A 121,896-nucleotide genomic window follows, 5' to 3' on the forward strand; every position below is an offset into this window, starting at 1 on the left:
CAGGCGAAATACACTTATGAGGAAAGAAATTTCTAATTAAATAGTGCTTTAAATAATAATTTACTCACGAAAATTACTCGGCGAAAATTTATAATTTAAAAGTGGTCTAAATAATAATTTACACCCTTGATATAACACGTAAAAATTTAGTGGCGAGCATCATTTTTATTATGTACACTAGTATTGCAATGCAACTTTTAATTCATTCTTATTATTAAAAGAACGTGACCTTATATATTTCAGCTCTGTCCTCAGAAATATATATTTAATTCGAAATTAGTATGTAATAAAATATAAAAAGTCTATAGGCCATAATTATTAAATTTCGTTAAAAATCAAAATTTTGTTTTCTAGTCAGGCAAATCAATCCATTTATAATATAATAGACATAATAAACCTTTTAAAAATTAATAATAGATATATATATATGCCAGTTTAGAATACTTGGCACTGCTTCTCACGAAAATAGTTAAGGGCCATATATACTAAGCGGAAACTGAAATCCACCAAGATTAGCATATGCAGCTTGTCAAACAATCAGGAAAGTTAAGGCACTTTTGCCCTATAGCAGGGCATAAAACGCAACCCCAAGGAAAGCCCCCAAAGGCATGCAACATTTTTTTTCGTAGGAAAGTTGGCAACTTTTGACTAAATTGCATATAGCAGAGGGATCTTTGTGTGTGTGTTTGACTTACTTTCTTTTTCCTTTTTTAGTTGCCTGCTCAACGTGCTTCTCTATAAACAACAGTTACTTAGCATTAGCGTGTAGCGCAACTAAAAGCAAACGCCATGGCACGTAGTAAAGGTGGAAAATCCCAAAGCACTGGCAAAAATCCAGGGCGCAAAGGGGGTCGGAAAATGTGGAAGAGTGGAAAAGTGGAGGGGCAAATCCAGCCGGTGAGCCTGTGACGTATGTGTGTGTGCTGCCTGCATGTCTAAGTACTAAACCAATTGCAAAAGCAACAACTATCTGCCACCTCATCCACATTTCCACCTGTTCGCTGGCTCACTGCTCCATCACCTGGAGCATTCAGTTGACCTCAGCATCGACAGCTGGAGCAACAAGCAGCACTTAACAAATGGTAAAAGCATCAACAAGCTTCCGCATCCGCAACGGAACGCGATGTCGAGATGCGAAGCGCCGGCGAAGGCAGATAAAATGTCTTAGCTCTTGACGCTCCTGCCAACTTGCTTGCCAGCTACCAGCTTACACACGAAGCAAAATAACGTAGTCAAAACAAAAGAACTTAAAATAAAAGTTTACAAAAACATATTGAATTTTATAATTTAAGAATCGAAATTGATTATTAAATTCTCCTGGTGATTATAAATGTTATGTTTTTTACTATTCATATTTTAAAATTTATAATGTCTTTTAAGAAATGGTTTAAGGACCTCAGAAAATGTACTCTGAAACCAAATCTAAAATCTTTAGAAATCGAATTTCTAAAAAAAATGTCTTTAATCCATTAACGGCTAACAAGTTTTCATTAATACTGAATTTAAAGTGTAAACTTATAATTTGAAAATTAAATTATGTTCACCTTACCATTCAGATAAGAAATAACTAAATAAGCCCACATCTATTGTTTTACTAAAGGGGCTAAGCGTTGTGTTTTTTTATTAAATTTAAAAACAGACGAAAACAAGGCCGTTCCATTTTCTTGTAAAGCAAAGATCAATATAATGAAAAATGGCTTTAAGTTAAAGATTAGACTAAAAAGTATTATTATTATTATAATCAAAAGTATACAACAAAATGTAAGTGTCATTTTTATTTTTAGTGATTTATTCTGGAAAATATCTTTTTGTGCATTCATTTTTCATTGTGCAGCTTCCGCTGTTGTTGCTACATCTGTTGTTGTGGCTGTAGCTGTTGAGCGATTATGCGAAGGAGCCCGGCGATGTCGGTGGCGTTACCTTTACCGTTTTACCTTGGCGTTCCTTACCTTTAGCTTTGCCGTTGCCTCTTCAACGGCGTGGAGCACGTGTAAGGCGTCTGAAGTGTGTCGGCATGGGATTGAATCAAGGGGAATGAGGCTTGCCAACGCCATAGAAGTGTATGTGCGATAGTCAGGCGACACAAAGCTAAGTGAAAAGTGTACAAAAGTAAACATTTTTCAAATGTGTAAAGGAAAACTTTAGTTGGCAAACGAATTAGAGAAGAAAGATAAGTACAAAAATTGAAATTGACAAGGATTTTTTTCTCTTTTTGAATAAAGAGTGGAAAGCGAGAGGGCATTGGTTTTCAGGACTTAAAATAACATTAAAGTATGGTTCAAAATTTTGGGGTAAGCTTTTTCCACCATTAACACCAAGGTATCTCTGACATTAGAATGGGATTAAAAACTATGTAAGTATTTAGAACTTTCTAAAACTTAAATGGTTTCAAAATAATTTGAGGGTATACCATTTTTTGTTTTAAACTAAAAATTAATTTGTTTTTACTTTTTAAATCTAAGATTTTTTTATACTTTCTAAGTAAACTTATTTTGTCATTTAAATGAATTTACTTAAACATAATTATTTTGATCCCCCTTCGCCGTAAAAATGACTCTTCCCATAAATTAAATTTGCCTCTTTTCACAACCCCTTTTAGCCATTCACAATCCCTCAGAAATTGTGCTATTGCGAAATGAACTTTTCATTTAGCATAACAAAAGCAGCGCCCCTCTGCCGCGCCCCTCTGCCGCGCCCCTCTGCCACGCCCCCGCCTTTTAGTAAAACTCCCTAAAAACTCATCTAAGTCTTGCGCCAATTTCGCTCCTCAGAGCTTTTGTTATACCCGTTACTCGTAGAGTAAAAGGGTATATTGTATTCGTGCAAAAGTATGTAACAGATAGAAGGAAGCGTTTCCGACCCTATAAAGTATATATATTCTTGATCAGGGTCACTAGCCGAGTCGATATAGCCATGTCCGTCTGTCCGTCTGTCCGTCTGTCCGTCTGTCTGTCCGTCTGTCTGTCTGTCCGTATGAACGCTGAGATCTCGGAAACTATAAAAGCTAGAAGATTGGCATTTTGCATGTAAATTTTGAAGTTCCTACGCAGCGCAAGTTTGTTTCAAAATGGTGCCACGCCCCCTTTAACGCCCACAATCGCTTATATACGATTTTAAAAATTTAAATATTTCGGAAAAGTAAAATGCAGTTTTATTGTGTCTATCAATAGCTATCGAAATGTAGAAGAAATTTTTCAAATCGGACCATTCGTTAAAAAGTTATGCGTGATCAAAGTTTCTATCTCCATCTCCCTCGCACTCCCTTTACCTGAGTAACGGGTATCTGATAGTCGGGGCACCCGACTATAGCGTTCTCTCTTGTTTTGTTATGTAATGCATGTTTATGGTTTTTCATCATTAATTTGTCGATGAAACTTATGGCAATATTCCCAGCAATGTTTGCACAAGCATTACAGTTGAGAGTGTGTGGGTGGAAAGCGGAAAAGTGGGCGGGAAAATTGGGGGAAAAGTGTGTGTGTGTTGGTGCGGGTAACTTTTGTGTGGAATTTGAAGATTTTCTGGGTTGCGTTCTGTGTTATTGTTTGCCAAGTTTTTGCATATTATCAACGACAGCAGCAGCAGCCAAAATGCGTTCATAAAATAATGTAATCTGTTTAAAAACAAACATGTCTTGAGCAATTTCGCGCGACTAGGGACATATTAAAATGAGAGGCGGTTCCTTATTCCCCACCAAAGAAAATGGCCCGCCCAAAATTTTGGGCGCCACCCTCTTACCGCAAATTCTTGCCCCACCTAAAACAACAAACCAGAAACAAAAACAACAGCCGAAGAGGCTAAAAGTAGCGGTAGCGGCAAAGAGCCGTTAACAAGAATAAGTTGGCAAGCAAATGGGAAGCGAATGGCGAGGAGGGCCAACAACAAAAGAGCTACAGTGATCGATCGAAAGTTGTGAGCCTTAATTTGATTTTTTTGTAATAATAAATATTTGAAGTACCCTCATATTTCCACGTTCCCGAATCGTTTAAAAAGTTTTAGAAATATTAAAAGTATTAGTTCTCTCGGGATTTTGTAATAGCCTATTAAAAAGCGTTTATAAAATGTAAACGCGAAAATATATTTACAGTGAAAAAAATGTTTTGGTATTATCTTTAGAAACATTAGAAAATAGGATTTAAAACAAAACCTACTATATTCTTGATATATAAACACGTTACTTTTAAATTCTTACAATTAAATAAGTGTATATTAACTCTGATATATACGAAACCGGTATTTTATTTGGAAAGCGATTTGTCATAGAAGTAAAAAACTTCGAGTAGCTGTTACAAAAGGTAAATACTTTATATTTGGATGAAATTAAGCTACGTCGATTTTCTGATCGTTCCTATTGCAGATATATGATATATTAGTCCGAGTTTTATAAAAGGAAATACTGAAAATCGTTCAAGATGACTATATCTCAGTGTATACTAGTATATGTTAAGAAACATCGAAGTTAAAATAGTATTTCTGATTTGACTTTTTTTTCCCGATTGTTGCTATGGAAGCTAAAAGACTCTTCGCCAAGTTTCATTCAAATATTTTTAAAATTGAAGGACTAGTCTGTGTAGAAATGGACAGATGGGTGGACGGACGGTGGTGGGAACATGGCAAGATCGCTTGCCTGATGATGCTAATCAAGAATATATATACTTTATAGGTTTACTGCGTTTTAAACTTTTGACTGACATTAAAATACCCTCTGTACCTGTAAAAAATAGGTCAAAATTAGTCATTTTGACCGGATAATTTAATTGAACGTTAAATTTATTGGCATATGAATGGAAATGAAAAAATTATACTAAATTGTCAGGACTTTTCCAGGTATCACTGTACAACTCCAGCTCCTTCCCACGTGCTTCTTCTTTTAACTCCTCGTTGTGGAAACAAATTTTATGCCAAGATAAGTGAGACGGCGAATGCGACGGCGACAGCGATAACAACTTTCCCGTTACCAACGTGGCTGCAATTTTAGCGAGTGAAGTTTTTGAAAATTCATGATGAAAACTAAAAGCAGACTCGAGACGACGGCGTTTTTAGGCAGCCATGGGTTAAGCCATAGAAAAGGATGGAAAGTTTGCCGGCATTTAGAAGGGGGAACTCCAGCGACCAACATTTTATCTATATTGACAAGTTATTAAAGTGATAACTGAGCAGCTTGATGCTGGCACTGTCATTAAATCAAAACAAGCGCAGAAGTGATATAGCCAAATCTCCCCAACACAGAATAAATCAAAATGTTCAGGTACCAAAACTCCAAAACTAAGACAAATTCATGAACAACAAACTTTGAATTTACAAGCAGGCCATAACTTTTAATACATTTTGTAATACAACTGTAAAGGAAGGGTTTTTTTTAATTAAGTGACATTTTTACAGCGCTATTTGTACAACTTAATTAAATCTACAATCTAAAGGAAACAAAAAGCTATTTATACATGATCCTTTTGCCCATCTACATGTCTCGTAAGAACTCCCAGCGAAGCGTGAGTTTACACGCAGTCTACGTATTATATTTGGTCCAGAATCCAATAAGAAATATTTATACTAGTTGGGCACTTTCTTTCTCTAAACAGAAATACAAACCATACCAAACGTCACTTTTTCATTCAAATCCAACAACACACGAATAGAAAAACTGACGTAGAATTTAACCGTTAGTCGAGAAATGTCATAGTTTTTTGTTCAAAAAACTAAAAAAAATGGTTTGTCCTCGAATAAAAGTTGTTAAACAATAACTAAAAACGCATCACTCAACCCGCAGTGTTAACATATGTGTTTTAATATTTTACAAGCGCTAGAATTTGTTGGAAATTTGTTAAATTGTTTTACGAAGCCGGAAGCGCTTAATTTTCACAAGTGACCATCTAGCGCAATAATTAGATTTTATTTTTAAGCAAAACATGCGCATTATGACAATATTAAAAGGGACTAACTTTTTAAACCAAACTAAATTTTACCAAATTATGGCATTTCAAAAGTTCATTACCCTTTTTTTGCGATTAATCAATTTTTGGAATGAATTTGGTATCGACCCATTACTGTTCACTGCTATCGATTTTTTAATTGCCATCAATTGAATTTCAATTTAAATTTAAATTGAAATGTGCATTAAAGCGAGCTGAACAATATGTAGTAATTTAAATTTTGCAGCCACTTTGCTAATGCAATTACACTTAAACTTGAGGGCAGCATTCCATTCTCACACACAAGCACACACTTTGTTGTGAAACATACAGCTACGGTCGCAAAAGTAGCACTTAAGGCTTAGCAAGAAGTTTTTAAACTTAGAATCATTGGATTTGCTCAAGTTGTTTAAATTTAAGCTTTATAAATAATTAAATTATTTTAAAATTATTAAAATTCATATGAACACCTTTTTAATTCGCTGAAATTTACGAGGATTAAAAACAATTGTAAGTAAAGTAAAATATTTTTATTTTTAAACAAATTTTATTAACCAAATTGAGCATTATGTCGCGAAATTCATGGTTTTGCAAAACCAAGTAAAGGCATCAGGAATTTACGACAAATAAAGACAAGGCGTATCCTATTATTTTTACCGTATTTGTAATGCATATCTGTTTCGGTGTTATTGTCCCCCATTCCGAGATTTAACTCCTTTTTGCCGTTGAAGGATCTTTGTTGAAGCGTAACAGTAAGCAAGTTTCCCCACAGCCAGCCACTACTTAAAATATGAGCGCCCATTTCCTCTGGTCAAGCAATTGAAAATGATTTTCGAGTGACAACGGCAGCAAAAGCAGCAGAAAAGCAGCAGTTGCCGAGTCAAAACAGACAAAATTTGTCGAAAATCCTGTGAACAAGCGAAGGACAAAGTGCTGGACATTGCCGGCCAAAAAGGATTACGTCGAGCATATGTATTCTATGGCTGAGTGAACTTCATCTCCGTCTTTTTCGTCTCCGGCCAAACTTATGCGTTTGACTCGGGCGCACAGATTTCAATTTGCCGATACGAATGCGCTTGTATGATTCTCGCTTTTTTCTTCCTTTTGCCAATTGTCCTTTTGGCTAAGGGGATTGGCCCGAAATCCGTAAACCATCCCACCCAGCCTAATATGACATTTGAAGTGATTTTTATGGGAAAGTTGCTGATGCTTCCCGAAATCCGGCGTCGATATTTTTTACGACCGCTCCGAATGTCCTGTCTATATCCTGTTTGCGAAACTCATGCCATTTTGGCCAGTGAGACAAAGGACGAGAGCACACACACACACACCGTTGGGTAGAAAAAACACCCTTGAAAATTTCTAATCTCTTAATGGATGACAATCTGCGTTTTAAATGGTTTGCACGAGTCCCCAGAAAAGTGGGGAAATCGGGGGCAAAGCACACAGCTCCAAATAAAAAAAAATAAAACTAATTCCATCAAGCGTCGCGTCCTGCTTTTGTTTGCCTAATGAAAGAACGCTGTTTGGGCAAGTTTTTAAAGGATTTTTTTCGGTTCTCTTTGGTGCCGTGCTTGATTCCTTTGTTTGATTTCTGGCTAGCTGGAGAAAATGATTTGGAAAATTGACATACCATGTCAGGGCTAATCACACGGCCCAATGATTGAATGACTGACTGGCTGACAAGACGCTCTAACAAAGGCAACAATCATAAATCATGTGTCTATAATCAGTAAATAAATCTTTGTCCTGCTTGCGCTTCAAATATTTATGATGATGTCTCGCAAATTTGGCTGCGACTAATCAAATTATGTAAGTTAAACCTCACCGGCAAATGGAAATGAAACACTGGTGGATAAAGTTTGTAATGAAATGATATATTAACGTTTATTTTACATGGGTTGAGTTTTTAAGATGAATTTTTATTTTCGTGAGCATTAGTTAAAATTTGATTTCGTTTTAAATGAGTTACATTTGTTTTTCTATATTTTGTTAAACATTTTATTGGTAAACCTTTAGTTTATATCATAAAAATCTTGCCTTTTCCGATTTTTTTTTGTTTTTAAAAAAAAAGTAGTATTAGCCAGTATTCTTGTTATTTCTTTTTATATTTGATTTAGACCCCAAACAATTTATATATTATAGAATTTTAATGGTCTATAAAAATATTTATTTATTTTATTCACTTCAATAGTAGGTAGTATTAAATTCCATTTACATTGATACCTTTAAATCCTAATATTTGAGATTACTGATGTCCGATTTCAGTTAATTATATTTGGTTCCTCAACGAATTTTCTCAGTGAAAATTCAGCGAAGTTACTGAAACCTTTTCAACGTGGGTGCGTAGAGTAGCTAAGAGTCCTGCAGATGGAAGAGCTTAACCATCATAGTTGCTTGATTTTCGATGGGTGGATGTGAGGCTATATGGGCAAGTGGGAATGGGAGTATGTATGGCGGGCCAATCTCAGACATGCTGGCGACGCAAACATGTCATCGATGTGGAGATGTCGGGGGAGTTCGCCGGATTTCGTGGCGGCGAGCAACAGAGCAGCACATCGCACGGCACTTCAATACCCGCAGGATAATCTTGAATAATAAAGGACCACCCACAACAACACACCTAAGCAACCCACACACGCAAGGACTTTTCACACACATATACACAAAAACATGGGGAAAAGGAGTCTTGCGAGCATCGTACTACATAGTATATAAGCGTGGGTTAGAATTAGTGGATTTTCAAGTATTTCAAACCACGGATTTTGACTAAAAGTGAAAATATAATGCTTAAACAAAAAGCAATAATGTGCTATAAAAATTGCAATTTATATTTTTTAATTCTTTAATATGATCTGTAGTTATGGTGTTTTGAAGTTTTTAACAAGTCAGTAATTTTAATCTTATTTCAGATAACATTTAAATGAATGAAATATTTAAATTATGTATTCTGGGATAAAAAAGTAATTATAGGCAAGATAAATAAAAGTTAATTGAAAATAAATAAATATAAAGCATTGCCCCCCTTTAACGAACTTATCACGAACTAATCTAAATAATTAAATTAGCAGGCCCACCCCTGCAAAAATCCACTTGTTGGTTCATTGATAAACAAATCGGAACAATTTGTGTGCTTTACATGCTTTTGAGGCCCAAACAAGTTGCTTTAAAATGCACAGACACTAAAAGGGATAGCTTCCCTACAATCAGACATAAAATCGGCATGACGAACACTCACTTGACACACCGAAAATAATTTTAACGTGGTCTCAAATCAATTAATTTACTTATCGTTAAAAAATTTACTTGATTATAATATATTTATTTTTTATATAACAGATAGACCCTAAACCATTTAGATTTTCAAATCTAAAAATATATTTATTCCATTACAATTTCCCCAAAAGAATTTTTGGAACTGGAATTTTATACATTATTGATAGACACAATTTTTTTTATTTTTCTGAATTGATCAATATTTTTGTTATGTGCAGCAATGAGCCGTGTCGCTTTTACACGATTGAAATGCCATTTTGTGTGTCGACGCAACGCGAGCGCCATTTGAATATTTCACAAAGCAAAGTCCGGGGGATCCCGGCCAGACCAGGAGTAAATCAAATCCCCGGCTTGTCTAGCTTTATACGCCATCCCCTTACCCCATTTCTATTCGTGTTTTGGTTGCTTTTTAATTATAGCTTTTAAATGCCGAGCCATCTAACGTGTATTTTATTTATTTCACAGCTACGGGCTGTGCCCTCATCAGACAATCAGACAATGTGCCGGAAAAACGCGCCATGTTGCGGTGTAGGATATGGAGGGGAAGTCCCCCGGCAAACTTCCGGTGCCCCACCCGTTTCCCTAGGATACCCCCACCCATTTTCATCTATCCATCTGAGAGTCTGTGTGGAAAGCGCTAAAATTACTCGGGCGCTTTTAATTTGATATGCAAATACAGCAAAAAACGAAAGCAAAGGCGGCGCAAAGGTTGTGATGATGGAAATGTGAAAAGTGAAAAGCAGATGGGACAGCCTACCCCCTTCTGGTGGATCTGCTGTGAAACACGTTTGTCTATTTGCAGTTCAAAGTCTCAAATGAAGTGCGGTGCGAGGATATCAAACGGGAAGAGTAGGGGTTAGTGTTGCGGAAGGGGTTGAATTGGGGTTAGTGGGGTCAAAGTGGGGTTTGAGGGGGTTAAGAGCTGGTTGGGAAATGGCTCTTGGTAACCAAATATACAGTAGAAAAACATTTCAAAGGCAATTCTCAATACAGAAGCCACTATCACTTTCAGACCTTCAATATAGATTCCTTAATACAGTTTTTTTTAGATTTAGGGAATAAATAAAAAAATTATAAAAGCATAGTTTCTACTGATTAGGTACCAAAGCCTTTAGTTTTCATTGTTTTCATCACTTTAAGTAGTTTCTACATTATTTTCATATGCGTATTGCAAATATAAAATATTACAAACTAATTTTGTACTTATATCAGCAAATTTTTAATTTTCCAAAATGGTAATTATCTAATCATCTGTAATCACCATAATATAAAAGGATCGAAAGGAATAAATATTAACAACATATTTTATATATTATATATAAAATACATTATATTATATATATTCAGGTTTTGCGATTTTAATGACTACTTTTATAGGAGTTTTTATCTCAGTGTGGGCATCATAACGGAACTCCTGGCTACGACAGCGCCTGCCAGCACTTTTTATGATGTGGCTAAGTTTTCAGGATAGTTTGGATGGCCCGGATCAAAGGGTAGGTCTGGCAAAAAAAAGAAACAGGAGCATCGGCAGCGCCAGAATGAGCGAAGGGATAACGAGAGTGGCATGAGATGTCATTGCCATGGCAATTAAAAATGGCGGGCTTTAACTATCACATAATCTGTTGATAGTCACTTAAGATACCAGAGACTGTCACAGGAACTTGGAAAATATTGCGGCGGGGAAGGGTGTGAAATATAGGAAAAAAATCGTAAAAGTGGAAAGTGAAAAGGAGCAAAAGAAATCCGTTTTGGGATACTGCGGAATATTTATAAAAAAATGAATGGCAAATGAGCATAGACGGTGATGTAGATAAGAATGAAAAACTATGTGCAAAAAAGAAAATTAAAAAAAAAATTAAATACAAATTAACAAAAAGAATACAAATTTTGTTTTTAAGAGAAGATATGTAAATGTTCACCTTGTGTTAAGCTGTAGTTTATTATTAAATAAAACTACTTTTCAATCATGAAATATCAAATTTTTTTGCCCAAAATCTATATAAATAAGATACTTAAACAAGCTCCAGTTTGAAAGGGAATGGGCTAAGCTCATTAAAATAACCCCCAAAATATGTGCAATCTTTGCCGCCCATTCATACTTGAATAAATATCTCACCCTGTCGCATTTTATTGCTTACCACTGCATCCGTTTGATGTGATTCCTTTGAACTACCCGCAACCAAAAAAACCAACTGACCGAACACCCCTAGAATGAGCATTGAATAACAATTCACGCCCAAAAAAAATGTAATTTGATACTTTTTTTTTGCTGACGCTGAAGTGAGTGCCTGGCATATCTAAAACCATGCACCAAATTAATCGGCACACGTTCGAAGACTAATCGCTTTATGAATGCTACTGATGAGGGGCCACGAAAACGCCACATCCCCAATGTAACAACCTCCCAAACAGTGATGCAATCTAATTCCACCAAAAAAAACCTTAAAGCTAAAGATTAATATAAAAATATCATACATTTTTTTTTTTAAATTTTACGTTTTGATTATAAATAAATGTACCGTATTAACTAGGATTAGATAACTAAGCTGGTCAAATTATTTGTTAATAAAGGGGTCATTAAATTGCAAATACCTGATTATTTAAAAATATTAAAATATATATGAAAATATTTATAAAAAAATTAATTATTACTCAATAAAATTGTGGGTGCCAGCACTATTTTTAAATTCACAATTAATAAAATTGTTCTTAGCAAAAGTTATTCTTAATTGGAGACAGAAATGTAGCCAGCTCCCTGTTTTATAGCGGTCCCATGAAATTAACAAAGGCTAGCTATTAAAATGCTAAATGGGCATCCTTGACCCAAACAATTTTCACGTCATCATGCGACGTCATTGCATCCATATCCATCCATCGTCGCTCTCAATCGCTGTGCACTCAATCACATGCCGGAAATCAAACGAAGCGGATGTCCGTTGGGTTGCCGATTGCCCGACGGAATAGAAGGAGGTTATGGGCCCCGCAGAAAATGGGGAATTTGTGCTGGGCCCATTGCAGTTAACCGCAATCTGAAATCGAAAGTCCGCTGATTAAAACACGACTACCAAACTGACAAGTTTCAGGAAATTTGTGCAAATCAATCAGTAAATAACATTGTAAACACCTAACTTGTTAAAATAATTGTATTTTATATTCAAAAACTAGTAGTTCTATGATGAAATTAAAGAAATACCACTTATGATGAAAACAAAGTTCATTATTGTTCGGTCAAAAATATATTGTTCACTTTAGAACAAAATAAGCGACAACAATAAAGCAGAACATACATTTTTGTGCGAGTAATAAAATGAACAATGAGAGTATATTACGCCAGTATCATCACCTCAAGAATAGAAAAAAAGAAAAAATATATATTTTATTTAATCCACGCTTTTTCAATCGTCATATTATTTTTCAGAGTTTCACCTCGCAGGTTTGATTTTCAAAGTTTCAAGTATAGTTTCTGAGATATAGTTTCCATAATCTGTTGAATCTTTAAAGAAATATATTGTAAGGCCAGTGCATACTAATAAAATTGATTTATGCAGACACATTTTTTTAATATACTTTAAATATATACTTAACTTTAAAAAAAAGAATTAGATTGTTCAAAATGGAATGGTGAGATATAAAAGTTATTCCGTTTCTTGCAAATAGCATGACATTGAGTTTTCTCTACATTTTATTGGCCGTTACGGCAGACAAAATTGCTACTAAATCCGGCGCCAGTTTCCCCATAAACGCAAAGCTCAAAAAAGGATGAAACTGAGAAGCCAAGAACCTCCCTTCACAAGGTTGGGGATATTGTGAAAGAGGCAACTACATATTACCATTCACTTCGGTATTGATTGTTTCTATGACAGCCTGAACCCATTTGGATCAAGGTCCATCATCAACATTATGACGGTATGTAAAAATATCTAACACGCCGGCCTTTTATGATTCAAGACATTGGTATAGATTTTACTTAGTAAACATTTGCAAACAAAATTGAAAGGGATCTATATTTATTTATATCGACATTTTTTTTCTTTTTACCAATACACATATTTAAAGTTCTAATATAATATTTATATTTATACATAATAATTGAGGATTTTTAAAATGTATTTATTTATACTGGTTTCATGATTGTCTTGCAAATGTTTTGTTTTACATTTTTTATTATTTTCACATAAGATACAATTTTTGAAAATGTTTTTAATTAGTAAAGAAGTAATTCAAAATAAAATAAAAGTTTTAATTATTTCCAGTTAGAAAAACATGTAAAAGTTAAGTTATCGAATTTTCCTGTTATATTATTTAGTCTTACATCTTTTTAAAATTGTAAGACGATAAAACCCTTTCCTCAAGCACTTAAAGACTGAAGTAGAAAATAAATGCCAGATCAACTTATTGGTGATGTCAACTAGATTTCTATTAGTTTTTTTTTGAAAAGGGTATTAGAATTGTTAAGGACTTGCATGCAAGGGTTGACATATGAAGGTGGTCCGACTGTCTGCATGGTGTACAGTTCCTCCTTTTGCCAGCCTTTTTTTATTGTTTATACGTTTTCGATAACGCAGACGGAAATTGCCAAGACCCTCGGCACATCTCCACCTTTCCCCACTTGTCTTCTCCTATTGTATTTCCTGCCAAGGGCGAGCAACAAAAAACGAATTAAAAACTGAAAGGCAGACACTCGGGGACAGGGAGAGACAAACAAAATGCGTGAAATGCTTGTACATATAGAGGAATTCCCAAATGGCAGGGAGATCTCCACATGGGATATAGTTTACAGCTTGTGTTGGTCACTTTTAATTTGAATGCGAAAAAAGAAACATTGAATTAGTTTTTTTATGGGATACTGGGTGGAAGGGCTTAGCATTTGATTGAAATCGGGAGACACGAAAAAAATCTTGTTTTCAACTTAAAGCCATAAAAAGAGATCGTAGTAATAAGTTGATTTCAGTTAACATTCTCAAAAGGGTTAGAAAGTTGTAATGATTTAAAGCAGTAAAGGATGAACAAAAGTCATTTGAACTAAACAGAAGTGTTTGGATTTTCTAAATGTAAGAAAGGGGTTCAAACGTTAAAAATGTTTGCTGTATAAAGACTTTTGGTTTAAAATGTTTAAATGGGAAAATGCAAACGTAGAAAATATATTTTATTTAAGAAAAGAGCTGATGACAACTTTCAGTAAATATGGATGCCTTCTAGCTAAATATTTTATTATTAATATTAATTTAAGAAAATAGTGTTCGTTTTCTGATATTTTAAGACTAGGGCTTAATTAACAATAATTTCACATCTATTTAAATCACGGCAACCAAGATATTGCAGCGCGTCCTTAATTAAATCTCATTTATTACCTAATAAGAATTAAATCCTTAACTTTTATTTTATACACTTATAAATCCATTCACCTTGACACAAACCCTTTCGTGCACTCGAATCCACCTTAATGCGCCATAGTTCGCATGCTTAGCAACACCACATTTTCTGCCAACGCCCATTAGGCACGCCCCATATTTGTGGGAGGGCCAAAAGGAAAACAGGGAAATGCCCTGCCATAACGCTAATTACGCATTTTGTAACCATTTCTAAACACGGCACACGGAGATACTGGGCAGAGATAGAGATGGATGGCAGACACATGACTCACCGCAGGAAAACCCCGCTTACCAGCTACCCAGCATTCAAAAAGGCTGCACCAAAAATTGCCAACCATGAAAAATAGAAGTTTTGCACTGAAAAAAATATTATCAATGTTAATTTATTTAAAAAATTCATTATAAACCAAAATTTAACTTTGTTCCGGGTTAATTTTTACTTGTACTTGTATTTCTTGTGTGAGATCAAATATTATCTGAGTACAATACTTTATATTATTATATTGATAGACAAAAGTAAATTATTATTTCCATAATTGCCATTATACAATGTTTTAACATTGAATTTCACAAGTTCATTAAATCAATTTAAAATATCGAGGCACATTTCACTTTAAGCTCTGCTCATTTAAAACATAAATTATTTTAATTCTTTAATTTTTAATTCTTTAATTTTACTGTTTGGCAGTATTATATTTATACCCTGGCAGAGGGTATTATAATTTTGGTCAAAAGTGTGCAACGCAGTGAAGGAGACATCTCCGACCCTATAAAGTATATATATTCTTGATCAGGATCACCTCTTGAGTTGATATAGCCATGTCCGTCTGTCCGTCTGTCTGTCCGTCTGTCTGTCCGTCTGTCTGTCCGTTTGTCTGTCCGTCTGTCTGTTTCTACGCCAACTAGTCTCTCAGTTTTAAAGCTATCGAATTGAAACTTTGCACACAGCCTTCTTTCCTTTGCACGCAGTATATAAGTCGGAACGGCCGGGATCGGCCGACTATATCCTATAGCTGCCATATAACTGATTGATCGGAAATGCCATAACTTTGGTGTTTGTGAAGTTAGGAAGTTGGGATTTTCTATGGGTTTTATTTTTGCCAAATCAATCCGACATATCAAATTTCATAAGGATCGGCCGACTATATTCTATAGCTGCCATATAACTGAACGATTGGAAATGCCATAACTTTGGTGTTTTTAAAGTTAGGAAGTTGGGATTATTTATGAGTATTAAGAATGCATCATATGAATAATTTTCGAGAATATAATTTGCAGAATATTCTGCAAGGGTATTTCAACTTCGGCTCCGCCCGAAGTTAGCTTTCCTTTCTTGTTTTATATAAAAATAATAAATGATGACAAAAAGCCGAAATTAAATGTTATACAGCCCAGAATATGCAATTTTTTTGCGTGCAACAGCAGCAGAGTGAAAACTCTTTACACAATACAGGCGACAGACAACGATGACGATGAGCATGGCAATGGGTCTGGGACTGGGAAAGGCGATAGCGATGGGAATGGCGACTTTGTAACATGAAAATCGCCACGGCAACGGCGACAAACGCAACATCACGTGCCCCAAAATGGGGCGATGGCCACCCGAAACTGAACTCACCTGCCACCTGTCCCCGGGCACCTGTCGCCCCCGGCTTACCTGACTTTATAGCCTGCGCAACCAATTTCCAGACTGAGAGTCTGGGAATCGGGTTCACTGGCAGTTCGCAGTTTTTGCCAGGGCTGAAAATGGCTGCTTTCATAGTACTTCGTCTCATGCAATAATTTTATTCGGTAATTAACAGTATTACCTTTTGATATTCAATTAAAAATTTAAAAAATTTATTAATAATAGATATTCAGAAAGTTCTTAGTACATTTTTGTGTTCTAAAAATTTATTTAATGACTTGAAAATTATTTTTGGAACGTTAAATCACAAACACAATATTTATAATACGTTCTGTTACCCCTAAAGATTAAAGACTTATTTTAAGACAAAAATATAAAACCCTTTTTTGTTAAAATATTGGATTTCCTTCCCTGGTTGAAGTTTTCTGGATAACGTTCTAGTCCGTCTAAGCTGATGCCACCTTTTGCCATTTTCCAAACGAATGCGAAACCAAATTCCAGTCGAGGCGGCGTGGCACAAAAAACACGCAACGCATCCTGACACCTTTCCCCGGCACCCCCTAACTCCTTCCCCTCGCCACCCACCAATCGAAAGTATTTTTAAGATTTAAAAATGTCTTCCAGCTTGCGCAGACATTGAGAACTAAAAGCGAACGCGAGGGGGCCACTTTGTGGCGCTTTGGTGTTACTTTACCAATCGGTTTTACACCATCCTCTAAAGTTCAACGTGCAAAAAAAAATAATATCGATAAATAATTATTAATTCGCTTTTTTAATGTAATACTATTTAATAGAATATATTACTAATATTTCTATATGATTATTTTTATTTAATATATTTTCTTAAATATGGCAAAGCTTCGACCAAAAATAAATAGCTTAGATTTTCAAAGATATTAATGAGAATATTAATGTGAGGTAAACAGAGTCCCGCAAAATGGATATCTAGATTATTTTTCTAACAATAATTTAAGAAATTGGTGCCAAATATGTTTATATTATGAATAAATGGACATTTTTGAACCACAGAAGACTAACGATTTTGTTCTCTGTAGTCACGCTTCAGAGCGGAGCCTGCACAGTTGAATGTAGTGTAATTGAAAAATTCTACCAAAGTCAAGTCCAAAGTGAGAGTGACAGACCGAAGGGGGGAGGGGGCCTTCTCCAAAAGTTACGCTGCAGAAAATTCGCTAGTATATAAAGGAATCGTAGAGAAAATGGTGCGGGAATGAAACCCAAGATGCAGCTTTGGAGGCAAACAATTTCTATTTCATGGCACATTATTTTGTGGCTTTTGTTTCGACCGCGAATGGTTGAAGTTGCCAAAAGCGGAAACAAATACGCATATGAGTGGTTCTCCGGTTAGCTAAGTTAAGTTCAAGTCTGCATGCACTCGGAAAACATTAACTCTAATTAAGAATAGATTTGTAGTAACACAGTTAAATTTATATTTTTGGAAATCAAATCGAACTATGTTTATACCCTTGCAGAGGGTATTATAATTTTGGTCAAAAGTGTGCAACGCAGTGAAGGAGACATCTCCGACCCTATAAAGTATATATATTCTTGATCAGGATCACCTCCTGAGTTGATATAGCCATGTCCGTCTGTCCGTCTGTCCGTCTGTCCGTCTGTCCGTCTGTCCGTCTGTCTGTCCGTCTGTCTGTTTCTACGCGAACTAGTCTCTCAGTTTTAAAGATATCGAATTGAAACTTTGCACACACCCTTCTTTCCTTTGCACGCAGTATATAAGTCGGAACGGCCGGGATCGGCCGACTATATCCTATAGCTGCCATATAACTGATTGATCGGAAATGCCATAACTCTGCTGTTTGTTAGGTTAGGAAGTTGGGACTTTCTATGGGTTCTATATTTGGCCAATCAATCTGACGTACCAAATTTCATAAGGATCGGCCGACTATATCTTATAGCTGCCATATAACTGATTGATCGGAAATGCCATAACTTTGGTGTTTGTAAAGTTAGGAAGTTGGGATTTTCTATGGGTTTTATATTTGGCCAATCAATCTGACGTACCAAATTTCATAAGGATCGGCCAACTATATCTTATAGCTGCCATATAACTGATTGATCGGAAATGCCATAACTTTGGTGTTTGTAAAGTTAGGAAGTTGGGATTTTCTATGGGTTTTATATTTGGCCAATCAATCAGACGTACCAAATTTCATAAGGATCGGCCGACTATATCTTATAGCTGCCATATAACTGATTGATCGGAAATGCCATAACTTTGGTGTTTGTTAAGTTAGGAAGTTGGGATTTTCTATGGGTTTTATTTTTGCCTAATCAATCCGACATATCAAATTTCATAAGGATCGGCCGACTATATTCTATAACTGCCATATAACTGAACGATTGGAAATGCCATAACTTTGGTGTTTTTAAAGTTAGGAAGTTGGGATTTTTTATGAGTATTAAGAATGCATTATGAATGATTTTGGAGAATATAATTTGCAGAATATTCTGCAAGGGTATTTCAACTTCGGCTCCGCCCGAAGTTAGCTTTCCTTTCTTGTTTTATTATAATTAGCTAATACATGTGTACATTTTATGAGTAAAACATTTGGCAAAATGAACATATCTCTTAAAATTGTAAGCCTGTTTAAACCATTAATACTATTTATAATAACTGTATGATTTACTTTTAAAAATTTCTTACTTTTTTTCAATCAATTTTAATTAAAATAAGGAAATTTGCACTTATTTTATGTAAATTTTTGGAAGTGCCTTGATCCTAACACAATCTTGTATGACTACCCACAAAAAGTTTTATAAAATCCTGACTGCCACCGAAACCTTGAGAATCTTTGTTCAACGGTTTCGCCATTGTCTTCATTGATTGATTGTGAGTCATGTGTACATACATGGTGGCCAGGACTTTTTCGTGGTTTGCTGCATCTTTCAGAAGCTTTAAATTTGCATGGCACTACGAGGACCATCTCACAACTCTTCGGGCAACCCTTGTCCCACCCCCCTGAGCAATTCATTTCATTAAAGCAACACAATGGCCGCCTTTTGTGAAATGTTGCCGCAAACCACAAACTGCAAATGAGAGGGGGATTTCCCAAAGCAAGGAAAAGAGGGAAATACACAGAAACAAATCACATTGAAAAAATTGTTCATTTTATGAACACTACATAATTTCTTTGATTTCATGGAATTTATACAAAATTCATTGATTATACAATTGAACATTTGATAATTCTTAGTAAAAGTGAATTTGAAAGACCAGAAAAAATATATTGAAAGCAAAGTGTTGTGCATTGAACAAAAATAAATTAAAATTGATTTGTTAGAATATCATTTAAATTGAATGCAAACTGTAGTACAATTTATTTAAAATATTTATTCGTTCTCTATTCTTATTCTTTCTTATTCTTTTATGGAATTGAAACATTAAACATTTTAAAGCCATCAGGCTTTAATTTAATGAAATGAATTGCTTAAAACCCATTTATTAAATCTGACTACGCATTGAATAACAAGCTGTTTGCTTTTAGATATAAATATTATTCAAATATAATTTTGTTTCACTTATTCTCTCTGTGCATAATCTCCACCTTCAAGTCTATGAGCTCATCCTGGGTCCTTCTTTCTTTCATCGCAGAGAGGAGCTGGAGCCTTGAGGCCTTGAAGTGCGCCAATGCTGACGGCGTGATGTGCGTGCGCTCTCTTTATTATGTTTCAAGGGGCTTCCCCGTCAGCTTTTCCATCGCTTTTCCACCTCCCCCGAGCCCAGCGTTTCCCACTCATCATGTGCACTTTTCTGTGAGCTAATATACCCAAGGACCGACTGAAGCCAGCGATGACTGCAATGCGGCCCAACTTTGTCTACGTAAATCCCTTTTGTCGCATTAACTGCTAACTTTTTCTCCCGTTTTCCAGTTTCCCTTCTCTTTTTCTCATTTTCCCTGTTAGCGACAAACTTTGTTAACAACTCGAAAAAAAGGTGAAAAACTCAGGTAGGGCTTTCCATCCATGATCTCTCTTCCTTCACTCGGAGATGAGTTGCGTTGAGATTTCCGCGTGCTCTCAAACATGCATTTTGTCAAATCAAAAATTTTATGGTTTTATCACAATGTTGCCAAGGACCCAAAGGCCAAGAAAGAAATCCGACTGTCTCGAGTGCAGTTTTTATGGTATTAACAGAGTGGCCAGAAAGGGTATGAGAAGCCTTGGTTAACGACCGAGAGGAGAACAATAGGAAGGCTTAAAAATGTGAATTAATTAAAATATGTTTTAAAGAGGGTTAATCTTAATTAAAATAAAGAAAATTACGAGCAAGCAATTTGTGGATGTGCAACATTTTTTGAATTAACTTTTTTAAGGATAGACCTCGAAAACGTGCCACTTGAACTTTTAAGTAATTTCCGAAATTTTGCTGATACGCAGCATTCTTAAAAGTTACGAATTTTAACTAAAAATGTAATCTATTGATGAGCAACATCCATATTTTATGAATGATGAAAATAAATCGAAATTCATTTATTTAGTCTGATATTTTCAAAGTTATATTTTGTAAAATTCTTTTATAATATGTTGACATGGTACCATAAGTTTATGCAAATGTTATATTTGCATTCATGATTTATTGGTTTCGTTTAGAGTTATATATTATATTTTTAGCCATATACTCCTTTTACTATTATGCTGTACTTTTCGTTTTTATTTCTTATCACAAATTATCAATTAGACCCTTGTTTGTAACCTTATGCTGTCACAAATTGCGGACAGGGTAACTCAGAAGTCTGCTTAAATCACATGTGATTACTCCTATTTTACTTCCTCGGTTTATGGTTGCTGCCATGACAACGTTGGCTCGATGCTTCCTTAAATGGCAACTAATTTGCCAGCGCAATTTGCTTTTTATAACTAAATTCGCATTTCGGCTTCAGCATCCTTGAGATGCTTATTCTCCGCCTTCCGCGACGTCTTCGAACCAACTCGACAATGACAGAGCAATTATGCGAGAAACCCGTAAAGCTACCAGAATCGAGCTACCAAAAGTTACGACAGACTTCAAATATGGTGGGAGTTTCCCCTCATTTGGCCCGCTTTTCACTGCTTATCTGGGAGCATTTATCAAAAATCGTCGTTAGTCGCTCGTCGTTCGTTGTTGTTAATTGCATGGGACAATAGTGCGGCAAATGAATTTGTACAAGGGATAATTGTTGGCTCGCAGTTGGCAATGCGTTTAATTTTGTGCAAATAGAGAGAAAAACATTTGCCACCCGTCCGCCGTATTTGCCACTGCCACACCCCCCCTCCCCTGCCTTCAGCTGTCTAAACAAATGTCGTGAACTCGTCGTGGAGCTCATATTTCAGAAAAAGGGGCGCATAAATTTATGCGAAATCTATTAGCAAAGAGCAACCCTTTTCAGCGCTCACTGCGGATCCGGCATTTTGGCCACGGCTCCGGTTAAGAGTCCGGGTAAAAGTCCGGGTAAAAGTACGGGTGAAAGTCCGGGGGGGGGGGATCCCAGACAGCGGATGATGCTTCGCCGGCCTTTTTTGCTGTTTTTAGGCAACTGGCGTGGGAGCACAGATGGATTTCATTTCATTCTGTTTCATTTCCATTTGTAAGTGAAACTTAAATTAACTTTTCATATTTCGCATTCTGTATGAATTTAAATGAAAGACAGCGAGTCCCCCCAAAATAAAGGATTCGAGATGTAGAATTTTGATGGATGTGGGATGGATGTTGAAATTTTATTAGCTTAGACACTATTTTAGAAGAGCTCCACTGAGCTAAGAAGTTGGCTACAAAGGTATTGAAGCTTTAACTGTTTACATACAATTATACTTAAATAATAATTTATCTATTGTAAAGTCAATATAATAGTATTTAACAGCGAAATATTTAGATAAAGCTTTTAAATTGATTCTATCCTTTTCGCTGTTTTAGTCACCACTGTGGCTGTAACGTTTGTATTAATTTCAATGTTTTGTATAAAATTTAATGGTTTTAAATCCAAATCAATTGCAATAATAAACAAATAAGCACCTAAAAGCCTTGTAATTCGCAGAATGAAAATACAATGTTCGACCCCATTTTTGGGACTTATAAATTTATGACAAATGCCGAGATAACTTGGCTCCCTAACAAAAATAATTCTGAATCATGTTAGAGAACATGGAAACATAAATTTTGTGATATGTATCACCTTACGCTCAGCACTTCATCTCTTTCTGGCCAACAAAACCCCCGAAAAAGGCATCTAATTTCGTGCAAAGGTCATGACAGCACATAGGACCCATATATTATGTCTGGTAATTGAAAAAAATCGGCCTCTGTTTTATTTTGTTTTGGTGCCAAGGTCCCCTCCACTCGTCTTAGCAATTGCCCAAAAGTTGGCAGTGATTTTCCAGTCTGGCCCCCCTTTCGGCCCTCTCCACGCCAACGTTGCCAAAGTCCGAGGACGAGGACGAGAACGGAGGACCACCAATAACCCATCCAACATACACACTTTTACAGCTGCGATGCAATAAATAGGGCAAGTAGATTAGTTTTGATAAGTTCCCATTCATCCTATTTGTATAGTCTTAAAATATAGTTTCAAAAGGTGATCTCCACAATAATATTATTACTTTATAAATACATAAATTATTTTAGTTACGTAATACTAGACAATAATCAAGCTCAATACCTAAAATTAGAGAAAAGCACTTCTACTATTTTTTTGACCGCAGCTGTAAACTCTCATCTCATCTGTACGTTACCGCCAACGCGACGCCAAATAACATTTCAATTGTTGTATAATGATGTACACAGTACGGCCATCCAAAATACAATAATAAAAATTGTTGTTCTTTTCAGACTCTTTTTGTTGCTATTGTTGTGGGTGGGCAAAGGGGTGGGTGGAGGGTTAGGGAATAGAAAAGGGGCTGGGGATACACACAATGGCGGGACACTCGTAAATAAATCGTGTCAGTGGGTAAGAAAAATTCATTCATTTCATATTTGGCTTTATTTTACAACATATCCCGTTCGCCGTTGCCCCTTATTTTACCATCACGGTGCGTTCTTATTTCTTACCAGCGAAAATGTTAGTAAGCCACATTTACTGTTATTTTTGTTAGCGTACAAAATATTTTTGGCTCGACAGGAAGTCAAATAAAAAAAACCTGTTTTAGAACACCAAGGAAGAGTTAAATCCTTGGAATGTTGAAAAAAGGAATGCCCTTTTACATTTTTAGTTTTAGCGAATAAATTGACGATTTCTAAGTAACTATTGTTCACTTGAACTATTTATTTTTTTATAAACTTTTATTAATAATTATAAACTGTGTATTTAATGAATTATTTCTAATAAAAGAAATGGTTCGACTTTAAATAAATCCTATTAAACCAATCTTAGTAGCCTTAAAATTATAGGGACTTACTTTTTTGACAAAGATATTAGTTTTAAAATACTTTTTATTAAACTTTCATCACGAAACTGAAATTAAATTAGGAAAATGTTAATAAACTCAATAGGGTGTTATAAATTTTGCCAAAAATGTTTTTTTGATGTTAATTATTATATATTTATTAACAATTGTATAGCTAACATATTCATTTTTGAAATTTCAGTTGAGATATAAAAAGGGAAAAGGACCGTTATTTGTTTTATGCCCAAACAATATTCCTTATATTACTAAGCTATATTAGAAATTCCCACGAAAAAGAGTATTCCCCAAACATGATCCCCACATGTGTGCGTGTGACTGTATATTAGTGTGCGGGACTGTGCATATATTTATATGTGTAAGCGGGGAAAACATAAAAGTCAAAACTAAAGGGCAGCGACAGCCACCAGCCGCTCTTTCAGAGTTTCCACAGTGGTCCGACCAACAATCAAGCCAAAAAACCCCGGGGCCAACTAGTGTGACAACTCTGCGGCACACAGAGTTGCACCGGAAAGTAAATTAGCAAAAGGGGCGTAACTGTACACCCAGGTACAGTCAACATTTGCCGAAATAAGTTGCCGGCCTAAAAGCCTCATTTGTCGGACTGATTCCTTCGCTTTGCCCACTGTGCGCCATATATTTTGCGGTCGTGTCGGGGCTAGCTATATTTTTTGGATATACACATATACGTTTGTGTGTTTGTTGGTTTTGTTGCTTTTTTGATAAATGGTGTGCTCTTTTATCATGTTGCTCCTGAGCTTTGGTTCGCTTTTCGCGCTCGCCTCTCGCCAGTGGAAAGATAAAATACGTTTTTCATTTCGCTGCAGTTCCTAACTTCCCCCCACATCTCCCTTCTTTCCAATTTTTGTTGGCTTGATTTTGGCGCTGGTTGTGTTGATTTTTTAGCCCGGCTGTGTTTCGCTCACTCGCCTGATTTTTTCTCATTTTCTGCAGCCGAGCAAAGAGCCGCAATTTTATAATCGAAAGACCCGCCAATAAGATACCTGGTATTTAGTAACCTATTGGTAATTATGTTGCCCACTTTAAGGCGTTTACTAACCAAAAATGTATTAATTTTAATTGGATTTAGAATAGTGAGAAATGTATTTTCTAAACTCTAAAGTTTTTCACGAACTGTAGGCATACAAAATAAAAATATTTTATATTGCAAAACAAAATTCATTTAAGCTCGAAATTCTGTACGGTTATCTTAATTGTAAATAATACAAGGAACTGACTACATAAAGCTGATTAAGTCCTGATATCCTTGGACCGGCCAAACACCGGGTATTAAAAGTAGAGAAAATATTATTTTCCGTATTTTGTGATTGCCTCCGTCCGTTGTTCCTGTTGCTCCTGCCACCCATTCCAATTCCACTTCCTTCCACTTTATCCTGGCAGACACAAATCCTATGTAGACATTGGACATGACAATCTTTTGCCTCAGTTGCTCCGACTCTGTGCCTCTGGCTTATGGTTTTGTTTTACTACTTAGTTAATCAGCTAATTTAAAGTTTCTTCCCATATGTGTGTACTTTTGTTTCCCTTTTTTGCACTCCCATTTTGTTTTGTGGCTTGTCAAGCATCCAGCGGGGTAATGTTACAAATTGAATAATTTTGGTTTTCCCTTCTTTTTGTTTTTTACATTTCCCGGAAATTTTGCACAAATTGAATGGTTTCCTTTTTCTTTTTGGCTGGATTTTGATTGGAATTATATACATAATTTTAGTTCAGATTTCACAAACATACTCTTTCAACCCTAAAGTAAGGTTGGTTATCATTGCCAAAAAGTTTGCCAATATTTTTTCCAAGGGGTGGCTTTTTTTTCGGGTTTCCATGGAAACTAAGTTATCAAATGAGTATATTAAAATGTTCAATTTGGCAAAATTTATTTCTCAAAATCAGTCACTTCCGTAATTGAAATGCTTGTAACTGGAATGAAAATTTAATTTAGGTTCACAAATTAAATTATTGAATCAAAATTCTAAAATATCTTCTATTAACTAGAGTAGAAAAATTCTCTTTTCTTAAATCTAATAATTTTGTGAGACCAAAAAATTAAACAATTTATCATATAATTACTTCTTAATTTGTTTACCAATTAAAACACCCTAGACCTCGTTTAACAGTCTGAAGCACAAGATCTCAATCAAAAATACATTACGAAAGTTGTCTATCCTCAGCAGTTGGCAAAACAAAAAACAGAAGCGATCCTTTTAAACCCCAACCACCTGGACATAATTTTGAATTATGTTTATTATGTTTGCCTCAAAAAGTTGCCTTTTTCGCCAAGAAAACGACCGAGAAGAGGTGGCGAAAGAGCATTCAACATTCCCACAGTCTAGACAACTTGTTTATGGTTAAGTTGCGTGCAGATCCCGCCCACTATAGAGTCCTATATCTCCTTATACCCCCACCATCTCATTCATTCTCAAGGAACAATGCGCTTTGGCTGCGCCCTTGCAACAAATTTATAACTATACCCCTGGACTTTTTTGTATACACATTTTTATTAAAAACGTGGCTAAGGGAAAAAAATAGAAACAGTCAACCGAATGGCTAAAAGCTAAAAGGCAAAGTAAGCCACAAAGTAGAAAAGTAAAATGCCAACTTCCTCGGCTCCTCTCTGCGAAAAAAAAGTCGTGCAGCGGAGTTTAAGTGGCAAACTGAGCCAGCAACTTACGACCAAGAACCAAAGAAGCTATATATTTTGCATACGTATTTGCGTTGCGAAATATTTTCATTTTATATTGCTCGCTGGCTTTTCGTTGTGCAATTTATTTAGCATGAATTGTTTTCTTTCCCTGCACGGCAGACTCCAACTCTGGCGATGACTTCTGCGTTTTGTGACAAATTAAGTTGGCAGCAAATAAGATATTTTTATAGGTGCTTCAGGATATTTTTCCAGCTTGGGGTATGGAAATTTTGTCACCGAGTTGGATACAAAGGAGGTTTATTTCAGGAGATTGTTTGATTTCATATTTTAGTAAGTAATAAAATAATCTCCGAAATGTTAATTTAAGAATTACGTTTGACTTCTGTACGCCGTTTGGCATGTAAATATATAACATTAATTTTTTCTCTTAAATAAATGTGAAAAACAATTGCTTTCCTTATGAGCACTTTTAATGCAGTGTCGATAAATAAACTATAATTAATTTAAAGTAGAAGCAATTCGGAACTTAATCAAATTTTATTTTATTGCTCAACTTATAAATCGTTCATAAGTTAAACAAAAAGAAACCTCTATTTGCTCTATATATATATAAAATGTGAAGTCTCGACAGGAGTTTTTATAGAAGGCCGCAGGGTATTTAACCTTCTAGTCAACAAAAAATCCAAAACCTCTCACCAATTTTATATTTTTTCCAACCCGTGCCAAAGTTTGCACAAATTAGAAATAAAAATTTCTTTTGAGAAAAATAAAACAGCGAACATTTTAATCAAATTTGGCGAAAAGTGTTTCCAAATTGGCAGACATATGCGAACAGACATGGAGTCCCCGAGGCCTCCATCCCTAATTTTCAGCCACCACCATCTCATACTTTGCCCGCTGCTCACATGTCGTAATTTGCACCAAGCCAATTTGCGTTTGCCTTTGAACTTGGTTCCAAATTTTTTTAACCCCTCCGTGGCAGAAGATTTCCCCTTCCCCCGGAGCCGAGTGAAAATTTGTGCTGTCTGCGAGAAAAATGATAAGATGACAGGACCATGAAGAAGGCAAGTGCGAAACGTAAAAAAATATGGCAGCTCATTTTTTAATATTTTTTTTTGGCATACTTTTTGGGACAGACAGTTGGCAAACACAAGGTGGATATATGGAGAGATGGGCAAACGGAGAGCGGCACCTGTAAAATTTTTTGTCGCCGCCCAAGAGGACTAAATAAAAATTTAGACGTGCCGGCAATTGAGGGGAAGTGCGGGGCTCCGAGTTATATGTGTCTGCGACACGTAGCCTTTGACATTGGCCCCGCTAATGAGCCAGCACTTTGACAAACTGCCATCCGCCACTTGCCACTTGCCACTGAACTTGGCCAATCGAAGGCTTCAAGAAGGGGGAAGATTTTTGCGAAGGAATAATGCAATTATGAAGAGCATACATATATTTGAAGTTTTTTTTGAAGTTTTTTTTTTAAGTAACAGATATCGTAGACTTCATCGTTTAAGATAAAAGTTCCTATATTGCTAATTTCGAAAAAAAATTTTAATTTGTTTGATGTTGTTTGAGGTTTAATGTTTCTTGGACGACATATAGGCAATATAGATATCTCAAAACTATAACATGGCAATGTTATTATTATTATGTTAAAAAGCCCTTTATTTTGGTTTTTTTATATCCGCAAAGATATATTGTTTCAAAAACCAATACTTGACTGGTTATGACGAAAAAAATTAATTAATAAATATATAAAAGTTGTAAAAGTTATTGAATGCAAGCAACGATTAGGTAGTAATTAGCTTAATATGGAGAGCTAATAAATAAAACATTTCCTTATCAACTCATAAAATTACAAAAATAAATCGAATTGCTAAAATATTTGGTTACAAGATTTTTCTTTTAAACAAAAGAATGACAGCTCTGAAACATTCAATTTGAGCCTATCAAAAATGTATGATCATATATTTAGCAATTCACGAACATGTGCCAAAATAAATCCTTTTCGGATAGTCCAACCTAACCAATTATTTCACTCATCAATTGAGCTGAATAGCTAATAAAGCCACACTTTTTTAATCAACCCAGAAGAGACACAATAAAAAAGCCCAGCACATGCTGTCACGACATTCCCAATCGCATGAAAAGCAACCTATCCCAACTCCATTCAACTCACTCCGTCGGGGAAATGCATAAATAATTGTTGGACAGCTGTCCGCCGAATAAGAGAAATCAAACCGAAAATCGATGCAAAACTTTAGACCAATAAAGTATATAATTGAAGGGTTAGCGTAGGCGGAGGGGAAAAACCTGGGCTTAACCCATTAGAGAGGTTTGCGGGATTGGCCGATGATGGGCAAAGTAATTCGGAGAGGGCATCAAAAATTAATGCAAAAATAAATAATAAAATAATACACCGTTAAATAATCCGAAAACCAACACCATTAATAAACTGAACGAGCGACAGGACAGCGGCGGACGAACAGCAAAGGACGAAGGACTCAAGCGCACAATGAAATATTGGCAAATAAAACGATTTTGACGCTGAATTTTAAAACAAGTGGCACGTACCGCCGAGTCCTGCTTCCAGGACCATCCGATCCAACCACCCCCCAAAATAACGAACGGCAGGACTCAAATTCAAAATCGCATTTATTATACTTACATTCCAAGTTTTCCGCCCTGCGTACGTTTGTCAAATATTTATTCTCCGGATTGGATCGCTGGATTTACTTATTAGCATGCGCATGCCGCAGCTCCAAAAAGGTCCTTTGAATGGTCCTCCCTTTGCTAACGAATGACAACAACAACCAGGCCAGTGGCCAGAAAGGACTCAAATTCAGGTGCGGATTCGGGGCAGGAAACGGGAAATAGGCTAAAGAGCACGTGAAAAGCAGCCAGGACATACCTGAAGTGTCGCGCTGAAGTGTCCTCCAGGCGACTCGTCAATCGTCCTTGCCGACTCGCACACCAAACCGAAATCAATTGCGGACGGACGGGCTAAAGGAGCTATAGCTGGAATATCTGAACGATGGGCAGCATCAGGATGAGCGGGACGGGGGGCAGGGGTATTCAAGGGGCGGACTGCAGAAAGGGGGAGTAAAAATTACCAATTAGGTAAAATGGCAAAATGAGTGAGTGTCGGAGGGAAAGCGTCGGAAATGTGAGACCAGCAGAAGGTCGGGGGAAAGTCCTGAAGCAGTAGCACCACGAGAAGGAGAGAAAAGGAAGAAATACTGAACAAAATATTTACCTATTGGGTGCAAGGACTTAAAGCAAAAAATGAAATTTAAGGTTCCGTTTTTTGTCAAAAAGCGTATATCTTATTTGTTCTTGACCTCGGATTTTTTGTGAAAATATCTTTGTAATGGATGGTCAAAAACCCATTCCATACGAACAGAAATGTGCACATTTATAATTTTTTAGATTTTTGTTAAGTATAGATATTTAAAAACAGACTAACCTTGTTCAAAAATGATCATTGTCAATTAAAAATTGAGAAATATATTCAAGGTCATGTACAAAATAAAGTAAAAAATTAATTTATTTGAAAATGAAAACATTTAAAAAAAAATGCATTAATTTGAATACCTAAAAATGCATCCTTAGGATTAACAAATTATCGCTAAACATCACTTAGAAATTACAAAAAAAACCAATTTTATTTATTATTTTAAAGTTTTTCAAAACTAAACGTATAATGCTTAAGGTGACTCTTAAGCGTTTCAAACGAAATTAAAAATAAACAAATAATAATTGAATTATCTATTTTTTTTTTTTTTAATAATTTTAGATTTCAGTGTAGATAGCAGGAGCATTAGACCCGCAGCTGGATGACTTCAAAAATGGTGTCGGTATTGCCGCCATTTCAGCTGCTCCAAATATCCCCCTCTCCCCTGTTCCTAGGTTACAGCCAGTCGATGCTTATTTAATTATGGAACCATCTGTGCGCGTTTGCTGGGCGCTTTGATTTTACGCTTTTTTGAACATTTTTTCTTTGTGCGAAGCCTGCCTTTTCCCCCAACTCTATCTTACCAATCTGCTTCACGCCTTATCCTCCTATTCCTTATCCTCCTATTCGACTGGTTATATCTTTGCATTTCTTTAGGGACAAAACCGGAGAGTTTCGCATCGCGATTTTCCCATTCGTGTTTGGTTCGTTAATTTCATTGTTTTTCGCATAATGCGCGTTGGGAAATAATACTGCAAAAAGTTTAAGGGGGAAAGTTCAAAGGGAAATATTGGAGTTATGGTTTATGAGGTATCAATTTTTTAAATGTAACCATAAAAATATTTCACATAAAATCAAACTTCATAAACACAGAATTTTAAAGAATTTTTAAGTCTGCATGGGGAGAACTAGTTATGAAATAATCAATTTGAAGTGTAAGAGACTAAGCGAAACGAGGATACATTTTTTTTATATTAGAATAGGCAATTTTCTTTAACTTTGGTTTTTTCATAAATAATAAATAACATAATCTAAAAAGTTTTTTAATAATTTTGATAGTTTCTTTTCTTATTGTTTACTATTTTTGGGTGATTGTAAAACTTCTCACTGAGTCACACTCTAAAATCAAAATACCAAGTGATTTAATATTTTAAGGGAAAATCGAAGCGACCCTAGTGAATTTACCTAAAATTCGATATCAACGAATCTAGATCCGACTTTAATTAAAGCTGTAAGCCCGAGCTAAACTCACTTTCAGAGCCGTTCAATTACGCTTTGGCAAACACTCGGCAGACGCCATCTTCTCTTTTATTTATACGGTGTGTATATAAATAGTACAAAATAACGTTAACGTAGCAACTTTTCAATTTATTTTCCAATCTGAACCCGCACCCGTCCGCAGCCTCAGCCACTGTCCATGTCCCATTCATCAATGTCCCCGAAAGAAAACACAGTGAAAAAATACAAAAACTTCAGCGATTAACGTTTTAAAATTTGCCAAACGGGGAGAAGATGAAGGGAATGGAAATTCGCCAAGAAAAGAGAGGCGACAGGCAAATTAAATTTCCCGACTGACACCTCAATTGATTTTTTCGGGGCTGGTCTTAGGCATATTTTGATATGTGCCAAGACAAATTCGATTCCCACAACACACCTTGATTGACACAATGGCTGAGGTAATTCTCAATCAAACGTCAATCAACGGCGCTTAAGTCGTTCGTGATTGCCCAAAAGAATTCTGACATATCTTTGCTCTTTGAATTCCCCCCTAAAAAAAAGACCCAAAATTTAACTAACCAAAATGCCTGCTGTGGTAATTTGTTAAAGCGGTTTTCCAGCGGATATCACGTGCGCATCCACATCGTTTCAAGACGATTTGACACGTTGATTGATCCGCTCATTGAGGCAAAAAATGGAAAGCCGAAGCAAAGTCCCTTTGTCCCCACAACGCCCACCCCCCACCTCGCAACGGTTTTCCTCCCACTTGGCTTTTTGCATGTGAGTACCCAGGAATTCCTTAGACATTAAACAAAGTAACAACTTCATGGGGCGAGGCTGTCATTAGCGGGAAGGAAACGCCCCCCTCTGGGAGCACCCAAATGTCTGGGGAGAAAAAAGAAAAAATGATTATGAAAATTTCTCTGTAAAAAAGTCGCGTCATGTGCAAAATTATTGGGTAATTAACGTGACACAGACACAACGGCAACGACAAAGCAGACGATGACTATAAAAACATTTTCAAGTTGCGGAAGATAAGGTATGAGGGTATGAGATGCATGTCCGGATAATTTATAGATAAAGAAAATGGAAACTTTGCATGGCAAGTGGCAGTATCTCAGCTCAAAAACCATAAATTCTTATAGCGCAGCAAAACATGGTGTATACTTTATGGGGATTTTGATTTAAGATTATCCTTAATAATGGTAATTTTATGGTATTTTTTAAGAGAAAACATTGGTATTTTTATAACAGTAATAAAATTAAAATTTTATGGGTATTGCTTGAAGAAATGTCCTGCAGCTCCAAAGGAATGATATTAAAATTCGATGAATACAATATATTTTTAAGCATTTAAGTAATTATTAGAGTTAAATCAATTGTATTATTTTGTATATTTTATTTAGTTGGATTTAGTTCGATTGCTCATAAAAATGTGTTTTAAATTATATTGGAACTTTCTAATTTTATTTGTTAAGCAAATTTTATATTCGATTGCGCCAACCACAATATGTGCACCAGATTATATTTTAAAGAACTGCCAATCTAAATCAAACAAAAAGCCACCAAAGAATTCGTTTAGCAGCTTTTGAGGCTCCCACAATCAACACCCCCATCCAATAAAATTTCACGACGAATAAATATTTATATATAAGGTGAAACAAAAAACTATGTTTGCATACTTTGCTGTGCGGCTTTGGTGGCTCAAACAATGATTCAATTTTTGGGATACATTTTAGGTTGCCATAGCAGTTGGCACCTGCTCATTTGATATGCATGATATAACTGGCTAAAAACACAACAATAAACGCCTGAATAAATTAATTCAGCCCACCCAATACACAGTAGCAAAAAGTGAGCAACCTTTTGGAAGTGATTTTGACTTTTTGGCGCAATTAAAAATGGGATGAAACACGGAAATTATATTGTATCGGGAGGAATGGCTCACGTTGTTTGTCACATTAAAACATCGCTTTACATCGTTTGAGTCGCGTGCGGTCTGCAGTTTACATTTCAATTAAAGTTACATAACCCCAACATCAAACAATGGCAACCTTTGTGGGTTTGGGTTTGGGTTGCGGATGCGGATGCGAGTGCGGATGCAGATTCGCTAAGGTGGATGAGGCATTGCTGTGATTTTGGCCTGACACAAAAGTCAACTTCATGCATATTTCATCAATCGTGTGGGGATGAGAAGGGGTGTGGTAAATGCGTGTCACAATGTCTACCACCCTACACCCCCAACACCCCCAACACCCCCAACTACCCCACTAGATCAGCCAAGTCTCTGTGACGAGCTCTTTTCAATATTTCATGAGTATTGGCCGCTATAATCAAGCCAAACCAGGCTCATTCGCATTTTAAACTAAGCAACAGAATATATATAACAACTACGATTTACAAGTCAAGAAAGTGTTACTGCAGAGCTACAAATCTGAATAATATATAATATTATGTTAACTTATAATTTCTACTTGTATTTGTCAAATACATATTATAAAAAACTTTTTAATTATTAAGAATTATAATTTAATGAACACAAATTTACATTGTGTAGTTTCAGGGAATACTATACTATTTTTTAAATACACATTTTGTGTCTGTAGTTCGAGAAATACTACACTTTACTCATTTTATTTAATCGTAAACAAAAACTTAAGGTAAAAATATAATTAATTAAACCTTTAAAAGAAGTTTACAAAATATATATCATAACTATTAAATGAACTAAAGACAAAAGGAAATTTGCCGTAGTAAAGGCCCTTACAGCTTTCACAATTAAAATAAATACGTGTTTTTTTATAAATTAGAAACCTTAATATTTTATTTCAAATAAAATTTGCAGCTTAGTGTACTCGATGAGCCAGACACACACATATGCAAATACACAACCACAGACGCAACAGCACAGGCACACAGACACACATCGAGTTGAAGTTATTTTTGCATATATGTATACATGATTCGGTTTATTAGATTCGTACAAAGGCATACAATATGTCTGTCTGTCGATGTGTGCGTGGAATGCGGGCTGTGCCATGCCCTTGGCCAACAAAGGACCCCCTTTCCCTTCCAATTGCGACAACCTCCCCCATCTATATATCCCACTTGCTGTGGGTAAATTCAATTATTTGCCGCTGATATCGTCGTTTGTTTTTTGTTCGCCGCTTTTGCATTCATATTTATTGTTCGGCATTTAAAATTGCTATATTTACATTGCTAATTTACACACACGAGTCCACAGACAATGCAATCGTACACACAGAACTTAAACAGCCCTGAAATACGTAACATAAAAGCCATAATTAATTACTTTCTTACACAAAATAATTATGAATTACTAAATACTAAATGTTTCTTACATTTATATTTATATTTTTTATTCAATTTATTTGCGGTTGAAAAACTCAAATTTATTTAAAAGAATGAAAATTAACTATATAATTAATTTTAAATATTGTTTAGAAGGAATACATACCATCTAAAACTAAATTAATGTTTTTTACTCCTTGTGTGCTGACCTTTTCCCTGAGTGTATTTGCGATGTGTATTTTGTGAAGCAACATTTTGCATTCGACATTCGGAAAATTGCAGAGCAATTAATTGACAAAGTTCATTTTAGGCTCCTTTTTTGGGAAAAAGAGATGCCGTTACAGATTAAGAGCGAGAGGGGTAGATAAATCATTTCTGGGTACTAAATGCGAAAATTCAATATTTAAACATTGTTCCTGGACTGTCCAATGGTTTTTGTTTGGTTTTCCACTGTGGTTAGTTGAAGTTGCGCTCACTAAAATAGTTTGGCTAATTCGTTCGCATGCGAGTGTGTTATGGCATGTATGTGGCATGTGACTGTCAATTGTTATGGTTTCTGCCAATTTAAATTGTCCAAAGCTGGCTGCCTCATTCCCAAAAATGTGAACGCATTTGAAATCAATTTTTGGCATTGCTTTGTCGCCATCAGATTGCCTGAAATGTTGGAAATGTGTCAATGTTTTTATTTAAAAGGCATCTGATGTTTAATGGTCAGACAAATTCGAGAAAACTAGTTTAAAAAAAACTAAATTTGCCAATATTTACAGTAAATGATTCTCTAAAAGGCTAGTACTGTAATAAATACTTAAAAATTATTTAAATAAAGAGTAAAATCAGCTTTTATTTAATTTAAATAAAAATAATTCAAATTAACAGATTAAAAACGCTAAATGGACTATAAAGCAAAATTAAAAATAAGTGTATATAGTGTTATATTTGAATCGGAATGACAAAGAAAGATTGAGTAAATTATTTTGCATTAAATCTTAGTCCTATTTATCCTGTATATGCAGAACAAAGCGACACCTTTAATTTGGCAAACATCAAGTCACTTGGTAAAGTTAAGCATCCGCGATACAAATTTGTTTTTAATTAAAGCCAAAACAAAAAATAAGTCAAATAAAAAGGGACCAGAACGAACTGCAGCTGGCCGTACCTAAAAATAAATAAAAATGTATTTTCAGCACACATATTTTTGGGGCAAACAAACAAATACCATTCAGTTAACAAAAAGTATAGAAATTTCGAAATTGGTTGAAAATGGCAAACAATAACAGAAACACAAGCCATTAGTAACTTTTCCAGTTAGGCGGACGAAAGGCAAAGGACCAAAGCACATAACGCATACGCAGCGTTGTCAAAAAAAATAGAAAGAGAGAGAGCGCTGCAAACTGCATGTACACGTAAAATTTACATAAGGCGAAAGAGTGAAAAGTTTCCAAGCCCATGGACAATGAGATGTTGCCTTCCGTTCGCTGTCGTTGTTGCCCTTTGTTGTTGTCGTCGCCGCTAGATAATAAATGACCGGCCATTAAATTGCAATTAAAAGCTCATATGTGCGCATAAACTTCACGCCCGACCATGCCTCCGCTGTCTGCCAAAAAATTTGCCTATGGCCAAACGCCCATTAATGGAGCAGACAGGGTCGAAAGCAAAACCGAATCCAACAGCAAAAGCAAAAGCAAAGGCAGCAGCATCAGAAGCCGTTGCATCCAAAGGAGTAAGTGCCATGGCCAGGATAATAGCCCGTATAATAGTAAATTTAACAGTTGGTTGGACATTTTGCGAAGCGTCGAGCTCCAATAGTGGTCGCCTGGTAAACAAATTACGCGACCCACTCTCAGCGCAAAAAACACTCTGAGAAAAACTCTTATCCCAATAAAAAACAATAATTAATTTATATAAAAAACATACCACATACAAAACAAAAAAATATATTCAATAAATTAATTAATGAATCAAACAAAGTAGTAATGCAATTATGCATCAAGTCCATATCGACTAAAACTATTCTTATTAAAGCAAACAGATGATGTCCGTTTTTAAAAAAGGGTATATTAATATGGATAAAAAACTCAATTGTCAATTATAATTGATAAGTAATATCAAATACGCCTTCGGCAAAAATAATTTCTACTAGAGATCAATTGTAACATCTGTTTTTTTATATTTTTCCGCATTCATTACTTTAATATAATATATGCATTTAAAAACTTATAGAAATTTAAACATATTTTAAATGTTCAAATTTATAATAAAGATGTCATTAATTGAATTAAAGTGCACGAAATTAATTTTGTTCTCCGTGCTGGCGCAGAAAATTGGCGCATGGCATCGCTCGAAGCGGTAACTTTTCTTACATAATTGACATAACGTATACGTAATATGCAGCTGCCTAGGTGGACCATCCCCACATGCAAATTGCGCACTGAACTCTATCTGTCTGCGTGCCGGTGTGTGTGTGCAGTCAATTAGAAAATGTGCATTGTACATAATTAAGATTTATATACACTCACACCGAGAAAGAGGCCCGCACTCACAGAACAACAGTCAATATCGAATGGATTTCGCAAAGGGAAAGCGGAATAGTAAACCACTCGAAACGAGCAAGGCTCGATCGATCAGGAAGCACGCTACAATAGTGTTTATTAAAATCTTTGAGCATTTCGGATACTTTCGGAGTAATAAGAAAATACATATGTACAAGTAACGAATAGAAAATAGATAAGAAATAACAAAAAAGGTCCTTTAAACAAATAAAACTACAAATTATGTCTATTTAATAAAAGAATTGTAATTAATAACTAATTCAATTTATTTTAAACCAAAAATATTTATATTTTATACAATTAGGGCTTTATTAACAACATAAAATGTATATATGAAACTAATATTAAACTAAAATGTTTAAGAATATAAAATGAGGCATAAAATGGACAGTGTTTGTTTTCTCATTTTAAAAGATATAAAAACGTAGGCAAACAATATTATCATTAAATTTATACCGTATATAAATATTTTTATATTTGTATAAAAACTTGCTGTGCTTTTTGAGAATAAAATAAACATTTAAAAAAGGATTATTTCTTTTACTGTGAATTTCGTTAGTCAACATTATTATTGAGATTTTATTTACCATTAACATTAAAATAAAACATATTTTTATTTTCTGTATACCACTCATTTATTCCCCAGAATATTCATAATGTGCAGCTGAAAAGCTAATATTTTTCGTTAGCAATCGATAACGATGCAGCTCATTTCGCGGCCGCTGCAACTTTAGCCAAAGTTTCATTAGATGAATGGGGTATATTGGGTTGGGCGTGGAAAAAAACGCTTAGCGAGTTTTGTGGAAGCCGCCAACTGGATGCAAATTTCCATTAGCCATGCAAACGCAAAACTAGCCGCCATTTATCTGTCTAACAGAAACGAGTGGGTGGGAATGGGGGGGAAGGGGGGACTATGTGGGGATGGTAAGGGGATTCCCGGACTGGCAGTAGTTAAAATTTACTGCCCAGTTACCGAACGCAACAGTAGCAGTTGCAAGTCGGCAATATGCATACGCATTTTATGCGATGCAGCAAATGACGCGGGCGGGGGAAAGCCGGAGGAAACTAGGGGAAAACCGGAAAAAGGGGCACAAGAAACCATTGGGGCGGCGGGTCAATTTAATGGAAATTTTTATTGAAAGCCAACAAAGCGCTCAATGGGCCAGCTAATGGCGTTAGTTGGCCCAAATGGGCCAAGTCGCTGGGGGACTGTGAAGTAGCTTAAAAAAAGTTAAATGAAACCAGCTGCCCCACTGTCTACCTCGCTTCCGCTCCCTCCATAGCTCTCTGTATTTATTAATAACGCCTTTTGACTTTTCCTGCCTCCCAGCAAAGTGGCGGACGACCCTTGCTGAAATTTCTTATAAATTTATGGTAAGTGCTTTAGTTTCAAACTAGCTTATGAATAATAAATGTACCATTCGATACGCAATCTGTTAAAAGTTTAATATTCAATAGTTGATTAAGCCTTGCAAATTGAAGAAAAGCTTATGGGATCAAATCAACTTAAGTAACTAATTTTGCATTTCTAAATTTTCATTTTTGAAATGCATATGATATTAATCAGAAAAAGGGAAAATGATTTGAGTTATGAATTATAAATAGCTAATCCTTTTTTAATTCTGCAAAATATTTATTTGGATGAGAAATAAAGTGCATATTTCTTGTAACTTATACATTTATTTTTATGGAATCAAAAATATTCAAAATATTAACACTTATTTCGGTATCAACATTTTATTAACTAAATACTTAATAAAAAATAAGTTCTTCTCTATTCCTTATTTAAAAACCGTAAAATGTTTTTGAAGTTTTTTACGCATACTTGTCTTTTAGTTTTCATCGCTTTACTTACGTTATATTATGTAAAACCATAGTAGATATCCTTTTATTTTATATTTGAGGAATTATTTTTTTTATATTCGAATTTGGAGTACGGTTTCTATTCCCTCCTAATTTTAATTCTTTATAAATTTATTATTTGCGCTTGGCTATTTAGTCTTAAAATTATTTAATTTCATGTCAAAGAATTTTGCATTTGCAATGCATTTTTCATTAATTTGGTTCGCACATTTTTGTTTATTTTTTGTGTTTTATAATCTGCGTTTTAATTTCTCATTATTTTAATGCACATTCTCGGCGTTCTTTTTTTTTTGGCCAGCCTGGCGTATACTTAATAAGCTTGCCTTCGCCTTCATACTCCAACGTCTCTACAACCCTATCTTTCTCCTTTTTATCCGCCTCAGTCTGTTTCAAATGCCGCTCATTGTTGCTGCAGTTTATTAAATATGCTTTTAGTTTCGCAACAGCCACGCCCACTTGGCTGAGTGCGGAGGCAACCGTATGGCAAATACTGCCAAAGGCAGTTTAGTTATTAATTTTTAATGCGTCCGCATTTCGCATAATTACGCCATTGAATGGGGAGAGAAAAAGCTAAAATATTCTTGTGCCCGTTTTTGGCTGTAGCAAGTTATTTATTTGGCCTTTGGCGTCCAAAATTGTGCAAAAATTAAGCGCCAAGTTATTGGCTGCATTCCTTTTTCTGAGCGTTTCCCGGGTCCGCATCTTTTTTCCCCCTCCATTATTTGTGCAAAGCCAGCGGCGTGGATGCGAAAAAGGACTAAAAGCAAATTTTGTTGGTACAAAGTCAAAGGTTTTTAATAATAAAACGAGGGACAATTGGTTGGGGTATGGCAGGGGGTTAAATGGAAAATATTGTGGAATTTGTAGAAAACAAATTTCACCAAAGTTTGATGACATTCTCAACCGTATAATCGAACCGTCACATAAATATTTGGTTTCATACTTTAACAAAGTAAATGATTATTTATAGAATTTATGTAAAAGTGTGTACAAATAAAAAATCAATAAAATTAAATCTAAAGTAAATAACTAAATTAAGGTTTTTAAAAAAAAGAATATATGTGAGCATTGCTTAGAATGTAAGAAAAAAAACCGGTAAAAAAAAAATTTTTGATACAAATTAAAAAAAAATTTTGAAAGTAATTATTAGTGTTAATTTATTAAATGATTTATATTGGCTTACGTGCTTTATTTTTTTTAAATATAAAAATAAAGTTTTTTTACCTAACAGTTTAATTTGGTTTAAGTTTGGAAACAATCCAATCTTGAATTTTTAGGAAAAAAGGGACAACTAAAGTTGTCTAAGCCTTATAATAACAAAAGCAACACAAGAAAACAAAAAAATGGAAACCATTTGCAACGTCTTTCTTTATGCAAAAGGTTTGCTGCCCAACAATGAAACCGAAAAAATCGTATTCTGCCGAAAAAAAAATATTGCACAATTTCCATAAATCGAGCAGCAGCTCTCCCAACTTGCGGCCCACCTCCCCCCACTCTGCCACCCCCCAAAGGCGGTAAATGCAGCAGCAGAATGAGAAGAGAGCAGCGGAGGAGCGAAGGCAAAGCGAAAGCCTCACCAATAACAAAAGGCTGGCAAACTGCTGTTAAACTGTTGTTTAAACGCATTGGCAGTGGGCGAAAGAAATGCTGTGGGTGAGGGGGTGGAGGGGATGGTGGGGATTGACGGGTGGGGAGGGGGTTGAGGGGGCAAAGGGGGTGGTTCCATTGTGCGAACCACAAACTGAACCACACGCACACAGTCTTATATGGATGCGATCTACTGCCGCATGAATGTATTGGTATTGAAAATCCCTTTGATTTTTTGCCGCACCGTTGCAAACAGCAATTTGGCAAATCCTTTCACAATCAAAATCAACCGCAGATGAAATTTTGCCCAGAAAATTCCACAGAAACGGCATCCGCTATTTGTAGTCCAAAAAAAACTTTTTAACTTTTAGCAGAAATTTTCCCGACCGTGTGTGTGTGGGCATGTAATTTGCGTATGCTCAAAAATCATTCGACGGTAAAACGCCAAATTAGCGTTAAGTGTACACTGGCAAAAACAGATAGCAGTATTAAATTATTTTCCTGTTTTCGTTGAACTTTTTTAATTCCCTTATCTGATGAATGAATATTTATATTTTGGGCTCGGCAAAAACGTTACTTAAAATTAAAATTGAACGAAAAATCGGACAACACATCAATATGTGTTGATAATAATTTTATAAAAAAGAAAACAGCCTGTTCCTTGATATTGCCAAGTATAAAAGATTATATTAATCAGATTTCAAAATATTTGCCATTTATTGTCAATTATATTTAAAAGTAATATATATAATTTTGTTAATGATGTGCAAAAGATAATGGAAATTTTGAGACATAAATTGAATATGCTCCAACTTTGTTCGGTGTTTTTAAATATTGCTGGCACACATAAAATAATCTACTATTAACAATTTGTTGTTCATTTTTTTTCCCAGTGAGGTTCTTGTAGAAGTCCTTGTGCTGTCCCCTTTTCAGTTGCCGTTACTGCTGCTGCCGCTGTAATTGTTGTTGCTGTTGCTGTGTGCAGGTGCTTAAGCATTTTACGAGCAACTGTATTCAATTTGACTGCCAGCCTCTCGCTCCGCCAGCACATTACGCATACGCCGTGTGTTAAATGCGCTTAAAAGTCAGGCCAATAAGTTGTTGTTGCCGTTGCTGTTGCTGTTGGTGTTACTGTTGCTGCCGTTCCTGTTGCCGGTAAATTGTAGTTGCTGCCACTGCTGCTGTTTGTGTAATGAAAACTTTTACAACGCCATATGCAGGCTATTAAAAAACAGCTCGCACACACAAACGCAGAAGGGAAAACACACGAGCGCCTTGGAATATGCAATCAAGCTCATTTATACTCATTAAGCGCTTATGTGCAGTGGTATGGGTGGAGCAAGGGAGAGGGAGGCTGAGCGAACGAGAGGGATGCTGCGGACTCACAGGCTTAATAAGGAGACCGGCTGCCGGAGCGGTTTCTTTTGGGCCCCAAAAATTGGCCGGTATCCCTTAATTTGCAGCGGAACAATGCAAAAACTTAAATGAAAACCCCAGACCAATTGTGGTAATTTTCAAAATAAATTAGCCAAACCAGTTTTCCGACTTACATTATGTTCAATACAACATTTTATTGATTTTAAAAAGTATTATTGGAATTTAACCTATTATTTTACGTGTGTTCAATCCATAAATACAAAAAAAAAATTTTTAATAATACAATTATTTAAGTGTCAGCACTAAATTTTAAATAATTAAATCAAAGTTTTAAATGTCATAAAACCAGATTGGTTTATTTAAAATTTACAAACCTTAACTATTTTAAATTAAGACAAGGATCAAAAACAGGAATTCTATAAACTTCACTAATAATTCTTTTGTAATCTAAAAAGAAATATAAATAAACAAAACAAATTAAATTAAAATATAGATACAACATTTTAGAGCTATGAAATATTTTTTTATTTGGCTAAGTCTATTTCTACAAAATATATTGATCGGGCTACGACTCATTTATCACATTTTGACTGTCTTTCGCGGAAAATTTGCATTAAAATCAGTTTTGCCGTAAAATATTTTTTAAAAAAATACGAATTAGGCGGAATTCAGTCTACCGATTCTCGGTCTCTCCCCCACGATTGTGATAGCTGAGAAAGGCATTCTCTGTACATCCGAAGACGAAAGGGCTTACGAATAACAACGCTTAATTTGCCAGAATAGAAAATCGTAGCCCGAACGAATTTAGAAACAATAAAAAGAAGGCATCTATAACTCATAGTCCTCTTCTGATGGAAATTGGAGATACTTGGCCGCTTCTAGCTCCTGCTCCATTTGGATCCGTTGCTCGTCGGTGAAGATAACCTCAGGAGGCTGCAAAGCGGGTTGCCTTACCAATTCCAACTGGGGATCTCCAGTCAGCTCACGCAGAAGATAGACAAAGGGCTTCTCGTAATTATAATTCGACTTGGCCGAGATTTCGATGAAAGGTAGGTTCTTCTTTAGGTGGAAAGTGACCTGTTTGGCCCTCACCTTGCGGTCTCTAACATCCACCTTGTTGCCGCACAGCACCATCGGAATGTTCCCGCAAACTCTCTCCACATCTTGATACCAAAAGGGCACATTATTGTACGTAGTCCGCGAGGTCACATCGAACATTAAAATGGCGCACTGACCCTTTACACAGTACCCTTCACTCAGACCTCCGAACTTCTCCTGACCGGCGGTATCCCAAATATTTATGCGAAACAATCCTCTGGTGGTGTGAAAAAATATTGGATGCACTTCAACGCCCAACGTAGCCTCATATTTCTTCTCAAATTCTCCGGTCAGGTGCCGCTTCACAAAAGTAGTCTTACCAGTTCCTCCGTCTCCAAGAAGAATTAGCTTGAATGCTGCCACCTCGTCCATCATAGTCAGAAAATAGTTTTGTATTCCTTGTACTGTCCCGAGTTACTCTAAAATGTAGCCACAGGTTTGCTACAACTAAAATTCTATAAAGTATATATTGTTTCAATCGGGTGTGTCCCAAAAACTCTAGTTATTTTAAAAGCAACAAAACAAACGGATACTGTCTTCTTCTATAAATCAAAAACAATATTTAAGCCATTTTTAACTTCCTTTAAAAATGTTTTTTTCTTACAAATTTAAATTTCTTTTCTCCTACATTTGGATGATATAAGGCGGTAAACAAGATTGGCGTATCTTTATAATTATCATTAAAATGGCTTATAATTAAAAAAAAATTGTATTTTTTATTTAAAATATTTATCCAAATGCAAGCCAAAATCAATTTAAAATTTACTGAATGAAAATGAATTAAAAATAATTATCTAAATGCAAATCAAAATCAATTTAAATTGACTGAAGAAACTGAGTAGCCTTTTTACTGGGCCTGCCTGCAAGTCTCTGTCATACAAAGAAATTTAGTTTTTAAACATCTAAAATTCAGGTTTTGACGGAAGTCGACGAACTACTTGATTCCTTTCGATTTCTTATAAAATTTTCAATAACCCTGAATAATCAAAATGTCTTTGAATATTTGTAGGAACCTAAACATTGCTTTTGGATGGCTTTTTGGTTGTTTTCAATTTTCACGTCCAAATCATTTATACGCAAATAAAAAGTTATCGATAGTGTAGTTTTTCAAAAATCAGCCCCAATAGTTATAATGTGAATTACTGGAAAAATAGTAATGGTGTGAAGAAATTTTTAAAAAGTTAGATTTTGTGTTACCTTCTAATCTTTTGAAATTACCATAAATAGAGTTATTTGTAATAACTAAATAATTTTCGTCTTGGATCTTTTTGATTATTATTCTAGCATTTGATTTAATTTTATTAAAAACACCATATCCATATTTAAACTATATTTTTTATTTTTACATTTATAAAACGAATAAATAAAATATCTAATACTTATTTTATAAAACTAACTTATTTTAAAAAGAGTAATGTTACATTTTTGAATGAACCTTGATCTACTTCTGAACCGCTCCCGTTTCGAAAGTAGCTATGCGTGTGTCTGCGTTTGTTTTTTGTTACGGTCTATGCTTGCTTCTCAACTTTAGTGCCTACTAATATGTTTCTGATGTCTTCGGCGTGGCTTGATCTTAAACCCTCCCATAAGGGGGAATTCCCTTCGTAATTGACACGGGGAGCGAAGAAGCCTGCAGGCCGAGGGTCAGGAACCGACTTCCCTGCAATGTCTGTATAATATATATGTGTTATGAATATATATATATATTCTGATTACTCCGACCGTGCTACAGCTATAGAGTGCATGAATTTACTACCTCATACTCCTGCACCAACAAGGCAGCTAAGTAATTAACAAATTAAAATATGTGAGTGGGTTTTGGGCAGAAGGCAAATGGTTGGTTGCAAGGCCCCGCAAGCATTGCAAGATGCTGCAAGGGTTATAGGACAAACTATAAAACAGTCAAAAGTAATAAATTGTAAGAAAGATAAAAATTATAGTAAATTACATTTTTGAGACAATGAATTATTACAAATTAAAATTTCAAACACAATACCATGCACTCTCATTTATTATATAATTTATTGTATTAATTAACTTTTACAAATTATCCAAAAACGCAAAATAATTTAAGTTCAAATGCACAGTCATATATTTATTTCTCTTAATATGTGCGACCAAATAACCAAGATAAATTATATAATTTATGAATACCAAAATTCATTTCTATAATTTGACCTCTATTGAGTATTGTTACCCAACATGAATCACTGCCAACGAAGTGCTTAGTAAATTATTTCGATTCCATTAGAGAGCTTCACAAAAAATATATGAATTATTCACTTAATTCCACATTTTGTAGATATAAATCCAATTGGTGGCCAAACGATATCAGCAAATTGATCAACTTAAAGGGCTCCACACACCCTTTGTAAATTTCCGCTCGGCCTCGTCTATGAAACCATTTTCAGAACACATTGCGTGTTGGCCAAAAGCTGTCGCATCAAATGAGCATCATAAATAATTTCATTTTCATTTCGGTTTCAATCCAACCCCAAAAACCCCTTCGACCAAAGATTTTGGGTTTTAAAAGTGACACCCAACCCCCGCCCGAAATCCTTAAACCTGTAATTTACGAGTAGCAACTGTTACACACACAGCTCTACATATACATATATGTATATGTACATTCGCAAACAAAAGGAAATTGCATTCAACAATAGTTACAATTGCTGTGAGGGCCGACAATGCCATAAATCATACGCCCAGTTGTACACGAAAGCATTTGCTGGGGCGTTAATTGTAAATAAATAACATATTAAAATTTCCAGTCAATAGGTTTAAGCCGTAATTAAAAGTAATAATGCGAAGGCGAGTGTTTGTCCTTCGCCGTTTGCCATTTCCATCGTCTTTGCCCATTTTCGTCCTGAACGCCAACAACAGACGGTGCAAAACTTTTGGCCCCGAAAAGGTCAATTAAACTGCATTAAGTTTGATAACTTTCAGTGCCCGAAACAGTTGCGCCGCACAGCCACCCCGAAGGACGTTCGATTGGAATGGGGGAAGTGGAGGTCCTTGGGCATGGGCAACCAGGATCAGCCTTGGCGAGCGGATTATGTAGAAAACAGACATACGAACGAAACAGATTGTGCGGCACGCCACATGCAGCGTCAACAACAAACAACACCTGTTTATGGTTTTTCGTTAGCAGAAATTTTACAACTGCCAGGACGAAAAGGACGAAGCCTGTGATAGAGCACACACACGCACACATCGGGGGAAGTCACGTCTGTATATGTGCGACGGCGAGGCCAAAAGTTTTCGTAGCCAACTAATTTTTCCTGTCAAATGCACAGACGACAACAAGGAACCCCAAATAAAAAAAAGGGAAATAAGCCAGGTCCTATCTGCGATGGCCGACATTTTAAATATCCTCGCTGGCCAAGTGCCTCTCGTAAATCCCAATTAGATACTAAATATTTATTGTTGACTCGCTAATAAAAATTGAATTATTCCACTATTTTATGTCATATCTAGTTATTTGATTACTTTATCATTTAAATTATCTATTCGACTCAAGCAATATAAACTACTTTTTCTAAAATATGTTTAGTGAGTTGAAAACTGTCATTAATTATATTCCTTTTATGTTTTCCGCCACTAACACATCTTATAATTTAGCTATTTTAAAGTCAATTCTTTCTTAGAATTGATGTACCTTACTTAAACGACTAAAATTATATTATATACAAAATCTTCAAAATATCACAAACATGTAGTAAATAGAAAAAGATGATACTAAATTATAAAATTAATACATTATGTACTATTGACATTTAGAAACAGGTTATTTGTAAGGATTGCAAGTTTCCGGTTAAAGTCATAAAACCCTCGGTCAGGGTATGTGGTACCCAAAGGAAGGAACATTATAAAGAGCAGGAAAAGGCTGGATAGCTGGTTGGTTGGCAGGCGACGCGACGTCTTGGCGGTGTGGCAGCTTCAGATTCGGTGGCTGAAGGTGAAATTAAATGTAAGCAGGATAAGGAGGAGGATAACAGGGATGCGATGGGATGCGATGCGATGCGTACTCCCCGGGCGTACTGTATATGCGTGCCCAGGAGGATGTCTGCGCTTCACGCTTGATTATGCGTTTGCATGCACATAAAGGCAAAAGTCAAACACGGGATAAACCTCGACCTTTTTTATTATTATTTTTTTAAACACGGATATTTACATGGTTGACTTTGACGGCAGGTGTCGGCCGGCAGTTGGAGCATTTTGATGGCATTTCGTTCTGCAGATCGACGAGAATAAAAACTGCGTGCGTGCCATAAAAGTTATGGGATTTCCTCGAGGTCGGGGGCGGGGTCAAACTAAGGGGGCGGCTGGGAGGTGGGCATTAAAAACCACAATGTGTGCGTTATTTTGTTACATTTATGCGCAGCCCGTTTTCACTTTTAATTGCTTAGCTGACCTTGCTCGACGAGTGGGTTAATGGGTTAGCCTTTTTGTCGGGGCTATCGTTTTTAATTTATCGAATGGCTGATGGAAGATAATGCATAATTGCATTTTCAATTTGCCAGTTTTATTATTCAGCTAAAGATGCGGGTATTTAAACAGTATAATTAAATGCTGGCATTATTTTGGCAATTAGTGTTTTCGCATAAATGTGACATGTTTTTGGAATGCTTCAATTATTTAAAAATATCTTTTTCGAGAACTTTAAATCTATTGAAGATCAAAATACAGTTGTTGACTTTGATTTTAAATTATGAGAAGTTGTGCCTTATTTTAAAAATTTAAGTTCATAATTTTCTTGTGAAAAATTTAATTTATAAAGTAAAATAACACTACATATTTAACAATTTTCTGAATATTCAAGAGATATAATCTAAAGAGTATTAAAAGCAAAGATCAAATGTAATTTTCGTTTTTCAAACTATAAACTATTATATTTTATTCTCCCCAAACGTTCCTCTTGTCTTTTATTTTGGGCCCTTGACCCTCGAAGCATTTAAAGGTGAGCCGTATCAACAGGCACTCTATGGGCGAAATCTCTTGCCAACGGTTGCCAAGCTCTTATTTTGCTATTATTCCTTTGTTTTCGCCTCGTCTTTCTTTAATTATAAAGCTACACGAAGCCGTCCCACACTCCATTCTATACGTATAAATATATATAGGTTTTTATAGCACTACAGCCAAAAAACCGAAAAAAAACCAGCAGAGAAGTAGAGGGAAAACTCATATTCCCATTGGCATCAAATTGTCTGCACGACAAGGTAACAGAGTATTAAAAATTTCAGCACCAGCAACAGAATTTTCTGACCATCGTTCGTCCGAGATATTTTCCCGGCCCCCTTCCCAAGCTTTCCCCAGAATTTCCCTAGCAACGCAAGCCGCTTAACGCAGCCAACTGCCAAATGTAAATATACTCCAACCCCAAACCGACAAAAAAATATAAAACTTTCTTAATAATACAACGAGCAGAAAAAAAAGGCCCAGAAGGAGGAGGAAACTCGGTCCAAGGCGACGCAGACCCGCGAGGAAAATTCGCATTGTTTTCAGCTTTTCAGCGCCCAAACAACAACCGAAAGCGGAAAGCCGGGGCTGGGAAATAAGTGGGCGTGGCGTTGGGTTTCTGGGGTTTCCCAGAACCGGGGGAACAGGCATTGGGAACTTAAAAACTTTGGCCATATCCCGCAGCTATGAACAACAGCAATCAATTTTCACATGCCGGCGAACAAATGTGCCGCACCAGGATGTCCCCCAGCCAAACGGGGGAGGTGAAAAAAGGGGATCCTGAGTGCTGGTAGTCAAAAGAAGTAGTTTAAAATTATAATGTCGCTTCGCGTGGAAGAGCCGTCATGCAGGACCATCAGCAAATATGACGATCAGAGTGGAACTCGTGCCAAAAATGGCTTCCCAAATCACAACATTTCACATAAAAGTCTAGTCCTAATTATCTCTTCCAAAAGGATTAGGCCTTAAAGCCTTAAATTATTAAAATTTTAAAATTTAAGCTATAATTAAAAATAATAAAGCCTACGTAAAATCAAATAAATATATCTCAAAAATAGGTCAGACTGACTAAACATTTTTCTGTAAATATATAGTGATATACATAACTATATATTAATCATAAGTCGTCAAGGTAAAATATTTAACTATAATTAAATACAAATAGACACAACTAACAAATTTCTATAATAATAATAGAATAATTTTTTCTGTATAATCAATAATATAAAAACTTTAAATCAATTTTATATTCATATTTTAAAATATTTTAAAGGAGCTCCTTTTTTGACGTAGAGGAAAATAGGATAGTAAATATAAGTCAGTATTTAGCTATAAGGCAGACGAGTTTAGCATGCGCCCATTACCGAAATATATAATGAAACTAATGAAAAATTTCTAAAAAGCGGCCTAATTCATTTATCATATCGAAAATATTATCCTAATTATGTCTTTATTTTAGGCAGACAAATCTTTTAATTTAATGAAAATATGTCATTAGAGTTCGATAACATTATTTAATTTAAAATCAAAAGTTGTTTTTTATATGAGAGATTAATAAGGTTTTATCCTTTTGATCTAGGTTTGATCTAGCCTTTTTCTCTGTTAAATTCAGGAAAGTGCAAAGGGTCCACAGGTTTGGTAAATGGTCTGCAGTGGGAAAACCTCTGTCGAAAATAATTAAATTAAGTCGTGGATCATTGCCGTGCAAGTCACGCTCTCATCGCCATTTCAAAAAGGCACCGCTCCACATTTTGTCCCTTGGCAGTAGTTTAGCGATGAAGCCCGCTGTCATATTTGCCAAGCGCTTCACATCGAATCGCAATCAGGTCGGATGGATGGATGGAACACGACTATATATACCTATATCGAGTGGCGGGGGGGCTGGGCGCCAAACGTTGATTAATTTCTCGTTTTTACGCCATTTTCTATTTGTCTTGTGCGGTAATTACGACAAGTCCTTGCAGGAGGGTGGATGCCCATGTACCCAGATAGCCGGCAACTTCCTGCCGCGTGTCCAAGACAAACACGAAAATTCTCGAGCTGCAGAGTCCGGCGGTCCTGTTCCGTTCCGTTCCACTCCGCCGGACGGACTGCTTCCGGTAATTGAATCAAATGAAGCAGCATTAGTATTAGCTTCTTATGGTCGGCGGTATCGTTCGGGAGATGCTTCCTCTGGCATAACTCTGTTTATTTTTGTAAATTAATTTTTAATTTAATGTACGTGTGGTGGGCGACGCGCTAGTATCACGCCACGTTGACTGGAGCGACAGGAAGTGGGCGGGGCCGAGGACCTTCAACCTCCCAAACACCACCCACCCAAGGCAAGCAGCGAAAGCAAAGCAAAACAAAAGTGGAAAGCCAAACACAATTGGACACTGATGTAGAAATTTGTATTCTCTAACGGGGAAATTGTTATAGATATTGAGAATATCATATTCGCGATCCAAAATTCTGCACAATTAAGACACTTCTAGTATGTGTAAATCAATAATTTCTCTAAAATCATAATAACACTTTTAAGGTGAAAATACTGTTGCTTACTAAACAATAAATAAATAGTTACACGAAATATTTAATTTTTTCTTCAATATGACACGACATATATGTATGCTTATACTTTTTACACTGGGAAAATAGACTGCATACACCCGAAAACCAGTGGGGCTAATATATTGAGTGATGTTATCTGCCTAAGGGAATATCGACAAATGAATTGCCACGTCGGTTAACCATAATGTTACCTTGAGTAGTTGATTCGAATAGGAAACAACGAAGTAATAATTTTATTTTAATTTTTTCCCAATTTTTCTTATAAAACTACAATTTCTGAAATCGCTCAAAAAACAATACTCGCTAAAAGTTGTTTTTGTTTCAATTAAGTACAATATATAATGAAGAGGGAAATAACTTTTTAAAATACCAAAACTATTACATTTTTTATATTTGTTAAAATAATATATTGCTTGGAAGAGCTTTTTGCATAGAAAATAAACGAATAAGTACCAAAACAAATTCGGGTTAAAGTGTAATGTAAAGTGGTTCTACGGGTGGTTCTTAGGCATAAGAACAACAATAAGTTGAATACAAGGAACCAATTGTCAGCTAGTCAATATTCATTTTCCTTCCATTCCAAGATTAGATTAAATTATGTTTCCCACTTAAATCCCTGCCCGAATCGCTTAACAAGCCGCAGATACCCTTAATTTCAAACAGGGCCCATAAAGAGCCCAAAAAATCTGCCCAAGACCAGTAGATGAAGTAAATAGTCCCTGGCCCCAGCTCCACACTCAAATATAAAGTAGGAAAAGCAGTTTTCAGCTGGTCAGCAGGCTGTCGAAAAATAAAAGTAAAACAAAGTGGGGCGGCGTTGAAGGGGCGAGGTGGGCGTGGACTATGGTATAAAGCGAAAAGACGACGAAATACTTTTTCAAGATAAACGGAAACAAGCCAAGATGGAATTAATTTTCCGCTTTGAACAAACAAGCGGATGTAAATAAAAAAAAAGCAGCACAAAAAAAACGAACCAGGAACCAGAAGCAACCTAGAGAATCCAACGGAGACGTCGACGTCAAAGTCAAAGGAGTGGGGAAAAGGTCCTTCGGTGGGGGCCCAAAGGAAGTAGACGCAACTAAGGCCAAGGGGAGTTTTGGGAGTCCGCAGAACAGGAGCTTCGATGTCTGCCAAGTTTAGCAAGTTTAGTCTGGACACGGGCTGGCCCAACGTTATGTGCTGTTAATGACTGTACAAGAAGTTTAATTGTACGACTGCCTACACGGAAAAAAAATGTTGTTTGAAGAACACACGTGAGAAAAATGTTTTCAATTTAATCTTTCGCTAAAATTTAAAATTTAATTTCACCTCTATCTGGGTAAGACTTTTATTTTAAATAATAATTATAATTATTAGTCATTTCAAGTTATTTTTTACTTAGGTATACTCTTACAACTTATTCTTAGGACTTATTAACAAAACAGTTTAATAACAAAATATAAATTGCTTTGGGCGCCATTTGGAACTATTTATAAAATAATATTTATATTGTTTTTTCCTTCTTTTACGTTGTCTTCCTTCCTCAAGATGTATTAAAAATTTGTTTTTGTTGATTTTGTTAAAATTAGCTTGTACTGTAAAAGAATGGCAAGTACGTTTAACAAACTCTTTTGGGTGCTTTACCGATATTTTTTTCTAATAAAATAAAAATAATTATTATTAGACAACTATTTAGTAACCATTTGGTTACCTTATATTCTTATATTCATTCTAAAAAAGTGAGTAAGTTATAAGTCGGATACATTTACACTACCATTTTTACGTGTGCAGATGGAAAGCTTTGGGGAAAAACAGGGATGCGGAGTGGGGGAATGGAGGTGGCTCCCAGATGGGCGTGTGGTAATACTACACACACGCATATTGACAAATTGCAATTTAAATAGACAGCAATAAGTTAAACAGACGCACACACTCAACGCATTAACATTGGGGGATAATGGGGGAGCGGGGGTTCCGAGGGGAGGCGGCCAAAAACACGCCACGTCTAATTAGTTTAGCAGGGCGCTCGGGGAGGTCAGGGGGCATCAATCGGCCGAGATGCTAGAGATGAGCAATAATTAGGCAAAAAGTTAATGCGATGAGGGAATTACAATGCATTTAGCCACGAATAGCTGGCAAAAACATGTGACATAAATTAGGGACTGAGAGCAATGTCCAGGATAAATGATGAATTATGATCATTTTTCTGATGAATCCTTGTAAGCAGTTTGAAGGCAGTCTAACAAAACTAATAGTGGTAAATAGTATTATTATTAAATTTTGTGTGGCTAGCCCTGTATTTTAATGATTTAATTTTAAGACAACATTGATTCTTTAATAAATATGGTTTCATTTAACAAATTTTTTACTTATAAATAGGATTATAAACTAAAACTAAATTCAGAATGAAAATATTTTTTTGGAGAATTCTTTAATTCTTGTTTGGCTTTTATTTTAAAAACATTCTCGTAAGACGACTTATTTCAAGGTGGAGTGATCAACAGTAACTTTTACAATAACGAATAGTATAAAATATCTATAGGTATAGTCGTTTCGAAACATTTTTTCACCACTGAACTGGCGTGTGTTTCAAAAAGTGTTAGGACAAAAGGTTTTTTAATTAAGCTGCTCAAAATTATAGGAACCTTCACATCAAAATATTATTAATTCTGTGGCTATATATATTATACTGTCTTTCCGCACACTCTTAACGCGATTCGCCACTACAAAGACTGCCGTGGTAGTAAAAAATGTAGATCCCTTTCAAATGAAACAAAATATCTTGTTTGTATCCATCACATTTTCCTTTTCTACTCCTGTAAGATTTTGATTTTTTGTGTGTATCAAACAAATTACACCATTTGATCAGCTTACAATGTCAAAAAACTCTACACATATTTTTATAATACTCGGTTTGAGCCTTTGGACCACGCATGCAACAGCAACAAATGAGACAACTGCCGCTCCACAAAATTTAAGTTGTGCAGACTGTTGGGAGGATAACGAGAAATGTCGAATCGAAAAGATAGGATATAGTTGTCAAAAAAAACCAAGAAAGAGTAGCGCTGAGCCACACTTCTCAATTTATCCCGAAAGTGTCAAAGATTTGAGCGTTTGCATTCCGCCCAACTTGAAAATCGGTATTACGAGCAAAAGTATCTTCTTTTTTTTATCAAGCTGTACTTACCCTATAATTTAGAAGTAACGGATATCGAAATCTGCTGCGTTTGGTCCCCTAAACTTGGCTGTCAAATGTTATTATCGGATGAGCACGACCATATGGGTTGTTACATTTGCACTGCTGACGAGGACTGGGTAGACTTTAAGGACTTGGCCAGGTGTCCATGTGTATGGGCACATGCTGGGCGACTCTATGGCAGCACTTTGTCTGTATTTGTGACATATTTGGTGCGCGAATTCGTGAAAAACTTAGTGACGCACTCATAATGGCGACTATTTAATTACAAATTTTAAAATAAAGTATCTTAAAGTATAATGTGTCTTATATATTTTCAATATACTATTACATGTTTTTGGAGCACAGTCTTAGGCTTAGCTAGAGACTTCCAGCATCCAGTCATTTGATATCATCCCTATTTTCCTCATCCCTAGAAAACCACATAATACATTTACAGACTAAATACATTAAGGCATTTTTACTACTTTCCCATCAACTTCCCTTCGTTTTTGGTACAATAGTTGCCATTTTGTCGAACTAGGATATCTGAATCTAAGATGGTTTTCGTTGTTGTTGTTTTTGATTGTGTGCGGCAAATATTGATGGAAAAATTTACGCACACACGCACACAATTAAACACATTTACACACGGTGATAAACAGCCTACACACATACACACACTCAAATAGAGATGAATAGAGGGTAAGTGGTAATTGATGAGTTTCCGTTTATGGGAACATCAATCATACGCACTGTATGCCAACGCTTTGCAACCAGGTTAAACAAATAACTCTTTAACCACCAACCGGGCGTATCTTCGCGTCTGACTTTATTTGCCAAAACATTGTCAAAATCTATCTATGACTATATACACGGGTATATTCTGAATATTAGACTGTCAGACTTCGGAGTTCCTTATGGAAGCTACAGATGCTGTTGTTTCGGTTGCGTTTGACTTGGTGGCCACCGGTAGACTCTGCCGCTTGGTCCAGCACAGAATATTCACCCAGATCAGACCGCAAACACCCATATAAATAACACGGAACCGGGGCGCCACCAGTGAAAAGTTCAAGGCCTGGGCAGGCAGCCAGAAAATACAAGAACGCACGAAGGTCGGCACGAACTTCTCACGCAATTCCAGGAAAGTATCCTCAGAGCCCTCCATAATGGACATGCCTAAAAAGATAACAATTTCGAACAATTATTTTAATTTTCGATACTAGCCGTTTATTTGAAAACAGTTTTTTCAAAAAATTAATTTTATGAATATTTCAAATATTTATATATATTATTTCTGATCAGGTTTTCGAAATGGTTGAAAGTTATTCAGATCAATTATGGAATTATTGTTCTCTAAAATCTTATGGCAATACTAAATACTTCCATAATTAATTTTTTAAGCTAATGCGTAGATTACATTTTGTAACCGAAACATGAATTTTTATCTGAACATTTTGTTAATTGAATAATTTTAAAACACTCTTAAAATTAGGGACATTGAAATTAATAAACTTAACTAAAAGGACATTGAAATTAATAAACTTAACTAAAAGGTATTAGACAAAATTAAAAAGCATCTTACCTGCATAAAAAACAGTCAGTAGATAAGGCGTTAAAACAAATTGATCCAATACCAATTTTTTTACTATAACGATTTTGGCAGTGCCTGGAAAAACGCGATCTAACCATTTGTACCTGGAAAATTCGTTAATTAAATTATTGTTAAATTTGTATAGTTAATATTTGATTTAATATAATAAATGCAGAAGCAGGCAGAATTCATAGAGTGCTGTGTAAGTTAATCATATAGTGTTTATGAAATGTTTGTGTGCATTTTATGGTGCGTATTTTTTGGGTTAGTGTTGAACATATAGAATATTTTGTTTTCCTGTAGGTATGTTGTATCAATATCGTTGCGTGTTCTTGTATTTAAATATCCTTGTGTGTTTTTTGTGTTTGTTGTCATGATTCTTCTTTACTGATTTCCTTCATACTTCATCATTCATAACTTACATTGCATAGTACTTTTTATGGTCGTGCACATATGCCTCAATTTCTTAGTGCGTTGCGTGCTTTTCTCGAAAGCTTTTCCCTCTGTTTTAATCTTAGAGGAAAAGCTATGTGCTCTGGTGGCAGATGGTGCTTCTAAAGAGAAAGTGTGAAGAGAAAGTGAGTGGTGAAGAGACATGCTCTTGACTTTGCGACACGTGCTCATGGAGCTTTTACGAAATTGTAAACAAATTGATAAAAGTCGAAAACAACAACAGAAGCGTACGGCGAAGCAAATTGAGGAAATAAAAAGAATGGTTAAATGGCGAGCACGTTAGTGTGAGTAAATTGACTGGTTCACCGATGTATGTGCAGACACAACTGCGGTCAAGATAATAGCTACGATTGGTATTCGCTTAAAACTTTGAATCCACAATTAGATTTATTATCTGAGGATGCTGCCTAATCATAATATCATACAACCAAAATTTAAGTACTTTACAAAAAAATATAAATTTCGGTACAATAATAGAGCCCATTAACACAAAATGACTATTTGAAGGGTTCTGATTAATAAATGAAATATTGAAAATATCTATTACATCTTAATACTAGATAGTTTTTTCCTTTTTTACAAAATTAAGATTTCTCTGGATAGATAAATAATCATTCAAATATTTAGAGCTATTATGTCGACCTTTGTTGTTTTATATACAGAAATGAAAGTAGATATGTAAAGATTTATTTATCTGGTGGGCACAAACCAAAAAAAAGGGTTGGGGCATATACTGCGGTGCCCATCACAGCATATCTTCCTATTGTTGCATAATCGATATCCTCCTTCTCGGGCGCCGGCTACAGGGCACATAAATCTGATTAGAAATCTCCAGATACACCCCTCGGATTCATCCCGTCCCCAGATTCCCCACATACTTCATTAGAATACTAAAACTTACGGCCAGCCAGCGTTTCGATACGAATTGCTGCGAGTATTCGGCGCCCACATATAGACTCCCATAGATTGCGCTGTTGGTCACGAATGGATACTGACGGAATAGTGTACGGACTCCCGAAATCAACCGAGCCATTGTCTTCCTGTACTTGCTTAAATTCGATTAAATTTTTTTGTATATATAATTTTTTATAAATATTTTTTTAAGCGGCCAGCCGCTGGCGGTGACGGAGCTTTACTGAGGAACATTTCCAAAAAGCGGCTCAGCTGTTACAAAAGACAATCAAAAAGTATCAGAGAGCCAGGAAAAAAAAGAGAGAGGAGGTTACCTAAGAGAAAATTTAACTGTTTACGTGTTTTGAATGCAAGCAAAAAAAGATGAGAAAATTTAGTATATGGAATTGTTTAATAAAAGCTTGTAAATGCAGTTAGCTTTCTAGCAATATCTACAGAGTGCTTATCAGCAGTCACAGATAAGATTTAATTTTTACAAACTGAAGAGAAATATGAAAGCTTAATATAATTATTAAAAAAATAACGTATAATACATAATTAAACGCAGACAAATTACCGCGAAAAACGAATACAAACTTTATTAAACTTTTCGTTCTTATTTTTATACCCTTGCAGAGGGTACTGAAACTTGTAATTGAAACTTTGCTCACACCCCTCGATCCTTTGCACGCAGTATATAGGTCGGAACGGCCGGGATCGGCCGACTATAACTGCCATATAACTGATTGATCGGAAATGCCATAATTTTGGTGTTTTTAAAGTTAGGAAGTTGGGATTTTTATGGGTTTTATTTTTGGCCAACCAATATTCCGAATATTCTGCAAAGGTATATCAACTTCGGCTCCGCCTGAAATTAGCTTTCCTTTCTTGTTTTAAGACCCTTTGTCTGAAATAAAGAACATTAGTTCAGAAATAAAGAACAATCATCCATTTGCTTAAAAAACAAGACCTCTAGGTTATATAAAACTATTTGTTCATTAAAGAGATCCTTTGAAGGGCCACTTCAAGTTATATAAAGTAAGTTATTTTTAAAAATAAATATAAACATACCAAAATTTTAAAATAAATATTTTATTAAATTTAGTTAGGTATTTTATCTTCATGATGTTTTTCTCCAATCCGAAGTTATTAAGAAAAGAGTAAATAATTAATATTGTTACACCTGGAACTTCGGACGAATGAAATGAGGTGAACCCACTTGGGAAATTTTGTCTCAATAGCTTCACGTAAATATTGGCAGGGATCACAAGACTGTAATCTTTTAAGAGTATCATAAAACAAAGAACTATTTTCTTAGATAACTGTGCAGCTCGAGGGGTATAAAACTTTTCCATTCCGTAGTATCTTCATCAGTTATCGCAAAATGTTCAATAAATACACTGTGCTCTGGACTGTATGGGTATTACTTTCTCTCGTTGGAGCTTATCAAGTGATACCAACTATTGAAGATGGTAATTTAAATTAGAAAAATAAAACAATAATGTTTCTAATTCATCGAACTATTCTGTAGGAATACCAGATAACCTGAACATTACCACAGGTCCATTCGTTAAAATCGGCCACGGCTATTATTACATTGAAATCAAGTCGACAAAGAACTGGTTTGATGCAGCGGAGTCTTGTCATCGCATAGGTGCCCATCTGATAGCGTTTGAGACCATTGAAGAGTGGGATTTGGTTAATCAATACCTGTTCAACAACGTCATAGATAATGTATACTGGACCTCGGGTGCGGACTTGGCAAATCAGGGAAAGCATAATTGGTTTTCAACTGGTGAGCCCTTGACATTAAATATTTGGTATCCGGGAGAACCAAATAATTTAAATGGAATAGAACATTGCGATGCGTTGGGAGACCGGCGTTCAGTAACCAATTATAATGTTTTAAACGACATGAATTGCGAATCCCAAAAACTTTACATTTGCGAAAGATTATATCCAAAGACCGCCTCAATTGTTATCTGGTGAGCGATTAAAAACATCGTTTTAAAAGTTTAAGATATGTAATAAATATTAAACATCTGATAAAAAAAACCAAACCTATGTGTATTTATAATAAGAAAGGAAGCAAACTTCGGCAAGCCGAAGTTTATATACCCTTGCAGTTATTACACAACAACATGTCGATTTCTAGCCTATATTACTAAAAACAATGAAGCTATTTCGATTTTGCGCTGCAGTTTGCCAAATATGATATTGTTGTCCGATTTTAATAAAACTAAAAGCGTAATTCTGAAATAGTAAATAATTACTGTATCTCAAAGGAATATTTTTTGATTTTTATTTTTTGTAATATTTTTATTTATTATACCCTTGCAGAGGGTATTATAATTTTGGTCGGAAATTTGTAACGCAGTGAAGGAGACGTTTCCGACCCCATAAAGTATGAATATTCTTGATCAGGATCAATAGGGGAGTCGATATAGCCATGTCCGTCTGTCCGTCTGTTTCAATATCGTTTGTGAGCTCAGGTTAAAAGCTAGCGATCTAAAACTTTCACCGTCGTCCTAAAACATGTGTACGCAGATCAAGTTTGAAAACCGCCCCGATCGGATGGCTATATCCTATAGGTCACATAGGAACAATCGGATATATCTTGCAAGAATGGAATGGCTATTGACATATATCTTTCCAAATCTTATTTTTTTATAAATACCTTGATCAGGGTTAAAAAACTGTAATTCCATAGAATAGCAATGATATGGTAGCCCGATCTGGATCGTTCCGACTTATAGAATACCTGCAATAACAACTTTTGGGAAAGTTTCAAGCAGATAGCTTTAAAACTGAGGGACTAGTTTGCGTAGAAACGGACAGACGAACGGACGGACAGACGAACAGACGGACAGACGGACGGCTAGATCGACTCTCCTGGTGATGCTGATCAAGAATATATACTCTATAGGGTCCGAAACGTCTCCTTCACTGCGTTGCAAACTTTTGACTGAAATTATAATACCCTCTGCAAAGTTATACAAATCGTCAATATTTTTATAATCAAGGAAGTGACGAGTTACACCTACATATATTTTCATATTAAATTAAAAATCTAATTTTCTACAGAACATTTTTAATATAAATATTATTGCTAGTCCTGAAACTGTATTTGCAATCTATTTGCAAAGATTTCTGACTATACCTTTTACCAATTCATTTCAAATAAATATCTTTGTAATTGCGTCAGGCCAAAATTATAAAATTAAGATCGCACAGTCAATCCTCCGATATTTTTTGTTCCTGCTTCCGGCTGGAAAATTACCTCCATAAAGTTTAAAATACGAAACCAGCAACAGTTCTACCTTAATCAAGAAGATATGCAACTTTCTCAGTCAGCAAAAAAATAAAAGCCGAGGAAAGAGCAACAAAACTTTAGCCCATAAAAATGCAATAAGTGTATCAAGTCTTGGAAACCCTTTCTGGCTAATGGCAATTTACGCACGACTAACAAACACCAGAGGAAATCCGTGAGGGAAAACGAGGAAAACGGGGAAAGTCGGGGTTTCAAAACATATGCGAAGCAAGGAAATCGGAGGCGGAGAAACGACAACTTTGATTGAGTGCCGGGGAAACTGAAGGCAAAGGTGTTAAAACTGAAACCAATTTAAAAAGTTGTGCGAAACCATATGGAAAGTGAGCCTGCGTGGAGGCAACTTTTGGATGGTCGTGAAGATACTCAAAAAAAATCTCAAACACTTTCCAGTAGTTTTCAAGAAATAAATATAAAAACTAAAATTTTTTAAGCTTCTTTAAAAATGGGTCAGTTTTATACAAGAAATAAGAGCTTACAGGAGTTACAAATAAAGAAAAGTATAATATGAAGCGAATATTAAATTCAAATCTTTAATAAACTTTTATAAAAAAGCATTTAATTTTAAAAATAAATACATTTTTATTGCCTTTATCTACCATTTATATCTACCATGATTGAGATTTATTTTATTTATCTTAGTTACTTATAAGACATGTATTTAAATGCAGGTGTCTTACAAATGTATATTTAAGTTTTTTTTTGTTGTTCAGCCGTTAAATACTTAAGTTCTTATTAAGTGAATTTTTATTTATCATGAAATTGTTAAATATGCGGTCACCCAACAAAGAAATTAAAGTCCAACTAATAACAATGTTTTATAGACTCCGAATTTTTAGTAGTGCAGTCAAAAGTAGGCAGTGAATTACTGACAAACAACCGTAGCACACAGCCTAGCACACACCTGAATATTTTCAGAGCCAGGTGACAAGACAAGACAACGTCGACAGCGACACGAACTGGGAAAGGACCAAGGATGAACCTGAGTGCCATCCTGAGGAGTGTGAGCAACGGTCTAGGCTTTGGGCCCGCCTCAAAAAGGAAGGATTCGGATAGCCTGCCGTTCACCACCCGTCAGAGTTCCGTCTCGCGCCCCAGTTCCACGTCGAGCTCCTCATCGAGGACCCTCGGCACTCCCCCCAACCTCCTGATCCCCTCGGAGGACGAAGAGGACATCTCGCCGGGCGAGAACCGATTGGCCACCGCTGCTGCACAGCTGACCAAACGTCAAAATCCCTACCAGCAGACCATCCAGCACATCCTGCGACTGGTCAGCGAACTGGAGCACACCATCCACGAGGATCAGCAGCAGGAATTCAAGTTGCGAATGGCCCTCGATCGGCAGACGGAACGGGTTCAGGAACTAGTGTTTTCACTGGACACGGAGAAGAAGCGGAACGGGCGGCTGGTGCAGCTGATCCGTGGCATCGACACCGCCAGCTCCGGGGACAGCGATCCGGAGGAGAGGATCCCCAGCGGGTCCCATGTTAAGTCCATCGGGGACTTGTACAATTCCATCAGTCCCTTGCTCATGCAACAGCGGTGAGTTTCCCAAAATGGAATAAAATCTACTTCGAGCTAATTTAAGCATATTTATACCCTTGCAGTGGGTATTATAATTTTGGTCAAAAGTGTGCAACGCAGTGAAGGAGACGTCTCCGACCCTATAAAGTATATATATTCTTGATCAGGATCACCTCCTGAGTTGATATAGCCATGTCCGTCTGTCCGTCTGTCCGTCTGTCCGTCTGTCTGTTTCTACGCGAACTAGTCTCTCAGTTTTAAAGATATCGAATTGAAACTTTGCACACACCCTTTTTTCCTTTACACGCAGTATATATGTCGGAACGGCCGGGATCGGCCGACTATATCCTATAGCTGCCATATAACCGATTGATCGGAAATGCCACAACTTTGGTGTTTGTAAAGTTAGAAAGTTGGGATTTCCTATGGGTTTTATGTTTGGCCAATTAATCCGACCTACCAAATTTCATATGGATCGGCCGACTATATCCTATAGCTGCCATATAACTGAACGATTGGAAATGCCATAACTTTGGTGTTTTTAAAGTTAGGAAGTTGTGATTTTTTATGAGTATTAAGAATGCATCATATGAATAATTTTGGAGAATATAATTTACAGAGTATTCTGCAAGGGTATATCAACTTCGGCTCCGCCCGAAGTCAGCTTTCCTTTCTTGTTTAGAGAACAGATTTATTAATATCATTCATCAAACATTTACTGAACCTATACTCCCATTTTATTTTGACAAAAATTTTTTAAAATAATTAAATGGGGTTTGGTTAGCATAACTATAAGTTCCATATAATTTAAGTGAGAACTAATCCGTTAGATAAATTAGTGCAATAGTCATTCTATTGTTTACCGTTCAACTTTGTAATACAGTGTTGATAAATATATATGATAAATCCGAGGTGTAGGATTTGATGTGATTTCGCAATTACTTTTTTATTAAATCTTTTTTGGAATGAATGTCCAATAGTATTTTAATATAAATATCTAGAAATATGAAAAATATGTAAAAAAAATATATATTTTGACGAAAGTTAAATACCAAGAACCTTACAATCAAATTATTATTATTTTTGTTGATCCATCATTGACTTCGCAAATCTCAACATGTAGAAAATAATGAAGATATGTATCTTAATATTTAATATTTAAATTAATAATCAAAATTATTTTTAAGTAACGAAAAAATCAGGGCTAATCAAACATAATTATTTTTATTAGTACCAGTTTTAATTATCCTGGTGTATCCTGCAGATACGATGAGCTGTCGGTATCCCATCGCCAGAGCCGCCGGCAGTTGGCGAAGAAGGATAAAGCTCTGAAGGTCCTTAAGTGCGAGACGGAGCAGCTGCACTCGAAATACGATCAGCTTTTCGATGAATATCGGAGTGAACAGCACCGCTTCGAGATGCTGTGTGCTCGCTACGTCAAGATGCAGATGAAAAAGAAGCAGCAAATCTTCAACCTGAAGAATACCCTCAGTCACGCCAGTGAGTGCATCTTCCACGCCCAACTGGCCATTGAAGAGGGTTGTCGTCGGGAAGAGTCCTCCATTTCCCAGGAGCACCTGCTGAACTTCAGCAGGAATGTGGAGTGTTTCCTAGGTGCCCTGAGGAATTGCTGCTGCCTGCGAAAAGTGCACGAAATTCAGCAGCTAAAGCTCGATACGGATGAAGTGGAAAAGAAGCAGATAGATGATGAAGTCACTCCAAAGGCCATGGAACCCTCGATCGCCAGTAGTGGCACCTACGTTCAGAACTCCTCAAAGCGACATCCTCGTATCCGACGTCACAGACATTCAACTCGTTGAAACTTACCTTTCAGTTACTCCTTAGCGTTAGGTTAATTGTGAAAATTTTTACCCAATAGAAAATTGCTTCATTTAGCGAATGAAAAGTGTAAAAAACCCAAAAATATGTTGACACAAATATAAAACCCTATCAAAACCACTTCCTTGATTTTGCATTTATCCCAATAAAATACCATAAAAATCTTTTAAAATTTGTGTAATACAAACTTTAAACCCAATTCATACTAAAAGATCAATGAAAAGTGTAAATGTAAATGTTAAGCAAAATTTTAGAGAGATTTAAAAATATATTCCTCAACTAAATTATGTTGATGTTATGCTATTATTTTTAATCTTTAAATACAAATTCATAGAATTACGATTTTTTCCCATGTTCTAATATTAAAAAGAAATTTTGTTTTAGTATTCTCCCAATAATGTTGCTTTTAATGCGTACAATTTGTAAAAAGCAAGAGAGGAATGTTTGTATTAACCAAAAGACTGGGAATCTGATTCGGTTTTTGTTTTAAAATTGGTGCCCTGGAATCACACGTCCGATTTGATTATTTGATATAACTTGATCGATCAGTAGCAGTAACGTCAAACTTGGAGTGAGCTATTCATATCGTTGAAATGTCGGCAATAAGGGCTAGAAGCTTATCAACGGGCAAGGATGTGCCTCGGTCATCCGGGCTCAGCGATAATAGCCGGTCCGACGGACAGTCCAATAGTCTATCCGATGATGAACTGGAGCCCGGAAATGAGGCGAAGCCGGCGGCAGATGTCACCATCTATAACTTCTATAATATGGGCCCGGCCTTTGGCAAGAAGTTCCCATTGCCCTACATTCGCTTCATGGTGGGCCAGGTGGTCAAGGATAAGTTGGGCAATAAGAACTACAGTCAGTCGGACGCCTTGAAGTGGACCCGCGATGTCGCCGACGAGATAAACCTCAAGATGAAGGGCCGGGGATCCTGTCCGAGGTTCAAGCACGTGGTGAACGTAATGCTATATCAGCAGACCGGATGCGGATGCTTCTACGGAGCCCGTGCCATTTGGGATCATCTATCCGATGACTATGTGAGCTATACCTACGATGGCGGCAGTTTCATCTGCATCGTCTCTGTTTTCGGTTGTTATCAGTATTGAGTTAATTGGTTCATGTAAATAAACGTGCAAATTGTTGAGTATTATTTTACGGTCAAAACTTAAATAAACAAGAAAGGAAAGCTAACTTCGGGCGGAGCCGAAGTTGATATACCCTTGCAGAATACTCTGTAAATTATATTCTCCAAAATTATTCATATGATGCATTCTTAATACTCATAAAAAATCCGAACTTCCTAACTTTAACAACAACAAAGTTATGGCATTTCCAATCGTTCAGTTATATGGCAGCTATAGGATATAGTCGGCCGATCCTTATGAAATTTGATAGGTCGGATTGATTGGCCAAAAATAAAATCCATAGAAAATCCCAACTTCCTAACTTTACAAACACCAAAGTTATGGCATTTCCGATCAATCAGTTATATGGCAGCTATAGGATATAGTCGGCCGATCCTTATGAAATTTGGTAGGTCGGATTGATTGGCCAAAAATAAAATCCATAGAAAATCCCAACTTCCTAACTTAACAAACACCAAAGTTATGGCATTTCCGATCAATCAGTTATATGGCAGCTATAGGATATAGTCGGCCGATCCTTATGAAATTTGGTGGGTCGGATTGATTGGCCAAATATAAAACCCATAGAAAATCCCAACTTTCTAACTTTACAAACACCAAAGTTATGGCATTTCCGATCAATCAGTTATATGGCAGCTATAGGATATAGTCGGCCGATCCTTATGAAATTTGGTAGGTCGGATTGATTGGCCAAATATAAAACCCATAGAAAATCCCAACTTTTTAACTTTACAAACACCAAAGTTATGGCATTTCCGATCAATCAGTTATATGGCAGCTATAGGATATAGTCGGCCGATCCTCATGAAATTTGGTAAGTCGGATTGATTGGCCAAATATAAAACCCATAGAAAATCGCAACTTCCTAACTTTACAAACACGAAAGTTATGGCATTTCCGATCAATCAGTTATATGGCAGCTATAGGATATAGTCGGCCGATCCCGGCCGTTCCGACTTATATACTGCGTGCAAAGGAAAGAAGGGTGTGTGCAAAGTTTCAATCCGATAGCTTTAAAACTGAGAGACTAGTTTGCGTAGAAACAGACAGACGGACAGACGGACAGACGGACAGACGGACAGACGGACATGGCTATATCAACTCAGGAGGTGATCCTGATCAAGAATATATATACTTTATAGGGTCGGAGATGTCTCCTTCACTGCGTTGCACACTTTTGACCAAAATTATAATACCCTCTGCAAGGGTATAAAAATCTGCACTTCTGGGACCACCAATCATATCATATATCAGAAGAAAAAAATAAAAATAACTGGGAAATGGGGATACCATTTTTAAATTAATCGTGCAGGTACCGTAATTTAAAAAAGGATCCTAATACAAATTACTTTAAATTCTTACAAAGATTACATTTTTAAGCACAATAGCCATATGTTTAATCGCTAGGTTCATTGATTCAATTGTAGATCCTCTAGTGAAATATGCGTAGCTGTCGAGAAGGCGTATTCCTGCTTGGTCCTTTGATCCAATTTTGTATCAATTCATGAGCAGATCTCTTAGGATTTTGCTTAAGTCTTGAAAGATCTTTAAACATTTCTTGCTCAAAATACACATTCTATGTGCTTTTACATCTTATTTGTAATGAAATAAATTAAACTTATTTAAAATGTTCTTTATGTTAAAATTAATCAATATCTTTCCAGCAATGGCATAGATAAAATGGGTGCCGATTTGGCAATTCAGGAAAACCATTATTGGTTTTCCACTAGTAAGCACTTTTTTTACAAGTTACATATTTTTTGAAAATATTATATCTATCATCTTAAAAGTGTCGATCTGGGGATTTTTACTTTTTAAACGCAAAACTTCTGTTTTACAAAAACGGGAGTAACTTTTTGCTTTTTTAAGTTTACACGAAAGATATTATCTGATATATTAAATATAATTTAAAAATTATTCCAAATATGTTATGGGCCATATTACATACCAGCTCTTAAAATGATTTTTTTACTTTAAATTTTCTTTCGATTCACACATTTGCCTCTACAATTTTGAATTTCAGTGCTCCCACAATTTTTTTGGAAAAGTGTGACCACCCGCGAAGTCTATTACAATCAGCTGGCGCCCGCTGCGTGAGGCAACACTGTCACTCGCACATGTTGTTTATTTTACAATACCATAGATATTTTATTTTGCGCCGCATAAAATTATAATTAATGCTGTCAGGATGAAGGTGAAAATGATTAGTCGCAATCCGGACAATTATGTGCGGGAAACCAAGCTCCAGCAACATAAAAGTAAGTTGAGAAAAAGAGCAATATTCGGCTTGGATGAATATTTATCCATTTTCAGTGCCCCGGAACTACGATCCCACGCTGCATCCTTTGGAGGGTCCTAGAGAATATGTGCGTGCCATGAATGCCACCAAATTAGACCGAGTGTTTGCCAAACCCTTCGTGTGCAATTTAAGCGGACATCGCGATGGAGTCTCTTGTTTTGGGAAGCATCCCAAGCAACTTTCTACTATGGCCACAGGCGCATATGACGGTGAAGTCCGAATTTGGGACCTGGCAAATCGCATAAGTTCCCGGAACTTTGTGGCCCACGATGGTTTCGTTAGGGGTATTGCCTACACACGGTATGGAGATCGCATCTTTACCGTAGGTGATGATAAAACCATCAAGGTTTGGAAGGCGGAAGCCCCGGAAATCGGCCAGGATGAGGTGCCGGTAAACACCATACTGAGTAAATTTGGGCTGCATGGCATCTCCCACAATCACAAGGATAACAAATTCGCCACCTGTGGCGAGGTGTGCGCCATTTGGGACGAGAAGCACAACGATCCCCTAAAGACTCTGAAGTGGGGCGTCGACACCCTGCACACTATATCCTACAATCCTGTGGAAACGAGCATTCTGGCCTGCTGTGCCAGCGATCGCAGCATCATCCTGTACGATCAGCGAGAGGCGCAGCCACTGAGAAAGGTCGTCCTTACCATGAAGAGCAACAAGTTGGCCTGGAATCCAATGGAGGCATTTAATTTCACAGTCGCCAACGAGGATTGCAAGTAAGTGAAGAGCCTTGGTATAGTTAACGTTGGTCTGTCATTTTTAGTAACTCAACCAATTGTCCTTTCCAGTCTTTACACATTTGACACCCGCAAGCTTCAAACACCACTGAAGGTGCACTTTGACCATGTTTCTGCCGTCACCGATGTGGACTACTCGCCCACGGGCAAGGAATTCGTCTCGGCCAGCTACGACAAGACCATCCGGATTTACAATGCCCACCACAGCCACTCTCGGGACATTTATCACACCAAACGCATGCAGCACGTGGTATGTGTGGCCTGGTCGCTGGATAATCGATACGTTTTCTCCGGCTCCGACGAGATGAACGTACGCATGTGGAAGGCAAATGCTTCCGAGAAACTGGGTGTCATTCGTCCGCGTGAGCGGGTCAACTTCAATTACCAGGAGGCTCTGAAGCAAAAGTATGCCGCTCATCCGCAGATCAAGCGTATTGCTCGCCATCGCCAAGTGCCGCGTCACGTGCTCAATGCACAGAAGAAGATGCGCACGGTCAAGGAAAAGGAGCAGGTCAAGGAGGCCAATGTGCGCAAGCACTCCAAGAAGGGCAAGGTGCCCTACGTCAGCGAAAAGAAAAAGCATGTGCTGAAGGAGGAGGTCTAGAGACGTTTGTTTACGACTATAGTTGGATAAGTTTGAATAAAATTGATTTTTGTAAGCCCAATATAATTAGAAGCATTCTCTTTGGAAGATAAATCCTTAGAAATGTAGCCTGTATAAAAAAGGAAAATCTTGAAACGGAAAACATTGCTTACACATACGTTGTTAGTTTATAACGAGAAAGGAAAGCTAACTTCGGGCGGAGCCGAAGTTGATATACCCTTGCAGAATATTTTATAAATTATATTGTCCAAAATTATTCATATGATGTATTCTTAATACTCATAAAATGTCCCAACTTCCTAACTTTAAAAACACCAAAGTTATGTCATTTCCAATCGTTCAGTTATATGGAAGCTATAAGATATAGTCGGCCGATCCTTATGAAATTTGGTAGGTCGGATTGATTAGCCAAAAATAAAACCCATAGAAAATCCCAACTTCCTAACTTTAAAAACACCAAAGTTATGGCTTTTCCGATCGTTCAGTTATATGGCAGCTATATGATATAGTGGCCCGATCCGGCTCGTTCCGACTTATATACTACCTGCAATAGAAATACAACTTTTGGAAAAGTTTCAAGCAGATAGCTTTAAAACTGAGGGACTAGTTTGCGTAGAAACGGACGGACAGACGGACATGGCTAGATCGACTCTCCTGGTGATGCTGATCAAGAATATATATACTTTATAGGTTCGGAAATGTCTCCTTCACTGCGTTGCAAACTTTTGACTAAAATTATAATACCCTCTGCAAGGGTATAAAAATGTGTGTTTAAAACACTTTTTGGCTTCAAAATTTCTGTAAATACTTTGTTAAACAGGAATTCAGTAATTTTATACTATGTTTTTGTAATGTATGCACTTTCTTAAGTTTTAATCCTATAACTAACTATGAGAAGAGATACTTTCTGGAGGGAAACCTGACTTGTGTGCTATACTGCAACTTTTCGTGTATGTTCGAAATACGATTTGGATCCGATAAGAACCCGCGAGGCGATACCGATAGCGACAGTGGGGGAGCTGTGTCCATTTCTAGGGTGTTTTCGCTTATAAAAGGTGGCCAGCCCCATCGTTGGGGCTCAGTATTTGTTCGTTTGTTGTTACGGCAACCGCCAGTCGGTCGTTAGTTTTTGTTTTCGTTCATTTGTTTATACTCTCGCGGCACTTCGCCCCCCTCCCTAACTGACATAACTCGTTTGATCGGGCACACAAGACCTATTAAAATCATGGAGGCACTGGGGGATCTATTGGCGCCTTATAGCGAACTTATCGCCAAGGTAGCCGGCACCATTACTACCCTGCAATTTCTGTCCGGTGTGGTGCTGATGAACGACATCCGGAAGAAGGGCAGCAGCGATGTCTACCCGGTGGGTCCGTTTCTTGGCGGAGTGGTGCTGTAAGTTCTCAATTCACTTAGAAAGTGTCGCAGTAAGTGGTTCCGTAATGCTCCACTGCATGCGACATCAAACAAAATAGAGAAAAACAAAAGCCAACGCATAAGTGTGGGAATTGATTAAATTTTCGAACTGTCGTCATGACACTACAGAATCGGCTCTTTTCAAGGCCGCTTCTACATAAATCGGTTTTGCACTCGATTCAATAAGATAACAATGGAATGGAATGGGTTACATCACTCGATGGTGAAACCGAAATCCACTTCGGTCAAATCCACTTTGACCGTTACAATTTGAAATTGTTTAGATTTTGTGAACCTTGTCGTCACGGGAATCTTTGACTTCTTATCGATGCGAGGCCTCGACAAACACGTAGCTGTTATCTGGAGTGTATAGTTTTAGAGCCTCGTATTACGAATGCTGATCCGGTATAGTCTGTCTAATCTGGGAGAGCCCCTAATCGTTTATGAGACAAGCGAAGATAGACGCCTTGCCTTTTCCACGTGCCCAGAATAAAGTGGGTGTCAGATTCTAGGGGGTGGTTTTCAGTGATGGGAAATATCTAGACAGTTGTACCTAAGTGCTACAATCTTCTATAATTAAAAGTTTGCTATATATGCATATATGTAATTGTCTTAAGATAGTAGAAGTCACATATTAAGACTCACAAACAACATTTCAATATGACATTTAAAAGCAAAAGGGGCACTCATTCAGTAATGTATAGGTACAACAAATTCTTATCAATATGGTTAATATTAATTTTCTACTCACCTCTGATAATATGAACAATGATAATTTTCGATTACTCATGAATAATATTTCTTATTTTAAACCTTCTAATTCAAAGCCATGTACCTTGGCTATGTTTTATGTCCTACCTCTGCCATCACTGTTGGCCTTTTGGGGGGTGGTTTCCGGGAGGTGTTAACTTGGACTGTGTCAAGTGTAAGGACCCCCAGACATGCAAGCGAAGCAACAGTTGTATGCTAAATGAATTCCATTCCAAACAAGGTGTAGGTCAAGGGCAATATCGCGGGCAGTTTGTTTTCCATTTCACAGACACGAATGTATTTCACCATAGCAATGTGTTTATGATAAGTTAATCGACGGTAACGCTGATTATTTATATTCCTTATCAATGGCTACGTGTATCATAATTTGCAAATCACTATTCTAGTTGGTATCCCCCAAAAACCCGTTTCAGTCAAATATGTAGCCCTATCTAAAGCATTTGAACTGATAACATATGTAATAATTAAATATAAACATGTTTTTGGAATGACCCTGTAGAGCAAAATGGCTTTCTCTTCTTTCTTTTTCTCTAAAATTTCTATTGAAATGAAATCAAATTTGTAAGATCTAATACATAATTGCACTGCTCAGAATATCACTTATTCTTTGGAATGCGTTATTTGTTATTCTAAGTTTTCAAATGCTTTCATTTATTAGTGTAGATTTTTATAGCCTTGCAGAGTGTATTATAATTTTGGACAAAAGTGTGCAACGCAGTGAAGGAGACATCTCCGACCCTAAGTATATATATTCTTGATCAGGATCGCGTCTTGAGTTGATATAAGCATGTCCGTCTGTCTGTTTCTACGCGAACTAGTCTCTCAGTTTTAATGATATCGAAATGAAACTATGCACACACCCTTCGTTCCTTTGCACGCAGTATATAAGTCCTATAGCCGTCATATATGTAAGTTATTGATCGGAAATGCATCATATGAATAATTTTGGAGAATAAAATTTACAGATTATTTTGCAAGGGTATATCAAACAAATTCGGCTCCGCTCGAAGTTAGCTTTCCTTTCTTGTTTTGTTTATTTTTTAAAAGGCAGAATTTGATGTGGTAAATAAAAAGTAAGATAGGTGTATTGCATGGTAAAAAAATAAACAAATTGGCGTTTTCTTCTATTAAAGACCCCTATTACCTTCTAATTCAAATCAGAAGAGCCATTCGAAATTTTCACCCCTTACATGTCCCCTGTACAAATATTTATAAACTTTTCTAAAACTGTTCTATTTCTTTTACCATTCCAGAACCGTTCTCAGCTTAAAGCTGGCAAATGTCATGAACGATGCTGCCATGATCAACACCAATTTAATTGGTCTGGTCATCAACTTCGCCTTCCTGTTCGGTTTTTACTACTATGCCTCCAGCGAAAGCAGGGGCAAGATCTGGAAGCAGGCCGGCTACGCCTCAGTGTTCCTATTGGTCATCACTGCATATGCCAACTTCGAGGATCCCGCTAAGATCGAGTTCCGTCTGGGAATGCTGATCACCGCCATCCTCGTTTGGCTGGTGGGATCGCCGCTCCTGCATCTCCCGAAAATCATTGAGAAGAAGAGCACCGAGGGTATGCCGTTCCCCATTATCCTGGCGGGAAACATGGTGGCTGCTTCCTGGATGTTGTACGCCATCTCCATCAAGAATACTGTGATGGTGGTAAGTTGAAAATTATTTTTTGTTTGATTTTAAAGCTAAAAAAATATATATAAAAGACATTACCCTACATAATGTTTCTTTCTGGTGATAATAGTATTGGAACAGTAACAAGTATTAATTTCTAACTTTGATCAATAATTAAAAAATTTATAAAACTCGAATAATTAACGAACATTTTTGAAGTAATATTTACAATACCTTCCCCTAAAACATAATCTCTAACTGATAAATATAATGTTTCAGCTCCAGAATCTACTTTTGCTGATCCTGGGAGGAATTCAGCTCTCCATGTTCGCTATTTATCCCAACAAACCGGCTGCGAAAGAGACTAAGGACAGCAAGAAGAACAAATAATTGAAATCGATTGCTTTACCTGGAAAAATGGACAAATAATGGGTTGTTGCAACAACATTACCAAGTAATACGTAGTTAGAATCGAGGAATAATCAAATTATTGCTTGAATTTACACTAAACCGCCACAACTAAACTAAATTTGAGCTAGACAAATTATTTTTCTATATAAGAAATATTTTCTTAGAACAAATCCAGTTGCTAGCTAACCTTATTGTTATTAATTGTTATTATATTGACTATTACTGTATATAGCTACTACATACTTGCAATTTTTGACAATAATTCAAATCTTCCAAATGCATAACTATTTATAAAGTCAACATAAATATGTAATAATAAAAATGGTTACAAAATCGACTGCATTATGTATGTCATTGGGTATTATTTCAGGCTACTGGGATTGTAGAGTTGTAGTGGGCGCCCAGTTGGTAAATGTGGCGGTGGTAGCAGATGACCAGAGGTGATCCACCGAATTCCTCTTGTCCCAGGAGTGTGGGTGGTCCCTCCGCTTGGATAACTTCAATAGGCACTCTGAGTAGCGAAGATATAGCCTTCAGTTCGATGTGCCCGCCCCAGGCGTGAGTTTTGGCTATATCCTGGCAGTATTTTTCGAATTGCTTGTCGTTTAGGAGGTCACCCGTTTCCGGATGGACCATGTAGGAGATCAGCGACTCCTTGTGGGCACGGACATAGTTGGCAGTCTCCTCTCGTAGTTGCTGAACACTATGACCTGAATGGTGATGCTTAGGATTAGTTTTGGTGGCCTATGGATTGATAAACAACTCTTACCTGGAAGAGCATTTACAATTAGTTGGTGTCTGATGGATTGATACAGACAATCGCCATCAGATGCTATGTTATGGAGGGACAATTGTCGTTCGGACAACTTTGAAGTAATCTGCTGGAGTTCGATTAACTTCGGTGTTGGCTGATTGGCGGCATTCTGGAGCTCCGTTTTGATCTCCGCTTCGCGTTCACGGGCCTCCTTGGCTTTTTTATCCCGACGTTTTTGGGCCTTGGACACGCGTTGATTGGAGGGCAGCTGCTCCTCCTCCTCCTTTTCCTCGGTCTCCTCCTCATTTGGCACTGTGTTTTCCGGCTTCTCTTCCGGGGGTCTGACTTCTGGTTCCGCTGGCGGATCCTTGGCTTCCGCCGACTGCAGTTCCGCCTTGTGACGCTGCTCCAGTTCTCCTTCCAAACGAGTCATCTCCTCCAAAAATTCCTTCCTCTTGTTTTTATTGTTTTTGGGGGCATTCTTCTTCATGGCCTGCAATTTGGCCTGCAGTTCCTTGCGTTCACGGCGATGACGGGCACCTATGTCCTCTAGACTCACATCCTCCAAGCGGGTTTCCAGCTCCCCAACCGCCTCGTCTTCGCCTGCCATTTTAATTTATTTTATTAAGCTGACAAAAAACGAAGTTTTATTTTCGGCAGATATTGGATGAGCCAGAAGTGACCAGCTACCGACCGTTACAATATACCAAAGGCAGTGTGACCACATAGCATCCGTTATAGTATACCATCCTGTTGGAGAATATATACCAATAAATTATTTAAAACTCTACAAAACAAAATTTCGTTTAAAAATCCAATTTAATTACTTAAACGAAAAGTTCTGCTCAAAAATACATTTTATAAATAATAAAAATTAATGTGGTATATAAAATAACCCGTTTTAAATGGTTTTCAGAAATTTATTAAGTAAGGGGCTTAGTTTCTAAATTACAATTTTAATTTGTGCATAGAAAAGTATTCAAAAACGTATATGTATTTTTCTAAATAAATATGGTTTGCAAATGTCATTCTCATTGCCCAGAAAAAACTATGCAGCTGGCTCGAAAAGTAAACTTTTCATTTTTTGATATTTTATATTTCTTGTACATAACCATATCGAATAATTTGTAAACGCTAATTGTAATAATTGACACCCATTGATTTTAATAATGGGTGTTTTCTTAGAGGTATAGAACTTTAAGTTGGCATTACTGTTCAAGATGGAAACCCATTTAATAGCTGTCAAAGGATTTATTCTCAGTTAGGTTTGGCAATTCATCATGAATAGACTCACGCCTGAACAACGCTTGCAAATAGTGCAATTTTATTTCGAAAATAATGGTTCTGTGCGGAATACGTATCGCGCACTACGTCCATTTTATAGTCGACAAAATCGTCCATCAGAGCAGTTAATTCGATTAACCATGGAACGTTTTCGCACCAAGTTAACTCTTATTGATAACTTGCAGAGCGTAGCATTGAGGAAGACCCAAATGAGTCCATCCGCCATCGAGCACAGGAATTGAATCTGTGTCCATCCACTTTATGGAAGATTTTGCGGAAGGATCTTGGTTTACATGCTTACAAAATCCAACTCGTGCAAGAATTGAAGCTAACCGATCATCAAGCAAGGCGTAGATTCGTCGAATGGGCCCAAAACAAGATTGCCATTGTTCCCGATTTTCATAAGCGAATTTTGTTTAGCGATGAAGCGCACTTCTGGTTTAATGGCTACGTCAACAAACAAAACTGCCGCATTTTGAGTGAAGATAACCCTCAAGTGTATCTCAAAACACCGTTACATCCTGAAAAACTGACTGTTTGGTGCGCTTTATGGGCTGGTGGAATCATTGGTCCATACTTCTACCAAAATGATGATGGCCATAACGGTACAGTCAATGGTGATCGGTATAGAGCCATGATTACTAACTTTTTCATTCCTGAATTGAAAAGCCATGATTTCCAGGAGCTGTACACAGCTTGTGCCACAATCGATTTATTGAAAGACACGTTTGGTGACCGCCTAATTTCACGTTTTGGACCTGTGAATTGGCCTCCAAGATCTTGTGATTTAACACCGCTAGACTACTTTCTGTGGGGCTATGTAAAGTCATTGGTCTATTCGGATAAGCCACAAACGCTTGACCATTTGGAAGACAACATTAGCCGTGTTATTGCCGATATACGGCCACAAATGTTGGAAAAAGTCATCGAAAATTGGACGTCCAGATTGGACTACATCCGAGCCAGCCGTGGCTGTCATATGCCAGAAATCATATTTAAAATGTAATGCCACAAGATTTTCTTTTGAATAAAAAAAATTCATGTCAATCGAATAATCCATCGTTGTTTTATTGAAATTTAAAGTTTTATACCTCTAAAAAAAACACTCTTTACAAAAAAATATATTAATTAATATTATTATGACTCCCAAAATTTGTAAAAAAAATAAATTAATAATATTTTGCAACAGGCTGAATTTTTTATTTATGCTAAACATAAAACGATCTAGAGTGAGAAACTAAATACATGCATGCCAGTGGCGAGGAATCGGCTCAACCATTTCCTACTTTGGATATTCCTAAATCTTAACTATGGTCCACAAAAGAAAATCATTTTTTTTTAATATATATACAGGCAATTGTTAAGAGTTAAATCAGCAATTACAAAAATGAGTGAGACCAAAATGGATTTGCAAAATTTGATGTCAATTCGAACCTTATCGTTTTATACAATTCACAAGAGTGTTGATTTTAAAAACTGGCAAGCAAAACCAGATGATACGTTTCTTACAGCTCTATAACACATTCTTAAGTGCAAATCAGAAATCGAAGGTAGTATTTACATTGGCCAACGGCGACGACTCCTAATTTACCTCATTTACACACTTATAAAACAACAAGAGACTAAAGCATGCCTTGCCACATCAGAGGCTGCCTAACCGCTAAAGTCCAAAGTGATAATTACTTAGCCACTAACCGAAATCTACGCAAGTTTCTCGTCTCGTCTATAGATATATCTAGTGTGATTTTGCCTATGTCCAGTCGAACGTACAAGTACAAAAGGAAGCACTAGCTAGCTAGGAATTACCAAAGAGCAGGCTCTGTCTCTCACGGCCCGAATATCCATTTTAGAGGCTCTTGGTAATGTTCTGGAAGAGGCGACGGCCCCACCACGACTCCAGGTCGAAGGGCTTGAAGTCCTGCAGCGCCGGGCTCGGCGGCTCCACCCAAACGGTCGCTGTCGAGGATGCGGGCACAGGTGTGTTCGCCATGATGCTCTCCACCGGGCTGGCGGCGCTGTTGTTGTTGGCATCCGCCACCGGTTTCTCGGCGGGCTTGGCGGATGAGCTCGAGTCGTAGGGATTTTGCGCTACCAGCATGTTCCAGGCTGTCAAGAAGGATATTTTTTTTATTTATTAACGGAAAAGTCTTTAAAGCAGATATCTAACTTGAGCACATTTGTGTTGTATATTTAGCGACTCGGCCTCAAAAAATTTATTTTTCAAAGCTAAATATGAAACTGGTTTAATTTTTTTAAGTTAAAATAAACAAGAAATAACAATAAAATTGTCCTAAAAATGGATCAAATAAATTAGGTAAGTTAATTCGAATCATGTTTCGTTCTTTTGTTGACGATTAAGTAAATTAATTCGAAATTAGTATTCAGTTGCGTTAATCATATTAGTATATATAAAGTAAAGTAAAATATATATTAAGTCAAGTACATTATTTTAAAATCAGTAAAATAAACTTAATATATTTGCTTTTGGAGTTTCGACTTCGAGAATTTAAATCATAATACTCACAGTCATTTATGTAACGTATAATTTCCTCATGCTGCGGCGTTATCACCTCATCCTCGATCAGTTTGGTCGGCGTTATCCGCTTGGAGGAGAAGCTCTGTTGAAACACCGGACGCGGTATACTGTTTTCAAAACGAAATAAAGGGTTATTCGATTGTAATAACAATGCCTCTGAATTTCAACAACAGCCCACTTATGCAAATCACACAACTCTCCTCAAACATGTGGACTTTAAAAATAAATCACTTAAGGAAAATGAGGCAGAGGTGGGGGAATCTGGGTTCGACAACATGATACTCAGTTCTAGAATTCGTAGAAAGCGCGAATGCACTGCTTTTAGTTCACGATTGCGATAACATATAATATTTGATTTAAAAGACAGCTGCAGCCCTTTGAATAAATAAATGTATTTAATAAATAAGCGAAAAATTTATTAAAATAATTTGTCTTTATAATAATGGGCTATCATAAATTATGTTCCTAATTTATATAATATTAATTATTCCATTAACTATTTTATTTCTAAAAATGTTTTTAAATGCATTAATAAAACAGACTGCAGTAGACTTTTCTATATAAATAAAGAATTTTCTTGTTAATATGGGGTTAAAAAATTGCTACTGATAAGCTATCTACAGTGAGAGATAGCTAGCAAGACCTTTATAATATTTCAAGAATTTGTAGTTTATTAATTTTGATAAGAGATCTTCGAAAGTGTTAGCTGCTTATAAAGTCCCAATCATTGAGCATTCAATTTAAAACAAAAAATTTTTAAGATGAGCTAATCTAAAATGCAATACTAAAGGTGGAATACATGAAAAAATCATGGTCTTAAAAAAAAAAATAAACTTATTAACTGGCAAAAGTGGAAAGCGTTATTGCTATGTTTAAAGTTGTGATGTAACGGTCAGATATAACATATTATAAAGCCTTATCTATGGTCAAAATAATTTAAAACTATTAACGAGCAAAAAAATCTATATTCTTCATAGAGAATCTTCGGTAAAAAGTGTTCACTTTTTAGCTGTTTATGTGTATAAGCACAATTCTATCGACCCAACAAATAATTACAAGACTTTCCGATTTTTTTAGCGTAGACTTTGGCTAAGTATACCCGAGAAGTTCCGTTGAAGTCGTGACGTAACGGTCGTGGAAAAGTCAATGCCTCCGGGGCATTTAAATTAAAGTGGAGCCGATAACCGACGCCTGACCCACGTGTTTCCCTTGGGTCTCCTAGGGAGAGTATACATATATGCGCCTGGGAGCAATAGCAATTAGCATTACGGTGCTAGGTCGCCACGGATTCTTGCGATAAAATGTCAGAGATAAGACGAGGGTCTCGAGTCCCCCTCTCCGCCACTTTTCCCTCGCTTTCCACATTTTCACCATGTGCTGGCTGTTTGCATAAGCACCCAAGATTCTTACTTTTTGTGCTCCTCGGGACTGTTCAGATCGAAACTGGCATTCTTCCGGCCGCTCTCCTTGATGCTTTCGAATTTTTCAAAATTTTGTGCCAGGCCTGGGATGAAAAAAAATTATGATGAAAATATAATAAAATTATTTACAGTGGAAAACGCCGGCAAAACAAAAAGTTAACAGAGCAAGAGAGAGCAAGAGAGAACCGGAGAGTGGGGGCGGCAGAAAAAGAGAAAAATTGTGACATAACAGCTGGGCAAAAAGCTCTCTTAAAGGGTCTATTGTACCATTATTAACCATTATTGTTATTATTATATGCACTCACCGCGACGCGTTTTAGCAACGATTTTGCTGGGTCCCTTGTTGATTGTGTACATGATGGAAAGTGGAGAAAATACCAGGGCAATATTGTCCTTTCGATTTTCGTAATGTTTTCTTTTCTGGCAACGAAATGAATGTTTGCTATGTTTTTAGGTTTTTTCCGCTTTGTGCAATCATATGATCAGTGGCACCCTTCCCCGCGTCGCCTCCTTTTGGTCTGTCATCGTCTTGAAAAGTTACACAATACACTCTAGTTAAAGCGACGATGATTCCGCGCTCTTCGATTTCACCGCTGTCGTATCAATTGATTTAATTTCAATTTAATTCACCGACACCGCACTTGATTGCTCCTGGAAAATGCGTGTGTTTTATAACGATAACGTTCTGTGCGGCGGACGAAGCTCCAATGCAATGCTCCATTCAAATCGCATAACGAAATGTTAAGAGAAACACCCGCTAAGCGCCATATGTTAACTTGTTCATGCGAGAAAGTACGCGATGTTTGATTAGTTACAAAATCTGATTGCTGAAAATCATATATAGCGTTTTCATTTGCGAAGTAGAAGTATGTATTTAATTTTTTTTATCAATACTCAATGTATTTTTATAAGAACAATCATTCAAATTGTAAAATTTCAGATATTTAACTATCTTAGACATGAAATCGCTTTCCGCATAAACTATTCAACCGATTACACGTGTAGGCTTACCATATGTTACTGCCAGTGTGTACACACTCCTCAGGGACATAAATTACATTTACCTGCGCGCGATTTTTAAAGGGCTTAAAATGTGATTAGAGACTAAGTACGTTTAAAAGTAAAATCTTAAATTGAATTCCGTCCATATTAAATTAATTATTATAAGAATTACAATTTTGAAAGTGTTCTTATTTGTTATGTCATTAATAATGTACAAATATATGAAGAACTTTTTTATTTAAATTCGAGTTCTTAAGACTTCGAGTTATAGAATATATTTTACAATATAAATTAAAAGTTTCTTATGTCCTGTCGTCGTAAACGTTTTCAAAAGTTTACTATATCAAACGTGTAAGTTAAAAATTGTAAAATAAATTCAAAGAATTCAGAATATTGCCTACAATCTTTGGAAATATTCTTTGAATTGGGAAATTTTTCAAATCTAAGTCCATGCTACTGCTTATATGTAAAGACGGACTTTATGGCGGCAGTCTGACACTGATTACCCAAAAAGTAGTAGTTTTTGCTACCTGTGCGTAATACCGAACGCATTAAAAAGGGATTAGCAAGAATTTTAAGTGGAAAATTTAATTGCGAGCAGGTAGAGCCATAAAATGACAGATGCGGGAAACGGATAAGCAATATTTTCCGCAAAAATATTTATGACCTTTGAGAAATTGCACACACATTGACTGGATATAAAGAGGGTCGAGGGGCAAAGGAAGTCAGTAGCAATCCAGCAACGTCGAGCTTCACATTAACTTTAACTTCCCGATCACCCAAGAAATCGTCATGTCGACCGCCGAAACCAACCAACTGCTCCAGCGCCTGAACAGCCTGAAAATTGTGGAAACCCCTAAGGAGCAAAGGGAATTGGGCAACCGGGAGTGTTATTCCCTGGACAGCAAGAAGTATGGACTGGTGCCCGCCACCCCCAGCAGCGGTGGACCCGGAAAGTTTCAAACCGAGCTCAAGAAACGTCGCAAAAACAAACTTAATCGCATGTACACTTACGAGACGGACAAACACTTCATCAAGGCTCGCAAATCTTTGAACTTCTAGTCATGCCCCGATGTAATCACCTTAGTCATAAGCAGCTTTGATTTCAAATCGAACAAGTCAAATATATTTTTCATCACTCTCTTATAATAAAGTATAAATATAAAATTCAAATATCCAACGTTGCGTGCCTTTTCCTAACTATCGATAATGTGGGCAACCAACTTGCTTGTGGTCACAATGGTGCTGGTCTATCTGGCAGCTCTGGCGAACAGCTGTGCGTGCGGCGAAGCGGCGAATTTAGAGTGCGGATGCACAAAACATCATTAAAAACCAAATAAACTAGAAATATTACACGAATTAGTGCAAATATATATAAAAAAAACCAACTAATTAAGATGACGGACATTACGGCAGCCAGCGAGGGAAATTCCAACAGCAGTGAACCTTTAGTAGAACATCAGCAGCCGACGCCAGAATTTCTACAGCGAAAAATATATTTTCTTGTCGACCAACTACGCTCTTATCACTCAGAACTTCCAGAGTAAGTCCATAATTTAAATTGTATTTAAGATTTTAAAATCATTATTTATTGCAGAAACCTACAGACACGTATTTCTTATGACTTACTCACCGAACTCGCTAACTGTGTGCTGAATGAGGGGATATTTGTGATAGTTAAAGCCTTAATGGAATTGCAACACGAAACCGAAAGACATTTGATTAAAATGCGAATGCAGGTGGAAAACGAGTATGAAATTGAGGTGACCGAGTGGAGAAGCAAAATCAAGGATCCCGAGGAGCTTCACCACATTTTGGGACTGATGAAAATCAAGCACACGAAGAAACTACTAGAATCGGACAAGAAGATTATTGAAATACTAGATCAAAAGGTGCCGTTTTGACTTTTATAGTTTCAAAGGCTCTATTTTCTCTTATTCTAATGCAATCTTCATAAAATTGAATTAAACTGAATTCCAGTTAAAAGTCAAAAATTATTAGTCCACCTCTTTACGGACTCATACTTTTGCTTATCTACCGCCATGCAATATTTTTATTCGAATTTTAACCTTAAAGTAATGTTAAATTTATTTTTTAAATTATTTGAAATAAGTGTTATTCTTAACTCAAATGAAGTACTTGCTAGATGATCTAATCTATTAAATACTAATCTTTCAACTTATTTCTTCCATGTACCCAGGTTAACGACCAACAATCCACACTCCAAAAGGCCGGCGTTCCCGGTTTTTATGTGACCGAGAATCCCAAAGAGATAAAAATACAAATGTTCCTGCTGGACTTCATTTTGCGTCTGAGTCGATTGAAATACGAGCCCAACAAATAACCACTAATTATAAATCCGGAGCCCACAAAAGACTGCACTTGACTTGTTTAAATTAGAATATTTAAGGCAATTAAATTATTAACCCTGATCAAATGTCCCAGCTGTGCGAACTTCCATTGTGGGTCCACACCAAAAGAAACCTGTAGCGCTGCGCAGTTTTAATCAGCGAAGAATTGTGAGAGGGAGAAAGAAACGGGGCCGCCAGAAGAGCGGGAGAATTGATAAAGATAGCGCGGCTCTCCATTTTTCCCGTAGAAAGCGGAGAGGCGGCCCTATAAATTGGAGCGGCGAGTCTGCAGATGCATCAGTTTTGCTTTCGAATTCAGAAGCAGCACATTAAAAAAAAAAAAGTAGTGAAAACCATGTCTCTGACTATTACCCCAACTGTCTCGCATCCTGAGCTCAAGGATCTGGTGAGTAACTCATCATAGAACTTGTGACATCTTTAATGTCCTTTTTTAATACGTGCCTGTTACACAAAATTTTTAAAACTAATGTCCTATATAAAGTGATTAATTTTTTTAACCCATTTCCTATTGTATCATTGCAATCAAGTTTTTATTAATTACTTTTGATTAAATGGTGAACATATTTTAAACTAATTCTAATATACCCTGCGATTAGTAAACGTTTTTGAAACCTGTAATTGTGATTGATTTATTCACGTTCTTTTTAATGGATCTTAGTTATTGTACTATTTCTTAGTTGTACTATTACGAATTCAAGCCGCTTAAAGTTTTTTGAACCCTTACAAGGTCGGGTAGCCAATTTTTGGATGTTTCATGTGCTTAGTCATTAAAAGCCAGTTTCCGTCATCTAATGTTCAGAATAATTAAAGTTTATGCTCTCACCTTTTTGTTGGCTATAGGAATTTGATTTGTTTTGGCCACGTTTAGTTGCTTCCCAACAGTTGAGCCGTTTGCACGCAATGTTTTCGCGATTGTTTCGTAATTTCAAGGCAAGTTTTATCAGCGTAAATGAAGGTGTTTAAATAAGTTGAACTGTGTTAAATATCGCCTTTTAATTGCTTCTAATAATTTAAAATATAACCCCCATCAAACAACGACTTTTACTTTCTTTTAAGCAGTTTTTCCATTGACCTTGATTTTAAAATTGATTTTGCAATTGTTTGTGCGAGAGTGAGAGTCTGTTAAATCAGCTGTTCAACAGCTGCAATTGCAAGGCGAAGAGAACAAAACCAGAGAGAGTGTTGTAAAGAGTGCATTATTTTGCTGACGACATCAGACGCCGAACGTAGCCCATAAAATTTGTATTTTAAACCAAAAAAAACGCTTATTATTAAAGTTTTTTCGCAATAAAATGCGCTGCTTGCCGGGCTATGGTTACGGATTGACCTTTTTGTTTCCTGGTGCGCCCTAAAAACGAACAATGTATCTAAAGATATAAAAATCCGGTGAAACTGTTGCTCATACCCCTACTCTTCTTCTTCTTCCAGAGCACCGTTCGCAATGAACAGAAGGAACTGAGTATTTCGCCGGTTCACTATGTGGATATTCCAAAAGCCACGGCCACTTTTGGCATGGGTTGTTTTTGGGGCGCGGAATCTCTATATGGAGCTACCCGTGGGGTCTTGAGAACCACCGTGGGATATGCCGGCGGCAGCTCGGATTTGCCAACGTACCGTAAAATGTAAGATAGCGGATCGAGAGCATTGATCATCCTAACATGTACATTTCTTTTCCCTTCGACATCCCCATATGTTCCCCATCCCATAAACCTTTCGGATCCGGTACTAACCACGAATCTCAACAGGGGCGATCACACGGAGGTGCTGGAAATCGACTATGATCCCACCATCATTAGCTTCAAGGAGCTGCTGGATTTGTTCTGGAACAACCATGAATATGGACTGACCACGCCCATTAAGCGACAGTATGCCTCCTTGATTTTGTTCCACGATGAGGAGCAGAGGCAGATCGCACAGGCCTCCAAGTTGGAGGAACAAGAGCGTCGTGCTCCAGAGGTCATAACCACGGAGATTGCGTCTAAGGAGAACTTTTACCCAGCCGAGGCGTAGGTTTAATTAGCATAAATCTTGATCCCTGGATGTTACAATCTTCTCTTTCCCTATAGGTACCACCAAAAGTACAGATTGCAGGGTCACAAGGACCTCGCATCCTCGCTGAACCTCAGCCCCAAACTGTTGCAGACCAGCTATGTGGCCACCAAACTCAATGGCTATCTGGCCGGAGTCGGAGGCATCGAACAGTTCAAGGCGGAGGCCGAGACCATGGGTCTTACGCCCACCCAGCGCCAGTACTGCAACTACCACGTGGAGCAAAACGAGGGTCAGGGTCTTTACTGCTGACATGGCCGAATGTGCATAGATGTTAAGCGTAGATCGTACACCTAGGGGGGTAACTTTATAAATAGTTTGCTTGTTTAAAACAGATTGTGTATTATGTAGACTTAGGAAAGTAACTAAAATATATAAAAAGCGTATATATATTATTATAATAATAAAATGTATCTCAAACTAAATTTATGGACTTGTTCTTGGGCTGAGTAAAGGCTGTAGTTTTGACTAATCCAAAACATACTGCGTTATTATTGTTTATCATTTTGCAAAGTGAACTTTGCTGCATTTGAGCCATAGCCCCTTATTTTTGAATCCTTAAATTAAAGCAATGAATTCTTGGACCTATATTAAATTCGTTGCCTGCATCTGACTAATACGAAATCTTTCGCAAATACGGTTGCGGGTCTTCGTTAAGTATTACGTATACGAAAATTATTTTACTTGATCCTCGTCATGTGCCGAAATAACAAAAACAAGAGCCTAGATATCTGACTTAATAATCTGGGGTGATAAACAGCTTGCAAGTCATAATAAGTTCCTGTACAGGATCCTGCTTTATCTGCAGTAAACACTCTGATAACATATTCGCTTCGTCATCTGTTTATTCAACTTTAATGAGTTTGCATTGCTGTCAAGACAAGACCTGATCGGAAAACTGGTGGAATTTAGCTTGGTTTTGGTTATAGATAATCTAAGACTTTTATATTATTAATATATGGGTCTGCTTATATAAAAGTACGTATTTAAGAAAACAATCGCAGAATTATTTCAAGCTAAAATATTTTTTACAGGAATCTTAATTTAGGAATGGCGAAGACACCATCTTCTAAAAATGGCAAAGCAATAAATATCTTTTATCCAAGGACGCTAAAGTGACTGACCCCAAGACTTTCGCAATAGTTTCGCTGTATGTACATAAGTATCAAACATATAGCCACACAAAGAAAGTTAAAATGATTGTAATTTGAGAGGTGCTTCATTGAATTTGTTCACGTCTATAGATTGTGAAAACTATCAGTAGCTTAGTTCTTAATCAATAATTTGAGAGCCCATAAATTTCCGACGGGAGTGACTAGCATTAATTGATCGAAAATAGAAAGAAATGCACTTACTCATTAGCAAAGATCTGATAAGGGGAAATACTTCAAGTGGTTTGTATATTTAGCTAGTTCCATTAGATCAGCAATGAAAACAATTTAAGGACTTATTAAAAATTCATATTTTTAGATAATTTGCATTTGATTAAGGAAATAAAGAATACCAGTGAATCAAGTAAGAGTCTTTTTATAGTGAGAAAACTGATTTGATAAGTAAATTAAAAGTAAAAATATCATAACCATTAAATGTGTATTAAAGTATTTTTGTCAGGTCAAAAAAAAGTTTTTTAAAGGAGTAACTGAACAAGAATTTTGATTATTTGATTATGTTAAAATGTTAAGCCCATGGCGGAACTTCTCTATATCTTTTCGCTGACTGCATTTAAAAAATATATTAACAAAATAGATAAGCTATGATTTATAATATACAGTTAAAACCCCAATATTTCTATAGCCGGTAACCATTAAATGGGTATTAAAGTATTTTTGTCAGGTCAAAAATAAGTTGTTTAAAGGAGTAACTGAACAAAATATAATAATAATAATATTTAATAGAGACCGAGGCTTTATAGTTTTCCCCGTACCTGGGAATATTTTGTATAAATATTAGTCGTACTTCCTTTATGGTTAACCATCTTTCCCCATCTTTATATAAATGTAGATCCATTTATACTATGTATCCAGGCCTTCAACCCAAATTTCGTCAGATTTGACCGCTCTTTGTTGTTTTTTGATTAGAGGAGAGCACATGTTGTCCCCACTCTCTCTTTCCCCCTCTTCCCCCACTCAGCCCTCTCATTTCAGAAAGCTATAACAATACACGCTCTCACTCTCTAGAGAGCGATCTCTATCCCCATGGCTCCCCTTCGCCCCGTCTTTTTCACTCCAACGCAAGCCGGTTCAACGCGTGTTTGGCGATAAGTCAAAGCAAACGGGCGAAAATAGCAAGGCATTTTTTGTTTACAGTGAATGAAAGATTTAAAATGTTTTTTGCTAAATCTTTTCTATATGAAAGAGTGCATGGAATGGGCTTAAATCATGTCAGCTGGTAGGCCTCTGGCTGAAGTATCTGATTTTTCAAAAATCATTAAAATCGAAGGATCCCATGAGGAGTGACAATCAAGTGCGATTTAAGGGGTTCCTAATCGGACTATTAAATAGATTTTTTGACAGTATGTAGATAAGGCCCATCCCCATCAACTGACCAAATCTTAAATAAAAATACTGGATACTTTAGCTATAGCGAATTTTACAAGATTTTCCGTAATACGTTCGCCTTGCGAAGAAGAAGAGCCGCCTTCGTCAGACACGCTAGACATAATAACAACAACTACAACAAGTACAAATCATCCAAACATGTCGACGGCGACGATCTAGCTTTCTTTGTATTGGTCGCACAAGTTGATAATAAATAGTTTATTGGATGGGAAAAGAGGAAGGCAATGGGAGGCGTACTAATCGTATCAATGAGTCGAAAAAAAAGATGTTGCACAAGATTTTACGATCCCACAGGGAAAAGGGAAAGGTCATTGGGGCTTCCTTTATACACATCTGTGTAATCGAGGTGATTTGCAATAATAACACTGAAAGGCACCCATCATATTTGCAAATCATTTTGTTTGGAATATAAGATGGGTTTTTTTCTAAAATAATTTTAAACTGTGATTAAAAGAATTTGCAAATTCAAAGTCATGATCCAGATAAGGATCCACTGTTAATTATTATTATTGCAAGAAAGAACCTTTATGAGTATAAGTTAATGTATAATGTCTAGTGGAAGTATTCTTAAAAAATATTATAAATGTAATTTTACTTAACCAAATGTACCTTGAGTTACAAAACTAATAAACAAAATATTTACTATAATATTCATTCATGGAAACCAGTTCAAACTTGTTATAAATATAAAACAAATATTTAAAATAACATATTAATTAATACATGTTTTATCAAGAAATTCCTAAAAATTCCGAGTGACATTATTGCAGATAAGATTCGTCTGCTGTTAATTAAGAGAATCTTTAAGCATCGTGACCTCCACAATCGTACATAGATCCGAATGCTTTTTAAATTATTTATCTTATATGTTAAATTTTAAACGGCACATTTAAACTGTTAAAAAAGAATGTTAGCTGATCGATTTAAAAAATGCAATAATGATATTCTTTACCAATAATTACGCTTTATAATATGTAATTAACTCTTGACAAGTGCACTTTACAAAGGCCCCTGGTAATCCTTTTTGGGATTATACACCGATTTCAAGTGGCTTGCGCTTCATAATTAGTTTTAATCGTTGCTAAGCTGTGTTACCCTGCCAAGGGTACAATGTTAAAGATACGGCGGAAGGCTAAACTTACTTAATCTTTAAGTTGAAAGAAAACGTTAGCACTGAAATGGCAAAGAAAGCCTTAAGGTAGTCAAAGCAATTAAAGATCATTAACCTGCTTGGCAAAAGTAGTAAAGATAAGAAATAGTTTGTCTTCGTCAAAACTTTAAAGGAAAACATAAATAAATTATAAGCTAGACTAGTAGAAGTAATCGTTAGATTTAATTTATTATTATCTGCAGGAAATACATTTGAACCATAAGGAAAGCATCTATAAACAAATTGAATATTATATAAAACTACTTCATATATTTGTATTTGTATGTTAAATAACAATGAAGTTATGTCGATTTTACAAACAAAATTCGATCGTTCCTATATTTTAAAACTATAAAAAAGTATACAAAATAAGTTTAGTATAACAAAAGTAAATACATATATTATATATTCTCTATTTGTTTTTGTTTTCAATTGGCAGCTTATACAATACAGTCAACCAGTTTTTAGAGATATACACGAAAATCTACACAATTTAAAATGAAAATTCCCTAAAAAAAAGAAAGAATAGTACTAAAAAAAATTTTTTCGTTAATAAGACTTTTGGTAAAGTTTAATCCAGGTTGACGGACATGACTTTTAAGTCGTATAGAATATTTATACTTTATTGTGTTGCAATTATCTCCCTACAAACTTGGTTTAAAGTTAATTATAAAAAAATATATATTTCATAAATATTTTCTCTCTACACGTTATCTACATCATTTGTGGCTGAGGTTTGTGCATTAGCTAAAACGTAAGCATTATAAATTTATTAGAAAAATACTATTTTTATAAACAATATAGTCAGCTAGTATTGGTCATTTGTGATTTTGTTGAAAACGTAACACTTAAATTTATTCTAAACAATTTTTTAACTTAAATGGTTCTATAAAATTATGCTCCAAAAGTGAGAAAATATAAAAAATAAAACTAACGAGAAAGCTATAAAGCTAAACAACATTAGCGGTTTTAGCGGATATTTGCTTGCTTAATTCGTTTACAGTTAAGAAGTATTAAACATCGTTTTTTTGCCATTGAACAAATTAAAATAAAATTGTCTCTCATTGATAAAATAAATCTGGAAATAAGTGCATTTATTTTACGTTATTAAAGTCCACAAAAAGTGCGATCGGGATTCTTGTCACATAAACTTATTTTATGAGTCAGCCTATTTTCTTATCAGCTATAGTGTTCAGTCTTCACAGTATTTCAATATTAATATTTGTTATTTCGTAGTTTTCTTAAATTTAATTTCTTATCAGTTATAGTGTTCAGACTTCACAGTATTTCAATATTAATATTTGTTATTTCGTAGTTTTCTGAAATTTAATTTCTTATCAGCTATATTGTTCAGTCTTCACAGTATTTAAATATTAATATTTGTTATTTCGTAGTTTTCTGAAATTTAATAATTAAAAATTGCCTCTTTCCTTTTTAATAATGTTGATAAATTTTTTTATTTCAGCAAAAGATCCACAGTTAGGCAAAAATACAGTTGAGGAAATGGAAATGTCCAGAAATATATTGGATTTGCCTCCAGAGATTTTGGATATAATATTCGGCATGCTGGGCGATCAAGAAAAATGTCAATTGGCCCTGACTCATCCAGTTCTTAGAGAGGCTTTTATTTATCACGCTCGAGATCGGTATAATGACGTTCCTACCTCATTTCACTTCAAGCCTTGGAAACTTATTTTGCCGCTTTGTGGATCAAAAGTTCTTCGTGTTGTGGAGAGATTTTACTTTTTAGATGATGATATGATGAGATTAATTGAGCAGCATTGTACCAATTTGCAAAGCATCTGCATGGGTATAAACGAGACAAACTGCCATAAAGTCAAGACCTTTTTAGGCAATTTGAAATCACTGAGATCAGTAAGATTGTGGGTAGAGTGTCCCGTGAGCGACGAAATCTTTAGTTTTCTGAGGAAAATAAAATATTTGCACGGCTTGGAACTTACCCACTATTCTGCAAGTGTTGAAAATTCTTTACAAATTCGTAAATTTCGCAACCTAGAATATTTGTCACTTTTTTTTCCCACTAGAATTCCAATTGATTTGTATGATCTGTGAAACTAAAGAAACTTCGTTCTTAAAGATTTGAAAATTTAAGTAGATGTCAAATCAAACGTTTTACAGAGTCATTCCAAATTTCGGAATAGCGGAGCTCGAGCTTACAAATTGTACTATTACTCCAAAATGGCCAACTTTTCAGAAGCTGAAAACTTTTAGATCCAGTAACTCGGAACATTACTCACTTGTCTTAGAGCATGCAAATACCTTGGAAAAACTAGTTTTCAGCAATGTGTTTTCCACAAAAGAGTTAAATATAATATTATTGAAATATTAACTTTCCGCAAGAATCTACGCTACAAAGCAATAGAATCATTAGGAATAGCTAAGACATTTTGATCAAAATGGCTAGAAACTCAAACTTAATGTACGGACCTCGAGCCGCATAAACCATTCGAATTTAAGCTTTACCACAGGATGAATAATCTTAAAGATTTGGTGAGCTTAGTGTAATAATAATATAATAAAATATTTTTTGTGATACTCCATAAATTAAATTTGTTATGAATGCTTACATATGTATGTATTTGTTTTAATCAGCATAATTTTACGATTTGGATATTCTTGTAATTTGCCATCCCTTCCACTTTTATCATTATTGTTTCAAGTTCATATTAATAGAAACATTTTGCTACATTTTTCTTAAATGTAAAAGAAACGACTCCGTTCATAAATTAGTAGTTAAAATATTTAAAAGCATTATTTGAGCTAACAGTACTTAGTATTTTAGTATATGTTTCATATATACTATATATAATTTTGCATACCTTATATTTATGCAATAGCTGTCGATTTAGAGAATATAAAAAAAACGCCTGCCTGCATAAATTGGTGTGTTTAAATATTTAAAGACCTCATTTGAGCTAAAAGTACTCGGTACTTCAATAAGAAATCTAGCTAAAACTACTTAGTCCAATATCAAGTCTAGGGAACTTAACGCAGACATGAGATTCCAGAGCATCATTATTTTTCTACTTGGTGAGTTCAAGAAATATAATTTTGGATGTGTATTTAACAGTGAGCCATTTAAGCCTTGGTTCATTTGGGGCACGGTATCGAATGCCCAACTACATGTGATCACACAAACGATGTCCACTGTGCTACTGATGGAACCTGTTACCACACAGATTTAAACTATTGCCTTCAGGAAGTGCAGTCATGCTATCGCGAAAGAAGAGGATTGCCAGGTAAGTAACCCTAACAAATTTTAAGACATCCAGTACAGAAAAGTAATTCCTTACAGCCTTCAATCTAATCGTAAAAGGATATTGTCGATGGGGTTTACCCAAGTGCGAACATTTTAGGGACTGAAAAGTATTTGTAACTAAAAATATATTTTAATATTTTTGAAAAGGTATTAAGAAAAATAAATAAATGAAATAAAATAAAATAAATTCCTTTTTTCACAATACCACAGATCAAAAATACACGACTGCACTTTTGCTTTACGAAAACACGTTTGATTTGATCAATAACGTTATTTTTATTAATGGCACAGCAAATGGAACTAAAAATCACATAGCCGAACTCATCGGCGATATGCTATTCGTAACCATAGCATATTTAGGAGTACTTAAACATAAATCTTAAAGTAAAGCATACAACAGGGAAGCACTTGATTGGAAAAACGATAACTCGATCGATCGGTGACTTTATATCCTCAAGGTTAGACGTCTCTGGGGCTTTTGTCGTTCCTTTTCCGCTCGATCCTTGCGCAGCCGAAGGATTTGCTCACCCCGAAGCTCCTTTCGCCTGCCTGGCGATAAATCCACTTTCAGATCTATTGCGGATTCGATCCTCGGAGATCGGCGGCTGATCACAAAATACTCGAGTCATTTGCGAACAACTTTTGCTGGCGCAACCGCACACACCGTTTCGGAGTTTCGGATACCTCCTCGTTCCCAGGAATCAAGTCGTCGTCCTCTATTGTTAACACTTCCTTGAACATTTCTTCGACGGCGGTGAAATACAGCGTGGAGTCGGAGGTCATTGTGAACCTGATGCTGGCGAACAACTGAGCCCGAAAGTGATTGAAGCCAGTCAGGGGACGAGTTTAAAATGCAATTGCCCGGACCACCAGACCTTGGCCACTTTTCAACCCTCGACGAGGTTCCTGGCTACCTGATCCTAGGCTATGGTATACATAAAACTAGGAAAAACAGCTGGAGCGGTAATGAGGGGCTTCCCTGCTGGTAAACCCTCATCTTTACACCATCCTATGTAAACTCGAACTCCCATAGTTCTGCTAAGGATATTTCAAATTTTAATGACTAGAGTTACCAGTTTCTCCAGCAAATTTACAAATTGATATTCCTACTTTAACTATGTTTTTGAAACTTAAACATTTATATGTTTATTTTAAATATGGTTTGATAACACTTGACCATTTTAAGCTTCACTAAAACTTTAATAAAAAATGATGTATTCCTTTTACTTATATATATATTAATCCCATTCTTCTTTACACTTTGTTTCGAGTTAAATAAAAAATAAAATAGCGCACACAATGAATCACATTATTTGCCATATTTCTATGAACAACCGGTAATACCCAACCCTTTTAAAAACGCACAAATTGCTCATTCAGTTGACTCGTTAGATAAGAAAACAAAATCCCATAACGTGCATCCGACTTGATAAGATTAAATAATGAATTGGACAGTTTTGGTTTTGGGTTCGTTTCGATTTCACGGAGTTATTATTATTAATGTAGCTTATAGTATAAATTCATGTCCTCAGATCAGTACTCCTTATTGAAGTAGTCGCGTATACTGCGCTTCACAATGGGCGTCATTTGAGCGACCTGATTCCGCACTTCGTCAGTAGTCTTATCCTTGTGATAGTATACAGTGAAGTAGACAATCAGGCCGATAACGACGACCATCAGAAGCGCAGAAAACACGATGCTCAGAAGCATCTTGCAGGCGCACGAACAGCAACTGTAAAGATATGGAGTTCGAATTAGAAAACTTGTGAATATAAATCGGAACTGTCTAAAACAAAATATTAAAGGCGTCACAAAAGAGGTTTAAGACAAAGTAATCCCGTTGTAATATCATAGCACATCGTCGGTTCAAAATTTTAATACAATCATTAAGAAACTAAATCTCTTTTTTGTGTTTTGTTTTGTATGTATATATCGATTTATATAAAAAGCCGATCCCAAAGCGAACTTTGATTGGATAATCGAAAGGGTCACCACTAGAACCTTTTGGGAATTATAGCTTCGCATGCAAACTAAGCAGTCCCTTTGAATGTTGTTATTAAATCAAAAATAGACTAAGCTTTAATTTAATTATACTTCAATAAAACATAATAAATTTTAGCATGGAATTAAATGTTTGGAACCTTTTTTTGCTTGTAATCCGATGTCTATTCATAGCTTTGTCAATTTTTCCCTTCTGGTCAAGATATTCCACAAAGGTTTGTATCTATGGTGATCAATGAGTCAGGAACCGATGGAAACTTACCAGCAAACCACTTTGCCGGGGCATTTGAGGCATTCACAGAGAGCGTTGCACATGGTGGTGACAGTCGTGGGTTAATATATGATAAGTGGGTGAGTTGTTACGATTCCCGGTTCTCGATGCGTTGTTGACCAACACAAATTCTCGACTGAAGGGGTGAAACTGCCATCGACCGCATTTCGGGTCGACAGGTATTGAAAGCTTTAATCATATCGGGCGAAAAAAAACAATAAACTGATAACGAGTCGGTTATAATTAACACGACGCCAGGGAAAACAGTGGGAGAGGAATATTAAAAAAATAGAGCTTACACTCTTTATAAACGGGGTATCATTAACCATCATTTGGATCTGGTAATTTGACCATCCCGCCATCTCAGGACGAAATAAATGACAACGGCAATTCTTAAAACCGCCAATATAGCACAGAAAATAATTGCATTTCGAAAATTCCAGCACATGTTTTTTGACAATTTTGAAACTAAATATTTCTCTCGTCTCGGGTGTAGGGGGATGTATCATAATAGCTATCGTATATGTGGAATAATAAAAAGAAAAGTATTGTAATCGCGACAATAACCACAATAGTTAAAACTAATCGACGATTCCAGCACATAGTACCTCCACATAAGATTTTAGCTACGAAATATTTCTCAAAAACACGGAATTTGATTAGGGTCGCAAAGGTAGATGATCATAATATACTGGTGTAAGGGGACAGCCGTGACAAAGACAAATGATTTCAGTCGGGAAAAGATATGGGGCATACTTTTCAGATTGATTAAAGACAAAAATCAACATTGGGTTCTTTCCGCACACAACAGTTTTCTATTTTTAAAGTATTACTGAGCGGGAAGTAATATAATTGTTATCTCTGAAAAAACTCTGATAGAAACTTTCTTTGATTGCTCCCCAACTCGAAAACTAAAGAACCGGAATGGGGATTTGGTAATCTCTCCCGAAAAGACCTATTAGCTGATAATAGAAAGCTGTCAATAACTTAATGAAGTGGTAATGTACTAAGAAGCTATTGTTGAAGTGGAATTTGTAAACTACCCTATCCATATCATTTGAAAAAATGTGAAAAGATATTTTGAAAAAACATTAAACGTGGTTTCTATATTACAAACCAATCCGCTTTCTAATTGGCAATATTAGTCATGCCTTAACGGTCCTGCTTTATCCTTATCAAATTTGGTCTCCGGATGTACCATCACATATGGTAACAAGAAAGGAAAGCTAACTTCGGGCGGAGCCGAAGTTGAAATACCCTTGCAGAATATTCTTCAAATTATATTCTCCAAAATTATTCATATGATGCATTCTTAATACTCATAAAAAATCCCAACTTCCCAACTTTAAAAACACCAAAGTTATGGCATTTCCAATCGTTCAGTTATGTATATGGCAGCTATAGAATATAGTCGGCCGATCCTTATGAAATTTGATATGTCGGATTGATTGGGCAAAAATAAAACCCATAGAAAATCCCAACTTCCTAACTTAACAAACACCAAAGTTATGGCATTTCCGATCAATCAGTTATATGGCAGCTATAAGATATAGTCGGCCGATCCTTATGAAATTTGGTAGGTCGGATTAATTGGCCAAATATAAAACCCATAGAAAATCCCAACTTCCTAACTTTACAAACACCAAAGTTATGGCATTTCCGATCAATCAGTTATATAGCAGCTATAGGATATAGTCGGCCGATCCTTATGAAATTTGGTACGTCGGATTGATTGGCCAAATATAATACCCATAGAGAGTCCCAACTTCCTAACTTAACAAACAGCAGAGTTATGGCATTTCCGATCAATCAGTTATATGGCAGCTATAGGATATAGTCGGCCGATCCCGGCCGTTCCGACTTATATACTGCGTGCAAAGGAAAGAAGGGTGTGTGCAAAGTTTCAATTCGATATCTTTAAAACTGAGAGACTAGTTCGCGTAGAAACAGACAGACGGACAGACAGACGGACAGACGGACAGACGGACAGACGGACATGGCTATATCAACTCAGGAGGTGATCCTGATCAAGAATATATATACTTTATAGGGTCGGAGATGTCTCCTTCACTGCGTTGCACACTTTTGACCAAAATTATAATACCCTCTGCAAGGGTATAATAACAATAACTGACAAAACTTACCAGCAAATAACTTTGCCAGGACATTTGAGGCATTCACAGAGAGCGTTGCACATGATGATGGCAGTCGTGGATTAAGTTGGTGTATGTGGCTTATATGTTATCTTCCCGAAAAGGACTCCAATAAACGTGCTCCCAAATTTCGTTGTGTTCTTGACCAACCCAAAAGAATAACTGGCTCCTATTTCAGTGCAATTTTCCTCTTTTGTGGCGACTGTTATGGAAAGCTTTCATCGCATTGATGAACATAGAGAGAAACTGATAAAGATTAAGTTATGATTAATTCGATCAGAAGAGAGGAATCAGAAAAAAAGCTTCTTTTTTTTTCTGTACGGGAATTCCTTGTAGGCGTCACTTGGGAGTGATTTCTTGATGGATCCTTCGGACAAAATAAAAGACTACATTTAATTTAAGTACAAAAGTGATAAAAAGTATTTTTATAACCCATTAAATACCATTTTACAACGTTATGGCACAAAAACCGGATAACCTATTTCAGGATAAACTTGAAAATAATTATTTAAGCACGACAAACAACAAGGTTACTTTTCCATTAGTATTGTAGCGCTTGCTCGGAAAAAAAGATACTTTTCTAGCGCCATCTGTTGGATGTTGGAGAGAAGGTATTGCGTTGCCACTAGAGTTGATAAGAGACTAGTAGATATCGGTAGGATAGCCGCGAGAGAGCAACAGTGGCAAGTGTCAACTGTCTCCGCATTCACCCTGAATTCGATCTGGGGTTACCGCCACTTTTCCGGCGGCGTGTTCTTTTTTTCCGTTTGGCAGCAGCAGAGTGAAGTCGAGAATTCGCAGTGACTAAATTAAAATTCGAAAGTACACGCGAGTGATCTCACTTTAGTGCCGAAGGGAAGGAGTTAAACAATTTGGCTTTAAGCCTCATAAAAAGGGCCACCGTTGGATTGATGTTCGAAGGCGGCAAAGTAAAATAAAGGCGAGTTCGATCGAGACGAACGGGCGCCCGCGCAGTTCACATAACGAGCGAGCAACCTCCACGCCAGATATTCAACTCGGAACAACAGCGCACAAGGAAGGGCGAAACGAAGTGTCTATTCATATTTCCATCTTTAATCATCCCCATTATCCGGTGTGTCAGCCCCAAATTTCATAAGCCAGAAAAGTGAGCTAGGCGCCGTCTGACCATCGAGCCGTTTAATCGAGGCGAACTAAACACAGGTTCGATCGAACCGATTTATCAGTTTCTCTTTGCTCGGAGTGCGCATGCGACGTCGCGGCTACGGTCTGTGCTTTTAAAAGTAATTCTCGGGGAGTTAGAAAGACCATACTTAGGCCAAGAAAATCCTCGCCGTTTCGGCCAAATCCCGGTCGGAAGGGTTATCGGAGTACTCGCCACGGATAAGCGGGAAGTTTAGGTTTAAAATTCAGTTTAAGTTATGTAATAAGTGTTCGTTCGTCAAAAGTAGAGAAAAAAAAATTTGATTTTATTTTGTTCGGTGAAAGTGTGGTTTGGGGATAAATTCCTATTCATATCCCGGAGAAGGTAGTGCTGATGCCATCAGAAGGTCTTCACGGGCTGTACATTCCGCTTTTTATTTAATTCCTGATTTACAAAATATATATGTCTCTGTGAGTGTGTTTCCCTTATTCAACCTTATTTAGCCATCGTCAACGAGGAAAGCGCTTTCGTCGGTGGATGGACATAAGTGTGGTGAGTTTTTAAAAAGAAAATCTATACAAAATCTTATAAGAAAAGTCAAAAGAAATAGCTTAAAGTCTATAATGCTAACCTAAAAGAAAAAAACGAATATGGAGAAATAAAGAAACAAAAAAAATTGCTACACTCAAAAAAAAAAAAAAAAGTAAATTAAATTGAATTCAGATTGAACTAAAAGCTGATTATGAATATCGTGATGCATCCTTCAGTTTAAATGGTGAAAATAAAGTTAAAGTCAAAATTGGATTAGAAACAAATTAAATAAAATATGAAGATTTTTCTCTCGAGTGATATGATCCCCATGCCTCAGTTAACCATGTTTGCATCAACCAACAAGTTTTTTTAAATTGCCTTACACACCCATTATTTATCCTATTTTAACTTATATATATATATTTATTCATTGTTTATATTTATTTATTTATTTTATGCCTGTCTTTTTACGGTTTAATTTAAGAAATGGTTTATATATCTAGTTATTAATAAAATGTTATAATGTTTTGCTAAGGTGAAAAGTGGCCGCAGCTAGCGTTGTCTTATAATGTAGAGTAGCACTTGTTAAAGGGGTCGCTCAGGCTGTTAAGCTCTGAGGATATGAGCGACCATTGGTAGGGTGGGCAAGACCAGGACCTCCACAACATCCAGGGAGGCGAAAAGGAGAAGTCAGCCAAAATGGGAAAGTAGGGAATATAAAGTGATGATTTAATGTGTGTGTTTCTCTAACCCGGTTTCAGTTTGGTGATGCACGCGAGTATCTAGTTATTATTAGGGAAGGCATTCCGAGGTAACAGCAAGACCATCACACCCATAGCCGAAGAGCCAGAGCCGGATATATTTTTTCGCGTGCGCTGGTATCTCGAGACAACATCCAGCCTGATTTGTATTAATAAGTGTAGCGGTTCGTTACAGTTATGAATTATAAAATAAATAATAATAATAAAAAGATTGGCGCCCTAACGTGTTGGCCACATATAGGATTATAAGTGACTCACACACACACATATTACATAATCGCTGTTCAAAATTTTCTATCAGTCAGGGGGTGGGCTAATACCAGTCAGTGTTTACGTTCAGTCATTTACCCAAGGTTGCCCCAGCTGCTAGAAAAACATATGTTGGTTTCCACTCGGAGTTGTTCGGAAGCATAGGAAAACGGAACAGAAGTTGAAAAGAAGAGGGATCAGATTGAATTGCCTAGCCGACCGCAGACGACAACATCGAGGTAGGAAGCATACAGACGTGTGTATACCCTACACAGTGCAACCCGAGTCAGGCACATCAAACGCATAGGACTAGCAGGTGCATTTGCTTTCATAAGCGAAGCAGCTGACCACGGATGATATGCATAGACAAAGGGGCACGACCATTTTCATAGATGGGACATAGTTTCCGGTTAATATTCGCATAGGACACACTGAGCTTTAATCTTTCAAAAGAGACACTCAGGCCACGGATAATAGCGGAAGACATATGCCCAACATAAACGGAAGAGTAGAAGTGTCAGCCGCATGGACCGCAGACAGAATTTTGTTTGACCACGGCGGACTCTTCGCGCTGCTGATTAGCGATAAGCAATGCTCGCCAATTTTTTTTTCCCAATTCCTTTTTGTGCTGATCGAAACCTTTTGGTTGTATAAAAGTGCATTATTATTGCAAGCAACTAGCTATGCTTGCTGGCCAGACTTTTGATATTGATTTTCGTTATTGTTTTATCGTTTTTATATATTTATCTTTGTCTTTATTTATCGTATCTAGTGAACAACTTCAGATCAGAAATTATTTATTAAACTGTTGAACTTAAAAAGCATACAACCTAAAGAAAAAAATCAACATTTTTAAGTCCAAGTTTGATGCTCAAGCTACCGGTTTGATCAAACTTGTTTGAACTAAGTAGATCTGGTGGATCGGAACTTGGATAAATTTTCATGTATTTATATCTAGGAATTTATATCTTTCTCATTCCTGGTACCTTGGTTCGAGTCGTTGTAAACTCTCGCTCGGTGTAACGCGTAGAATCACCATATTTTTACTTCGTTTTGGTAATTTAAATAAAAGGTCGCTAAGAGATAATGGATTTAGACGCTTCAGGGCCGTCAAAATGTGTGATTTGCGACAAATTGTTGTCGGCGGACCAAGTAGCCCGTGCCAAATGCGGCCACGAGTTCCACAAGGATTGTTTAGAAATTCAAATAAAGGCTAAGGGCAGTTGCCCTGGTTGCCATCCCAAAGGAGAAAGCAGTAAGCAAAAAGGATCAACTAGTAAACAAGCAACCAGTGCAGCGGACTCTGAGGCTATCAGTATCATTGTGGCGCAGCAGCTGAAAGCGATGCAAAATGAACTGCTAATCCAATTAACTGATCGGATGGCACCAATAATTCAGGCAACTTTATCTGCCCATATTCAAGAGCCGTCAAGACAAGAAGCAGTCCATAATTTCAGAGCACCGTCGGATATGGGGGGAGATCGAAATGCCGGAGAGGCCCATTTCAGCTTTTACAAGCTCTGATTTGAGCAGTCGTCCCGATAAGGTCGGACAGATCATTAGTAGTTGGAAGTTGCGTTTCAATGGAGACAAAGAAGGGTTAAGTGTGGATAAGTTTCTATATCGGGTGGAGGCGTTAACACGCCAAACGCTTAATTCAAGGTTTGACTTGCTATGCGGCAACGCCAGTGTACTGTTCGAGGGAAAGGCTCGCGAATTTTATTGGCGCTTTCATAAAACATCGGATAGCTCAAGGTGGGATTTGCTTACTGAAGCTTTACACAAACAGTATCGAGATACGCGTAATGATGTGGATCTGAGAGAGTCAATACGAGATAGAAAGCAGAAAGATAGGGAAAGTTTCGACTCGTTCTACGATGCCATTGTGCAAATCACGGACTGCCTGGAAGTACCCATGCCAGAAAAGGATCTAATCGAAACGCTTCGCAGAAACTTACGACCGGAAATCAGGCACGAGCTTTTGAATGTAAGCATAGAATCTGTGCAGAAGCTAAGGGATATTTGTCGGCGTAGGGAAGGTTTTCTTGAGGACGTGAAGCGTACTTATGGTTACCAAAAGCCAGCTCCATATCGGACGCAAGTATCTGAGTTAGTACAAGATTGTGAGGACGCTTCGGAATTTTCGGAAGCGAATCAGGTACCACGGGTAGAGGCTTTCGGGTTGGTGTGCTGGAATTGTAAGCAAGAGGGTCATCGGTATCAGCAATGCAAGATGAAAAAAAGGGTATTTTGCTTTGGATGCGGCTTGGCTGATACCTACAAGGATGCCTGCCAAAGGTGTCAAAAAAACCCGAGGTTGAACACACGACCCCGGCAACAGCCGTGTGTTCTCCGAGAAAGGCCAGCGGATTCCGTTGTCAACCAGAAGTAGCTTTAAGCGCACCCGAGTCAGGCAGAGAGGGGATATCTCAAACCTTTTGGCCACAGCTAATGAAAAATAAATCATCATCAGATTTTACAGCAAACCCAGTTAGAACTATCTCTCGGAATGCGAGAAGAATTAGAGATTTTTGGCAAGCGGCCAAAGCTATTAATGCTATTAGATATAAGAATCAGGATAGACGCCCGTACGCTGAGATTCGGATGCTAGATAGAGTTGTACTTGGTCTTTTAGATACAGGTGCATCAATGAGTGCCGTGGGAGGGAGTTTGGCCCAACAAATTCTCAGACAGAGAGTACCGTTTAAGAGAGTGGCAACCACAGCAAATACAGCCGACGGTCAAAAGCAAAAGGTCATAGGACGTTTTAAGACACCAGTTCAGTATGAAGGAAAGGTTAAAGAATTAGAATTATATATTATTCCCTCATTGAGCCAGGATTTGTATTTAGGGATAGACTTCTGGACCGTTTTTGAGCTTTTGCCACCCGAGATGAATTTCGATGAGCTTATCTGTGATGCTCATATCCTGTCTAGTACTCAACAAGCCGATTTGCAAGCAGTCGTTGGTAGATTTCCTTCTTTTGCGGATTTGGGACTAGGAAAAACTAGCATTCTGTCTCACTCTATCGATGTCGGAGACGCCAAGCCCGTAAAACAAAGGCACTTTCCGGTTTCGCCAGCTGTGGAGAAGTTGCTCTACGAAGAAGTTAACCGAATGATTAAGCTCGGTGTGATTGAGGAGTCTGATAGTCCTTGGTCTTCGCCGGTTGTGTTGGTGCAGAAGCCAGGAAAGGTGCGCCTTTGCCTCGATAGTAGAAAAGTGAACGCCGTTACAAAAAGGGACGCATATCCTTTACCACAAATAGATGCAATACTTAGTCGTCTTCCCAAAGCTAACTTCATTTCTAGTCTCGACCTCAAAGATGCCTATTGGCAAATCCCTTTAGATCCGTCGTCGCGCGATAAAACTGCCTTTACAATCCCGGGGAAGCCACTATACCAATTTAAAGTCATGCCTTTCGGCCTTACGAACGCTTCCCAGACGATGACTAGATTAATGGACAAGGTGATACCGGCTGAACTCAGGAACGAAGTTTTTGTATATCTTGATGATTTGCTCATTGTCTCAGATAGTTTTGAGAGTCATTTAAGCGTTTTGAGTTCCGTTGCTAGCCATATAAAGGCTGCTGGGTTAACGTTGAACGTGGAGAAAAGCAAATTTTGTGTAAAAAGCGTCAGGTATTTGGGCCACATTGTAGGAGAAGGGGTAGTGCGGACGGACCCAGATAAAATATCGGCAATGACGGATTTTCCATTGCCTAGGACGCTAAAATCATTGAGAAGATTTCTTGGAATGGTCGGGTGGTACCGAAAATTCATCAGCAATTTTGCAGCCGTGTCAGCACCCTTGACGGATCTTTTGAAGCCCAGGCAGAAATTTATAATGACTCCTGAAGGTGAGGAAGCATTTAAGAAATTAAAGGAAATGCTGTGTTCGGCCCCAGTTTTGCGTAGCCCAGATTTTAGCCAGCCATTTTATATTCATTGCGATGCCAGTAATTCCGGAGTAGGAGGGGTTTTAGTGCAGAAATCGGAGAGTGGCGAAGAATGTCCGATAGCATTTGTCTCGAAAAAATTGAACAAAGCACAGAAGTCTTACACGGTCAGCGAAAAAGAGTGTTTGGCTGCAATAATATGCATAAAACGGTTTCGGGCATATGTTGAGGGTCATGATTTCACAGTCATCACGGACCACGCGTCTCTCAAGTGGCTAATGTCGCAGACAGATCTGCATTCTAGGCTTGCTCGGTGGGCATTGAAACTCCAGGGTTTCAATTTTAAAATTGAGCATAGAAGCGGTAAGCTCAATGTAGTTCCTGACGCCTTGTCCCGGGTCAATGAAGAAGAGATAGCTGCCGTAGATGCCAGTCATGGATTATTGGTTGATCTCGAATCCAAGCACTTTAGCGATCCTGACTATGTTGATCTAAGCGAGAAAATTGGAGCCAACGCGAGCAGTCTGCCCGATTTAAAAGTAGCGGATGGATTTATATATAGAAAAACGGAACACTTGTCTGGGGATCCGATTCACGATAACTTTTGTTGGAAGTTGTGGATTCCTATAGGACTGGTGCCCGACGTCCTCAAAAATGCACATGATGATCCTTTAGCTTCACATGGGGGTGTTCATAAAACGTTGGAGAGGCTAAGAAGGTATTACTATTGGCCACGACTGGTGAAGGACGTGAAGGAGTATATTCAGGCGTGCGAGACATGTAAAATGACTAAGGCTCCAAATTGTATATTAAGACCACCAATGGGAAAAGCTCCAGAGTCTGCAAGGCCTTTTCAGAAATTATACGTCGACTTTTTGGGTCCGTATCCCCGATCAAGGAGCGGAAACATAGGAATATTTATTGTGCTAGATCACTACAGCAAGTTTGTGTTTCTGAAGGCAGTGAAAAAACTAACAGCTGACGTAGTAGTTAAATATATGCAGCAAGACCTATTCCATACTTTTGGTGTCCCCGAGACTGTAATTTCAGATAATGGGTCACAATTTAAGTCGGAGGCCTTCCAGAAACTCTTAAGAGAGTACCAGATATCTCATACTCGCACTGCTGTTTACTCGCCCCAAGCTAATGCATCAGAGCGGGTAAATCGATCGGTGATTGCTGCCATACGATCGTATGTGCGTAGCGACCAAAAGGATTGGGATGAGCAGCTAAGCAGCATTTGCTGTGCTCTCAGGTCAGCAGTTCACTCGAGTTTAGGGACTTCACCTTACTATATGATTTTTGGACAACATTTCATTTCAACTGGTGCCACGTATAAGTTGCTAAGAGCTCTCAATTTGCTCGAAGATAGATCGTTGGCATTCTCAAAGGAAGATTCTCTAGAACTTGTCCGCAGTAAAGCGTTAGAGGTGATGAAAAAACAGTTTGAAAAGAATGAGAATAGGTATAATTTGCGGTCAAGAGAAGTATCTTTTAGGGAAGGTCAAGAGGTCTATCGAAGAAACTTCAAACAGAGCAATTTCGCAGCTGGTTATAATGCGAAATTGGGTCCAGCTTTCGTGAAAGCAAGAGTAAAGAAAAGGATTGGGCAAGCTTATTATGATCTCGAGGACCTACAGGGGCATGATGTGGGCAGGTTCCATGCAAAGGATATTAAACAGTAGCCTCGCAAGCTGTGGTGTTCTCAGCCTTGGAGTATTTGCCCCAAGTCTGATCTTGATGGGGGGGTATTTTTGTAGCGCTTGCTCGGAAAAAAAGATACTTTTCTAGCGCCATCTGTTGGATGTTGGAGAGAAGGTATTGCGTTGCCACTAGAGTTGATAAGAGACTAGTAGATATCGGTAGGATAGCCGCGAGAGAGCAACAGTGGCAAGTGTCAACTGTCTCCGCATTCACCCTGAATTCGATCTGGGGTTACCGCCACTTTTCCGGCGGCGTGTTCTTTTTTTTCCGTTTGGCAGCAGCAGAGTGAAGTCGAGAATTCGCAGTGACTAAATTAAAATTCGAAAGTACACGCGAGTGATCTCACTTTAGTGCCGAAGGGAAGGAGTTAAACAATTTGGCTTTAAGCCTCATAAAAAGGGCCACCGTTGGATTGATGTTCGAAGGCGGCAAAGTAAAATAAAGGCGAGTTCGATCGAGACGAACGGGCGCCCGCGCAGTTCACATAACGAGCGAGCAACCTCCACGCCAGATATTCAACTCGGAACAACAGCGCACAAGGAAGGGCGAAACGAAGTGTCTATTCATATTTCCATCTTTAATCATCCCCATTATCCGGTGTGTCAGCCCCAAATTTCATAAGCCAGAAAAGTGAGCTAGGCGCCGTCTGACCATCGAGCCGTTTAATCGAGGCGAACTAAACACAGGTTCGATCGAACCGATTTATCAGTTTCTCTTTGCTCGGAGTGCGCATGCGACGTCGCGGCTACGGTCTGTGCTTTTAAAAGTAATTCTCGGGGAGTTAGAAAGACCATACTTAGGCCAAGAAAATCCTCGCCGTTTCGGCCAAATCCCGGTCGGAAGGGTTATCGGAGTACTCGCCACGGATAAGCGGGAAGTTTAGGTTTAAAATTCGGTTTAAGTTATGTAATAAGTGTTCGTTCGTCAAAAGTAGAGAAAAAAAATTTGATTTTATTTTGTTCGGTGAAAGTGTGGTTTGGGGATAAATTCCTATTCATATCCCGGAGAAGGTAGTGCTGATGCCATCAGAAGGTCTTCACGGGCTGTACATTCCGCTTTTTATTTAATTCCTGATTTAAAAAATATATATGTCTCTGTGAGTGTGTTTCCCTTATTCAACCTTATTTAGCCATCGTCAACGAGGAAAGCGCTTTCGTCGGTGGATGGACATAAGTGTGGTGAGTTTTTAAAAAGAAAATCTATACAAAATCTTATAAGAAAAGTCAAAAGAAATAGCTTAAAGTCTATAATGCTAACCTAAAAGAAAAAAACGAATATGGAGAAATAAAGAAACAAAAAAAATTGCTACACTCAAAAAAAAAAAGTAAAGTAAATTAAATTGAATTCAGATTGAACTAAAAGCTGATTATGAATATCGTGATGCATCCTTCAGTTTAAATGGTGAAAATAAAGTTAAAGTCAAAATTGGATTAGAAACAAATTAAATAAAATATGAAGATTTTTCTCTCGAGTGATATGATCCCCATGCCTCAGTTAACCATGTTTGCATCAACCAACAAGTTTTTTTAAATTGCCTTACACACCCATTATTTATCCTATTTTAACTTATATATATATATTTATTCATTGTTTATATTTATTTATTTATTTTATGCCTGTCTTTTTACGGTTTAATTTAAGAAATGGTTTATATATCTAGTTATTAATAAAATGTTATAATGTTTTGCTAAGGTGAAAAGTGGCCGCAGCTAGCGTTGTCTTATAATGTAGAGTAGCACTTGTTAAAGGGGTCGCTCAGGCTGTTAAGCTCTGAGGATATGAGCGACCATTGGTAGGGTGGGCAAGACCAGGACCTCCACAACATCCAGGGAGGCGAAAAGGAGAAGTCAGCCAAAATGGGAAAGTAGGGAATATAAAGTGATGATTTAATGTGTGTGTTTCTCTAACCCGGTTTCAGTTTGGTGATGCACGCGAGTATCTAGTTATTATTAGGGAAGGCATTCCGAGGTAACAGCAAGACCATCACACCCATAGCCGAAGAGCCAGAGCCGGATATATTTTTTCGCGTGCGCTGGTATCTCGAGACAACATCCAGCCTGATTTGTATTAATAAGTGTAGCGGTTCGTTACAGTATATATTACTAAGCAGGAAATAATTTTGCTGTTTAATAGATTAATTCAAGATTGCACGTAAAAATGAAAGCTAATCAATGATTGAGTTTAAGTTTTTGGGGGGTTTACTCAAGCCTTCTGGCAATACCCAACCGAAAATTAGTACTCTGAAAATAATCTTTATAGCTGTCAGTAAAAGTGGAAAGCTCTGATAATATTTTACTGCCACTAAAAAACACAAGCACTAATTACCTTTTAAAATAATCGTTTGAAACAAACACTTAAGGTAGGTTCAGTTAACAAGAACCTTATCGAGGTTGAGTGACGCATATCATATGAATAAAACATCTAAGAATTACAATAAACTAAAAAAATCAGAATATATCCGTATATATTAAAAAAAATCTAAACTACATTTTTTTAAATTTTTTTTATACCCTTGCAGAGGGTATTATAATTTTGGTCAGAAGTTTGTAACGCAGTGAAGGAGACGTTTCCGACCCTATAAAGTATATATATTCTTGATCAGGATCAATAGGGGAGTCGATATAGCCATGTCCGTCTGTCCGTCTGTCCGTCTGTCCGTCCGTCCGTCTGTCCGTCTGTCCGTCTGTTTCAATACCGTTTGCGAGCTCAGTTTAAAAGCTAGCGATCTGAAACTTTCACAGTCGTCCTAAAACAAGTGTACGCAGATCAAGTTTGAAAACCGCCCCGATCGGATGTCTATATCCTATAGCTCCCATAGGAACAATCGGATATAACTTGCAAGAATGAAAGATATTTCGCGCAGTGTAAAAGCTATTGACATAAATCTTTCCAAATCTTATTTTTTTATGCGTACCTTGATTAGAGTAAAAGCGCGTGACGATCGGACGTCTATATCCTATAGCTCCCATAGGAACAAAAGGGTAAAATCGGTTAAAATTTAATGATTTTTAGGATATTTCACGCAGTATACAAGCTATTGACATGAATCTTTCCAAATCCTATTTTTTTATGCATACATTGATCAAGGTGAAAGCGCGTGCCGATCGGACGTCTATATCCTATAGCTCCCATAGGAACAATAGGGTGAAATCGGTCCAAATTTGATGATTATCAGAATATTTCGCGCAGTGTGTAAGCGCAGTGTCTATATCTTAAAGGAGATAGGAAAAATTGTTAAAGGCTGCGAAAGTATCCATTTTTTTCTATTTGTATATGACATTTTTGCAGTATAAAAGCAATTGACTTGAAACGATGCAAATCTAGTTTACTTATGTATACCTTATTCCTTTCGCTACTTTTTAACTTTTAGCAATTTCGTCAAAGTCTGCAAGGGTATTAAAACTTCGGCTTGCCGAAGTTAGCTTCCGTCCTCGTTTTTGGTTGTTTTTATATAGTTCTCCGATCCGACACTACCTGGAACAGAAAGACTTTTGGAAAAGTTTCATTCAAATCACTCTAAAACTGAGAGACTAATGTAGATTGAAATTCCTTGGAGAAATTTTCAAATTTACAAGCAAGTGGTGACAAGTAATCGTTTGAAACAAACACTTAAGGTAGGTTCAGTTAACAAGAACCTTATCGAGGTTGAGTGACGCATATCATATGAACAAAACATCTAAGAATTACAATAAACTAAAAAAAAATCAGAATATATCCGTATACATTAAAAAAAAATCTAAACTACATTTTTTTAAATTTATTTTTGTTGTTGTTTTTATATAGTTGTCCGATCCGACACTACCTGGAATAGAAAGAAGACTTTTGGAAAAGTTTCATTCAAATGTAGATTGAAATTCCTTGGAGAAATTTTTTTATAAGCAAGTGGTGACAAGTCCATTTAAAGTTTACCCATTTCCAATATGTTTGTTGAATATCAATTCGTAGACCAAAGATATTAAATATTTTTCTCGATTTTTTTTTAAATTTTGTTTTTTCTTAAGCACATAAATAAAAATGCAGTTAAGATTTCCAACGCCGAGGTCTGCATTTTTAAATAATTTTCTCTGAATCCTAATAGTTTAAAATCGCCACAGGCATTTTTTCAGTTTCAAAAGATAATTCATTTAATTCAAAGGATTTAACAAAATTTAAAAACGCTGTGAATTGAAGCCAATTTCAAACAGAATAGGTTAAACTCTAAAAAAAATTAAATGAAATAAAATATAAAAACATGGGAGTCATTATAAATCGAAATATTAATAACAGGGGAGCGCGCCGCAATAGTTAGTTTTATACTTCAACACAATAGGAAGTTGATAAAAGTCTTTTAAAAGTGTCCAAATAATTTGTGCAGATAAAAAAAAATAAGAATTCTTTCTTTTGAATTTAATGTAAGTAATTTTGCGTTATATAGTAACGTAAATTTTTTCTAAGCTTAATTTTGTGAACTTTTTTTGCTTGCAGCCATAGGTAAATAGAGAAAAACTCACAATGTAGGTCCCCATTAATGCAGGTCGCCGATATTCGGATTTTTTCACGACACAGTCACTTGATACCAACTGCTGATGTAGACAATTTGATGGACTTCTTAGGGCACTTACAACGTAAGCAGACTACTGACTCTAAGCTCAGTGTGAATTCGGGCTGAAAGATGGTGACACAAGTAGTCCTCTGTTCGGGATTTCTTATAGTTTTTTTGGCCTTAGCCACTGAATCCTGGCTGCTATCCCAATCCGACCCAAACGAATCCAGTTATTACGTGCGCCACCTGTCGATGCATTTCTCGCGAGTTTTTCTCAGTGTCAATGTGGAAAGTAATGAATCTCCCACTCTCATCGAAGCCCAGTGGCCGGTTTCGTACTTTCCCATGCCCACTGTGGTGTTTCCCCACGGCGATGTTCACGCAAATGGGGACCATGATGATTGCTCACTTCTGCAGCAGGCCCACTGGTCCCAGGTGGATGCACTGAGTCGACTGTGGGTCATGGACATTGGATTCCCGGGAACCAAGTGCTCGCCGCGACTGTTTGTCTTCGATTTGATACGCAACAATGCGGAGGTATTGAGAATCGATTGCGGGCAATATATAGGCGCCAACGATACCGAATCTCTGGTGGTGCGAATGGGACCCAAGGGTCCGAGATGCGAACAGGAGCGCCACATATACTTCATTCTGGGTCAGGCTCCGGAAGTGGTCGCGTACGACATCCTGGAACAGACTTGGCAACGTCGCTCACTACAAAGTCACAAGTACGAGAACATGAACCAGTCGTTTCCCATTGAGCCGGTGGATTTCACATTCGGTCTCCAGGGTGAACTCATCCTCTCCGATCAAAATGGTGACCTCTACAGCACCATGGACAGACTGGAAACAGAGGGCAAAAAGGAATTGCTCTCGAGTTCAATAGAGAAGACCATCAAACTCACCCATTTGGGCAGCCTTCTCGGCAGCAGTAGCAGTATGATCATCGACAATTTCGGAACCTTGTACTATGTGATCCCCAAATTCGGAGCCGTAGTGCGATGTGCCAAACTATCCAACATCACAGCCGAGGGCAATGAAATCATATATATCACATCGAAGAACATCCAGCAGATATTCTTCAGCTCCAACGATGCTTTGTGGGTGCTTAGTGATCGGGTCTTAAATGCCAAGGACATGTGCTTCCCTAGCTAATAATAGCAAATACAAATATAACTTATATGTAATTCAAAAAACCTTCGGCCTTGTGTATATGTTTTGTTTATTATTCGTTTCGTCTGGCTTGGTGATGTAATTCGTTTGGTTTGTTGATTATGCTATGAATAGTTAATGGACCAAAAACAATTAAATTAATGGTTAACAGTTTGCTTATTCAAATAACCCATTAAGGCTTGTAGCCGCTTCTTAATGTTCTTCTGATCGTCCAGGGTGCAGCCGAGCAGAACGCTCTCAAATTTCTTATCGACGGGTCCCAAATCCGCCTCAGGCAGTGTGTCCATTTGTCCGGATGGATCCATCGAGCTGCTGCAGCAGGCATTTAAGTACAACTGGCAACGTTGGCGCGCGATCACGGGATCGCCCATTTTGATCATAGTGTCGATCAAAGCATTTATCTGGCTGAGGGAGTCCTCCTGCGAGTTGTCGCGCACAGTGCGCACATTCAGCTCCACGGTGCCCAAACGTGAGCTAACTCGCTGAATGTACAACATGATCTCCTCGCGTTCGGCTAAAATAAAATACAAATTAGTTAATCTTTAAATATAAGAAGAGTAGTTTGGTTTCAGGGTGTCAAAGTTAATATTATATACTCAAATCTGATTTTCATACAACTTTTGTTTCAATGGTTTTTATAATCAATACGTATTAATTCAGTTTAAATTCAGCCTTTTTAGTTTGGGAATACTTTGTACTAAAATAAAGGCTAATTAATATTTATTTAATAGGTTGTAAAAATATTCACAAATATAGGTTTAAAAGTCTAAAAATCACCATTTTTTTACTAACATATCTTTTATCTGCAAAATGCAATATGCTTTTAGGCAGAAAGAAATTTATTCTTAATAGGTGGTGAACATTGTTTGTAACCGGGCAAACATATTAACTCCTGAAAATATGGGACGTTGTTTGAGCTCATTCACCAAATATTTATTGCAATGGCATGGCTTAATTTTCTAAAGCAAATATTATTTTCCAAAAAAAATAAATCTTGTCTCGTTTTATGATGGTCTACCAAAAAGTTTAATATGCATTCCTCACCCTCGCTCATGTTCTGCATCATTTCGTTGCTCTTGATCAAATCCATGGACATCAAGAGGTAGTCTTTCTTCTCCTGCAAGTTGAGTGCATCCTTTCGCAGTTTCTCCACCCGTGCATCCAACTGGTCGAGTATGTTAACGAATCTGCAAGTCACTCGAAGATTAGTCAGTGTTAATGGCTATTAAAATCAAGCTTTACCTCTCGCTGGCGTTATATGGTCTGTCACATGTTGGTTAAGTGTGGTTGCGGATCAGTGATTAAGTCATGAAAAGAGACAAGCAACGTTAAATGGTTAGATCGCCCTGCTATTCGGATCGAATGTAACCTTATAGAGCTACGAAATTATAACCAGAATAGGTCTACAAAAGAGGCGCTCGCACACAAAGCTCTTTGTTGGGAGTTGTGTGGGCGTTCGCAGCAGATACTTTAAGCTATCACCATTATTGTTATGGAACAAAAGAATCGAATGAAGCTGGTAGCTGTATATAGTGTGAAGAAATAATAGATAAGAAACTTATAATTATTTGATCGCTACAAGGTTGTGAGTTTTCGGTTTCGTGTCTGAATTCTATTTTTGTTTTAGGTAGTATGGGATAACAACCTGTCCAGGGCTCTACTGTCGTCGACGAGTCCGTAGGAGCCACTCCCGCCATTGCCACCGCCGCCTCCTCCTCCGGATCCCGACGTGGATGAGGAGGCCATGGCGCCGGCCCTCAGGTCTTGCAAATAATCGAAATTCATTGACGACTCCGAGTGGTAGGCGCTGGGCGAGATCTGGTGCTGCAGATGGGGGTACAGCTGATGATGGTGGTGCTGGTGATTCTGGAGATGATTGACGCTGGTTTGCTGCGCTGGTGGCGCATCCACTTCCATATCCTGCGGCTGATCCAGAGTGACTTGAACCGGCCGCCCTCCAAAATACGGCCAAGTGTTTATAACCCAAGATGGACAGCTGCCTACTGTTTCGGTTTTTGTTTTTGCCGCTGCTCTGGCGGTTACGTTTTCATTTTTTTGGAATGTCTTAAGCTTTTTTCGCGTGGGTGACGAAGTGTTTGATGCTGTGGTTGCTGTTACTTTGCTTAATTTTATTTGTTTCTGAAGCTGCAAGAAGAGAGAGGGGGAACGTGAATGCCAAGAATTCAATTACCTATCTGATTGTGGACTGTAGAGAGGCTCTGGCGTCTCGACGTCTATATCCTCCGGATATCCGGGTATTATCCCTGGGCCTTGGGTGGTCGGTGGCGGAGGGGTTGGCGGGGGCGAGTCCGTATCGCAACGACGTCGTTTCCAGAAAATACCACGCAGATTCTCAAACATTATTGGCTGAACCACAATTTCTCTAGAAGATTCTACCCAAGCTCTCGGGATGTTTTTCCGGCAACTGTTTTCTAAAAGAAACCCTGGTGGCTGTTTTGGATTTGCAAAGATTACCTGCCGCCCGGGTCTTGAAGTTCCGATTGAATGCACCCTTTGCCCCTGAAACAAGAATGTTTTGAGGGTTTTCCGAGTTTTGGGGTTTGAGTTCGATGACGGCAAAATTCGTGTTCAGTAAGGTTTTTCGTAGGCTCCGTTTTCATATACCCTCAGTTTCATGTTGCTGTTTACTTCTCGGCCCAATTGCACATTTCGTTTCGCTTACATTTAGATTGTCGTAAATATGATTAATTTAACAATATATAGTGGGATTTGTAAGACCGTTGGCGACTAGCCCAAAAATAACAGTCTTAAAATCGATGAGCGATGTCACTACCGATAGTCGTCAGCCAGTGTGTACACAAGAAATGGAGTTTCTATATGTTATAGGCGCCAAATTTAAGTTAGTCGATTTGCAATATTTGTGAACATTAATATTATATATAGATTTCGAAAATTATATCGATTTTGAAAACTAAATCGGTTTTTTATATCAATACTAATGATTTAAATCTCTTTTTATAAATAACAGCTGGATAAAAATTATGTTCCCAAGTGAGGTGAATAAGAGTATATATTTATATTTGGCACCATATTTAAATCGCTATTCATTAAAGGTTATTGGCATTATTTAAACACAAAATTGCCAAATAAATCGTTGTAATTTCTTCTCATTGTTTTTGTAGACCTCTACAAGAACATGTAATGTTAAATAAAAATAATATATATACCTCGAAAAAAGGCAGTTTAAAAATGTCCCCATTCAAAAATAAGTGCTTACCAATGAGTTAAAGTATAGTTTCTATTTTATTAGTGGCGCCAAATTCAAATCGCGGACACACAGCGCCGTTCGCGACCATTGACAACTCTTGGTGGCAATGTCGAAGAAATAGTAGAAGGGACATTGCTGCAGACTGGCGTGTCCCTTCACGCAGTAGATGAAGAACTCGCAGCGCTGCATATGCGGGTACAAATGCTGTCCGTAGGGCGGACAGTGGATGAGATCACTCGAAATGGATCCGCCCGGCTGAAAGCTGGAACTCCCACCGGAGGGCAGGTCATCATCCCGACCGCCCAGAGTGCACTGTGCCCTGTCGGGAACATCGCATTTGCCAGTCACTGCATTCCAATGCAGTTGGGAGCTGCACTCCTGCAGTATCGCCTGTCCATAGTAGCAGATGTAATATTTGCTGCAGCTGCTAGAACTTCCCACATAAACAATCCGTTCGCTGGACTGCTGTTCCATCAAAGTGGAGCAGTAGGTGGCTGCATCAGTGACCATGTTGTTCAGATCACCATCCCCACCTTCGGGGGAAGTATTCTCCATACTGGTATCCGTGCCGTTTCTGCATTTCACATTTCCCGCCGCATCGCAAAGTCGGCTTTCCGAGTTGAAGAGCATGGTTGGTGGACAGGAGGCCAGGACAGCATCTCCGTTCTCGACGCACAGGTAAAACATGTGACAGTCCTCCGCGTGCTCCACGAAGTCACCAGCCACGTGATTGGCACAAAAGCCCCCTCCACTCTGTCGAATGGTCACCGAATTTGTGGGTTTCCATAGCTTCAAATTTCTCTGGGCTGAGCCAAGCACACAGCTTATCATTAAATATAATCCTGTTAACAAAAAGTGGTCATCACTTCAAGTTTAAGCTTCAGATAGAGTTCATTCTACTAACCCGTATTAAGCTTCATCTTTCGTGTCAGACTCCAGTAAAGCGCAGTTTTATTCTAATTTCGTAATGCCCGGAGAACTTGGCATATATGCCACACAAACGGCGCCAAGATACAGCCAAGTATCACACTCAATATCAGAAAATTAACATTTTCAATTGCTTGTCAACGGAGTTGATAACGCTGCGGTTTTTATTTTGTTTTGGCAAAACAATCGATATGATATCTCAAATTGGCACTGAGATACATCTTTAATGCTCACGGGATTTTTTAATTTCAAGACAGTCGAGATTAGCTAAGAATGATTGTAGGCTACAGTACCAATTGGCTGTGTGATACGGTGATAAAAGTTGTCCTTGTAAGGAAAACGCTATCATATCGGTCAAAAGGTTCCATTTCCTATTGAACCAGAAGGTTGGCCTATTTTTGTCAAAAAATTTAGCAGTTGTTTCAATTCAAGGTTCACATTTTGCAAAGATAAAACGGAGCTGTGAAGAATCACTAGAAATTTCTGATTAATTTAAGAATAGTTCAAGGTCAAATGCTTTTATGATAAGAAATATAGTGAGTTTTTTATTACTGCATTTTTTTATTCACTTTTAAATCCAAATGAAATCTTTTCGCTTAAAATTCGGATGGAATTTACATATGACGTACATACAAAATTCAACCGAATTTTAGCCGAAGAAGGATTTTTGTTACACGTAAATTTATTTTATTTTCTCAAAAATAAAAATTAGAATTAACTGAACTCTAAATAAGGGTAAAATTGATGACAATGTTCTTAATACTTCCATAATTAAGTAATAAAGTATGCTACAAACGATTTGTTAATATTATACTGAGATATTTAGCTTTTAACTCAAAAGAATTAATTAAAGAATGGCAAGAATGTCGTTCAACTTCACCTAAAACAAATACGCCTAGGTAATGCGTATATTAATACCCAACTTTCAGATGTTGCCCATTGAAAAAATAGTTGCATTTTATAATAGATATTTATTTAAGCTTCATTTGCATTTGTATTTTGTTATAGCATTTGGCCTGACTTAGTGCCACACAGGATCGCTTCTCGTAATCCCAGCCGTAGAAGAAAGGACATTGCTGCACCATCAAATAACCAGAGCGACATTGGTAAAAGTAGTTGCAATTGCCCGAATGTGGATAGACATCAATTACGTGTCGTTTGCACTGCTCCCGAGGATTTGATGTCATGGTCTAAAAAATAATTGATTGATAAGTAATGTGACTCCCCATCAGATAGTATACAAAACCCACCAGACATCTGACATTTTCCGGATGATCACATTTGCCAGTGCGAGAATTGAAGTGCAAACTGGCGGCACAACTCATGGGAAGTGCTTCCCCACGATAGCAAATGTAATAATCAGAGCAGGAATTCTGATTTGGCAGCAATGCGATGCGACTTTGATTATCCAGCTGTGGACATTGGTTGGTTACAATAACCTCTGCGCCAGGAGATATCGTAGTCGAATTGGTGGTCCCATTCTGGTTGACTGATGGGCGCAAGGTAACAGTCACTGACGGAGTCAGAGTGGTGATTTCGCCTGTAGGAGTTGCACTGGTCTCCACGTCAGACGTAATATCCGTTGAGCTATTCGCGTTGTTTTCCGTTTCCACCGCCGATCCCGTCCGACAATCAATATCGCCCATGGGCTCACACATTTCCATATTGGCACTGAAGTATTCGCCCTCCGCACATTCGCCATCGTATGACTCATCGCCGTTGCAGAAAATGTAGTGTGCGCAACTCTTTGGTGAATTAACGAACGACAGGCTATTGCCATCATTACACTCATCGAAAACGTCCGCCAGGCATATTCCAAGGAATAAGATCGGGACCAGGAGGGATCCAAACACTGATTGATACATCTTCTCCGCTTCGTTTCGAAAAGTAAACTGATCAATTTCGTATGCAGACTTTACCACCTGAATGCTTATCAGAAATTAATTTGCCTAAGAACACGGTTTGATAATAGCTTTATTACAGACTCACAGGCGAATCTTACAAGTGTAAGCCCGATAAACGATTCGGTTTTTTGGAAATACACTGTCCTTGGGACTCATCGAAATGAAAGTTCTGTGGGCACTGCTGAAGTAGCAGATAACCGGAGAGACACTGATAATAGTAATTACTGTTGGCTGGATACGGATAGACTCCACTCTTTCCACTTGTCTTGCAGATCACATGGACATCGGTGTTGGGAATTGGAGTTGTGGTTGCCGGTGTTGAAATCGATGGTGAGGTGGTATCTGCTTTAGTTGTAGGGGTTACAGTGGTTGTGCTTGCCGGAACAGGAAGCTCTTCCGATGTGGAGTTTTTTGTGGTCGGCTCTACAGGTTTTAAGGTGGTAACTGGTGCCTTGGTAGTAACGTCTTTATCATAACACTCGACGGCCTCACGACAGTCCCCGTTGCAGTAGTACGAATCGTCTCCATCGCAGTGAACATATTCGCTGCATTCCTTATTCTCATTTGGGATTTTGAGGATTATAACACCCTTGCATTCCTCAAGGAAAACCGCCCGCACCTGATATCCAGGCAACAGGCAGCCAAAGACTATCAACAACTGCCACATATAGACTTTCAACTGTCTCATCTCGCGGATCAGAGCCTTCTTTATAGGTGGAAATTCTGTTCGGATTGCTTGTTCTCTGATAAGACGCTAAATTCATTTTATTTTCTAGCTATAATGATTTTATTTGACACGACAAGAGGCTTAATTAATTGGTTCTTTTTAGCCTTTTATTTTAACGTACAATCGGCAGAAGCTCGCTGACGACCACATGCCCCAGTTTCGGCATCGAAGACGTATCCAATGGGACATTGCTCCACCAGAAGAAAGCCATCCACGCAGTAGTAGAAATAGTTGCAGTTTTGCGGATAACTGAACCTTCTGGTTACACCCTGCCGACACACACGTCGAATGTCGGAAGGTGAGCTGGTTGATGACGGTGACGGTGTCGGTGTTGGTGTGGTTACGACTATTGGAGTTGTTTGGTTGGGTGACGCAGTTGAATTGTCTACCGAGTCGATTTGTTCACAAGTGAAGTTGGCACTACAAGACGTGGGATCATAGCAAAATAACGAATCCTGGTCTGAGCAATTTAAGTAGGCAAAACTGCAATTGGGACGGGTATTGTTGATGATTCCATTTTGACCACGGCATTCGGGTATGTCCAGGCCATGAATTCCCCAGACAACGAGAAATACGCCGTAGACGATTAGTAGCAAGCCAAAGCGCAAAGATTGCTGCATTCTCGATCTTTTGTGGTGGTTCGGAGCGATGTGCTAAGCTTTTTATAGCTCAGCTAGGGGCAAATCAAGGTTTTTCCTAATAATTTATATTTAATTAAAGGCCTCATGTTGCCACAATCTTGTAACTTATCAATAAATACAGTGCTTATCAGCTAATGGTAGACAACTTCTCTTAGCCTTAATGAGTTATTTGTTTCTGGGAGTTTCCGTTCTAGGTTCGACGGGAGTTTCCGTAGCATTTCGCCACACTTATCTGCACACAACTCCTCCGTTCGATGTCCCATCCGTAGTAGAAGGGGCACTGCTGGAGGGTCAGGAAGCCCTTGATGCAGTAGTAGAAGTAGTTGCAATTGTCCGGATGAGGAAAGAACTCGGTCATGTGTGGCAGACATTTGTGGGAGCGGGGGTCCTCCAGCTGCAAATAATACTCAATGTAACATACAGATTGATGTAACAACTGAATCAAGAACCTACCGCACACTGGGCTTTCTCCGGGTAATCACACTGTCCGGTTAGAGCGTTGAAATACAGCTGATTGGTGCAGTGCATTTCCATGGCATGTCCGTGGTAGCAGAGATAGTAGTTGGTGCACGATTCGTTGCTGGCCATCAAAATCACCTGACTGGGATCATCGCTGGTCGGGCAACTGGGCTTCACAACTGGGGCAATGTCCAGGACATCCACTTCGCTGGGTGGTTCAATTGGCGGATCCGTTGGCTTGGGCGTGGCGGGTACGATTTCCTCTTCAACTTCCGGTTCGGGTTCCGGCTCTGCAGGTTCGTCGACCTCGTCCAGAAAGCATTGTACATTGGCAGCAACATCGCAGCCTCCCGTCTCCGAATCAAAGTATTCCCCCTTATCGCAATCGCCCTTCAGCGAATCCTCACCCTGGCAGTAAACGTACGACTGGCAGCTTTCCCAACTTTGCACAAACGATTCGTCGTCGACCCCTTCACACTCCTCAAAGTGATCGGCATTTAGGTGGCCACTCCACAACAGCACGAGGCACAGGTAGGCCAAATATCTGGACATTTTGATGGTTTCGTCTTGAATGTTCTACTGAAAGAGATCCACTGTTTCACCATTATATTTATGGACATATTTCTGGGACTTTTCCCGCAGAATCAGCAGCCGACATGCATTTCTTTTTAGTCTAATTGAATATCATTTTATCAGAAACCTTCAAGATAACTTAGTCGGAGGTTCAATGAATTACAAAATATTCTGGTTGCCGTGATTCATCCCAGTGAACATCACTCCTCCTCGTTGTTGGTTTTCAACTATCTTCTATTATGTCATCATCTGCCTTGCAGAATCGGCATTACAGCGGTCGATGGTTCCACTTATTTTGCTGAATGTGTTTACATAAGCCGAAAAACTTTAAAATTAATATTCAATATGCTCGCACATACAGACATACAAACGTATAACTGGGCAAACGAAAAAAGCGTCAAAAGCGTGAAAAAGACAACGCAACAGAAATCATTGACCTCAACAACGCCGCATTGGCCGTATTTTGTTTATGGATAGCCAAAGACGAAGACGTCAAGCAGAAAAATACTTTGGATAAGAAGACGCGACTGGAAGTTACCCTACTGCAAAAAAGCTATATTAACGTTCATTAATAATTCAGCAGTTTCTGGTAAAGCCAGCCAAAATGCAGATAGGAAATTATCTATAAACACGTTCCAGTTCCCATTAAGTATTTCAGTTCTCTCGCTTGAAATGCTAAGTATTATAATATTATTATAAGTGGCACCCATAAAATGTTCCTCGATAGTATGGTGATTAGTATTTTCTCGATGAAGTGTACCTAATCTTCGATCTGTGATTCCTTTTCGCCCCTCCACCCTTTTGTTGTGATATAAATCACACGAACCTGCGATTTGCCTGGGGTGTATTTCTTTTTCGGTATTCTTTTCCATTATTTGCACCATCATGGTGGACGGACCACTGAGTGGATTGATCGGACGGGAGAGTTTGCACAAAATCTAATTTATTGTCAAGCATTTCCAATGACGATAAGACTGAAATAAGCACTGCCGGTCTATGCTGCTTAACTTCATCGTGCACCTGCAAGGGGAAAAGGAAAAATTAAGTGTTAAAAATATAAATATAAATAAAATCAACAAGTGCAGGTAGTGGGCTCTGAAGTTCTTTGTGAAATTGTTTAAACAAGTGCAAACGTAACCAATCTCTTGTTGTTGCACAGTGTACATTTATTGCTTTATTATAGCCCATTTCTTATGGGCGATATTTGCTTTAAATGCAATTGACAGATGGACAGAGCGGATGACGGGAAACATCGATCGAGCCAGAACAAAAGACAAAAGACTTTTCAATGCGCTGACGATATGTGGATTCAGTTGTAAAGACATCGACGGCAAAATGTCTGCTGCGTTGCGTATGTTTACACGACAGAATATACATATTCACATTCACATTCAGAATGGTGTATTTAATTTTCAATCCACATGTACATTTATTTACAAACGTGTGTTAATATCGTTTAAAATGCCCAAAACAAGTGGCTGGAGATGTGACGATGACACGATCGTTTTAAAATGTCCTGAGGGAGAGGAGAATAACAAATGAGATCATTTATTATTTTTAGACAGGGGTAAATGCGTATCGTATCTCTAAAAGGCTGGAACGATACTACTGCCTGCGATCTTCAACTCTGCTTTTGAAAAAGTGATAATGATGGAACTAGGTCAGAAAGTATTGTGCGGCTTATTTTGCTGTCGCTTTCAGCCAGAATAACAATTCGTCAATGGCACAAAGAACGCTGGATGCTGACTAAGTGCTGAATGTCTTAGCCAATTAACAACTCCTGAACAAGATCAATGTCCTGGTACACACTGGTTTTTGCATTATTTATGGGAAAGTCGTCATACCTAAACACGAGCACATATTTTTAGATGCCATGGCATATGTTTTTATGCATTTTCTTGGTATTTTTCCGAGGAGCGCACAAAAGCCACAGGCACAGCTGCTTTTTCATATGCGAAGCTAAAAATAGCATATCATTAAATAAGAGAATTTTTGCTTAATGTACAGAATAAATAAAACTTATCAACTTAAGCTCAAAATTCAAAGGCTAAGTCTGTGGGCACATAAATATGTTTTTAAACATTGGTTCAAACTACTCATATACTGCATTATTATGCTTAAGGGAGTGCCCACAGGCAAGTGAAATTTATGCTAAAAAAATAATTGGCGATAAGAATGTGCTGTGACCCGCTGGGAATTGAAAGAGACCCTAAAAGTTGATAGCAAATGAGTCATTTTACCGCGGAGATAGGCAGTCCTTTGTGTCCTGAAAAAGAAATCCTTATCTACAAACTATCCACTATCTTTTAGTGGAAAACTAGCCTTAGGCAAGATAGCAGGGAGCGTTCAACTTTTAACGAATTTCAAAATATTGTATGACTTTACAATTTCAAAACATGGTAGCAAATATTTATAGTGTTTGTGTTCGTTTAGGGGAATCTTAAATGATAACAAGAATCCGCAATAGCAAAAATTCATTCACAGGGGAAGTTATTAAATTATCAACCCCAACGGTATGACAGCCATGGAATCTAATCATGAGTTGCTGGCATAATGCTAAATTATATTCTAAAAGAAATCTCAAGTGCAGATTAAAATATAACTGCAGATAAACAGGAAAGAAAAGCTGACGAGAGTGTTCAGACCAACAGACACCTACACCGTTTGTCGTCTTTCATCCGCTCCACGCCAACTGAGTTGTATCTTTATTTTTCCAGTGAACACTCAACCTAACTCACACACCCATATAGCCAAATTTTTGCTTTTTTTTTTTTGATGTGATTCACAAATCAAATAAAATATATGTGATATTAAAAGAGAAAAAGAAAAATATACAAATAAGCGTCAGTCGGTGGCGAAAAATATTTGTGCCAGCCATAAGACACAATATATCTCTTTCTCTATATACTATGTAACTGTAAAAACCACTTGAAGCGTCGCCGGCAGAGTGCGATCAGATCCGTGAAGAGAGTAAAAAAGAGTAGTAGATCGGAGCTAAGAGAACCGGCATTCAGTATATCTGATATCTGCCTCGCAAATTAGGGGCGGTGTTGGGTACGAAATATTGGGAATGGCATGGCTCGGCTTTACTTTACTTTGCCCGGCAGAGACGGAGGCAGCGAGCTATGCGGGTTCAAATGCGGCCAGCATGACGAATTATTACACACAGTCTCGCGACTGGCAAATGAAATTTTATTTACACCGAAAAAAATAAAGAGATCTATGCAAAGTAAAAATACTTCAATGATTTTCATACAATTTTGATACACGAATAACGTTAAGTCGGTATGAGCTCTACACCTGTCTTATCTAGATTTAAAAAATGGCTTAAGTCCGAGATTAAATCCCACCGTTGCCCTATAAATCTCTATATTTTACCTGACTAATAAAACGAATTTTAATGTTTTAATTTAAAACTGTACAAAAGTACTTTGAAAGTGGAATTGATCTTATGACTTGTAAAAATACTAAAGATAAAAAAGCCAAGCGGATTGGATTATAGATTTCCCCAAAATCAATTTTGAGCCATTTTAGAAAAAATGGATGCTGCAACTTTACTTATTTAAGCCCTAAATTGATTCCTGAAATTTAAAGAGAGTTTTAAAAGTATATATATTTCATGTTCTTTAATTAAAATGATTTTCTATATACGCATACGAGTATATATCATCAACTTGATCATCATATCATATCAATCTAATTTTTCTTTCTGTATAGTATACAAAACACTCACTCACACACTTAACCAATTCATTTGGCTGTTTATACACTCACAATGCACATTGATGATGTTGTTGATGGGATTGTGATTCAAGTATGTAAGGGTATATACATAAAATATTGAAACAAGAAGGGAAAGGCTACCCTTGCGAATTTGCCATAAACATAAACCGCTTGAATTGACACCGACAACCAATTGATGTAGAGCCATGAAATCGATCAAGTTTGACAAGATCGTCTTCTTAACCTTTTCCCAATTAGAAAGTGTAACGAAATATTTTGGGGATTGCGAACCAAACCGATCTTCTCCATTGAATAAAGCGAACAAATTTCTATGCCATAATTTAGAGAAATTCTCTGTGACCAAATGGCTGGGCAAACCAATGTACTCTGCCACAAAAATAAAGGGCATATAATGATCCCTCCTTGTGGCGTCTTGTTGGCCCAGCTATCAGAGCCCATTGATCTGGGAGTCGGGTGCTTGTCTATGGGGATTTTCAATGCGATAATCAAGCGGCGGGCAACCCGTTTCGATTTGCTATGTAAGCCATATTGGGGATTTTCAAATTTTAAATGAACACAATCAAAATCACAGCAACAAATAAGAAATTAGTGGCCGAAAGCTGTGAGTGTATATTTCTGTGGGATACAGATACATGACATGCACGGAATTATACCTATAGCTATGCCCCTCCATATGTATTACACAAGCGTTTTTGTGAAAACATCGCCGTTGTCATCGTCGTCGTCGTCTGAATGCTGTATCTGTTGCCCGGGCAGCTTTAAACCGGATCTTTGGTTTGAAAGTACATTCACTTTGCGCCGTCGACGCTGCTGCTGCGTTGCAGTGGCAGTGGCAGAAGTCCAGGCCCCGAGATCCATACCCCCAGATTCATGCCCAAGCCCCA

At 37.3% G+C, this 121,896-nt stretch overlaps 23 protein-coding genes across 32 annotated transcripts; 10 read left to right on the forward strand and 13 right to left on the reverse strand.

Annotated features, from left to right (window-relative positions):
- Window positions 1-42,217: 42,217 nt before the first annotated feature.
- LOC108044920 (GTP-binding nuclear protein Ran) lies at window positions 42,218-43,168 on the reverse strand. The gene has a single exon (XM_017124084.2). It carries the CDS (start codon window positions 43,075-43,077, stop codon window positions 42,433-42,435), a length of 645 nt encoding a protein of 214 aa, XP_016979573.2. The 5' UTR covers window positions 43,078-43,168; the 3' UTR covers window positions 42,218-42,432.
- Window positions 43,169-54,180: 11,012 nt separating this feature from the next.
- On the reverse strand, window positions 54,181-56,532 carry LOC108044915 (mpv17-like protein). Of its 4 annotated transcripts, XR_006417742.1 has the most exons (5): window positions 56,314-56,532; window positions 56,122-56,212; window positions 55,382-55,513; window positions 54,951-55,063; window positions 54,434-54,544 (listed from the first exon to the last, which is right to left on the reverse strand). XR_006417742.1 is itself a non-coding variant. In XM_044461570.1 (4 exons), exons 1-4 carry the CDS (start codon window positions 56,443-56,445, stop codon window positions 54,267-54,269), a joined length of 618 nt encoding a protein of 205 aa, XP_044317505.1. In that variant the 5' UTR covers window positions 56,446-56,532; the 3' UTR covers window positions 54,181-54,266. The 4 variants fall into 4 exon arrangements, 3 of the variants coding, with proteins under 3 accessions (XP_044317505.1, XP_016979568.2, XP_016979569.1); XM_044461570.1 differs by lacking the exon at window positions 55,382-55,513 and having other exon boundaries at window positions 54,181-54,544; window positions 56,118-56,212; XM_017124079.2 differs by lacking the exon at window positions 55,382-55,513 and having other exon boundaries at window positions 54,181-54,544; window positions 56,314-56,496.
- Window positions 56,533-57,687: 1,155 nt separating this feature from the next.
- Window positions 57,688-58,359, forward strand: LOC108044918 (C-type lectin 37Da-like). Its single transcript, XM_017124083.2, has 2 exons — window positions 57,688-57,775; window positions 57,835-58,359. The coding sequence occupies exons 1-2, from the start codon at window positions 57,688-57,690 to the stop codon at window positions 58,290-58,292; spliced, it is 546 nt and encodes a 181-aa protein (XP_016979572.1). The 3' UTR covers window positions 58,293-58,359.
- Window positions 58,360-60,518: 2,159 nt separating this feature from the next.
- Window positions 60,519-63,114, forward strand: LOC108044917. Its single transcript, XM_017124082.2, has 2 exons — window positions 60,519-61,173; window positions 62,420-63,114. The coding sequence occupies exons 1-2, from the start codon at window positions 60,608-60,610 to the stop codon at window positions 62,973-62,975; spliced, it is 1,122 nt and encodes a 373-aa protein (XP_016979571.1). The 5' UTR covers window positions 60,519-60,607; the 3' UTR covers window positions 62,976-63,114.
- A 435-nt stretch (window positions 63,115-63,549) lies between these two features.
- LOC108044913 (dynein light chain Tctex-type) lies at window positions 63,550-64,147 on the forward strand. The gene has a single exon (XM_017124077.2). The coding sequence runs from the start codon at window positions 63,588-63,590 to the stop codon at window positions 64,101-64,103; it is 516 nt and encodes a 171-aa protein (XP_016979566.2). The 5' UTR covers window positions 63,550-63,587; the 3' UTR covers window positions 64,104-64,147.
- Window positions 64,148-66,234: 2,087 nt separating this feature from the next.
- Window positions 66,235-67,861, forward strand: LOC108044914 (DDB1- and CUL4-associated factor 13). Its single transcript, XM_017124078.2, has 3 exons — window positions 66,235-66,400; window positions 66,456-67,170; window positions 67,243-67,861. The coding sequence occupies exons 1-3, from the start codon at window positions 66,331-66,333 to the stop codon at window positions 67,793-67,795; spliced, it is 1,338 nt and encodes a 445-aa protein (XP_016979567.1). The 5' UTR covers window positions 66,235-66,330; the 3' UTR covers window positions 67,796-67,861.
- Window positions 67,862-68,892: 1,031 nt separating this feature from the next.
- Window positions 68,893-72,353, forward strand: LOC108044916 (sugar transporter SWEET1). Its single transcript, XM_017124081.2, has 3 exons — window positions 68,893-69,190; window positions 71,236-71,641; window positions 71,885-72,353. The coding sequence occupies exons 1-3, from the start codon at window positions 69,021-69,023 to the stop codon at window positions 71,993-71,995; spliced, it is 687 nt and encodes a 228-aa protein (XP_016979570.1). The 5' UTR covers window positions 68,893-69,020; the 3' UTR covers window positions 71,996-72,353.
- Window positions 72,304-73,483, reverse strand: LOC108044201 (deubiquitinase OTUD6B). The gene is made up of 2 exons (XM_017123106.2): window positions 72,786-73,483; window positions 72,304-72,726 (listed from the first exon to the last, which is right to left on the reverse strand). The coding sequence occupies exons 1-2, from the start codon at window positions 73,378-73,380 to the stop codon at window positions 72,383-72,385; spliced, it is 939 nt and encodes a 312-aa protein (XP_016978595.2). The 5' UTR covers window positions 73,381-73,483; the 3' UTR covers window positions 72,304-72,382.
- Window positions 73,484-75,227: 1,744 nt separating this feature from the next.
- Window positions 75,228-78,741, reverse strand: LOC108044200 (MAPK regulated corepressor interacting protein 2). The gene is made up of 4 exons (XM_017123105.2): window positions 78,317-78,741; window positions 78,001-78,094; window positions 76,579-76,697; window positions 75,228-76,160 (listed from the first exon to the last, which is right to left on the reverse strand). The coding sequence occupies exons 1-4, from the start codon at window positions 78,366-78,368 to the stop codon at window positions 75,901-75,903; spliced, it is 525 nt and encodes a 174-aa protein (XP_016978594.1). The 5' UTR covers window positions 78,369-78,741; the 3' UTR covers window positions 75,228-75,900.
- A 992-nt stretch (window positions 78,742-79,733) lies between these two features.
- On the forward strand, window positions 79,734-80,186 carry LOC108044198 (protein Z600). The gene has a single exon (XM_017123103.1). It carries the CDS (start codon window positions 79,806-79,808, stop codon window positions 80,073-80,075), a length of 270 nt encoding a protein of 89 aa, XP_016978592.1. The 5' UTR covers window positions 79,734-79,805; the 3' UTR covers window positions 80,076-80,186.
- Window positions 80,186-80,509, forward strand: LOC108044199 (gonadal protein gdl-ORF39). The gene is made up of 2 exons (XM_017123104.2): window positions 80,186-80,349; window positions 80,406-80,509. Exon 1 carries the CDS (start codon window positions 80,223-80,225, stop codon window positions 80,340-80,342), a length of 120 nt encoding a protein of 39 aa, XP_016978593.2. The 5' UTR covers window positions 80,186-80,222; the 3' UTR covers window positions 80,343-80,349; window positions 80,406-80,509.
- LOC108044197 (gonadal protein gdl) lies at window positions 80,292-81,454 on the forward strand. Its single transcript, XM_017123102.2, has 3 exons — window positions 80,292-80,556; window positions 80,611-80,905; window positions 81,214-81,454. The coding sequence occupies exons 1-3, from the start codon at window positions 80,411-80,413 to the stop codon at window positions 81,355-81,357; spliced, it is 585 nt and encodes a 194-aa protein (XP_016978591.1). The 5' UTR covers window positions 80,292-80,410; the 3' UTR covers window positions 81,358-81,454.
- A 90-nt stretch (window positions 81,455-81,544) lies between these two features.
- On the forward strand, window positions 81,545-83,859 carry LOC108044196 (peptide methionine sulfoxide reductase). 5 transcript variants are annotated; one of them, XM_017123096.2, is made up of 4 exons: window positions 81,545-81,770; window positions 82,814-83,007; window positions 83,131-83,391; window positions 83,452-83,859. In XM_017123096.2, the coding sequence occupies exons 1-4, from the start codon at window positions 81,657-81,659 to the stop codon at window positions 83,684-83,686; spliced, it is 804 nt and encodes a 267-aa protein (XP_016978585.2). In that variant the 5' UTR covers window positions 81,545-81,656; the 3' UTR covers window positions 83,687-83,859. The 5 variants fall into 5 exon arrangements, with proteins under 5 accessions (XP_016978585.2, XP_016978587.2, XP_016978588.1 ...); XM_017123098.2 differs by having other exon boundaries at window positions 82,814-82,995; XM_017123099.1 differs by lacking the exon at window positions 81,545-81,770 and adding an exon at window positions 82,271-82,315.
- A 6,601-nt stretch (window positions 83,860-90,460) lies between these two features.
- LOC108039658 lies at window positions 90,461-91,678 on the reverse strand. Its single transcript, XM_017116733.2, is given in 2 exon segments — window positions 90,461-91,040; window positions 91,043-91,678. Coding segments are annotated over 2 exon segments (336 nt in total). The 5' UTR covers window positions 91,206-91,678; the 3' UTR covers window positions 90,461-90,867.
- Window positions 91,679-91,877: 199 nt separating this feature from the next.
- On the reverse strand, window positions 91,878-95,008 carry LOC108039650 (protein midgut expression 1). 2 transcript variants are annotated; one of them, XM_044461563.1, is made up of 2 exons: window positions 94,839-95,008; window positions 91,878-92,154 (listed from the first exon to the last, which is right to left on the reverse strand). In XM_044461563.1, the coding sequence occupies exons 1-2, from the start codon at window positions 94,889-94,891 to the stop codon at window positions 91,956-91,958; spliced, it is 252 nt and encodes an 83-aa protein (XP_044317498.1). In that variant the 5' UTR covers window positions 94,892-95,008; the 3' UTR covers window positions 91,878-91,955. The 2 variants fall into 2 exon arrangements, with proteins under 2 accessions (XP_044317498.1, XP_044317497.1); XM_044461562.1 differs by lacking the exon at window positions 94,839-95,008 and adding an exon at window positions 92,686-92,846.
- A 12,756-nt stretch (window positions 95,009-107,764) lies between these two features.
- LOC108038302 lies at window positions 107,765-108,790 on the forward strand. Its single transcript, XM_017115072.2, has one exon. The coding sequence runs from the start codon at window positions 107,765-107,767 to the stop codon at window positions 108,788-108,790; it is 1,026 nt and encodes a 341-aa protein (XP_016970561.1).
- A 50-nt stretch (window positions 108,791-108,840) lies between these two features.
- LOC108038303 (BAG family molecular chaperone regulator 2) lies at window positions 108,841-111,578 on the reverse strand. 2 transcript variants are annotated; one of them, XM_017115073.2, is made up of 5 exons: window positions 111,284-111,577; window positions 110,454-110,953; window positions 110,051-110,071; window positions 109,853-109,995; window positions 108,841-109,322 (listed from the first exon to the last, which is right to left on the reverse strand). In XM_017115073.2, exons 2-5 carry the CDS (start codon window positions 110,723-110,725, stop codon window positions 108,946-108,948), a joined length of 813 nt encoding a protein of 270 aa, XP_016970562.1. In that variant the 5' UTR covers window positions 110,726-110,953; window positions 111,284-111,577; the 3' UTR covers window positions 108,841-108,945. The 2 variants fall into 2 exon arrangements, with proteins under 2 accessions (XP_016970562.1, XP_016970563.1); XM_017115074.2 differs by lacking the exon at window positions 110,454-110,953 and having other exon boundaries at window positions 111,000-111,578.
- A 454-nt stretch (window positions 111,579-112,032) lies between these two features.
- On the reverse strand, window positions 112,033-112,980 carry LOC108038300 (probable chitinase 10). Its single transcript, XM_017115068.2, has 2 exons — window positions 112,942-112,980; window positions 112,033-112,879 (listed from the first exon to the last, which is right to left on the reverse strand). Exons 1-2 carry the CDS (start codon window positions 112,955-112,957, stop codon window positions 112,068-112,070), a joined length of 828 nt encoding a protein of 275 aa, XP_016970557.2. The 5' UTR covers window positions 112,958-112,980; the 3' UTR covers window positions 112,033-112,067.
- Window positions 112,981-113,935: 955 nt separating this feature from the next.
- On the reverse strand, window positions 113,936-114,829 carry LOC108038294 (probable chitinase 10). Its single transcript, XM_017115063.2, has 2 exons — window positions 114,215-114,829; window positions 113,936-114,154 (listed from the first exon to the last, which is right to left on the reverse strand). The coding sequence occupies exons 1-2, from the start codon at window positions 114,827-114,829 to the stop codon at window positions 113,936-113,938; spliced, it is 834 nt and encodes a 277-aa protein (XP_016970552.2).
- Window position 114,830: 1 nt separating this feature from the next.
- Window positions 114,831-115,620, reverse strand: LOC108038295. The gene is made up of 2 exons (XM_017115064.2): window positions 114,954-115,620; window positions 114,831-114,886 (listed from the first exon to the last, which is right to left on the reverse strand). The coding sequence occupies exon 1, from the start codon at window positions 115,554-115,556 to the stop codon at window positions 114,963-114,965; it is 594 nt and encodes a 197-aa protein (XP_016970553.2). The 5' UTR covers window positions 115,557-115,620; the 3' UTR covers window positions 114,831-114,886; window positions 114,954-114,962.
- LOC108038301 lies at window positions 115,616-116,219 on the reverse strand. The gene has a single exon (XM_017115071.2). The coding sequence runs from the start codon at window positions 116,213-116,215 to the stop codon at window positions 115,703-115,705; it is 513 nt and encodes a 170-aa protein (XP_016970560.2). The 5' UTR covers window positions 116,216-116,219; the 3' UTR covers window positions 115,616-115,702.
- Window positions 116,220-116,323: 104 nt separating this feature from the next.
- Window positions 116,324-117,333, reverse strand: LOC108038299 (peritrophin-1). Its single transcript, XM_017115067.2, has 2 exons — window positions 116,690-117,333; window positions 116,324-116,630 (listed from the first exon to the last, which is right to left on the reverse strand). The coding sequence occupies exons 1-2, from the start codon at window positions 117,245-117,247 to the stop codon at window positions 116,427-116,429; spliced, it is 762 nt and encodes a 253-aa protein (XP_016970556.2). The 5' UTR covers window positions 117,248-117,333; the 3' UTR covers window positions 116,324-116,426.
- A 452-nt stretch (window positions 117,334-117,785) lies between these two features.
- LOC108038296 lies at window positions 117,786-118,593 on the reverse strand. Its single transcript, XM_017115065.2, is given in 4 exon segments — window positions 117,786-118,113; window positions 118,116-118,165; window positions 118,167-118,275; window positions 118,407-118,593. Coding segments are annotated over 4 exon segments (375 nt in total). The 3' UTR covers window positions 117,786-118,084.
- Between the last annotated feature and the right edge of the window lie 3,303 nt (window positions 118,594-121,896).

Source organism: Drosophila rhopaloa, unplaced genomic scaffold (genome assembly GCF_018152115.1).
Source record: "Drosophila rhopaloa isolate 14029-0021.01 unplaced genomic scaffold, ASM1815211v1 contig_47, whole genome shotgun sequence".
Taxonomy (NCBI): domain Eukaryota; kingdom Metazoa; phylum Arthropoda; class Insecta; order Diptera; family Drosophilidae; genus Drosophila; species Drosophila rhopaloa.

Excerpts from the sequence above, each read along its gene's own strand:
- LOC108044920 (XM_017124084.2), bottom strand. The coding sequence starts at position 43,077 with ATGATGGACGAGGTGGCAGCATTCAAGCTAATTCTTCTTGGAGACGGA.
- LOC108044915 (XM_044461570.1), bottom strand. The coding sequence starts at position 56,445 with ATGGCTCGGTTGATTTCGGGAGTCCGTACACTATTCCGTCAGTATCCA. Across the intron at positions 56,213-56,313 it reads TATCGAAACGCTGGCTGGCC|CCGGCGCCCGAGAAGGAGGA; the intron begins GTAAGTTTTAGT and ends TGTGCCCTGTAG. Across the intron at positions 55,064-56,117 it reads CCAACCCTTTTTTTTGGTTT|GTACAAATGGTTAGATCGCG; the intron begins GTGCCCACCAGA and ends CGAATTTTCCAG.
- LOC108044918 (XM_017124083.2), top strand. The coding sequence starts at position 57,688 with ATGTTCAATAAATACACTGTGCTCTGGACTGTATGGGTATTACTTTCT. Across the intron at positions 57,776-57,834 it reads GATACCAACTATTGAAGATG|GAATACCAGATAACCTGAAC; the intron begins GTAATTTAAATT and ends ACTATTCTGTAG.
- LOC108044917 (XM_017124082.2), top strand. The coding sequence starts at position 60,608 with ATGAACCTGAGTGCCATCCTGAGGAGTGTGAGCAACGGTCTAGGCTTT. Across the intron at positions 61,174-62,419 it reads CCCTTGCTCATGCAACAGCG|ATACGATGAGCTGTCGGTAT; the intron begins GTGAGTTTCCCA and ends TGTATCCTGCAG.
- LOC108044913 (XM_017124077.2), top strand. The coding sequence starts at position 63,588 with ATGTCGGCAATAAGGGCTAGAAGCTTATCAACGGGCAAGGATGTGCCT.
- LOC108044914 (XM_017124078.2), top strand. The coding sequence starts at position 66,331 with ATGAAGGTGAAAATGATTAGTCGCAATCCGGACAATTATGTGCGGGAA. Across the intron at positions 66,401-66,455 it reads CAAGCTCCAGCAACATAAAA|TGCCCCGGAACTACGATCCC; the intron begins GTAAGTTGAGAA and ends ATCCATTTTCAG. Across the intron at positions 67,171-67,242 it reads GTCGCCAACGAGGATTGCAA|TCTTTACACATTTGACACCC; the intron begins GTAAGTGAAGAG and ends TGTCCTTTCCAG.
- LOC108044916 (XM_017124081.2), top strand. The coding sequence starts at position 69,021 with ATGGAGGCACTGGGGGATCTATTGGCGCCTTATAGCGAACTTATCGCC. Across the intron at positions 69,191-71,235 it reads TTTCTTGGCGGAGTGGTGCT|AACCGTTCTCAGCTTAAAGC; the intron begins GTAAGTTCTCAA and ends TTACCATTCCAG. Across the intron at positions 71,642-71,884 it reads TCAAGAATACTGTGATGGTG|CTCCAGAATCTACTTTTGCT; the intron begins GTAAGTTGAAAA and ends ATAATGTTTCAG.
- LOC108044201 (XM_017123106.2), bottom strand. The coding sequence starts at position 73,380 with ATGGCAGGCGAAGACGAGGCGGTTGGGGAGCTGGAAACCCGCTTGGAG. Across the intron at positions 72,727-72,785 it reads AATTGTAAATGCTCTTCCAG|GTCATAGTGTTCAGCAACTA; the intron begins GTAAGAGTTGTT and ends ATCACCATTCAG.
- LOC108044200 (XM_017123105.2), bottom strand. The coding sequence starts at position 78,368 with ATGTACACAATCAACAAGGGACCCAGCAAAATCGTTGCTAAAACGCGT. Across the intron at positions 76,698-78,000 it reads AGTCCCGAGGAGCACAAAAA|TATACCGCGTCCGGTGTTTC; the intron begins GTAAGAATCTTG and ends TTTTGAAAACAG. Across the intron at positions 76,161-76,578 it reads TATACGTTACATAAATGACT|CCTGGAACATGCTGGTAGCG; the intron begins GTGAGTATTATG and ends CCTTCTTGACAG.
- LOC108044198 (XM_017123103.1), top strand. The coding sequence starts at position 79,806 with ATGTCGACCGCCGAAACCAACCAACTGCTCCAGCGCCTGAACAGCCTG.
- LOC108044199 (XM_017123104.2), top strand. The coding sequence starts at position 80,223 with ATGTGGGCAACCAACTTGCTTGTGGTCACAATGGTGCTGGTCTATCTG.
- LOC108044197 (XM_017123102.2), top strand. The coding sequence starts at position 80,411 with ATGACGGACATTACGGCAGCCAGCGAGGGAAATTCCAACAGCAGTGAA. Across the intron at positions 80,557-80,610 it reads TATCACTCAGAACTTCCAGA|AAACCTACAGACACGTATTT; the intron begins GTAAGTCCATAA and ends TATTTATTGCAG. Across the intron at positions 80,906-81,213 it reads TTGAAATACTAGATCAAAAG|GTTAACGACCAACAATCCAC; the intron begins GTGCCGTTTTGA and ends CCATGTACCCAG.
- LOC108044196 (XM_017123096.2), top strand. The coding sequence starts at position 81,657 with ATGCATCAGTTTTGCTTTCGAATTCAGAAGCAGCACATTAAAAAAAAA. Across the intron at positions 81,771-82,813 it reads ATCCTGAGCTCAAGGATCTG|AGCACCGTTCGCAATGAACA; the intron begins GTGAGTAACTCA and ends TTCTTCTTCCAG. Across the intron at positions 83,392-83,451 it reads AACTTTTACCCAGCCGAGGC|GTACCACCAAAAGTACAGAT; the intron begins GTAGGTTTAATT and ends CTTTCCCTATAG.
- LOC108039650 (XM_044461563.1), bottom strand. The coding sequence starts at position 94,891 with ATGTGCAACGCTCTCTGTGAATGCCTCAAATGTCCTGGCAAAGTTATT. Across the intron at positions 92,155-94,838 it reads CCTGGCAAAGTTATTTGCTG|TTGCTGTTCGTGCGCCTGCA; the intron begins GTAAGTTTTGTC and ends ATATCTTTACAG.
- LOC108038302 (XM_017115072.2), top strand. The coding sequence starts at position 107,765 with ATGGTGACACAAGTAGTCCTCTGTTCGGGATTTCTTATAGTTTTTTTG.
- LOC108038303 (XM_017115073.2), bottom strand. The coding sequence starts at position 110,725 with ATGGAAGTGGATGCGCCACCAGCGCAGCAAACCAGCGTCAATCATCTC. Across the intron at positions 110,072-110,453 it reads GACAGTAGAGCCCTGGACAG|ACCATATAACGCCAGCGAGA; the intron begins GTTGTTATCCCA and ends AACATGTGACAG. Across the intron at positions 109,323-109,852 it reads GATGCAGAACATGAGCGAGG|CCGAACGCGAGGAGATCATG; the intron begins GTGAGGAATGCA and ends ATTTTATTTTAG.
- LOC108038294 (XM_017115063.2), bottom strand. The coding sequence starts at position 114,829 with ATGTATCAATCAGTGTTTGGATCCCTCCTGGTCCCGATCTTATTCCTT. Across the intron at positions 114,155-114,214 it reads CGGAAAATGTCAGATGTCTG|ACCATGACATCAAATCCTCG; the intron begins GTGGGTTTTGTA and ends ATTATTTTTTAG.
- LOC108038295 (XM_017115064.2), bottom strand. The coding sequence starts at position 115,556 with ATGAGACAGTTGAAAGTCTATATGTGGCAGTTGTTGATAGTCTTTGGC.
- LOC108038301 (XM_017115071.2), bottom strand. The coding sequence starts at position 116,215 with ATGCAGCAATCTTTGCGCTTTGGCTTGCTACTAATCGTCTACGGCGTA.
- LOC108038299 (XM_017115067.2), bottom strand. The coding sequence starts at position 117,247 with ATGTCCAGATATTTGGCCTACCTGTGCCTCGTGCTGTTGTGGAGTGGC. Across the intron at positions 116,631-116,689 it reads CGGAGAAAGCCCAGTGTGCG|CTGGAGGACCCCCGCTCCCA; the intron begins GTAGGTTCTTGA and ends TATTATTTGCAG.